The sequence below is a fragment of the Dreissena polymorpha genome, chromosome 4 (genome assembly GCF_020536995.1).
Source record: "Dreissena polymorpha isolate Duluth1 chromosome 4, UMN_Dpol_1.0, whole genome shotgun sequence".
NCBI lineage: Eukaryota > Metazoa > Mollusca > Bivalvia > Myida > Dreissenidae > Dreissena > Dreissena polymorpha.
In genome coordinates this window covers 86,843,883-86,988,061 of record NC_068358.1, presented here as the reverse complement: position 1 = coordinate 86,988,061, position 144,179 = coordinate 86,843,883, and the positions used below count along the sequence as shown (strand labels likewise).

The window sequence follows — 144,179 nt, the reverse complement described above, 5'->3', positions numbered from 1 at the left end:
TTTTTAGTCAACATCTAAAAGGGATTATTTCACAGATTTTCATTAAATGCTTAATATTGATAAACGTAAACATTGGATCTTAAAAGCTTCATTAAATCAGAGCGCTGAAGGCACTGAAGATGTTCGCTATTGCATAATTTAACACGCAATCCATTTTTCAAAATCAATCGCAAGTTTGAAATGAACACACGCCATTCAACTTTATAAAGTGTGTGTCATAGCGCACGGGTCGAGTTTTGTGTGCACTTTTTATCATCCTTATTATTTCATAGAAATAACTAAGACAAAATAACAACACCATGCTTTTTGGAAGTTCTGAAAGCATAGAACGTATGATGAAAATGGTAATGAGAACTTAATATAAAGAAAATTTGCAGTCACCATCATATTAAAGGAATATTTTTCTAATATCAAATGACTATCACACCAAGAATATAAATTCATAATGAAAGTTCCGTGTACAAAACTTTTGATTTTTGACACCATATACAAATTCAAAATATACAATAATCTTCGTATCTTGTATATGGAGGAATAAAAGTATATAAACATTGCTGTTTATGCTTTACTTGTTACCCGAGCAGTTCACACGGTGTCAACAACGCAAACATAAACATAGGTATAGAGCACTAATGCGCTTTTAGACTGTTCAGTGTAAGGAATTCCGGACTACTCTCTGTATGCTCAAACGACACAAATTGTGGCCCTGTTACAATTACGCGTTACAATCCATCTCGCAGAATTTCACTTTCGCCTCCAAGATGAGAAAACAATCATTAGCGAAATAGTATAGTGTCACGATAAGAGAAAATCGTTTAATTATCATACCACAATGTTTGCCGTACTTGGTCAGCACGTCTGGAAATCATTCCTTAATGTGTGGATAGGCTGCCATTATTAACAAGTTTGCTATTTTGAATTCAATTTTGTATCAAAAAGCATTGTTCTTAAATGTGGCATTTTCAATTCGCAATGAGATTTGTAATGACCCTCGTCATGCGAAAATGGGTCTTATTCCACATGCGCCCATCATATAAATAGCCCACTCAGCTATCCATTCGTCTGGTAAGGAGAAACATAACATATTGAGTGATTTAAAAGCGAACAGCATCGCCTATGGCCTGACTGCGCAAAAGCACATGTTGGGTTTAACAAACGCTTGCCGAAACGCATAAGACCCATTTTCGCATGACGGCGCTATTGACGTGTGATTTAATTGTGTCGAAAGAAAACTGCGTTTAAATAAAATATAAACATACGATATATTTCGATAGTGAAGAAAGATACTCATAACAAGTCATATGAGGACACATATGAAGTGCTCTCCCGTAGTATATTTTTTTATTTACTCACACTAATGTGTGGTTTGACAATGCTAACACACATTTCATGCGGTGAATATGCAGCTTACAAGTGAAAAACACAACCCAATAGTTTAACTTTTGTTTAATTGTATTTAATTATTTAGAAAAGTAAATTGCTAACTTTATTTCAAAGTCAGCGTATACGCCGACTACATTTTTAAAAGACATTTATATTATAAATATATTTAATATAATATGTTTAGTTGTTTTCGGTTTTAGCGATTATAAAGCATTTTCGAGGTTGCCTAAAGTATGCCTGTAGTAATTGATGAACTCATATCCAACTGTCTATGTATTGAGAACTGTAAATATATAAACAAGCTAAACTTTCTACTAACCTTCTACTATTGCGTTGCTAGCACCCGTAATTACAAAAGATCGCCGCTATCTGTTGAGAACCAAAGAACGTATTCCAGAAATACCCGCTGTAGTAGCATGAACGAGGTTATGAAACAGGTCATTCGTATTATTATTATAAATTGTTTGTTATATTCGGGTTTAGCGATTATGAAACATTTTTTTGTTTTTGTCTATCGTATCGCTGAAGTTATTGTTGAACTTATGTTCAACGTTTTATAAATTGAGAATATAAATAAGCGTCAACTTTTTCCCGAATCTCTCAATTTACGACCTGTACTACGTCATTGAGTTGTACGTGAGAGCGTAACCTGTTGCGTTGTTATCGCCCGTAAACTTTCCTTTGTTTATCGACAGGCGCATCTATTAATAGCCTCATATCATGAATGCCAAAAAAAAACGCGAAAAAGAACCACGTGACCAAATAGGACGCTAAACGCAAATACCATGCGACTACGACTTTTATTATGCAAGAACGCTCCGCAATTCCTCAGAAGCCGGGGCCTTGTGATTGCTATTACGTAAAGAATTGACCTCTAACTGAAGTAAGCAAAGGAAACGCAGCACCTAATTGACCCATTCCTTTTATGTGCGAAGGCAGATTGAATTTTACTAATGTATGGTATGCCTATTATAACACACATTATAATGCGGTAAATATGCGACTAACAAGTAAAAAACACTATAATTAAACTTTTGTTTTGAATTAAGTTATTTAGAAACCAAAATTCCAAACCTTATTTCAAAACAGCAAGACTACATTTTTTAGAGAATATTCTTGTTATATTTAAATGTTTTTTAACAGTTTCAGCGATAATGAAACATTTTTTATGTCGTTTATAGTATCCCTGTAATAATTGTTGAACACGTGGTCAACGTATTATTAATTGAGACCTGTGAATATAAACAAGCGTAACCTTATACTAGTGCGTTATTCTCACCCGGACTCCCCTTTGTTTATCGCCAGCCTCAGATTTATGAATGAGATGAGCGAAAATACTACGTCACGCAGACGTAGCAGAAAGTGGACTATTTTAATCATTCATTAACAATCTCCTCCGCGACACGTACAATACGATCATTGTTTTATTATTCTTTTCTATAAAACACCATTCGAAACTATTGCATTTAACACGATATTAATATAATGTTTACATTTGTGAATAAACATAATTGGAGAACTCAAACCTCTTGCATAAATTAAACAACTCTTTCTTGCGCGGATAAGTAAGCGGGAATTGGGCTAATCATACCTAGGCCGTACCGACCTGAATTTTACACTAAGCACTTTAGACGGTCGCTAAAGCGACCATCTAAAAATCAAAGCGCTGTAGTCAGAATCTAAGAGACTGTAAGAAAAGGCAATAATTGTGTATATACTACAGTGTACATAGACGGTGGAGGACTACACGATACTAGTGGTGGGAATGCTAACCTTTTGTTCAACTCTACAGATCTGGTAGAGGTTCGTCTACAAAGGTGGTGAAGATATACAACAACAACAACAACATGGCCGTAAAAACTGTTGGCGTCAAATAAATCACTTTCAATAGCCTAAAATATCATTCTATTACATAATAAACAGATCAGGAAAACACTCATGCTTCCTTTGTAATGTGTATACACAAGAAAATCCACTTACCCTGATAAAGAACGTTGTACAGATTGTGTACTTGTCTCATGTAGAACTTTTCGCGCTCGATATGCGCGCTGGATCTGCGCAATGAAATACCATATCCGGTTACTTCGTCTTTTTCCGAGAATGATAGTAAATACATATTTTTTTCATTTTCTTGTTTTCTGGAATGTCTTGTTAACGCAAAATAAAATAACAATATTTTAATGTATGTTTATAAATACCAAATATAATGTCTTCAAAAAATGTCTCAGAATTATTTTTTTTTACTGTCTGCGTAAAAACTCGTATCTTTGCGGCCTAGACTATCAAGTGAGGAACTTATTTTTGCATGAATATGAAAACAATAAAAAATATGTCGTAGCCAATGCTTAGCAATTTTGCTTCAATATTATTTTTTTTACACTTTTTATGACATTGTCATGTTATATAGTGATATTCTGTATTTACAAGTCGGGTTATTGAGACCTGCGAAGAACTACTTTTATTGCGCATGAATTTAGTGGTAAATCGGAGTTTTAGGAATTTGTTTTTTTGCAGCCAGCCAATTCGGATAGGCTCAGAAATTGGTATCATTACTATGGCCTTAGGGCTACGCCCCAGGCCAAAAAAGAGAATTAAATTAAAGAAACAAAAAAGTTACCCTCAACTTTGCTCGAACCACTGACCCCTGGGATAAAGTATATCGTTTAGACCACTCTGCCATCCTTGCTTATCGTAGTATGAAAAAAAAATAAAAAGACAACAACAAAACTCTCCAAATTATTAAATCGTTTAATTTTGTCAATTTACCAAAACGTGAAAAGGTCCCTTAAGTGTATTCAAACTTGCAAATTGAATGAGTTCAATACACTGTCAGATCTTACATCATGAATAACTTACAGGTTTAGTGGTTGCCTGATAGCCTGGGGTCAGTAGATTTAAGCCCAGGAAACTCAATTTCAAAAGTTGGTTACAGTTGGGCTTAAAAGCAGGGCAACTAGCTTTTTCAAAGCTTGAACAACTCAATCCAATTAAACATAGAATACAAATTGGCGACTATGGATAAATGAGGCGTAGGAAATGATTTAATTCCGGCTCACAACATTACATGATGCAATAAAAGTCTGTCATGTAGGTAAACTTATTGCTCAATAATTTTAAGAAAAAATATATAGTATTAGATACAAATAACACAACATGTACATGATCCTAGGCTTGTTATTCTTTAGCAAGGCAACCAAAATTATAAAGATGGTTGCCAGTAGAGAAACCAATTGCGAAAAAAAGAATTATTGTTGTTATTTTGTCTAAGTTATCTCTATAACATAAATATGAAGATAAACAGTGCACACACATCTCGATCTGTGCTTTAAGACACACTCTTTATAAATTTGAATGAGTTGTGTTCATTTCAAACTTGCGATACAAAAAGCTATAAAACTGAGTTGCGTCTAAGATTATGCAATAGCGAACAATTTCAGTGCCTTCAGCGCTTTGATATATAATTGACCAGCCAACGGAATCCAAGTACAGTAAACGCAAGCCAGATGACTCATCATTTGTCATACGATTTTAAGGTATTTCTGCTTTTCGGATCGAACTGAAATTAGGATGTGCGTTTTAAATTATTCTGTGTTTTTTTCATGATCGGGTTATGTTTCACTAAATTAGCGTGGGTCTATTTTTAAAGAGTTCCTTTTCACTCCTGGGTTAAAGCCATTTATAAATTCCACCCATGCATTTTGTGGTTTATTTTTCCATTTTGTTTGTGTCCGAAACATGTATATGCATTTTATTGAGTACTACGTTGAAAGATGAACGTTTGGGTGCTTTTTTAGGAATTGTGTTTTGTCAAAATCAAACTGCCAAACGTTTGTTTTCTGATGATTTCTGTATAAGGGCGAATCGAATCTTCTTAGAAGTTGCAAAACGTTTCGTTTTTATTTTTATTAATTAATGTATTAATTCCCGGATGTTTGCAGATGTCTATGCGCAGTACGTGCATCAAAAAGCATTTTTCTGGTTTAATTAATGCCCGGATATTTGCAGATCGAGATGCGCAGTGCGAACAATATCGAGCCTCTGCGCCTACTGTAACGACAAGAATCGCGCGCAGGACTTCTTTCAAGATCAAAAAGGACCATAACGAGGGACTCACTCCAGACGAGATCGCATTGCTCATCAAGGTACGTATTGACACATGGATTATTTTAGTGTTAGACCTATTTTATATGTATTGTTTTATGTCGAAAATGTACTGTGGTCATTAGTTTACGGTCGAAACTCGCATTGACTGGGTCATTTCATATTTCCGGCATACCGATCGCTCGTTTCGTCGTGGATAGGATTATGGAATTCATGGACGTGGACAAAGACGGCAAGATAGACCTCGGGTATGTGACGGGCTATAATACCAGGGTATGTACTGAAAGATAGACCTCGGTAATGCGACATTCTACAACAATAGGATTTGGTTGGCAAGATAGACCTCGGGTATGTGACATTCTACAAAACCAGTGGATAGGCTTCAAGATTGACCTCGGGCATGTGGCAATTCATAATAACAAGATATAAGATGTAAGATATACTTCGGCAATGTGACATTCTATAATAACACGGTTTGGGATTCAAGATAGACCTCTGGCATGTGACATTGCTCAAAAACAGGGATTAGGCTGCAATATAAACCTCGGGTATGCGACATTCTACGATAAAAGGTGTCGGGCTGCAAGATATACCTCAGGTACATGACATACTACAATAACAGGGGTTGGGCGGCAATATAGACCTCGGGTATGTGACATTCTACAATTACAGGGATTGGGCTGTAAGATAGACCTCGGGTATGTGACATTCTAAAATTGCATGTGTTGGGATACAAGACAGACCTAAGGTATGTGTCATTCTACAATAACAGGGATTAGGCTCTTAGATTTACCTCGGGTATGTGAGATTCTACAACAACAGGAGTTTGGCTGCAATAGTGACCTCGGGTATGTGACATTCTACAATAACAGGGGTTGAGCTGCAATATTGACCTCGGGTATGCGACATTCTATAATAACAGGGATTGGGCGGCCATATGGACCTCATCAATGTGACATTCTACAATTTCAGGCCTTGGGCTGCAAAATAGACATCGGGTATGTGACATTCTACAATAACAGGGGTTTGGCGGCAATATTGACCTCGGCAATGTGACATTCTACAATAACAGAAGTTGGGCTGCAAGAAAGACATCGGGTATGACATTCTACAATTATAGGGTTTTGGCTGCAAGATAGACCTCGGTTATGTGACAATAACAGGGGTTGAGCTGCAGTATTGACCTCGGATACGTGACATTCTACAGTAACAGGGGTTTGGCTGCAAGATAGATCTCGGGAATGTGACATTCTACAATAAGAAAGCCTAGGCTTCTAGATAGACATCGGGTAGGTGACATTCTACAATAACAGTGGTTGGGCTCCAAGATAGACCTCGAGTATGTGACATTCAACAATAACAAGGATTAGGCTCCCAGATAGACCTCTAATATGTGATATTCTACAATAACATGGGGTTGGACTGCAAGATATACATCGGGAATGTGACATTCTACAATAACAGGGGTTGGACTGCAAGATATACATCGGGAATGTGACATTCTACAATAACAGGGGTTTGGCTGCAAAATATATTTCGGGTATGTAACATTCCACAATAACAGGGGTCGGGGTGCAAGATAGACCTCGGGTTTGCTACATTCTACAATAACAGGGTTGGGCTGCAATACTGACCTCGAGTATGTGACATTCTACAATAACAGGGATTTGGCTGCAAGATAGGCATCGGGTGTGTGCCATCCTACAATAACATGGGGTGGGCTGCAAGATAGACCTCAGGTATGTGACGTTCTACAATTGCAGGGATTGGGCTGTAAGAAAGACTTCGGGTGATGTGACATTCTGCAATAACAGGGGTTGTGCTCCAAGATTGACCTCGGGTATGTGCCATTCTACAATAACAGGGATTGGGCTGCAAGATACACCTCGGGTATGTGACATTCTACAATAACAGGGGTTGGGCGACAATATGGACCTCGGGTATGTGACATTCTACAATAACAGGGATTGGGCTGCAAGATACACCTCGGGTATGTGCCATTCTACAATAACAGGAATTGGGCTGCAAGATTGACCTCGGGTTTGTGACATTTTACAATTACAGTGATTTTGCGAAAGATTTTACTCGGGCATGTTACATTCTATAATAACAAGGATTGGGCGGCGATATTCACCTCGGGCAAGTGACATTCTACACTATCAGGGGTTGGACTGCAAGATAGACCTCGGATATGTGACATTCTACAGTAACATGATTGGGCTGCAAGATAGACCTCGGATATATGACATTCCACAAAAAAACAGGAATTGCGCTGCAAGATAGACCTCGGGTATGTGTCATTCTACAATACAAGGGCTTTGACTGCAAGACAGACCTCGGGTATTTGGCATTCTACAATAACAGGGGTTTGGCTGCAAGATAGACCTCGGGTATTTGGCATTCTACAATAACAGAGGTTTGGCTGCAATACCTCGGGTATTTGGCATTCTACAATAACAGGGGTTTGACTGCAAGATAGACCTCGGGTATTTGGCATTCTACAATACAAGGGCTTTGACTGCAAGAAAGACCTCGGGTATTTGGCATTCTACAATACAAGGGGTTTAGCTGCAAGATAGACCTCGGGTATGTGACATTCTACCAAAACATCTCGTGTATGAAAAAATTGGTCTGTTCTCTATATAAATAGGTATTAAACAACATAACAGGAGGGAAATTACGCTTGAAAGACAATGATAGATTTCAATCGCATTTCTTAAATGTTAAGTAGCAGTCGAATGTTTTAAACATAAGTCAAACCATGATACACATTTTGTGTGAGTTTATTTTCAATTAAAAACAAATACACGACGATGATTCCATATACTGACGACAGTTAGACTCTGACTCATATGCGCTGGCTTTAAGACAGTCATATAAATATATTGATATAAACATCTAATTACAGCAATTCAGTGATGATATTTGTTGTTAATGCAATTGTTTAAAGATATGAATAGTGCACAGGCAATTCGATAACACTTCTTAAAAAAGATTCCAAGTTATAAAAAATAGTAAACTAGCCCTCAGATTTATGTCAAAATATTTGGGATATTATTTCTTAAGTTACTTTAAAAGTCATTTATTTCACAATAAAGGTGATAACAAATGGATACACATTAGCAAATTAAAGATCAAGTATACATTAAAAACACAACACTGATAACAACACGTACTTATATGCAAAACAAAAGGCAAAATACATTAAGTACGGAATACGGATTGTGCCATCTATAATCTCGCCCTTCTTTCATCAAGGGCGACACACGAAGCGACACACGATACTTTGCGCGATACACGAAGCAACGCGCGAGAATGTACCACGAAATATCGCTCTTGTGTAGGTAGCTCAAAAGGCGATATATTGTAGTCAATATCGAGTGTCGCTTCGTGTATTGCGCAATATATAGTGTGTCGCTTCGTTTGTCGCGCAAAATATCGTGTGTCGCTTTGAGTATCGCGCAAAATCGTGTCTCGCGTTCAAATGGCTACACACGAAACACGAAGCGACACGCGATATTTTGCGCGACACACGAAGCGATACACGATATTTTATTATTCAAATATCACTCATATAATCCGAATCTCGTGCATCGCGGTCTTATTTCAGACCGCGACACACGACACACGAAGCGATACTCGATATTTTGCGCGATACACGAAGCGACACGCGATATTTGAACTGTTCAAATATCGCTGTAATAATATCGCCTGTCGACTCTCGCGTTTTCAAAAAATCAGGGGAGACAAAAGGGGATGTTTTTACGTCATCAAGCATGTGCATCAAGCATGGACGCAAAATTACTGTAACACCGTTTAAAAACACGAGAGTCGACAGGTGATATTATTACGAAGCGACACGCGATATTTACCACGATATATCGTCTTTTGGGCTACCTACACAAGGGCAATACTTCGTGGTGCATTCTCGCGCGTCGCTTCTTGTATCGCGCAAAATATCGTGTGTCGCGCAAAATATTGTGTATCGCTACGTGTGTCGTATGTCGCCCCTGATGAAAGAAGGGCGACATTATAGATGGCACTATCCGGATTCCGTAATTAAGTCTCAAACTACATGCATTGCTTATGCAACAACACTCGTCAGAATTCATAACGACATCAGTGCCCATGCAAGGATTATACACGGTCAGGGGTTCTCTTTGTCAAAGGGCACTTTAGCGAGCCTATCATTATACCCATGTGGAATATTTTCAATATACATGTATCATATACATATAAATTTCACATCACATGTTCTTAAATTTAGATAAATTATTTGTCATACACTTGCTGTCCCAGTAAACGTAAAAAGTGCCACAAAGCGGCATTATGGATTGGGACATAACACAAAGATAAGGAATATGTAGCCCATGCAGCCGATATATTATTATCTAATTCATATATGTGTCCGAGTAAGTTAAGGGTAGTTTCTATATGACAGTTAAAATTGTCGGTGCCATTAAATTTATTCGTCAAGTACTTCTCAATATAACGGCAGGAGACCTGTTTAGTTTGTGCATCTCTTGATGAAAGGTATTTAAGGTAATATAAAAACGGCCTGGTATTTATCACAGCTGTGTCTTTCCACCAATGAAATGTCAGTTCAGATTTTTCTGACTGATTGACATCAGCATCCCTCCTGTACATTTCATACACGAGATGTTTTGGTAAGCAGTGTGACTCTTCCCTCGAAAATAATAAAGGTGAAATAATATTACAGAAACAATCCATAACAATCACTGACGGTGACTTTGAAGTAGTTAATTTAGCACGCTTTCCGAAATTCTCTAAATCTACAAGAAATGGGGAAACCTCGATCATATCTGGCGTTATGTGTAACTCTGTCTGCGCAATCAGTGACTCGGTCTTTTCGTATTGCTGCGTGCAAACGAGCATTGAAGCATATTTTAGATAGCAAGATATATTTCCGGAACGTATGGAGACTCTGAACATTTCATCAATGGCGTTTGATATCACAATATTGTTTTCTATACATCTAGACGCTTCTACTGAAGCTTTTAGGCTATACAAATCATTCAACTTATATTCCCGTTCGTAACGATATGTATTGTCATTTGCTAAAATAAAGGATGCGATTTTTAAATAATCATCTAAAAAGGTATATACTTCACTTCTACTGCGTCTTGCTACTCTATTTATAGCAAAGCTTGAAATCACATTGTTATGAATGCATGTTACACAGATAATCTGACAACGTGATTCTTCTTTTGTTGATAGTGGTGAGTTTACTTATACTGTTTCTCGAATAACCTTTGACCAAATTTGTCCATTTGCATCCAATAAACGCATCGAAGAGAATACTTGAAATTTTCGTTTCTAGCCGGTAAAGTTCAAAGACTTCAAGTTTGTTTTCAAATAAGTTCACCGACGCAATGGTGTAATGTGGGCAATATCGACGTTTAAGAAAACGTCGCAACGTGTTCAGACAATACAAGACACACTGCACAAGATTATAATCTCTTCATATGTTTTCCGGAAACTGTTCTATGGTGAAGAGCAACGCCGTTTTCATGTGAAAGGTGCTCAATCGGTTATCTACTAGTGGCCCTAGCAACTCCTTTCGAATCATCTTTGTAAGAATGTATGCCCTCATCTGTATTATGGTAAGGTCGTACATCAGCAAACGTTCTATCGTGTTTGTAGACATTTGCCACTGAAGTACTGAGTACTCGGGAGCAAGTTTTATCGTAAATATCGATTTAAACCGATCATATGTAGAGTCCATGTTTCCCGGATGAACAAGAAACATTCCACAGTGTTTTGCTTTGTTAATAGTGTGTTGTTTTGGCCAATGACCGGGCTTTGGTCTAGTAAACAATACTTCGCAGTTTTCCGGTAGTGATGGACAATATAGGGCAATTGTGAACTCCTCTGTATTATCAGACACACTTAAAGTGGGACCATGTTGTTCACTATTCTCGGGCTCATCTATAAGTCCTTTTGCAAATAAGTTTACTAAATCTTTATTTAAAACGATGATTCTGTATTGACCATCAACACAAATGTGCCCAGCATTGTCAAAGAAATCGACAGCTGAAGCAATTTCATTTTCAGTTTCTGGATCCAGAATGTGTTGTAAAAAGCAGCATTGCGAACAACACTTTTCATCCTTTACAACAAGAGCTGCGCATATAACACCTTTGGCTATTTCTGTGCATTGACCTTGTAAAATAACATTCACAAATGGTGAAACGTACAACATATCTCTAGTTGCTTACTTTTAAAGTAACATTACTGCTAAAAATCAACGAGAATTTCGTATAATATTTCGTAAAATAAAGCCTAACAATTAAAAATAAATCATTGTTCCTTATGGCAATTGCCGAAATTTCAACGCCAGATGATGCCTGGTAAAATAGATGTTTGTAGATACAAAATGCTCGTTTTTATTCTTGTTTTGTAGTGGTACCAATGTATGGCGTATGAATATATATATTCACGGGAAATTAAAATGGAATTAATTGTGTCACACATTAACAAAAACGCGCATTTTGTATCTACAAAAATCTATGTAATCATACTACATCCAGCGTTGAAATTGTGGCTCTAGCTATAAGGAACACGGATTGTTTAGGTGGTAACTTTATTTTACGAAATTCTGTAAGAAATGTTCGTTGATTTTGAGCGTTATAGAGACTAGAAATCCGTTAGAATGTGGTCAAAAATAAATCAAACAAAATTCACCACTCTCACAGTCACATGAGTAAACATTTTTATCAACTATTAAATTCGACTGGTTTAAAAAAAGCCACATGAAACGGCCGTGACTAATTATTAGATGGTCATGATAACGGCAACGAAGATAAAATTATACTTATGCATTCGGCTGAGACAATGAAAAATGGCATAATGATATACAGAATGGTCGTTATCCCCTGCTCATAATTGTTAAATTGGTAATGTTAACTGTGTAACGTAAGAAAGGTCGCTGTGGTGTAATGGATATGGTGTCCGCCTAGCGACCGGGAGGTCACGGGTTCGATCCCCACCGTGGGAGCGTTGTTTAGATCTCCCCCAAAGACAGCAAGTACTGGTTCTAGGCCCAGGAAACGGACTCGAGAGCGTTTATATAAGCCTTAGGCTTTCGATGCAATCGAGCTAAAATAAATAGGTTTACACTGTGTACATAAAGACTAACCGCTATCCAACGATTGTTTCTAATCCTAAATCGTTATAGCGACTGGTATTCTGATCGTGTTGCCGGGGAAGAACATACTTATATTTTCTACCCAATGGAACTTGAATAATTGAAAAACTTACTGTAATTAAAATAACCATTTGCTATAATATAAACAATTGAGCAATATCGCGCTGATTGTCTCTGTGAGTTACTTATAAAGATTTTATCCAGTCCAAAGATTTTCAGATTTGTAATAATTTAAAACAATTTCCTGAACGATCTTCTTACACAGAGAAGTTTAAAACATAAATACATGAAATAGATCGGTGTTTGCGTTTGAAAAGTAGGAGCGGTTTCTGTTTTATTCACTTAACGAGGTAGAGCACAATGTGTAATCGGGCCCGATAGCTCTGTCGGGAGATCATTTGCAATGTATGCATGTGTTCAGGATTCGAGTCCTGGCCTGGCTGCATGTTTTTCTCACCTTTATTTTATATTTATGTCACTCAGTGTTTCAAGAGGAACAGAAAACACTGAAATGCGCCGTAAGATATAGAGCTATACCGAAATACAGGTAATAGAGTCATACGAGTATTCGTGGCGACTTTGAATTGTTTTCGTGTTCCCTTTTGAAGGCGATTAGATAGTTATAAAACAAGTATGGTGATGAAGATGAATCCTACGCACTTCCGAAATGGTCTCTTTCAGTAGTGTATATTTGTAACTTCGTAATGCTTTCAGTTATGGTAGTACTTAATTACAACATGAATAACGGATTAAATGCAATATGTCTCAGGAGTTTCCGTTATTTAATATGTTTTGCTGTTAAACCATTCGAAATTCGGTTTATTATTGTGTATTTCGGTATTAACATGAAAAACAAGCGATATGAAGCTTATATTTCCGTTCACAACAATCTATGTGATTATATTTCCGTTCACAACAAGCTATATGATTACATTTCCGTTTACAACAAGCGATATGATTATATATCCGTCATCCGAAATTATGTTCGGATATGCCTTAGTCTGATAACCAAATTTATCCCATTTTCACCGCGACATTGACGGTATAACACGTTGGGGAATATACTTGCTTGTATTCAACACTGTGGAATATACCTGTCGCGTGCACGGACTACTTTTAAAATGACGTCATGCGATATGCGCTAAAATTAATTAAAAAAATTGTTTGGTTCATTGATCGAATTTTAAGGTCACCCATTAGAAGAAAATGTGCATATTTTGCAGAAATATATATATATATCACCAAATAAACTGTTGAAATAAAATATAAAATTACACGATTTTTGTTTTGTTATTTTTTTATTTATATTTACTTTACCACTGAATGATTTTTCATAAGAAACAAAGTCGACAAAACTTAAGCTTCAAAATTATACGACCTTCAACCTTTAAATCTAGTCATATGACATAATTTTTCGCCATCCGTATCATGAATCAGCTGATTGATGGCGTCATAAAATGACATACTTATTGCGTCATTTTCCCCATTTTTTTGACGATTTATTATAAACGCGACTTATTTCACATGTTTTCTACATGTACTGTATGTCGACATATCTGAATTGTCAATTGATCACATTTTCCTTATTTCGTGTAATGTACATTGTTTATAACCAAAGCATATACTTTTGACATTTAACTTACTGTAAATATTAAGAATGTACAACAAGCCATACACATATCGCACAGTTCATGAATAATCTGCTATGTTTGCTTTCTATTTAATTCACGTTAGGCATAGAGCTGTGTAAAGTATAAGATGGTAAAAATAGCACCACACTGGAATTGGGAACGTCCCATTTTGTACACAGGAATTTTCTACTCATTTATCTGTTGTGTACTGGGATGTTTTCCATTCTTTGTGTATTTATATATTAAATTATTTTCTCGTACAATAAGCGCATTTACCAAAGATAAATAAAACATTGTGCAAGTTTAAACATAATTATGTTTGTATGCAGAAATCTGCAAATGCAACCGAGTTTACCAACGGCTATTATTAGATAAACTGCTCCGGTTCATTTGAACAGCAGTAATGTAGAGTACATGACGTAGCGTGTGACGAAGAAGAAAGTTTATCGCGTTCATAAACTCATTTGAATAAAGTGATAGAATGGTATGGAACGCCATTACTGACTTCATATGACTGTTGTCGTTGTTTGCAGTACATTAATCATTATTTTTAGTGGAATATTCATTATGCTTTGTGCAATTTTCTTTACGTTCGGTACAGTCGTCATTGTATGCAGTAGTTAAAGCATTACGCGAAGTAGTAACAGCATTATGTTCTGTCCAAACTTCTTGACGTTCTGTACATTCAACATTATGTGTAGTAGTTTTATCATTATGCGCTGTGCAAACGTCTTTACGTTTGGTACATTCGTCATTACGTGCAGCAGTTACACCATTATGTGCAGTAGTAACAACATTACGTGCTGTGCAAACTTCTTTCCGTTCTGTACATTCGTCATGACTCATTATGTGTAGTAGTTTTATCATTATTCGCTGTGCAAACGTCTTAATTTACGTTCGGTACATTCGTCATTACGTGCAGCAGTTACATCATTATGTGCAGTAGTAACAACATTACGTGCTGTGCAAACTTCTTTCCGTTCGGTACATTCGTCATTATGTGTAGTAGTTATTTCATTATGCGCTGTGCAAACGTCTTTACGTTCGGTACATTCGTCATTACGTGCAGCAGTTACATCATTATGTGCAGTAGTAACAACATTACGTGCTGTGCAAACTTCTTTCCGTTCGGTACATTTGTCATGACTCATTATGTGTAGTAGTTTTATCATTATTCGCTGTGCAAACGTCTTTACGTTCGGTACATTCGTCATTACGTGCAGCAGTAACATCATTATGTGCAGTAGTAACAACATTACGTGCTGTGCAAACTTCTTTCCGTTCGGTACATTCGTCATTATGTGTAGTAGTTATTTCATTATGCGCTGTGCAAACGTCTTTACGTTCGGTACATTCGTCATTACGTGCAGCAGTTACACTTTATGTGCAGTAGTAACAACATTACGCGCTGTGCAAACTTCTTTACGTTCGGTACATTCAACATTATGTGCAGTAGTTTTATCATTTTGCGCTGTGCAAACGTCTTTACGTTCGGTACATTCGTCATTATGTGCAGCAGTTACATCATTATGTGCAGTAGTAACAACATTACGTGCTGTGCAAATTTCTTTCCGTTCGGTACATTCGTCATTATGTGTAGTAGTTTTATCCTTATGCGCTGTGCAACGTCTTTACGTTCGGTACATTCGTGACGAATGTACCGAACGGAAAGAAGTTTGCACAGCACGTAATGTTGTTACTACTGCACTTAATGATGCAACTGCTGCACGTAATGACGAATGTACCGAACGTAAAGACGTTTGCACAGCGCATAATGTTAAAACTGCTACACATAATGAGTCATGACGAATGTACCAAACGGAAAGAAGTTTGCACAGCACGTAATGTTGTTACTACTGCACATAATAATGTAACTGCTGCACGTAATGACGAATGTACCGAACGTAAAGACGTTTGCACAGCGCATAATGATAAAACTACTACACATAATGTTGAATGTACAGAACGTCAAGAAGTTTGGACAGAACATAATGTTGTGACTACTTCGCGTAATGCTTTAACTATGACGACTGTACCGAACGTAAAGAAAATTGCACAAAGCATAATGTATATTCCACTGAAAATATTGATTAATGTACTGCAAACAACGAAAACAGTCATATGAAGTCAGTAATGGCGTTCCATAGAATGGCATAAGGGTCTTTATTTAACCATGCTAAAATAATTATTAAAGACCCTAGATGCAAAATCGTCAATAATTGAGTTAAATGGATTATTAGATGGATTTTAAAGGATAATTAAAGGTGAGATACTAGTTCTTACGTGTTATGATTTTTGTTTGTACTTTTGTCGTTCCCTGTTTTCGGGGAAATGATTTTAACATGGGCGCCATTGATGCATCGGATCACACACGGCATACCCATAACATTATATAACAAGAAATATCTTTAAAAAAGATATACGGCGTTGATTGTGGTTGCAGTTAATGAAAGGTAAAGACTTCAATGAATAAGATCAAAAATAGCGAATGACTTTTTCTGTGCAGTTCTTAGCTGCAACAAACGCAGTACGGGATGATACGCGGAGTTTTCGTGGTTTATTTTACATTATTACATATTACTGGTCATAAACGTATAGATACAAAACAGAAAACCAAAAGAAGAATGGAAGTGAAATTAAAACATATGAGTCAACCGACCACACGCGAAGTATCCATATATATTTTAAATATTTATACGCGCGTTCTTCGAACAAACCTGTTTTAGTGGTTTGTCTGGCGTTGCTATTTGATTCGATTTTTAACAGTATCGAGAATCATTGCGCTCATGCTTGATTCATTTGTCAATATGATGTTATAATTCTTGTTAAATTAATTAAAATAATATTTATCATGGTATTGTTGTAAAACACATTAAAAATCTATTATTGACATAGCATATGATATCGCTGGATATCTTCATTTTAACATCTGTCTGGTCTAAAGAAAATTCCAGTTCACCTAGTTCACGCTATAGCGTCTTTATTATGTAACGATTATTTTCCTGGCCGCGAACTCCGATCAGCACATAGGGTAGAGACGCAGCGATGACCTGTATGTAAACTCTGACATTCACACACAGTGGCCGCAAATTGACCCGATAGGCCCCTATACCTCGCGAGTTGAAATGCAATGCATTAAAGTGAGTCTTCGCTTCCACTGCTCTCTATACTTAAACATATTAACATGTTGACAGGAATATGGAAGTTAGTAGGCCTACTAAATATGAGAAAATAGCCTTTAAGTGCAAACGTTCTCGCGCTGAAAATCTTCTGAAAATAAAAGGTGGACGCACAAACTGTATTGATGTCGAGATTGAGTGTAAAACTGTTCTATCTATTAAGCCTTTTCATTAGATATCAAATTGTTTCATGCTGAACACGCAGTAAAACAGTGTTACAATGACGCGGACATGTTTCCAATGTTCTGGTCGTATTCTCAAATCAGCCAATGCAGTCAATGAAGTGTATTCATCTGTACTTGGCCGCGGGAAGTTTTATTTGAATTCTATTGGACGCTAACAAAGGTCAGGCTAAGGTGAAAAGCTGGCTTAATACAGCTTACGCCGAAAAAAACACGTTCTGTGCGTCCTTAAATTCGTCGTCCGAAGTCGGAAAACGTATTGCCCTGTATATTTTGTCAAATAAAGTGTCAGTCGCTGCAATTGTCTGTTAACTCGTCAAAATTGTCAAGGTCTTCGATAGCTAAAGAAACTTCAGCGTACAGTTTATTTATATTGACAGACCTGTACAAAGTCGCGCCAGTCAAACATCATAAAAAGCGACATTTAAAGTTATGGTATCCAGAACTAGGTCGTCGATGGTGTACATGTATGTTGACATCGACAGCATTTTGTCAGGAGCAATCGCCGCCATATTGGATTTTGGTCATTTTCTTTCGAAAATAAAATTAATTATAGTTAAGTAAAATCTTCTTTTCGCGGTCGTAATGTGTTAAAATTCGCAAACTGCGTAAAATTGAATGTAGGCATATGGTGATATTTTTACTTGTTTTACAGTTTGTGAGTGAATTTTTTAAAGACTATTTTGCGTACCAGAACAAATACATGTATATCACTACGCATGGTTACATTTGTTAGATTTTAAGCGCTTTTATGACTGAATTAAAATTATTGTTAAAGTTATTAGATCTATTTATGTTAAATGTCACGTTGAAAAAATCAAATGGGATAAATAGAATACTAGGATTAGCGTTGAATACAGAGAAGTTTATGTTGCTCGGCTCGAACACCGAAAGCGCTCGCCAAGGCTCGCGCTTCCGACGTTCTAAGCCTCGCAACATAAACTTCTCTGTATTCAACGCTAACCTAGTATTCTCTATGTCCCAGTTGTACTGTCACGTTCATATTCCCTGTATGTTAGACACAGTACTAGTGAATTGTGGCGCTCAACTAAATGAGTTATCATATCCGGGAAGTAACAATACAACTGTAGCGATGCAATAGTAGCACTTTACAGTGATTTGCTGCTAACATTAGAGTGTTTATAAATAGAGACACGTGTTTGAGCAAACAGCATTTGGTATACAGTGTTGAATCTGTATTTACATGTAAACTTGATTTGAGTCATTCGCTAGCTATTGGCTGAGAGAAGTTCATAACCTTTCAAGTGGGCGGTGCTTAGCATTTACAGGGAAATTTGAATTTCAAGCAGACAACAAAAAACTTTTTCTGTAAGTCAATAACTATTTATATTTCAACCACCAAATTACACATACATATTGTTTGTATATTAAAGTATATGTATGCCAAATTTCATTGGAAAATATTAAATACAAACATAAATATTATGAAAATAATCATTTTTGTTTTCTGCTCTTTACACACCAGTGTACAACTGAAAAGTAGACATTTTGTGAGTTTGTAGCCCTTGTATACTGCTTCTCTGGTGTTTAAAAGGGTCCATTATCAGTTATTGGTGTACCTGAAATACATCATGTGTTGTATTTTTAAATAGCAAAAGCACTATACGAGAGATATCATACGAGAGACTTTGACTTTTTTGAAAGCAGACTTCTGCGTGATAATTAAACGTGAGTTCTATACAGTTTCAACTATTTTCAGCCATACCGCGACAAATCACATATGCATTATCCATGGTCCTTAAATTCCGAATATATATATACGCTATATTAACTCGTGTAGAGTTTTGGCCCACAGACTTGAAGCGGAACCAAAATCTGATATCATAAACCTGCGGTGTCAGAGAAGATATTTTGAGTAACTTACTTTAAAAGTCTCCATAAATCATATGACATATCGCGTGTCCAGTTTTGACCCCAGGGGCATGATTTGAACTAATATAAAATCTTTTGGGACTTGTCTTTTATATTTTTTTTGTTGTAAGTTATTTACTTAATACGTTTACATGATTCGAGTGACCCCATGGGAGTGGACAATTTCGACCCTTCGTGCAAACTTTGAACAAACTTTGTGGAGGAACACTATTCGTTGTTACACACAATATGTATCCCCCGATCTGTGCAGTGTCAGAAATAATTTACTATATAAGCCTGTATGAATCAGGTGATACATTGGGCGTGATCAGGTTTGACAACTAATGCATGATTTGGGCAATTTTTGTAGAGGTAGTCTATCTAATGTTTCATGGCAAAGTCTTAAGTTACTAATCATATAAGTCTATATAAATCATATAAGCTCCATGATCATCGCGGTTTCAGAAAAGTGTTTAACGTTTTATAGTTATTTCTATATAAGTCTATATACCTCTTGTGACTTACACATGGAGCGAACCGGAACGATCTGGCCAACATTGAATACGGGTTCAGCCATGGATCCTTCCTGCAAAATTTTATAAACATTAGCCTGACGGTGTAGTAGGAGATTTCATTTTGAAGCAAAGTGTGACGACACACGACGGACGACCCCGTAGGACCAGCTTCCACAATAGCTAGTGCTCTGGTCAGCCAAACAGAGGGCCAATATGACCACCAGAATGACAACACTACATGTATACATTTCTGGTTCTGGCGACCATAAGTTGGCGTGTTGGGCCTTGGGTTTGCTGTTTTGATGGATTTTTTTACGACGCCAACTCGCCGATACTTCAGGACGAAAAAAGGCCTAGAGATATATGTGTACTTGTATGGATCGTTCGGTTGCTTTTAGCGTGTTTGCGCCTTCCGCCAAACATTTCCAACACGAAATGACTACACATATATTTAATCATGCAGCGTTAATTTGCCGTTTTGGTGTGTTGGCGTTTGGGGAACCTTTAAACCCGACATAACGCCAGAAAAAAATACGCGCTAACAGGCAAATTAACGACCACCTTCGCGAGATATGGAAGTGTTGTTTTATTAGATATAGGGCGTATTGTCGCCCTTATTTAATCGTTGTGGCGTGTTTGCTCCTCTAAAAGGCTTCGACCCGTCACACCAGATCGATACGATCAGGTATTTAATACAAAAAGTCAAATACTTGTCCTTCTAGAGTGTTGTCATTTCGGCGCACATCAAACGCTGTCCTTCGCTGTCTTGATAAATTGATAATTATATTAACAAATATATAGAAAACGTACACTACCCCAGACAAATTGCTGCCATGAGAGATTAAATGCATTTCAGGCATGATTCACTCTGACTTTCTCTCAACTGTCAACCGAACGGCTTACGACGTTGCTCATGGTTACGTCAAGGATGCGTTGAACGGAGGACTGATTCAAGTTCCTGAAGAACTTAATAAGTATGGAATATTTCGATCGTATTGTGATATGTTCGACAAAATATTAAGAACAAAAGATCAACATTGTTGTATTTATTGGTTAGTAAAACCTTCGTTGACAACAAGTTCTCGTTCGTCCAAATATACTACGACCCAAAGATATGCACATATTATAACACAATTAAATACACTCTCTTAAATCTTTTAATAAATGTATGCAATTTCACTCGTTTATGTCAGGATCACCCTTAACTGCCATTTTAATCTTACATTATTTATCAGTGTCTTAAAGTGGCTTCTGATTAAGTTTATCTTCGACTCAACTCATTAACTCAGCTCTATTAGTTTGATGTACTACGCTCCATTTGTGCGTAATAAATCAAACTAACAGAGCTGAGTTGATGCGCCCTCTCTTTTCACCATCTATTAAGATACTGGGCCGTGTACATCGGTTCTAATGGTATCATGAGTTGCTTGGAAGACCTCACTAAGTGGATGCTCATGCAGCTGGGGGACGGGCGCAGTCAGAGCGGGCGGAAGTGCTGCGTCCCAGCGACCTCCATCAGACCCACACCCCGCAGACAGTCATCCAGAGTTCCACTGTGGAGAAGAACATCCATCGGCCTCGGGCTCCATTCACTGTCACAGAGACGGGATACGCGTATAACAAGAAATATCTTTTAAAAAGGTAGTCGGCGAAAATGCAGACTTTGAAATAAAGTTTGCAATCGTTTCTAAATAATTAAATTGAAAACAAAAGATTAATTATTGCGTTTGTAAACTTGTTAGTCGCATATTCACCGCATGAAATGTGTGTTATTGTCAAACTACACATTAGTGTAAGTAGATAAAAATTATACTACGGGAGTACCACACATTAGTGTAAGTAGATAAAAATTATACTACGGGAGTGCACATCATATGTGTCCCCACATGCCTTATTATGAGTGTATTTCTTCACCATCGGAATATATCGTATTTTAATATTAGATTTACACGCAGTTTTCTTTCGACACATTTAAATCACGCGTTCATAGACGCGTCATGCGAAAATGGGCCTTAAGCGTTTCGGCCAGCGTATGACGTGGGTCATTAAAAATCTCATTGCGAATTGTAAATGGCACATTTTAGCACAATGCTTTTTGATACAAAATTGAATTCAAAATAGCAAACTTGAAAATAAGGGCAGCCTACCCAGGCGTTTAGGAACGATTTCCAGACGTGCTGACCGAGTACGGCAAACATTTGTGGGTGGATAATTAAACGATTTTCCTCTTATCGTGACCCTATACTATGTGTTTGATTTCTCATCTTGAAAGCAAAACTGTGTTTATCGATAGTTAAGAATACATTCCCCGGACCATTTAGTGAACGAGGGATGACGCTGAAACTCTGGGAGATGGATTTTAACGCGTAATTGTAACTGGGCCACAATTTGTGTCGTTTGAACATACAGAGAGTAGTCCGGAATTCGTTAAACTGAATATTGATACATACTTTGCGCTGAGCACAGAATCAGTGATGTAGCCAAAGTTCAGAGGTTTAATCTCGAATCAGCCTATGAAATATTCCAATATATGCATGCGTGTCTGCTGGCGTTATGTTTTACTTTTGTCAATTTACCAAAACGTGAAAATTGAGAGACGGCCTTTAATGGTAGACGATTTTTTCTTTGCAATTAAATGCTGTGAGAATATATATCGTCCAAGTGCGAGGTTTGTGCGCTAAAACGGTGTACAACCTCCGATGCTTTGCTTCGAATGCATTGTTCCAAGGCTTTCAAACCACTTGTAGCAATGATTGAATCACCTGGACTTGATGTCTCCAAAATTCTTACGTCGGTTTTTAAGGATTGGATTAAAATGTCTTTTCTTTAATTGCAATAAATGTATCAAACATTTTTGAAGCAAAAAACATCTGAAGCTCTGAATGAAAGTTAGTGGTAAATTTCACAACACACGTGCTTTTTAATTAAAACAATAAAGTTTGAAAAAGTAAAAAAAAATCCATATCAAAAGCGACTTAAGAAAGTGTTTCTTAAAACCGACTTCAGAATTTTCGAGAAATAGGGGCAAGCGGATGTTATTGGAGTTTCAATTTGTTTGTCTTAAAACCAGAACGAAAGCATCCTGTTTGATCAAAGTATTTTTAGATATAGATATAGATCATTTATGATGAGTCTCTATTGCAAGTAAACATTTTAAGAGGTATGTTCAAAATATATCTCACAATAATTGAAATCTTCAGGATTAAAACAAATTTAGATCCGTCTATAAATCATGATATGATTATTTATCCCCTTCATGTTTTGTTGATAGCGTTAGTGTTTTGTTATTCAAAGTGAATCAATTGTACATCTGCAATAGTATTTTCAAATTAGTCTTACATCTTTTTGTTTAAGTGGCCAAAAACAATGTCGGGCAAATATACAGATTAAACTTAGTGAGTGACTACATGGCTGTACCTTCTTATGTAAGCTTCAATCAGATAGACCATTGTAATACTTATATGGCTATAATTGATTGTTAAATATATGAATAGTTAAAATATAAAGGTTTTTTTTTCCGTATTGAAACTACTAAAAATCTTCCAGATATCCGTAATTTAGATATAAAAAGACAACAACGACCGTGTTTTTTCATCGACTGCAGAAGACTTTCTCTTTGAGGGTGAGTGGATACACTTTGATTTTGTTAATGCTTTTTATTGGTATTTTCATGTAGATATTTGTTCAGTAAACAATTAGTCTGTTTGAAAAGGTTTGAGCGCGTTTTCGACAATTCGTTAATAAACCATTCGGTTATTGTTATTTTTAACCGGACCTTAAGGGACTTCGGTTTTAAACCGTTTCCAATGCAACCTTAGTATCATAAAAGTGCGCAGAGACTCATATTGTCCGTTATGGGATTCACAGTTCTAACATTTTGCAGTGTGGTCACGGTGCCTTTGAAAAAAAAATGTTAATACTATTGAAAATCTAAACGCTTTAAGATGTTACAACGTTGTAATTATTACACAGTATTTTTGTGGCACTGAGACAAAAGGCTTCAACAATATTATGCATTATAATATATTACACATTTATTATTTTATAAAATTATATGTATGTCATAGTATAACATTGCACTTGATTTATTATTTTACAGTCACGCGAATATGCAGACGTAATTTTCATAAATAAGAAAAGCACACGGTGACCTAGTTAAAGAGACTTTTTTACGTTTTGGAAAATTGACAAAAGATGTCCTGTTGTTGTTGTTGTTGTTGTACATCGCGTGATTTTTTGTGGTGGCAGCGGTTAATGACCGGGCGCATGCCGAAGGGAAGTAACTGCTCTGAGGAGTTTGCTGTGGATGGTATTATTGTTCATGGGACTTCGGTATTATTGTATTGACGCAAATGTGGAATTAACGTAACCATGATAGTATATGGGCACAGGAGCCAAATATATTGAAATAAATATATAAAATCATGTTTACTGAGAAAAAAAATCCCACCCTCTGATATTGGAATCATATGATTCCAATATCAGAGGGTGGGGATTTTTTTCATGGCTCTTTGTCAATTTATTTCTCATTAAACATGATTTTATACATTTATTTCAATATATTTGGCTCCTGTGTCCATATGCTATCCAGGTTACGTTGATTCCACCTGTGTATTGACGGTGTACGCGTTATGAACAGTTTCGGTGTTCAATTTGCCCAGGCAGGTACTGATGCGGCTGTAGGACTTTAAGGAAAAGCGTGTATAAAACAGGCGTGTATTAATACTGTTTGCTCGCGTACATCATGGTGGTGGTAGTGACAGCAGGACTCTGTATAATACTGTTGACATTGTGTACACTGTCACATACAAGCGAGTTTGACCGGACAAAAGTCGACGGCTTCATAAATGGCGTAAGTGTAAACGATCATTATTTATATAAAAAAATTACTCACCTGACGTATGTATGCGTTTATTTCATAAGCAAGGCGCAGTCTTCATTGCGCTTATATCCTTTAAATTTTGAGTTAAATACATAACCATACCTAAATTTGATGTGAAACGTATATGGCATCACCGGCATTGATTTGTATTTTATTCCACTGCGGCGCTATTCACACTTTTTATGGGGAACGAACGACACTAATTAGAATAAAATTTTGGCTGATGTAACTTATCAGGATGCTTTCGGAGTGGTTTTATTGTTAATGTTTGCTGTTGAAGTATGAACGGATCTATATTTTTAGAAATAAACCACTTTTAATAGTTTGTATGAAATATTATGTAACGACCTGAGCAATTATAGAAGAAGAACACTGTTAAGCAATAAAGGAAAATTATTGAGTAAAATAATTAATAGTCGATTGAACATAAGGGGGGGTGGGGATATAAAATGTGTTCATAGAAGCTCAAACCGGATACCGAAAAGGCTTGGGAACTGTTTACAATATATTTTTATTGCAGGGTATTATTACGCATATTTTGAATCAAAATAAAAAAACTGTACGCCGCATTTGTCGATTTAACGGACTTAATTGTTAAAGATATTACATGATATAAATTAATAAAATTAGGAGTATGAGGTAAAATTGTGAATATAGTTAGATCTATGTACAATGTTGTTAAACCGAAAATCAAATTTAAAAATGAAATCAGTAATTATTCTTTTACATGTTATTTGTGAGTAAGACAATTTGAATCTTCATCGCCATTTTTGTGTTCGATGTTTTTAAATGATACTGAGGAATATGTTATGCCTAATATGTTTGAAGGAGTTAATCGTGATATATTAAAGTGTTTTTATTGTTAGGTATGAGGATGCAAACACAAAATACCTTTGTTTATGGAGATCTGGGACGTGTACCGTTAATAAATACATGTATCATTTGGGTTTTAAAGTACTGGTTTAAAATATTTCAATCTGATGATGTCAAATTTATAAAAATAGTATATGCTTAAATCTCTCAAGCATTTATTTAACAGATTAGGATTCAGTGAAGAGGTTTTTTTTCAAGGGGTAGGATATATTAATATACTTTTAGCCGTAGCTAAACAACGAATATCTGATATGCTTGTGCAAACCTGGTCAAGTGAAATGCAAAACAAAACTAGAGGTATAAATTATGTTCCAGCCATATTTAAATGAAGTACATTGTAAATGTATCAACATTCAGAACTGTTTTAACTCTTTTAGAGTTTCTACCCACAGACTTGAAGTGGAAGCAGGGAGATGGCACAAGCCTGAAAGATACCATTTACAAACTGAAAATGCAAACCATGTAACCTTCTTGGGGACGAATTTAATTTTTAACGTAAATGCCCAAAGTTAATTTATTTACGTAAGCAGTATAAAACTATTTATTATCGGAACAACACAAACATGTTCAAGTTTATTGAACTCTTACAGACTGACAATTAAAAAGGTGTACGAAATCTATCCATTTTTGTTTTTTAAGCTTTTAACTTGAGAGCTGAATGTTAATATCCATAGTTTTTCTCCATGTACTTTCACTTATTTATCTACTTAATATAGAAATTCAAAACACTATAAAGTGTATACAAATTTGTTCTATTAAGATTTTTATCTAGGTTCTTTAAAAAAATATTTTCACCATTGACCATCTGTGAATATATTGTGTTGTAATTTGTGTTTACTCATGGGCCTAGAGTATGTTGAAATAAACTCTTAACTCTATAAGCTTAATGTTCTAGAGGAGTTAAAGGGATCTTTTCACGCTTTGGTAAATTGACAAAATTGAAAAAAGTTGTTTCAGATTCGTAAGTTTTCGTTTTAGTTATGATATTTGTGAGGAAACAGTAATACTGAACATTAACCATGCTCTAATATAGCCATTATATGCATCTTTTGACGATTTTAAAACCTAAAAATTATAAAGCGTTGCAACGCGAAACGATTGAATAATTTGGAGAGTTCTGTTTTTGTCGTTAAATTTTGTGAAACTACGAAGATTGCTTATATATGGTATAAAATACGTCAAGAATGTGTACACGGCGGAATAGCTCAGAAGGCCAAAGCGTTTTTACTTCAGGACTCTGGCAGGACTCCAGGGGTCACTGGTTCGAAACCTGCCCGGGCAAAGTTCTTTTCCTTTTTTTATTTTTTTTTCTTGATTTTTTACTTGTGCTTTTACGATCCAATGTTTACATTTATCAATATAAAGCATTTAATGAATAAGTTAAAAAAAATGCCAAAATCTGTGAAAAGGCCCCTTTAACAAATCACACAATAATGAAAAGTCCCTTCGTGCGTAAAAACGCCATGCACGCCGTTTCATAAGTGTTTCTGCAATCGAACAATTGGCGATCAATAAAATAGCACACTTTTACTAAAAAAAACTCGTTTTTTTGTCCGATAGTCATGAGTGTTTTATAGTTTATAGGATGCCGCACGAATAAGAACCCCGGTCTGGCGGCATCCGCGGTTAAGGACGGCCATGTGGTGTTTGCCGACGGTTACGGCGTGTCAGACACGATGACCAGACGACCGGTGACCAACCAGACGCTGTTCGTAATAGCCTCCATGTCAAAGGCGTAAGCAGCTGCTCTCATGGTCAAACAGCTACGGGACCGAAAGTAAGATTCCCTTTTAAGTGCTATGGGTTTGGTAACAACATTTCGAGCTGTGTACTGCTACAATTTTCAGGGGAAAAGTGAATAACTTCACAACACAGTATATATACTCTACATTTTATTTGCACACTATGATAATAAATATATACACCAACTAAATTAATCAAATGTCTACATCATTCCATTTCTACGATCAATTCCACTCTTTCCACAGCTTCTCACTCAATCTGGCTTTTTATACAAATCTGTCTGGCATCCTCCCAAATTTGGATGTGTGGATAGACACTGATAGGACCTAACATTTAATTGCTATTTATTATGGCAACTGTTGAAATATCTGACAAGCAGACTTTGCCGAGCAACAGAACAGACTAGTCTTGTTAATTTATAATCTGAAATGATGACCACATGGTATCCTGTTCTGATAACTGATGTCCACCATGCCCCGATGAAATCAAACAAAGCAATCTAAAATTGAGTTCATATACTAAAATTTACAACAGTACACATGACCTTCAACTCGACACACGACAATTGCAAAATTATCCAAACTGAATCAAGTGATCATATATCGCATGTCGTTGCCGTTTGCCGCGTTGCAGCATTGTATGTCGCGATGAATTTGGTTCGTCGTGCTCATGCGATTTTGGTCAACAATCGTAAATTCTACCATATTTGCGAAATATTATACAGAGCGTTGTTGCATATTATCGTGCATTGTTGGTCATTTTTAAGTCAACAGATGACAATTGCACGTTATCATGTCGTTCGCCCGTAGTTATTGTCGCGAGACGAGTTGGGCATCGACGCGACACACGATGCAAAACTCGACATTGTACAAGTTCAGGCGACAATGGCGGTGATAATTGATTTTCATGTATCCACTTTTTTGCCTAAACGTTGCGCGACACCGCGACATTCAAAGGTTTAAATGTGATGTGAGGTTGCTCTTTGACGAATGTTCTTTGTCGTTGTCAAGATTGGTAACCTATGTCGCGTTGAGTGTTGTGTGGCTGAAAAGGCGACAAGCGACATTATAAAAAAGTGGCACTTACAGAATTCCGTAGTTATGCCACACATATGTGTGTGCAGATTAAACATCATTCAAACATTTCAGATTGTCCTTACACACCAAACCAAGTGACCTACTCCCGGAAGGGTTCCAGTTTAGTGCGCGCGAGTTCACGCAATACGCAATTATCCATGACCTCATGACCCACTATCTCGGCGTGCCGCCCAATCAGATGATGCGCCTGGACAAGACTCTTACGCGAAAAAAGGCGGCGAGGTTTGCGTTTACCCTTCGACTTTTAAAACCTTAATAGCTGACATGGACAATGAAACAATGATTTTGTTTAAAGAAAATTTCTTATATATACAATTTCTATTCGTTCACAATCAACTTACCAATACGCTTGTGCATAGATTAACTTGTTGTAAAACAGCCATTATTGGCTTTCTCGCACTAGGTCATATGATGCGATGCGTTGGTATTTATTTGTTTCAGACGAATCCGGTATTTTCGACCAGTGCACAAGTTCCGCCTTAAATACCTATATAGCAACATGCATTATGGCATTGTGTCGTATTTGAGCGAGGTGTTGGGCGGAAAATCATGGGAGAACCTTATACGAGAGAACTTCTTCGTCCCACTGGGTAGCATGCTTTAATAGAAATGAATTTATAAAAGATAGAGCATACACCTGAGAATTTGAAACAAAAAAGAAATTACGCCAATAGTTAAATCCTATGGCAGCGGATTTCTGTTATATCGTTATGGGCTTTGAGGAACGCCGACATACCAGAACGACACAGTTTGATATACGCGCCGACGCGACAAATAAAACCGTTTGAACCACAAGTCACAAGTACAAGATATTTGCAATATAAAATATTCTCTAACACCGCAGGTATGTGACACCAGACTGTGGTCTTCTAAAAGTTGGGTTTGAACTTGACCAAGCCCCATCATTCAGATGAGCAATCTATGGCGATCATGGCCCTCATGTTTAGCGCTTTGGCGTGTTGGTGTTCAAACGGGCGCTGATACGACCCCAACTTGGAGAGGACCAAAATCTGATGTCACATACCTGCGGTGTCAGAGAAGATGATTTGAGTTACTTGCTTTTAAAGTCTTAATAAATAATATGACATATCGCGTTTCCAGATTTGACCCCAGGGACAAGATTTGAACAAACAAATACCAAAGCTTTTGGGAATTTTTGTTGTGAGTTATTTACTTTATACGTTTACATGATTCGGGTGACCCAATGGGAGTGGACAATTTCAACCCATCGTGCAAACTTTGAACAAACTTTGTGGAGGAAAACACTAGTCTTTGTTTTACACAAATGTATCCCCCGATCTTTGCAGTGTCAGAGATAATGTCTTAAGTTGTTTACTTAAGTCTGTATAAATCAGGTGATACATTGAGCGTGGCCAGGTTTGACCACTAAGACATGATTTGGGCAATATTTGTAGAGGTATTTTATCTAATGTTTCATGACAAAGTCTTAAAGTTACTTATTATATAACTCTATATAATCATATAAGCTCCATGATCATCGTTGTTTCAGAGAAGTGTTTAACTTTTTATAGTTATTTCTATATAAGTCTATATACCTCTTGTGACTCACACATGGAGCGAACCGGAAAGATTTGATCAACATTGAATACGGGTTCAGCTATGGATCCTTCCTGCAAAATTTTATAAACATTAGCCTGACGGTGTAGGAGGAGATTTCATTTTGAAGCAAAGTGTGACGATACACGACGGACGACCCAGTAGGACCAGCTTCCACAATATCTAGTGCTCTGGTCAGCCAAACAGAGGGCCAATATGACCACCAGAATGACAACACTACATGTATACATTTCTGGTTTTGGCCACCATAAATTTGCGTGTTGGGCCTTGGGTTTGTTGTTTTGGTGGATTTTTTACGACACTTCAGGACGAAGAAGAGAGCCCGATACGAGAAATATGCGTACTTGCACGGATCGTTATGTTGCTTGTAGCATGTTTGCGCCTCTTGTCAAACATTTCCAACACGAAATGACTACACATATAGTTAATCATCGCATTGGAGCGTTAATTTGCCGTTCTGGTGTGTTAGCATTTGGGGACCATTTAAACCCGACATAACGCCAGAAAAAATACGCGCTAACAGGCAAATTAACGACCACCTTCGCGACATATGGAAGGGTCGTGTTGTTAAATATATGGCCTTTTGTCGCCCTTATTTAATCATTGTTCCGTGTTGGCTCCTTAATAAGGCGTCGACCCGTCACACCAGACCGATACGATCAGGTGTTTAATACAAAAAGTCAGAGATATTTGTCCTTCTATAGTGTTGTCATTTCGGCTCACATCAAACGCTGTTCTTCGCTGTCTTGATACATTAATTATTATATTAACAAAAATATAGAAAACGTACACTACCCCAGACAAATTGCTTCCATGAGAGATTAAATGCATTTCAGGCATGATTCACTCTGACTTCCTCTCATATGTCAACCAAACGGCTTATGACGTTGCTCACGGTTACGTCGAGGATGCGTTGAACGGAGAACTGATTCAAGTTTCTGAAGAACTTAATAAGTATGGAATATTTCGATCGTATTGTGATATGTTCGTCAAAATATTAAGAATAAAAGATCAACATTGTTGTATGTATTGGTTAGTAAAACATACGATGACAACAAGTTCTCGTTCGTGCAAATATACTACGATCCAAAGATATGTATATATTATAACACAATTAAATACAATCTCTTGAATCTTTTAATAAATGTATGCAATTTCACTCGTTTATGTCATGATCACCCTAAACTGCCCTTTTAATCATACATTATTTATCAGTGTCTCAAAGTGGCTTCTATTTAAGTTTGTCTTCGACTAAACTCATTAACTCAGCTCTATTAGTTTGATCAACTACGCTCCATTTGTGCGTAATATATCAAACTTACAGAGCTAAGTTGATGCGCCCTCTCTTTTCGCCATCTATTAAGACACTGGGCCATTTACATCGGTTCTAAAGGTATCATGAGTTGCTTGGAAGACCTCACTAATAGTCCAGCCATACGGTGTTATAATCGTGCCATTTGTGGGAAAAGCACGAAATTTGGCAGAAAGTGAGATATAGGTGTAAATATCTCAAAAATGAAAGGAACCCGTTTTAATGCGCCCGGTAGGGTGGCAAATAGCAAGTGAACTGTCCGTCAGTCAGTCTGTCCGTCCCTCCGAAAACTTTAACATTGCCTATACATTTTGCAATATTGAAGATAGCAACTGGATATCTGGCATGCATGTGTATCTCATGGAGCTGCACATTTTGAGTGGTGAAAGGTCAAGGTCATCCTTCAAGGTCAAAGGTCAAATATATGGCGTCTGTCCATTCTTCCGAAAACTTTAACATTGCCCATAACTTTTGCAATTTTCAAGAAAGCAACTTGATATTTGGCATGCATGTGTATCTCATGGAGCTGCACATTTTGAGTGGTGAAAGGTCAAGGTCAAGGTCATCCTTCAAGGTCAAAGGTCAAATATATGGCTTCAAAGTGGTGCAGTAGGGGGCATTGCGTAAATAAGAATTGTGATGAGTATTTAAGCTGCATTATTCATGTACGATACTATACTTTGTTTTTGATTTCAAGTTTACACTGCAACAGTTTATGGATAGAGTAGGTATAATTAGGTGCAGCATTTTTCTGCTAATGCGACACCACAATACATCAAATAATGTGAAGCCCAACAAGGCTTATCAGAACAGACAACATTTTTGCTGGGAAACTTTATTCCTCAACACTGCTAATTAGGAGATAAAAACAAGTATCCTGATCAAACATCAACACATTTCGTGTGCTACAGTGACGCCATTTGTATAGGAAACAGCATGGTCATTCTAAAAGAACTCAATTGATGGATAAAGGTTAGTAAACTTATTATGTGACAGTGTGTAGTACAATTTTTTAAATTAAACGAATTAACTCTTATTTGAATACCTTGTTTTTATATTTAATGTAGATCGTCTGTACAGTACAAAGATGGCCAATTAATGTTGTACAATAAATCTTGTTTTTGCCGTAATGCCTAGCAAATCCATACTTCATCTTGATTATCAATTAGCGTTTTCTATGTAATTTGGTATATAGCATTAAACTAAAATCCAATTTCTTTTCACGAAGCTCCTAACATACTTAAACTCTCGCCAAAAACTAACACCATGTCTAAACATTTTAAACTTATTGAAAATGAAAAAGCATGAAGTCTTGCAACCGGTGCCTAAAAATGAAATTGATTGGAACAAATGTGTATTATGCCAGGAATTCACAGAATATCAATTGCAGTGTCCCGCAACTTCAAGGAAAACAAATGCTCATAAAGAAAAATACTACAGGTCGTTGGAAGATGATATCAGCAATTACTCTAAATTAAATGATGATCCATTACATAACAGATTTGTTCAGTTAGAGCAGGATGGATTCACACTTTCAGATGCTTTCAGTATAAATCATGCAAAGTGACATAAGCTTTGTAGACAGAACACTGGAAAAACCAATGCTCAAAGGGCTGCTAAACGTAAAGCTAACAGCGATACATCACAGCAAGTAACACCTGCGAAATTGACCCGTTTGAGCACCGGAGCGGCTGCGAAAAGCGAAATAGGTAAATGCTTCTTCTGTGGAGGTAGCAATGGAAATCTCCATCAAGTATCAACATTTGAAATGGACAGAAGTGATAGGAAATATGCACTTGAGTTACAAGATACTGTTCTTTTGGCCAAGTTAAGTGTGGGAGATATGATATCTCAATAGGCAGTGTATCATTTGAAATGCTACAGAGATCTTTTTCATCGAAAACGCAAAGAGTCTGTCAGTACCCCCATGACACCATAGAAGAAAAACAAAATCATGGCATCGCACTAGCTGAATTGCTAAATTACATAGAAAATACTCATTCAGACTCAGTGATACCAGTTTTCAAATTATTAGATCTTTCAAAGCTATATAAAACTAGAGTAGAGCAATTAATGAAAACAAGAAACATTTATAAACACCCAACAAAACTAAAAAATAGAATATTGCGTCGCTGTTCTTCGAAAACCGCGTAAGTTAATTTTTACAACTTTTCAATAGGCAAAAAAAACATTTTTTAAATATACTTATTTAGATAGTCTAACAAAGGAACAAAATATTAAAGAGAAACCTGCCTAAGTCCATTTTTAGAATTAAAATGACAACTACAGGCCTTTATATTTTCATAAATAAAAAGTATGCCCATTTTGACATAGACTATCTAAATTAATATATTTTTAAACTTCAAAAAATATTTAAAAAATGTTTTTTGAAAAGTTGGAAAAATTGGCTTACGCAGTTTTTTCAGAAACAATTAGTGCACCAATGAGTGTTCAGGATTTTCTCACGTGCTCATAACTATGCCTTCCAATTGGATATTAAATCCAGTATTTTCACAGAAAATGACCCGTGAACCAGCCGTTCTTATAAAAACAAATAACAATTTGCGCTAAATTTGACTTACGCGGTTTTCGAAGAACAGCGACGATTGGCAAACAATCCTGAGCTACAGGCTTATAACCAAGGTCGCGAAACATTGATAGTATATGATGATGACATTGGTGATGCTTTAAAGCAAGCTACTGAACATGATTTTGATAATGAAGCTATAATTCTTGCAAAGGCAGCAAACATTATTCGCAAAGACATGTTTAGCCAAGAAAAGTATGTTTTTAATGGTAGAATATTGTATGTCCTTCCAATCTGAAGCTTGGAATATTCACAACTTCAGCAGTCGACAATATAGATCACAATCCGAGATCAACGACAGCCCAAGGATCTTTCCACGGAACAGGGATATCTATTTTTCAACACCCACACATTGATTGTGCTGGTTGGAACAGAGATATTCATACTATAGAAAGTTCTGCCTCAACAGAAACTGGACTTAAACAGTTACCTAGTGTTTACAGATGTGTCCCGCTAGTTGGTGTTACAAAATATTCCTTCTAGTTCTGACAGTCTGACATGAGTTGCTTGTGAAAATATCCCAGCTGCTATTCGATCTGAGTATATGTAAGCTACATTTAAATAAGTTAGTGTAACATCTAAATAAACGAAAATCCTAAGTACCGGTAATAAATGTTCGAACGTATATATCATGCATTAAACATAACAGTTCTCATAAAAATATCACAGTATAGCAGATAAAAATCTTAAACAGTAAATGTAAAACTATAAAAGTAGAATATGTATAGACATATGTATAACATAATAACAATGTATCACAGAGAAATATGCAATATATATAAGTATATATCTAAATGTAAAATAGTATCTTTCATGCCAATGTTGTTTAAGCTGCAATATGCATTTATTTTGTCACACAATTATTTTGCAGGTGGCTTGAACATGAGAGAACCAACTTGATGACTTCAGACCAGGATGAGGGTGTTCAGATGTCATGGTCTGTCTACCATGCAAGCTTACTGGCAGAATCTGTCGTTGATGGAAAGCCCGTAGATATTACTGCTCTCTTACATTTGTTTGAAGAGCAAGCAAAATCAGTAGCTATGATTTAACACTCTATGAACATTGTATCAGCCACACATAGAGAGAAAATATGTATGTAGTGATGTTCGGTGCACTTCATATAGAAATCGCTGCCCTGAAGACCATCGGTGACTGGCTGGAAAATAGTGGTTGGACACATGCTCTAGAACAAGCAAGTATTGCCACATCTGGAACAGCTGAATCATTTCTGAAAGCTACTCGTGTCAGTAGAGCTCGCCATGCTCACCAGATTACTGCATCTGCATTGTACATACTTATGCATAAAGCATTTACTGAAGCGCATGAGAAGGCTGATGAGGCTTTGTTTAAATCTTGACGTTCACAGCGGGAGACTGAATCACCACAGTTTGTATATTGGTCAGTTACCCTGCGATTTCAGTTGATAATTCTAATCTTCGTCAAGTCTTTGAGAAAGGGCAATTTTCAACTTTATCTACAATCTCTTGTCACTCTCATACCCTGGTTCTCTGCACTGGATCACCGAAATTATGCGCGTTGGCTTCCAGTTCATATTCGTGATATGGTAATGCTAGAAAGACGTAACCCAGATGTAGCTGAACAGTTCAGTAAAGGTAATTTTGTGATAAGGAAAACGCAAAACCTGTTCTCAGGATAACCTATAGATCATGCTCACGAACAGAATAACAAACTTGTAAAAGGCGATGGTGGGGCAGTCGGTCTTACCGAAAACTCAATGCAACTCCTTCGTTGGATGGTTTGTGGACCAGAGGTTGCTAGAGTAGTAAATGAATTTGAAGCAACAGTTGCAAACATCATGCACTCACAAAGTAAAGGGCCTGACTTGCGACATCATGAACAGGTAAAGGGTGTAAGTCTACATTTAGACAGCAGATATCGAACCTGGTTGTCACAATGCAGGATATGGGTAATCCTTTTGAAGAACAATCTGATGATCTTCTCACTCTTGACACAAGAGACATTGCAGATGATGCTGTTATAGCAACAGTTAAAGCAATTGAACGAGTTAGAACTGAGCAGTATAACACCTTTGTTGCTGAAAGGATAGACACACAGCAGAAACCACTCACAGACCCCATAAAGCAAAATAAATTTCCCCTGTTTAGCAGACAGAGTCCAAAAGGTGTCTCTAAACAGAAAAAAGAAATTGTGTCTATAAAACAAAATTGTTCATTATTTGCTTAGCTTTATGTATCATGTCAAATACGAGAAGGTGATCTTGACGAGTTCTTTGCTCATGAAAACACTAACTTTCCACCATCATTGTCGCAGTTCGGAAAGTTACGTTTAGGTACAAAATCTGACTTGATCAGTTGTCTTGAAAACAACATTTTGTCTCAACTACAGCAACCAGAGGTAGAAGCATTGATAATAGATGGTGGAGTCTTTGTCAATATTCTTAAGCCAACAGGGTGTTTAACTTTCAATGACTATGCAGAAAATGTGTTTGTACCGTATTTGGATTGGACGTCAGGCAATATAAACAGAGTTGACATTGTATGGGATGTATATATTGCTGACAGCCTTAAGGAGTCTACACGATCAACCAGAGGGAAAGGCGTTAGACGAAGAGTACTACCTGACTCACGAATCCCAAAACACTGGGAGTCTTTCCTTAGGATAGACGAAAATAAAACAGAGTTATTTGAGTACCTTGCAGACAAGTGCACTGAAATTTCACCTGAACGAATGCAAATTATATCAGCCAAAGGTCAAGACATAGTTTCGAACCAGCGATATGAACACACCAACACTTTGACACCATGTTCCCATGAGGAAGCTGACACAAGAGCAATACTACATGTATCTGATGCTGCCTCACATGGCCTCAGAAAGGTAATGATACGTTCTGATGACACAGATGTAGTGGTTTTAGCAGTAGCTTTTTTCCACTAATTACCGTGGACGAACTTTTGGTAGCCTTTGGAACTGGCAAGAATTTGCGGTACATATCTGTTCATGCTATAGTGAGTTTTATGGGTGTAAACAAGGCAAGGGCGTTGCCAGCATTTCATGCATTCACTGGTTGCGACCAAACCTCTGCCTTTTTATGGAAAGGCAAGGAATCAGAATGGGAAACTTGGATGAGCTGTGATGAGGTTACTAAAGCATTTGAATTTTTGAAACAATACATACAGCACCGTCTTCTGAAACCCTCCAAAATGCTTTGCAAGACCTTGAACGCTTCGTTGTTCTTCTGTACGATAAAACTAGTGGTTCTGCCAGTGTGAATGAAACTCGTAAAAGATTATTCGCACAGAAAGGAAGATCTATTGAAAACATCCCTCCTTCAAAAGCGTCCCTATTAGAACACAGTAATCGCGTTGATTATCAAGCAGGATTCTGTTGGGGCCAGGCATTAATTGTATCACCTGATCTTCCAAGTCCAGCTGAGTGGGGATGGGAGAAAAACAAAGAACATCACTGGACACCTTTCTGGTAAGCCCTACCCCAGACATCGGCTTCCTGCCAAGAGTTGTTAAGATGTAACTGTAAGCCAGTTAAAGGATGTCGTGGCAGATGCAAGTGCAAAAGGGCCGAAATGCTATGCACAGCCCTTTGTCAGTGTGGCGGTAATTGTGACAGAGATTGAGAGACTTGGCTGATTAGAACAATAATTATTCTATTGCATACCCAGAGACAGCAAATATGTGTACTAAGATTTTGGGATTTAACATTCAATTACACTAAGAAATATCCTGAAAATAGTGTTCGTTTCATACCTAATTACGTGACTAGGTAGAAATATCTCTATGCTTGTCTTGCTGATATGATTTTAATATGCTGCATCAATATAAATGTTTATCATTTTTAAAATTGATATTTTTATCTTGGAAGAAATTTCATACCAAGATTAGGAAAATAGATAATTTTGTCACAGTCAGAGTTTTTATTGGCGGCCATTTTAATGTTTCAATCATCACATGCAGCATTTAATTGCTGCTTGCTGACATATCAACTGAACAACCCAAGCATACCATTCTTTAAAGATATTTTACACTTTTTATGGTTTGTTTGCAGCATTTTTTTACAAATTGTTACTGTATATAGCAAATATAAAGATTTTGACGGCCATCTTGAATGTGACAGTTGGTTCCTTTCGTTTTTACAATTAGATATGACCCAGTGACATTTGTACCAAGTTTCGTGCTTTTCCCACAAATGGCACGATTTCTTGAGTTTCGGCCATCATATGGCTTGACTATACGGGAGTGCAAATCATATGTGTCCCAACATGCCTTATTATGAGTGTATTTCTTCATCATCGAAATATATCGTATGTTAATATTTGATTTACATGCAGTTTTCTTTCGACACATTTAAATCACACGTTCATAGACGCGTCATGCGAAAATGAGTCTTAAGCGTTTCGGCCAGCGTATGACGTGGGTCATTAAAAATCACATTGCGAATTGTAAATGGCACATTTTAGCACAATGCTTTTCAATACAGAATTGAATTCAAAATAGCAAACTTGTAAATAAGGGTAGCCTATCCAGGCGTTGAGGAACGATTTCCAGACGTGCTGACCGAGTACGGCAAACATTTGTGGTTGGATAATTTAACGATTTTCTCCTATCGTGACCATATACTATTTGTGTGTTTGTTTTATCTTGAAAGCAAAACTGTGTTTATCGATAGTTTATAATATATTCCCCGGACGATTTAGTGAACGGAAACTGACCCTGCAATTCTGCGAGATGGGTTAACGCGTAATTGTAACTGGGCCACAATTTGTGTCGTTTGAACATACAGAGAGTAGTCCGGAATTCCTTACACTGAATAGTGATACATCTTTTGCGCTGAGCACAGAATCAGTGATGTAGCCAAAGTTCAGAGGTTTTATCTCGAATCAGCCTATGAAATATTCCAATATATATACAATGTATATATATGTGCGTGTCTGCTGGCGTTATGTTTTAATTTTGTCAATTTACCAAAACGTGAAAATGGTGAGATAGCCTTTAATGGTAGACGATTTTTTTCTTTGCAATTAAATGCTTTGAGAATATTTCTCGTCCAAGTGCGAGGTTTGTGCGCTAAAACGGTTTACAACCTCCGATGCTTTGCTTCGAATGCATTGTTCCAAGGCTTTCAAACTTCCTGTAGCAATGATTGAATCACCTGGACTTGATGTCTCCAAAATTCTTACGTCGGTTTTTAAGGATTGGATTCAAGTGTCTTTTCTTCAATTGCAATAAATGTATCAAACATTTTTGAAGCAAAAAACATCTAAAGCTTTGAATGAAAGTTAGTGGTAAAGTTCACAACACACATGCTTTTTAATTAAAACAATAAAGTTTGAAAAAGTAAAAAAAAGCGACTTAAGAAAGTGTTTCTTAAAACAGACTTTTCGAGAAATAGGGGCAAGCGGATGTAATTGGAGTTTCAATTTGTTTGTCTTAAAACCAGAACGAAATCATCATGTTTGGTCAAAGTATTTTTAGATAAAGATATAGGTCATTTATGAGTATTGCAAGTAAACATTTTTAGAAGTATGTCCAAAATATATCTCACAATAATTGAAATCTTCAGGATTAAAACAAATTTAGATCCGTTTATAAATCATGATATGATTATTTATCCCTTCATGTTATGTTGATAGCGTTAGTGTTTTGTTATCCAATGAATCAAATGTACATCTGCAATAGTATTTTCGAATTAAGCTTACATCTTTTTGTTTAAGTGGCCAAAAACAATATCGGGAACATAAACAGATTAAACTTAGTGAGTGACTACATGGCTGTACCTTCTTATGTAAGCTTCAATCAGATGGACCATTGTGATACTTAGTTGGCCATAATTGATTGTTAAATATATGTATAGCTGAACTATAATGTGTTTTTTCCGTATCGAAACTACTAAAAATCTTCCATATATCCGTAATTTAGATATAAAAAGACAACAACGACCGTGTTTTTTCATAGACTGCAAAAGACTTTCTCTTTGAGGGTGAGTGGATACACAATTTGTTAATGCTTTTTATTGGTGTTTTCATGTAGATATTTTTTTCAGTAAACAATTATTAAGGTTTTAGCGCGTTTTCGACAATTTGTTAATTAACCATTCGGTAATTGTTATTGTATACCGGTACTTCAGGGACTTCGGTTTTATACCGTTTCCAAAGCAACCTTAGTATCATAAAGTGCGCAGAGACTCATATCGTCCGTTATGGGATTCACAGTTCTAACAGTTTGCAGTGTGGTTACGGTGCATTTGAAAAATAAAATGTAACTACTATTGAAAATCTAAACGCTTTAAGATGCTACAACATTGTAATTATTACACAGTATTTTTGTGTCACTGAGACAAAAGGTTTCAACAATATTATACATTATAATATATTACACATTTATTATTTTATGAAAATATATGTATGACATTGCATAACATTGCACTTGGTTTATTATTTTACAGTCGTGCGAATTTGCAGACGTCATGTTGATAGATAAGAAAAGCGCACGTTGACCTAGTTAAAGGGACCTTTTACGTTTTGGTAAATTGACAAAAGATGTCCTGTTGTTGTTGTTGTTGTTGTACATCAAGTGATTTTTGTGGTGGCAGCGGTTAATGACCGGGCGCATGCCCAAGGGAAGTGACTGATGTGAGGAGTTTGCTGCGGAGGGTATTATTGTTCATGGGACTTCGGTATTATTATATTGACGGTGTAAGCGTTATGAACAGTTTCAGTGTTCATTTTGCCCAGGCAAGTTCTGATGCGGCTGTAGGAAAATTATGTATAAAACAAGCGTGTATTAATACTGTTTGCTCGCGTACATCATGGTGGTGGTAGTGACAGCAGGACTCTGTATAATACTGTTGACATTGTGTACACATGCTAGCGAGTTTGACCGCACAAAAGTCGACGGCTTCATAAATAGCGTAAGTTGAAACGATCATTATTTATATATTTTTGTACTCACCTGGCGACCTCCTGTATCATTTTCTTCCATTCGCTGCTTCTCTGTCCTTGGCCAATCAAAAGACGTTTTACATTAACCATCGATAGATGAAGCATTACGGATCACAATGGGCAATTGACTGATCAGGGATGTGTGTACAAGGCGATAAGAAAACATTACTTAGGGGCTTATCTCCAATAGCGAGTAATATAGCGTTACCGGGTAATCTCAGTTTATCAGGACAATAAAACACATTACATCTCCTCTTTCGAATTGAGTAAAAGTGTACTGTGGGCCCTTTCATGAGAGAAAAAATTGCAGTAGGCCCGTTATTAAAAAAATCATAACTTGACAGCCAGCTGGGGGGGGGGGGAGGCCCTAGGGCCCCTGGCCTGCATACGGGCCTGGTATTGAAATATCACAGGACGTAATGAAAAAGGCACGTACATCTTAAAAATGGAAAATCTGCTGGTCCAGATAACGTTTTGAATGAGTTTCTTTAACTCGGAGTTACAAATTAACACTTTTTGAGGGTATTGTATTTACCTTTAATTAAATGTTTGATAGACGTTATTTTTCAGAGACTTGAAGCGAATGATCTATAGTTGCGCTCCATTTCGTATTCAGACGACCCGAGCAATTATAGAAGAATAACACTGTTAAGCAATAAAGGAAAATTATTGAGTAAAATAATTAATAGTCGATTGGACATATAGGGGGAAAATATAAAATGTGTTCATAGAAGCTCAAACCGGATACCGAAAAGGCTTAGGAACTGTTTACAATATATTTTTACTGCAGGGTATTATTACGCATATTTTTAATCAAAATAAAAAACTGTACGCCCCATTTGTCGATTTAACGTACTTAATAGTTAAAGATATCACATGGTATAAATTAATAAAATTAGCAGTATGAGGTAAAATTTTGAATAAAGTAAGCTCTATGTACAATGTTGTTAAATCGAAAATCAAATTTAATAATGAAATCAGTAATGATTCGTTTACATGCTATTTGGGCGTAAGACAATGTGAATCTTCATCGCCATTTTTGTTTTCGATGAATTTAAATGATACTGAGGAATATGGTATGCCTTATATATTTGAAGGAGTAAATCGTGATATATTAAAGTGTTTTAATTGTTATATGCTGATGATATTGTAATATTTGCGGAATCGGATGCTAGACTGCAAAACGGGTTAGATTTATTAGAGCAGTATTGTACTAAATGGACGCGATGTGTTAATGTGAATAAAACAAAAATATTGATTTTTTTTAAGGCGGACAGAATATACGAAATGAAATGGTGAATAGGCATACCTAGGTATAGTATTTACCACTTACGGTTCCTTTTCATTTACATATTACGCACTCTCTGATAGGTTCTTAAAGCAATATACAAGCTGAAATCAAATTTAGTAAAATACCCAGATATATCAGTGAATCATAGACTCGCACTTTTTTATAAACTTGAATCAATTCTAAGCTATGGTTGTGAAGTATGGTGGTTAAATAAGAGTGCTCAGATTGAAAGAATACATATACGATACTATAAACAAGTGTTCGGTATGAGGTTGCAAACACAAAATACTTTTGTTTATGGAGAACTGGGACGTGAACCGTTATTAAATAAATGTATCATTTGTGTTTTAAAGTACTGGTTAAAAATATTACAATCTGATGATGTCAAATTATAAAAATCGTGTATGATATGTTATTACATGATGCAAACCCAGAAAAGGTATTGGGTTAAATCTCTCAAGTATTTATTTGACAGATTATGATTCAGTGAAGATGTTTTTTCAAGGGGTAGGAAATATTAATATTCTTTTAGCCGAAGCTAAACAACGAATAGCTGACATGCTTGTGCAAGCCTGGTCAAGTGAAATGCAAAACAATCCTGAGGTATAAATTAGAGCCTTAACAGTAGCTTTATGTTCCAGCCATATTTAAATGAAGTACATTGTAAACGTATCAACATTTAGAACTGCGTTAACTCGTTCAGAGTTTCTGCCCACAGACTTGAAGTGGAAGCAGGTAGATGGCACAAGACTGAATGATACCGTTAACAAACTGAAAATGCAAACACTGTAACGTTCTTGAGGGCGAATCTATTACTTAAATGCCCAAAGTTTATTTATTTACGTAAGCAGTAGAGAAATATTTATTATTGGAAGAACACAAACATGATCAAGTTTATCGAACTCTTACAGACTGACAATGAAAAAAGAGTACGAAATCTATCCATTTTTGTTTTTAAAGCATTTAACTTGAGAGCTGAATGTTATTATCCATAGTTTTTCTCCATGTACTTTCGCTTTTTTATCTACTTAATATAGAAATGCAAAATATGATAAAGTGTATACAAATTTGTTCTATTAAGATTTTGATCTAGGTTCTTTAAAAAAAATATTTTCCCCATTGACCATCTGTGAATATATTGTGTTGTTATTTGTGTTTACTTATGGGCTTAAAGCCTAATGTATGTTGAAATAAACGCTTAACTCTATAAACTTAATGTACTAGAGGAGTTAACAAATCACAAGATAATGAAATGTCCCTTCTTGCGTGAAAACGCCATGCACACCGTTTCATAAGCGTTTCTGCAATCAAACAATTGGCGATCAATAAAATAGCACACTTTTACTAAAACAAACTCGTTTTTTTTTGTCCGATAGTCATGAGTGTTTTATAGTTCATAGGATGCCGCACGAATAAGAACCCCGGTCTGGCGGCGTCCGCGGTTAAGGACGGCCATGTGGTGTTTGCCGACGGTTACAACGTGTCCGACACGATGACCAGACGACCGGTGACCAACCAAACGCTGTTCGGAATAGCCTCCATGTCAAAGGCGTTCGCAGCTGCTCTCATGGTCAAACAGCTACGGGACCGAAAGTAAGATTCCCTTGGAGTGCTATTGGTTTGGTAACAACATTTCGAGCTGTGTACTGCTACAATTTTCAGGGGAAAAGTGAATAACTTCACAACACAGTATATATACTCTACATTTTATTTGAACACTATGATAATAAATATATACACCAACTAAATTAATCAAATTTCTCTATCATTCTATTTCTACGACCAATTTCACTCTCTCCTCAGCTTCTCACTCAACCTGGCTGTTTATACCAATCTGCCCTGGCACCATCCTAAATTTGGATGTGTGGATAGACACTGATAGGACATAACATTTAATTGCTATTTATTATGGCAACTATTGAAATATCTGACAAGCAGACTTTGCCGAGCAACAAAACAGACCAGTCTTGCTAATTTATAATCTGAAATGATGACCACATGGTATCCTGTTCTGATATCTGATGTCCACCATGCCCCGATGGCATCATACAAAGCAGTCTAAAATTGAGTTCATATACTAAAATTTACTACAGTACGCACGACATTCAACTCGACACACGACAATGGCAAAATATGCCCAACTGTATCAAGCGATCATATATCGCAGTTCATTGCCGTTTGTCGCGTTGCAGCATTGTATGTCGCGATGAATTTGGTTCGTCGTGCTCATGCGATTTTGGTCAACATTCGTAAATTCTACCATATTTGCGAAATATTATGCAGAGCGTTGTTGCATATTATCGTGCATCGTAAGTCAACAATTGACAATTGCACGTTATCATGTCGTACGCCCGTAGTTATTGTCGCGTGACGAGTCGGACATCGACGCGACACACGATGCAAAACTCGACAGTGTACAAATTCAGGCGACAATGGCCATCATTGATTTTCAAGTATACACTTTTTTGCCAAAACGTTGCGCGACATCGCGACATTTAAAGGTCTAAATGTTATATGTGGTTGCTCTTTGACAAATGTTTTTGCCGTTGTCAAAATTGGTAACATATGTCGCGTTGAGTGTTGTGCGACTGAAAAGGTGACAAGCGACATTATAAGAAAGTGGCACTTAAAGAACTCCGTAGTTATGTCCCATATGTGTGTGAAGATTAAACAACATTCGAACATTTCAGATTGTCCTTACACACCAAACTAAGTGACCTACTCCCGGAAGGGTTCCAGTTTAGCGCGCGCGAGTTCACACAATACGCAACTATCCGTGACCTCATGACCCACTGTCTCGGCGTGCCGCCCAATCAGATGATACGCCTGGACAAGACTCTTACGCGAAAAAAGGCGGCGAGGTTTGCGTTTACCCTTCGACTTTTAAAACCTTAATAGCTGACATGGACAATGAAACAATGATTTTTTTTAAAGAAAATTTCTTATATATACAATTTCTATTCGTTCACAATCAACTGACCAATACGCTTGTGCATAGACTAACTTGTTGTGAAACAGCCATTATTGGCTTTCTCGCACTAGGTCATATGATGCGATGCGTTGATATTTATTTGTTTCAGACGAATCCGGTATTTTCGACCAGTGCACAAGTTCCGCCATTAAATACCTATATAGCAACATGCATTATGACATTGTGTCGTATTTGAGCGAGGTGTTGGGCGGAAAATCATGGGAGAACCTCATACGAGAGAACTTCTTCGTCCCACTAGGTAGCATGCTTTCAAAGACATGAATTTATAAAAGACAGAGCATACACCTGAGAATTTGAAACAAAAAAGAAATTCCGCCAATAGTTAAATCCTACGGCAGCGGATTTCTGTTATATCGTTATGGGCTTTGAGGAACGCCGACATACCAGAACGACACAATTTAATATACCGGTACGCGCCGACACGACAAATAAAACCGTATGAACCACAAGTTAAAAGAACTTTGATATTTGCTATATAAAATATTCTCTAACACTGCAGGTATGTGACACCAGATTGTAGTCTTCTAAAAGTTGGGTTCGGAACTGACCAAGCCCCATCATTCAGATGAGCAATCTATGGCGATCATGGCCCTCATGTTTAGCGCTTTGGCGTATTGGTGTGCAAACGGGTGCTGATAAGAACCCAACTTGGAGAGGACCAAAATCTGATGTCATATACCTGCGCTGTCAGAGAAGATAATTTGAGTTACTTACTTGTAAAGTCTTTATAAATAATATGACATATCTCGTGTTTAGATTTGACCCCAGGGACAAGATTTCAACAAACAAATATCAAACCTTTTGGGGCTTGTGTTTTAGATTTTTTGTTGTAAGTTATTTACTGAATACGTTTACATGATTCGAATGACCCAATGGGAGTGGACAATTTCGACCCATCGTGCAAACTTTGAACAAACTTTGTGGACAAAAACACTATTCTTTGTTTTACATATATGTATCCCCCGATCTTTGCAGTGTCAGAGATATTGTCTTAAGTTATATACTATATAAGTCTGTTCTGGTGTGTTGGCGTTTGGGAACCCTTTAAACCCGACATAACGCCAGAAAAAAATACGCGCTAACAGGCAAATTGACGACCACTTTCGCAAGATATGGAAGGGTCGTGTTGTTAAATGTTTGGCATATTGTCACCCTTATTTAATTGTTGTTCCACGTTGGCTCCTTAAAAATGCGTCGACCCATCACACCAAACCGATACGATCAGGTATTTAATACAAAAGGTCAGATATTTGTCGTTCTAGAGTGTTGTCATTTCGGCGCACATCAAACGCTGTTCTTCGCTGTCTTGATAAATTAATAATTATATTAACAATTATATAGAAAACGTACACTACCCCAGACAAATTGCTGCCATGAGAGATTAAATGCATTTCAGGCATGATTCACTCTGACTTTCTCTCAACTGTCAACCGAACGGCTTACGACGTTGCTCATGGTTACGTCAAGGATGCGTTGAACGGAGGACTGATTCAAGTTCCTGAAGAACTTAATAAGTATGGAATATTTCGATCGTATTGTGATATGTTCGTCAAAATATTAAGAACAAAAGATCAACATTGTTGTATTTATTGGTTAGTAAAACGTACGATGACAACAAGTTCTCGTTCGTCCAAATATACTACGACCCAAAGATTTGCATATATTATAACACAATTAAAAACAATCTATTGAATCTTTTAATAAATGTATGCAATTTCACTCTTTTATGTCATGATCACTCTAAACTGCCATTTTAATCTTACATTATGTATCAGTGTCTAAAAGTGGCTTAAGTTATTTCACTTCTTTATATTCTATTTAAGTTTGTATTCGACTAAACTCATTAACTCAGCTCTATAAGTTTTATCTACTACGCTCCATTTGTGCGTAATAGATCAAGCTAACAGAGCTGAGTTGATGCGCCCTCTCTTTTCACCATCTTTTAAGACACTGCACCGTGTACATCGGTTCTAATGGTATCATGAGCTGTTCGGAAGACCTCACCAAGTGGATGCTCATGCAGCTAGGGGACGGGCGCAGTCAGAGCGGGGCGGAAGTGCTGCGCGCCAGTGACCTTCGACAGACGCACATCCCACAGACAGTCATCCAAAGTTCCACTGTAGAGAAGAACTTCCATCGGCCGCTGGCTTCATTCACTGTCACAGAGACGGGCTACGCGTTTGGATGGAAGACTGGACATTACAAAGGTATTGAGCGCTTTTTAGCTAAGTGGACACACGATGTGTTCAGTATTTTCATGAGGTATCGGAGTATGCTCAATTTGAAACGTTATACGCATGAATAAATCAAAAGCTATAAGTATGCGCGGTTAAAATCGATGACCAGTAGCGCAAGATTGCCAGATGTTCCATGAGATATTTCCAGATTAAACGTTACAGAGTTTAACAATATTGTGTTATTTCCCAATATGTGCTTAGTTGTTTTGACAAAATCTTGATATTAATTGTAATTACATACATAGCTGTGAATATTTTTTTTCAAAATGTATGCGTTTGTTTAACTTTGATAAGCCTATTACATATTAAAAACGGGTTGAATATTGTACTAAGGATATCAGATGTTACGTCACACCGGGACGACGTTTGGTTACTCGTCGCTGGTAACGTTGCTGCCTGACGTCAATATCGGCGTGTTCACCACCATGACGGGATACGACAATGGATATATCGGCAGAACACTGCTACATAGGTTAAGTACTGTCGCATTTTTTGCAGACCCAACTTTGCCAGATAGTATTTCTTTTTTTCCACATGTTCAGCGATTGTGAAAGAAGTGTTGTGAAATTAATTAGTTTTCTCATTCTTTTCTTTTTTCGGTTGTAGTGTAATTTAATGTATTTCAAACCATACTTTTCAAAGTAGTATATGTATGTTTTTGATCTGTATCTTAAAAGACCGGTTATGTACAGAAGGTAATGTGCATCCTTTCGGGTCGCATAAACAAACGTGCATTTCACGCTTAAGATTAATTTCACCACTATATGACGTGCGTGCTGACTGATATTTTTTAACAAACTCCAGAAATCTTAAAGAAATAGACTAAGACTTTACGAAGACAGGACAATTGAACTTTTTGATAAAAAAAGTATATATGAGTATTTTAAGTATATCGATAAGTATATCCAACATACCACTTTTTAATATGTTGAGTTGTTCAATAAGAGAGTATGTTTCTACCCAGTTATCTTCTAGACGTCTTGCTAGGCGAGGAACCTTCCATCAACGAAACGACCGTGTGCTCGTATCCGGAGCCCTGGTACCCGGACAAGCACTCCACGCCCAAACCGATCAATAAGAGGATAGCACCGGGCCGGGCACTGTCCCAGTTACATTAAACTAATCTGAATGTCTGTTAATTAGATGAGTAAAAACATTTAACACTGAATTTATTGAAGATTGTTTTGACAGTAGCCTATGAGATCGATCGTTTTTTTGTAATTTTGTTTTAATCTTTATTTTGGCTATACAACCCATTAAGGTAACCAAGCTCAGAAACCATGTCAATAGTGGTTGTAGTGTCTGGTTCTGATTGCATACAATGATATATAATGATATATATTTAGCTTTTCTTAAACCTATTATATTGATGTTCGTATGCAGTAACCAAGCAAAAATGTCAATATGTTAAAAAATATTTTTTTAAGGCGTTGACGATTTAAAAAAAAAAGAACGTTTTAATATATTTAAGCCTGTAATTATGCTTTACATCACAGCTGGAGTACGGCATAGGCCAATGGCTGCTCTACCCGACCCGCAAGCAGGACACGTTCGTAGCCGAGGCGTTCGGACTTCTGTACAAGATCAAGGACATGCGAACTGGCTTGCGCTTCCACATGGACACGCCGTCTCCAGTCACGCTGGTGATACCGAGCTTCGAGACTTTGGACCCACCAGTCTTTGAGAGAATCTCCAACGGTGAAGCTAGTACCCGAGGAACATAGCCTAGTGGCATTGCACTTATGAACTATTGCTCAGCGGTAGCTGTCCTTTGAGTTTAGTAATATTGCCCGAGCCGATTTTGTAGTTTGCAGTGCCACGAATCTATGTAAAAAAAAATGCTTTGTCATGCCACGGATTATTAATATATATTTCTATAATATACATGTATTTTGAAATAAAGAACTTAGAGACATGTATGTTTAAAGCTAAACTATCATCCAAAATTGTATTGACAAAAATGGCATACATATCAAAAGCATTCTTTCACATCGCAACGAAAACCTTCTTGTTTCATCGGAACGCTGCAACATTTTTCCAAGACGTATTGCAATCTTGTTGGCGTCGTATCTCACTTGTGTTTGCAGCTGTTGTAGAAGCATTACTGCCTTGCCCGTATCTTCACTAAAGTTACGACATGTGTAAGATACATTATGCAAAGCTACACAATTTGGTAATGTTCTGATACGAGTGTTCGACGTGTTAGTCGTTTTTGGATCGGAATACGCAGTGCCTTTAAATAATCTTCATGCATGTGCCTACGGTTGCTTTACGACGCTAGTACAAATATATAAGGCATACAATAATAGGACAAACATATATATTCATTTCCTAACGGCTGATTTCCTATCGTTTACATGACGCTTTCGTTATTCATCTTTAAAGCTAGCTATCGTTATCGTGCGATCCGCTTTGAACGCTTCAATTGGCCACGCGTAACTGATCGTAGACTTTTCAAGAGATTTTAAACATTAATACGAATAAATGCGTATTCGCACGGTATGATACGATGAAGACCGCGATTCCAGTCTTCGCGATAATCGAATCGTTATACATGTAGTAGGAACATAGGATAATAATAGATCGTATTACGCATTGTTTCAACGGCAGTGAATCGTCTAGCATATCAGTGCGATTTATATGTGTAATCTTGATTAACAACAATCGCATGTATACGTAAAAAGATTCGATGACTTTTGAATCATCACGACCAACACTTACTAAATTTTAGTAATATCGCATTTACACCAGATCGGCGCCATTACTGCATTCTTACGGCGACCCAAGTGCCGGTATGATTATCATGAACTAAATGTAGTCGTGGTCATGACGCAAACGACATAAATTTAAGGCAACCGCGGTAGTTTATGGATGAACATAAATAACAAAACGCATAGTTCATCGTCCAGACTAATAATGCACTGGGGTCGACCAGTGTCGCCATGGTTGCAAAGTTTCGCGATCAGAACGCAAAAAATATCGTTAATGATATACATACAGCTCATGGAAACTTGGTGATCATATGACATCATTACTGCGCCATCATTACACTAAAGTTTTGTAAGACAACCTTTAGTAGGAGATCCTTCCGCCATTGCGTTCATGAGTTGAACTTAAAACAGAATAACCATGCACGAATGTTGATACGTCGCCTCCAACAAGCCACCGAGCAGAAGGCACACTATTCGCCGCGTTCTTGGAAAACTGGGCTTAATGCATTTGTATCAAGTATCTCCAATATTAGCCTGTGCAGTTCGCCTTGACTAATCAGGGACGATACTTACCTCTGTGCAGTTCGCATTGACTAATCAGGGACGATACTTTCCTCTTTTATGGAATGTTCTGGCGATGGATACTCGAAATTCTGAATTGTAAAAAGATATCCCGGTCATTTTGTTTCTCAATATGACATTTGAGTTCGCAGAATGCAAGTCCGGTTTAGCGGAGCTATGACATAGATTGCAGATATACCAAACGTGTTATCACATCTCGAACACTAGTTAATCCAGTGCCATAAGAATCGTTGATATCGGAAATGTGCGGGACATATTTCCCATTACAACACTGTCTGTGCTGTTCAGTATAAAACAGACGAAATCATACATTATATATATATGTGTGTGTGTGTTTTTAAGCAGTAAATGACAGTGTAGTACTGATACTGGTGAATTTAATATTTAAATATTGTTTAACAAATTGTAAATGCCAACACATTTGCATTCACATTTAAATCGAAATGAAAAATGTGTTTGATACGCATACTCAGTAATTAGTAATGATCTACTTACCATAAATAAGTATATTAAATCAAATAAAGACAGATTTATAATACTAAATTAATTGAAATTGTAAATTATTCAATATGAGCAGTTAGCCAGTAACAGTCTGCCATTTTATATTTTTCTTTGTTCAACTTGAAACATCATGGTAAATCATACATAAAGTTAGGTATCATATGCTGACAAAAAATGCAATGATATAACAGTTAATATTTTATTCAACATTTTCTTCAACAATTAACATACTTAAAAGTAAAGCTTAAAAATAAAATGACAGAATAAACACAGGCAACACAAATAGTTATCAAACATTAAGCAAAAATGTACATTTCCTTGATTTGTTATTAGCATATAGTAAGGATATAGTGTAAGGATATTTGAGCACATAATAAACAAAGAAATATCAATATTAAAAGAAATGTGCTTCTGACATAGTTCAAAAACTTTAAATTGAATGAATGTTTTTACATGCAGATATGTGACGGTACATTCCAATATTGTTCATACACTTGGTAGGCAATTAAACAAATTAGGTAAATCACTAATGAAGATATTAATTTACCTGAAACAGAATACAAAATCTAGTGGCACATGTCTGGCATACAGATAAGATAGACACACAATGAAAACCAAAAAATAGTGAACTAAACCTGAGAGACTGTGCATAATTTAAGGGAAATATACATTCACTAAAAAGAGTTCAAAGGCATCTACTTATATATATTTTTGTGCTTAAATATGTGTTTGTGCTTATAAAAACCAAAGGCATAACATTTGAATACTCCCTTAGCATGAGAAATGGAAAAAAACTACTCAAATTCCCAGGCTTTTATTATCAAAAGTTTATATTTTAATCTGAAAACTGATTTTATATGAGTTAACTAAAAATGTTACTTTCAAACATGAATCTCAAAATATTGTTTTTATTGAGATAAAATAAATAAACAACTACTATGCTTTTCATTAAAGTGTTTTAAAAAAGAGCATCAGTAAATCATGTAGTATAAATATGCACCATTCACACCATAACAGCCTTTATCATAAAGCTGATAATTCTGTCCAATCTCAAAACTTATTGATTTAATGTTAATCAAATTTTATTTGTATAATGAATTTAAGAATGACAACAAATATTACATCACACTTTTAAGCAAGCAATCTTACTGGTAGTAAAACAAATAACTTCAAATAATAATGGCAGATTTAAAATCCTCTAATGGGATGGATGGCAAATAAATATGAGTATTTGTATAAAGTTGAAACTAGGTGACCCACTATAACTCAAAATAAGTTTACAAATAAGGTTCATATAGCTTGATGGTTCATTAAAAAAATAAAAATATGATAAACAATAATAATAACAACAATAATGATAAAACTTTATACTACTAATGAAAATCATAATAATGATAAAAATATATAAAATAATATATCTTATTGATGATAAGTAGGACCTGAAAATATACATAAATTCTTGCACACATTACTTAAAAATCATCTTTTTAAGTCTTTTTAACTTCGCTTAATAAAATACCTTTAAAGAAACTTCAAATGAGCAATCAATAATGCCATCATGTTGGAAAAATACGTATTTGCCTTTCAAGAAATGAAGAATTTGCATATTTTTATTTATTTTATTTTGCAAGTTCATATATAAATTGCTAATAAAAATATCTCACAGAAATCGTTTCAGACGAACAAACCTACTGGTATTAAAACATGAGTTTACAGTTTTGATCATAGAATCCAATTTAAAATAGTAAAAATTTAAATAAGTTATGCATATCAACTTATATAATAACAGGGGCACACAAAAAATAACAAGGGACAAAATTGTCACAAAACCAGGTTTTCATTGTGAAAAAAAAATCTGATAAAGGGAGAAAACTCAAACTGAACTTTTGAAATGACCAAAAAAAATTAACCCCCTTTGTAAGTTTTTTTTTTTTTTTAAATCTATTTTTAGTCGTGGCGACCTTGACATTGGAGATATTGACGTGATTCTTTCGTGGGACACACCGTCCCATGATGGTGAACAAATATGCCAAATGATTTTAAAATCTGACAATGAATGACATAGTTATGGCCAGGACAAGCTCATTTATGGCCATTTTTGACCTTTGAACTCAAAGTGTGACCTTGACCTTGGAGATATCGACGTAATTATTTCGCGCGACACACCGTCCAATGATGGTGAACAAATGTGCCAAATGATTTTAAAATCTGACGATGAACGACATAGTTATGGCTCGGACAAGCTCATTTATGGCCATTTTTGACCTTTGAACTCAAAGTGTGACCTTGACCTTGGAGATATCGACGTAATTATTTCGCGCGACACACCGTCCAATGATGGTGAACAAATGTGCCAAATGATTTTAAAATCTGACAATGAACGACATAGTTATGGCCCGGACAAGCTTATTCCGCCAGCCCGCCAGCCAGCCAGCCCGCCAGCCAGCCCGCCCGCATTCGCCAATCTAAAAACCAGTTTTTTCCTTCGGAAAACCTGGTTAAAAATGTTAATTTCAAAAATATGTCAATTTTGAAAGCTCCTTAGATTGGTAATAATATGTCTGTCACAAATTTAAACAGAAAAATGTAATATTCTCTCTAATTCAGCTTTGGTTAAAAGGTTTTTCATCATCAATCCAAAAACATTACTAGCAAAAATACAACAGAAAAATTGTCTGTACTTAAACTCAGTAAGAAAGTGCTTTTGCATAGAGATTAAACTACAAGCTTGTAATATTATGAAATGAACAGCCTGAAAACAGAACAGCACAGTGTTGTTTATTGGCTGATAGACAACATTTAATTTAAAATTATTTTTATTTTTACATAAGATTTGACAAACATATTGCAACTGAAATAAGAACTAAATTTTACTCAACTGAGCTAAGGTTCAGGGCTCATTTGGTTTATGAGTAGTTTTAAGTTGACAAGTTCTTGTTTTTTGTATGAAAATATAAGTGAGAATTTTGTTACAATAGCATTTGTTCAACATAATCAAACATGGTGTACATATTTCCCAAATCGAACATCCCAGCCTGCCATGCTGAAAGGCCCTCATTCAAACTATTAACATTTAAAAAATAAACATGAGAAATTCAATTTCTAAACTAAATACGATAACGAAACAAGTTTATTTGAGCTTATGATAGTAGATGCACTATACAGCATATCTATTGACCAGATGAAGCGGTTGCAGGCATGTTCACATCCTTGCTGGTGGATGCCAGTTCAAGTATGATGGGTTTATTGTTCAGCTCGCTTGGTTTATCTTTCAGCTCGATAGGATTTTCTTCCAGCTCGCTTGGTTTATCTTTCAGGACGCTCACATTGTTATTAAAATTCATCTTCTTCATTTTCTTCCTTATTTTCTCTAGTTTGAAAACACTCTCCTTCCCAGTTGTCTTCAAAAGGTCAATTCTGAAAATGCATGGCAATAAAAGTGTTTGAATAGATGGAACCATACCGGTTTTGTAAGAGTTGGACTTCATTCCATTGTTTCTGACAATTTCTTTGTCAGCTCAGTATAATCAATGTGTTGCTCATAACAATTTTTTTCCATGAGTACAGAAATGACATGATGTTGGATTTGTGCCATATGAATGCAGTAGAATCTACCACCATACACATCTTTAATGTTGTCACCCTTCAGTCCCGAGAGCCTGTAAGCTGGACATCTATTTCTGGTCACATGGATGAAACCAAGTCAAGACCTTTCTAGTACCTAGTTTGTTTGATAATTTTCTGTTGCCCAATTGCTCAATTGATATTTAAATATCTTTCATAGATTGACAATCTCCTCTTTAAACCAATAAGTTTGAAACATATACTTTTTGGCATAAGTGCACTAAAATCATATGTGTCATAGGCTATTCACGTGTCATGGTTAAGCATTCATGTTATCACTTTTTGCCTTCAAAGGTACATTTGATTGAAATAATTTAAGAAGCCCATTTGGTTTTGGATTAATTCTGGAGTAAGTTTGAGGTTTGGTTGACCTCTAACAGCTTAAATCCCCATGCTTTGAATTGAGCATTGCGGGATCCCAGTTAAAATCACTTATATTCAAGGTTCAATCTCCAGGATCAACTGTCTGGAGTTTCATTGTTTTTGCCAGATTTTACAAGACCATCAAGTTCAGAGTTACCAACTGGTATCGGAATTGTTTACTTGTGGTAACTACCCATAAAAAACAAACAAAGTATGATTGTCATTATGGCTTCCGTTCATATAAGCTCGGGTCTCCATTTTTAAAACAATACCTATATTCTCTATCTTAGTGCTCAATGTATATCGCTTATAATACACTATCCAAATTGACCCATGCCTACTAATTGACTGTTTGAGCAACTTTGATTGAAATTGTGTTTAGCAAATAAGGAAGACTGGACTTAATTATTTGACAGGGCTGTCTTGTTAAGACATTTGTTTCAGGTTAACAATAATTGTGAAAGTTTCACCTGAGAAGGTAAAGTGATAAATCAAAAAGAGATGTGTTTGTCAGAAACACAATGCCCCCTATTGCGCCGCTTTGAAGCCATATCTTTGACCTTAAAGGATGACCTTGACCTTTCACCACTCAAAATGTGCAGCTCCATGAGATACACATGCATGCCAAATATCAAGTTGCTATCTTCAATATTGCAAAAATTATTCATTATTGCAAAACTTTAACCAAGGTTAAAGTTTTCCACAGACAGACAGACAGACAGACAGACAGACAGACAGACAGACAGACAGACAGACAGACAGACAGACAGACAGACAGACAGACAGACAGACAGACAGGCCAAAAACAATATACCCCCGATCATTCGATCTGGGGACATAAAAAGCCATCAATCAACTGAAGAATATCCTGTCCCTGAGACAACAAGGCGCATACCATGCCCACTATCATAGATAAGTCAGTCCTTAAGAAAACACTGGTCCAGCATGTTACCATGTCTACCACTCATAGAGGTATCAGCCCCTCAAAGCCCTTGGATAACAAGTATCTACCATATCAACACACAACGTTTTTCTATCCCATATTATTGCTCCGTATACAACACTAGCGGAGTGTGTTAGCCAGTCTACAGTACAATGGCTCACCCTGGCTCAAAACTTTCTGTAGCCAATTTACCTTTTCATGTCTGATTTCTTATTAGTTTGATTATTTTATGGGTTATTATACAATAATTTTGTAGCAAAATGGACATTTCTTTAGCCAAATTCCCTTTTTTGTAGTCATTAGCTTGTTTGGGGAATGACATAGTCAGCCCTGCCTACCGATCATAGATGACCGCGTTAAGTCCGAGCTGTTTGAGCCTCTTGATGGTGTTGGAGTCGTTGTTGTCCTCCCCCCAGGTCCACAGCACCAGCCCGCTGTCCTTCACGTACGTTATCAGGCCCGGATCCTTCAGCAGCAGCTCAGACATCGCATTCACACCCTACAGGACAGCAATTTTGGGTTACATTTCACACATTCAAGCCATGCTAAAACCTTTACCACTTAGATAGGTATTTAGACACATTTGTGGGCCCTTAAAAAGATAAATTTAATTAAAGACCTTCCTTACTAGAATCAAGTTTTTAAGGCTTCATTTCCAACCCTTAGATACATATGAGCAGCAAACAACATAAAACCTGAACAACTGTGAGTTGCTCACAAGCTTTTCTGGTTTTTTGCTGTTTGCACATAGCCATTTTCACTTTGCTTCCAAGTGGGAAAAGGTTAACAAGAGTTGACATGTGTTATCGTAACAAAACCATGTCACATTCAACAAAACTATTATGTTGACATGCAACTCTTAAAACATTCACATCCTGCCTAAGAAACAGTTATTTTGAATTACATTCAACATATTTAGCAAGAAAGCATTGACTTTTTTTAGATTAAAACTAAGCCCTGGTTTTCCAGAATGCCACAAATATACAAGTATGTATGCATACCAGTAGATCATGAGCTATGGCAAACTCTGCAGCCATGACAACAGAGTGGGTGCGGTGGTCTCTGTACCAGTCATACACTATGGTGTCGCCCTGCGTGAGAAACATCACTGGAAACACGTTCTGTTTGAGCCGTAACCTGCAACAGTCACAAAATGAAATTTTGCTTATCAGGAACATTTGGCTGCAAATAAGGTAAGTCTAAGTTCTTATGCTCGTTTATCCGGGGTCAATGCATAGAATGTGAAGACAATTATATGTAGGAGGAAAAGATGAAGTTTGACTGTAACTGCCAGCACAATATTAGCATTTTCTGATGAAGAAAGTATACACCCCTTATTAGAAGACTTACACGCTTTTCTGGAAAACACATACCTACATCATAAGGCATGTATGTAAAACACTGAAATTGGGCAGCAAAAACATTCCACATGAGGAGGCCATATTGAACAATTATATACCCTTTCCCAACATCTATTTACCAACCAGATTTTCATACTGTTTAAAGGACTTTCAATGGACATATTGGCACACCCGCAATTGCATACAGTTATACACATTTCAAAGGCTTCACAGTATATCCTGAAGGGTTATTTCAAGCAAACATGTAACCCTTCATGAATGCACTTTTTAATTACAAACCTAATAAATGAACCAATATACATTCCATTTACCAACTTTTCAAAGCTGCTTTAGACAAAAAACTATTTATCTTCATTGAGACTGTATTTTTGCATCGTTGGGTATAATTTGTTTGCTTTAGCAATCAACTTATGCCGAAAATAATTACAAAAGCATTTGTACACAGTATTAAAAACAGTGACTACTGCATCATGCAATTCTTACATGATGCAAGTGTTGCAGTCAAAGCTGGTGAACACGATACGCCGACCGCCGTGATACTTGAAGACCTCCAAAAGGATGGCATCAGTGAACTCATTCATGTCAAAGTAGTGCTCCTGCTCATGCACATTGTTGTCCTGAAAATGTGTTAGTTGGAATTTGGACAGTCATGTTGACAACCACGTAGTTAATGTATCATAAAGTTTCGGTCATAAATGTAGCTTCTGTAGTGCTAATCAACAGTTTGTCAGAAACACAATGCCCCGTATTGCGCCTCATTGAAGCCATATATTTGACCTTTGACCTTGAAGGATGACTTTGACCTTTCACCACTCAAAATGTGCAGCTCCATGAGATACAAATGCATGCCAAATATCAAGTTCAATGCGGGGAATCACGTGGTCAGATTTGAGAAAAAATGGCCGCCGATGCCTCGATTCAATGGAGAAATTGAGTCTTCAAACAGGTACATCTACCTTATTACTTACTTGTTTTTATTCGGATAACGACTATCATAGGGCCAACCGGAAGCGGTTTCAGCGAGTATCAACCGTTTTCCGATGGTTGGTCTGAGTGTGGGGATAACTCATGGAATATTTCGCTATTTCCTGAACCGTCAGGAAATCGCTAAATATTCCATGAGTTATATCCACACTCAGACCAACCAGCCGAAAACGGTTGTACTCACTGAAACCACTTCCGGCTGGCCCAATGATAGGCGTTTTCCGATTAAAAACAAGTAAGTAATAAGGTAGATGTACCTGTTTAAAGACTCAATTTCTCTATCGAATCGAGGCATAGGTGGACATTTTTTATCAAATCTGACCACGTGATTCCCCGCATTGAAGTTGCTATCTTCAATATTGCAAAAGTTATGACCAAGGTTTAAGTTTGGACGATGCTTTGAAGCCATATATTTGACCTTTGACCTTGAAGGATGACCTTGACCTTTCAACACTCAAAATGTGCTGCTCCATGAAATACACATGCATGCCAAATATCAAGTTGCTATCTTCAATATTGCAAAAGTTGTTTATTATTGCAAAAGTTTAACCAAGGTTAAAGTTTTCTACAGAATGACAGACAGACAGACAGGCCAAAAACAATATACCCCCGATCATTCCATCTGGGGGCATAACAAAGTTTTTCTCTTAAAGTTAAAATGTTGACCAAGACAAAGACTGACCTCAATGGCTTACCTAGAACACTTTATGCTCAGGTGAGCTAAAAAATATAAAAGCCTTCCCTACCTGAATGGCTTAATACATAGTCAATCCAATCTTGTTGTAAGATCAATTGGCAGCATACCTTGAGCCACTGTGGGTATTTGATCTCGATGTTGAAGCCTGTGTTTATGTCCACTGCCTGAAGACATTGTGCCAGTGTGGGGAAGGGCTGCAGGTCCTCGGGGTCAAGGTCATCACGGCTGATCTCTTCTGCACACAACATGTATACGGGTAAAACTTACATAACAAGAGCTGTCCCAATTAGGCGCGCTCAACTATTCTTCCTCTTTGTAACGTAAACGTACAGTTTCCGTCAATCAAATGATAATAATCACAGTGAATAGATATTTGAAGGTGATTTATTAGTTGCATAATTATGTATCTCTAAAATAGAACCTGACAATTATAATAACAGCAAGAAATGAGGATATGCCACAACACAAGATTTTCATAGTTTTATTAATTAATTAAAATAACTGCAATTCCATGTAATATGTGCATATAAACTACCTACATAAAATAAAACGTATTGCTTTTTTTTGTAACAGTGCCCTTGATCTGACAGGCCCAAAATGTAATTCAAAGCTTACCCAGCATGTATGCTATTAACACACCAAATACCAGCAAAATCTCTTAAAGCAGAGAAATACCATAAAGCAAAGTCTTATATTAAATGTAAACATTTTTTCTAACAGTGAACTGGACCAGACTGGCCCGAATGCTATTCTGGTCTTTGTCCGTTGACTACGTTCACACAAGTTATTCAAAAGAAACTATAACTATTTTTATCGGCAGTGACCTTGGCCTAACTGGCTCAAAATACTTGGTCTCCATGCAGGTTTGCTATATCTGAAGTTTTATTGAGGTTGGTCAATACAAAAATAAGTTTTTGCTTAGCAAACACAAACCTTCACCAAAATGTTACAAATAAAAGGGCATTATTCTGCTAAATTGCAGGTCATAGTTGTGGCACTTGGTCAGAGATCTTGTATATATTTACTAACTAACATTGAAATGTTTGAAATTCCATCATGACCAACAAAATTGTAAGCTGCACACAAACATGATATAAATTTAAGGGATATGCAAACATTTCAATTGTCCACTATACCTTGAAGCGAGAAACATGGTTGTTGCGAGTAACATGTCATCTTGATATAATTATTTGTGCGAATTTATTTTGAAATCCCATCATGAGCAACAAACTTATGTGTTGGACATGAAAATGTACTTTCCTTACATATATATAAAAGGAATACGCAAGAACTCCAAGTGTGCAATGTGACCTTGGTCTTGAAGCCAGCTTTCTTGCACATAGCATATTGTCTTCATATGAATACAGAGTCAACTTATTTGGAAATCACATTGTGCATAACAAAGTTATGAGCCCTACCAGCGTTTTTTTATGGCAATTTCGAGGCCGATATTTGGCCCCATTCCCCTCAAAAAAGAGCATATATTTTTTCCCCCCATTTTGTAAAAAAAATCCCCTCCAGAAGTTAAAAAAAAAAAAAAAAAAAAAAATTATTTTTTTTTTAGAAAGAACTGTCTCATAATCATGATAAATATATCTCAAATTTATTTCATAAACAATTAACAAAGTATATAACTATAATTTATATTATTTTGAATTATTCTAAAGAGTTGTATTAAATAGTTTTTCCCAAATCAGTGGACTTTTCACATTAATTGCATTTTTCTCCCAAAATGACCAAGAAAAGGCCTGATATATCTATATTGTGTCAATATTTGTTGATAAAATGATTCCAATTTGGTCCATTTTATTGATAACAAATGCTCGAATTTGCCATTTTATCGATTTAAAAGATCCCAATTAGACTCAAAATGGCTAAGAAAACTGAGAATGTGCATGAAGGCTGAACTGTCTGAAACTAATGTTGAAAATATCATTGATATATATATTTTAATTTTAAGAAAAAGGACAAAGACATTCAGCTGTGAATATTATATTCATACAAACATGTGTATTAATATAATAAATATCATTACATATAAACAACTGAATTTTTAATTTTTCCCTTTTCCTAAAAAACGACGCATTTTTTCCCCTTTGGACAGGCCCCGCCACCATTCCCCTATAAGTGAAAAAAAACACTGAGCCTACACAGTATGTACCACAAAAACAAGCACACAAAAAAACGCTACAAAAACACACAGCAGGGGTAATACTATATGCCATTACGCTATAACAAGGGAGGGATGCATAAAAAGAAACATCATTCTTCATAATTCTTAACTCAAAATGACTCTTAACACACATGTGAAGTTTCAAGTAAATACATGCTGCAGAAACAGTGATATGAAGATGTTGCATGTTTACCTTCACCAGACAAAAACACATATGGCGACTGAAACTTCAACAAATGGTTGAGTAGTTTAGCTCAGACTATTCTGAGAATAATCCAGCTAAAAATATGCCAGTCATACACAATGCCATTTAAGCAATAGCGTATTTTGTCTATCAACACAGGTAATCATGCAGAAAACAATCTTCAATATTATGGGTATAATTTAAATACCTGTTACCAAACAAAAGGCAAACACAAATTTCCCATATGTTAGCAAGTTATTAACATTTATGTAACTATGTATGTAATAATTGAAAAGTAACCTCACCCAGGTCTTTAACGGTGGCATGTGGAAGCAACTGAAATTGAGGAAGTCATCATCTTTGTGTAATAATTATTTTCAATGGTATATTTTAAAAGGGGGAACACATCTCTGTTAAAAACTGCATGTGTTTATACCAAATTGTACAAATTTTTTTGTTAAAATCATGACAATCATACTTTTGCAAGAGAGACAGATTTCTGATGTTTAAATATATATTGTTATCGTATTGTTCAATGGAGATAAAAGGATATAAATATTATTAATTATGCACCGCATAACGGGTGCCACGCTCAGCTGCGGGTGCAGTTTTGAATAAATGAAAGCTTGTCAGAAGTTTTTTTTAATATATTTTTTTAGAGGTCACAGTGACCTTGACCTTTAACCTAGTGACCCAAAAATGGGTGTGGCATGAAGAACTAATGAAGGTGCAGCAACACACGTTTCAAAGTTGTAGGTTGAAGCACTTTGATTTTAGAGCCAATGTTTTAAACCTTGACAAAATGTAAAGGTTTTAGCACGACGCGGACGACACGTCAACAGACACGACAAGCTGGCTATGACAATATCTCAGGTTTTCTCCAAAAACAGCCGAGATAACTAGAGCTTTGTCACAGACGTGACGAATACCCCCACATGCCGCATTGACACATAATATTTTGCATGTCGTCTTCACAAAAAACAGCGGACACCATGCTCACTTTTTAAAACGCACTAAGTGACCCCTTGACCTAGTTTTTGACCCAGAAAGGCCCATGTTCTAACTTGGCCTTAAGATCATCTCCATAAAACTTCTGACCAAGTTTGGTGAAGATCCGATGTAAACTACTTGAATTAGAGAGCGGACACCATGCTTAATGTTAAAAAACGCACTTAGTGACCCCGTGACCTAGTTTTATGCCCGGAATGGCCCATGTTCAAACTTGTCCTAGAGATCATTTAGACAAAACTTGTGACCAAGTTTGGTGAGGATTGGATGAAAACTACTTGAATAAGAGAGCGGACAACATGGTGAGGTTTAAAGCGCACTAAGATACCCCGTGACCTAGTTTTTGACCCGGCATGACCCATATTCAAACTTGACCTAGACATCATCTAGATAAAACTTCTGACCAATTTTGGTAAAGATTGAATGAAAACTACTTGAATTAGAGAGCGGACAACATGTGATGTTTAAAACACACTAAGTGACCCCGTGACCTTGTTTTTGCCCCGGCATGACCCATATTCAAACTTGCCCTAGACATTATCAAGATACAACTTTTGACCAATTTTGGTGAAGATTGGATAAAAACTACTTGAATTAGAAAGCGGACAACATGGTGAAGTTTAAAACACACTAAGTGACCCAGTGACCTAGTTTTTGGCTTGGCATAGCCCATGTTCGAACTTGACTTACACATCATCTAGTTACAACTTCTGACCAAGTGTGGTGAAGATCGGATTTAAACTACTTGAAATAGAGAGCGGACACCATGCTCAATGTGTAAAACGTACTAAGTGACCCTGTGACCTAGTTTTTGATCTGGCATGGCCCATGTTCGAACTTGGCCTTAAGATCATCTAGATAAAACTTCTGACCAAGTTTGGTGAAGATCGGATGAAAATAGAGGACACCATGCTGAATGTTAAAAAACGCACTAAGTGACCCCGTGACCTAGTTTTTGACCCGGCAAGGCCCATGTTCGAACTTGGCCTTAAGATCATCTAGATACAACTTCTGACCAAGTTTGGTGAAGATCAGATGAAAACTATTAGAGAGCGGACACCATGCTGAATGTTAAAAAACGCACTTAGTGACCCCGTGACCTAGTTTTAGGCCCGAAATGGCCCATGTTCAAACTTGTCCTAGAGATCATTTAGACAAAACTTGTGACCAAGTTTGGTGAGGATTGGATGAAACTACTTGAATTAGAGAGCGGACAACATGCTGAATGTTTAAAACGCACTAAGTGACCCGTGACCTAGTTTTTGACCCGGCTAGAGAGCGGACACTTAATACGGACCGACAGACAGACCGACAGACAAGTTCACTCCTATATAACCCCCTAAACTTTGTTTGTGGGGGTATAAAAATCATTAAACAAATAGTATACAAGCATTATTATTCGCATGTTGAGCATGAGTCCATATTAGCCTTGTTCAGTTAAAACTGGGCTTAATGCATAAAAGAGTTGTCCCCAGATTAACTTGTGCAGTCCGCTCAGGCTAAACAAGGACCGCACTTTCTGCTTTTATTGACTTTTTTGTTTCAATGAAGTCTTTTCTAAATGAAAATCATGTTTTGGCATAAAGTGTCGTCCCTGATAAGCCTGTGGGGTTCTCACATGCATTAAGCCCCGTTTACCATGAACCAGACTCATATGATCAATACATACCTTCATTTGCTGCAGTTCGGACAGTTTCAAGTCCTTCACTGGAACCTCCAGTAGACCCAGCTCTCCATGCAGTTTCTACAAGTCACATTGTACACCGTTTTTTAAATGACATCAGGGAAATTTTCTTTCGAATTTGATTTTAAAATTGTAGAAATGTCTTTTATGAGCGTCTTAAATGTATCTCAATTTTTTAAATTGATTTCTGAACTTAAGTTTGGATCAATTCAGTCATAAAACGGTAAAAAATAACAACATTTACTGTATTTTTGTCTAAATTATTACTAAACTATGTATGTTAAGCTTAGCTCAATATATTTACATCCGTTTTTTATAATTAAAATAGGCATTTTAAGATAATACGCACGAAAACCACCATTTTGTGCATGAGGACTACATTTTTGTATTTGTGACAGAAGGAATACTTATTACTACTAGAATTGCCACTGAGTGTTTGAATAACTTCTCTTAACTTAATTAACTAAACCTTATAACAAGAGGGCCATGGGCCCTAAGGCGCTCACCTGAGACCCAAAGGCACTAAACTATTCTGGGAAGGTGGAGTTCAAAATAATAAAAGAACTTCATACAGACGGGCGTACATACTTAACTTGCGCTTTATAGTTCTATTATTTAGTGTAAAATCTTCAAAAGAGGAAAAGTGCTGAGCAGACAGGCGGTAGTACAGACTTAGTGTGCCCTATTATTAAAATACGTTTTCACTGTTTTTCCATTCAAAGTTATTTAGAACAATGATACTCTGATTTTCAAGTAATACTGCATTTCACATATCATACATGACGTACTTCTGTATATAAAATTAATTAGAATAATGGTATTTCTGATCTCACATAATACTGTATTTCACATATCATCCACGTAGGCCTACATGACTTTTGTATATAAATCTGTATTTATGATTTAAAATGAAATTTCATACTTCATTTAAGAGTTAATTTTTGTTAATTATTAACATTTGTAAGTGTTGTTTGTAAACAATTCCTCTACGCTTCTTCTCTTTATTTACAACCAATGCAAAACTAAAATGCATTTTAATTGTGAAATTTATTCTCAAATACAAGCTGCATTTAATATCATAAGTATCGCAAATAGTTGGTTTTAAGTACATTTTATCTATCTCTTTAATTCTTGAATAAAGTATATCGGTGATATGATATGTGTACAGTGGAAACCCTCTAAACCGGATCCTCTCTATACTGGAATCCTCTCTAAACCGGACAAATTGTCCGGTCCCTTTTTTTCCCCTATAAAACCATGCGTAAAATATCTCCTCAAGACCGGAATCCCCTCAATTCTGAATACCGGTCATTCTTTGGATCAAAATTGGGTCAATCCATACGTAATTGTACCTCTCTAAACCGCTCAGGGCCGGTTTATTGCACTTTAGACCTAGTGTCAAAAAGTTCTGAATAGCGGATTAAAGACGCGTGAAATTCATTAAGGTGGTCGAAAAAATTGCAAACTGTAAAAATCGCAAAACAATTTAAAGATACTTGTCCTGTGATGTACATATCGATCAATAGAGGTGATACTGTGAAACCATTATTATTCGTCAGACATTAATTTTCGTCTTTTTCGTCCTTCGACCGATGGACGAATTCAAGATCCTAACGAACAATCATGTCCCATATTTGAAACAAATAAGACTGAATTACGGTAGGCATGAGGCATTTAAATCCAGCGTAATCCATGCATATACATAGGGCTCGAAATTAACACTCGCAAAATGCTAGAAAAAAACATTGCAAGGTAAGTTATAAGCCACTAGTATTTTTTGCAAGTAAAGAAATAGTGAAAAAAACGAGTTATATTGCTAATTGCTTTCGACGGCGTGAACCGTAGGTCAATTTTTTGAACGTCCGAATACCCATATGCGGAAGCGCGCACCTTGTTTGTAGACTGGTATACTTATAGTACAGATACCCGGATGGTATTGATACAAAGAACATGAAACAGTCGACTATTCACACTCAAGTTATATCCGGTTTTGACACAAAGGGGTGTACATTATACAGTGTACTGACAACTGACATTTCCTGTAAAATGCGAATGCAATAAGGCTGTATGGAATGCGTCGACTTTGTTTAGGTATAATAGTGTTGATTAGCGCTAATTGTTAACAACTTTATTTCCCATTGTGTGTATTGTGTTTTTCAGGGGTGTTGCAGATTATACAGCCAACACGCGGCCAATCCGGATTAAAGACAATACTATTAAACGCAATTAAAATATGACGATGTGTGATCAACATCTGACTGAAATATATTCTGCCCTTTTATTACAAATTTATAAAGAACATATTGATTTGTTTGGTTGTCCGTGATTGTAATGGAAAAAGACTAATTGGCAATTGGCTTCGTTGTTTAAAACACTCGTTAACGGTTATTCAGTCCCACTTATCCGCTAATCAAAACAAAGAACGTGTCAATGACATAAAATAATAAGGGACAGTTACTATCACCAGAAATAACAGACTTGTTAATTGGCATATGCCAAACAAGGCCCACCTCCTGCAAGTGACTACCAAGTGTCACCCCTCTTTCCACAGCAGGATTTTTTCGCAACCGCGTATTACATGTATTACAAACATTACAAACAAATCGGACGCTTTTTAAAAAAAAACCAGAAATGGACGAATTTAAGTGCTGACGAAATAGTCATTTTTTAAAAAGGACGAAATTTCGTGCTGACGAAAATAAATGGTTTCACAGTAATACTGATTATAATTTCTGATAACAAACAAAGAGTTCTTTAGTGTGTTTTGTTTTTGATTTAGGAAGCCATGCTAATTAAAATTTAAATAATCTTAAAGCTATTTAATTTTGTGTTGTTTATTACAATTGCTAATTTAGTGTCATATAAAATGGAAATTTGCAGAGTTATTGAAGCAGTTGCATTAAGATATTCATTTAGATTTTCAAATTGGTAATTATATAAGATAACTAAGACTAAAAATGTCCAAACCTCCTTCTAAGCGAATGCGCGTGGAGTTGTCTCTACAAGACAAAATCAAATTGATAAAAGAGTCAGAGATGTTCCCTAAACCTACACTAAATGTTGTCAGAGAAATAAGGGGTAAAAAAATCCACAATCGGGGACATCGTGCTAAAAAAAGTAAACTCACGTAACAAAATTTACATGTATAAAATAGTTTGTTTTTCAGGGTGCACTGTTGATTTATGTTGTGACTGATATTGCTGATATATGTAAATAAACTTTTAAAATTTGCTTAAAGTGTTTTTTTTTCACATTAGGCTATGTAATTGACTTTCTGAAAGTTAGATAGTCAATGTCCCCTCTAAACCAGAATCCTCTCTAAACCGGAATTTCCTCTCAGTCCCGGGTTGTCCGGTTTAGAGAGGTTCCACTGTACATGTAGACTCGATAGTTTTTTGTCAATAAATGTTCAACAGTAAAGTTGGAGAATATTTTAATCTATTTTTATTGATCAATATAATTAAATTTTGACAACAGTTGTTGCCTAAGCTGTAAAGGATATTTTTACGTACACATCTTTACTTTTTCTTCTTGATATTCATAATACACACTGGGACTTTGTGATAGTTATAAGTTAAATAATAGCCATATTGAGTAAGTTCAATCAGGCATCACTGTACTTAAAGCTAAGAAATATGAAATATCACGCCCATTAAATTGATATATATTGTATAAATCTTTCTTGGAAATATATAAATACATAAATTTTGCTATTTCAAGAGCTTGCTCCAATGTTGTAATCTGTTCTTTTTATGAAGTCAGCATGCTGATTTTTATACGAAAATAAATGCCAGACAGATGTATTTATGTGTTTATCTCTAACCAGGTGGGGTTTCCTTTGGGTAATCTGGCTACTTCCTGAGATAGAAAAAGCTATAATTTGAGATGTGTCCCAAAGTTCATATACTGACCTTTCTGTATGCAATATGGACCTTGAAATCATGGTAGACTATCACTTGCTTGTCTTTGGTCAGATGAACGTCAAACTCCACATAATCAGCTCCCTTAAACCAGGAATGTGCTTATTATCATTTGATGATACTTTGAAATGTATTGAGTTTCTTTTATTTTTTTAAACTCCACATGATGATGATGATAACCAAGACAAGACACGACACATTACCATTCTTCTGCTTTTATAGTATATGATTCATGTTTTCTGTAAACCACTTAAGTTATGACCACTTCAACATATATGAAGTTGAATTTATGTAGTAGCAATATAGTACGTGTAAACTAAAAGACCATTAATAAATTAAACAAGAAATGTGACCATGCAAATACCGGTACATGATATGTTGAGAATTTAATTAAAAATTAATTTAGGTGAATTTCACTTTGCAGGCAAAGCCTACATGTAACCTCAATACTTTACACTTTTATGATATTTTCCGTTCAAAGAAAGTCTCTTCTTAGCAAAATCAAATTTAGGCGGAAAGTGGCGTCCCTGATTAGCCTGTGCGCATTGCACAGGCTAATCTAGGACGACACTTTACACACATACATTAAACCCCTTTTTCACAGAGAACGGCCAATATATTTTAGCAACAGTGATCTTGACCTTGACCTTACTGGCCCCAAATGCAACCCCAGGCTAGATCAAGGTGAGTTAACGATAGGAGTAGTTGCATACAAATGTTTACCTAAATTTTAGAACACATAAAATGTCATAATGAGTCTTCATGGCAGGTCACACTTATGGGTTTTGGTCTGTGACCCATCATGATGATCCACACAAAATGTGTGAACTTTAAAATGAATATGCACTTGTTGCATGCAAACCTTAACCTACATCTTGTACTGAAACCATACAAGGACTATTATAAGTAAAACAGGGGCATAATGATAATCCTTCTAAAATTATGGTAAACTTAAAGGTTAGTTCATTTCATAAAGGCCCCGAGTCATTGCAAGCAAACCTTAACCAGAATTTTCCAAGTGCTAAAAGGGACATTTTTCTGCTATATTGCAGGCCAGAGTTATATAGTAGAAACAATAATATGGAGAGGTTGCATGTTAACTAGAGCTGTAACGAATCACCCATCATTCGATTCGATTCGATTTCGATACCAAATGGTCCGATTTGATTATTTTCGATTCAATTCAAATTAAACTATTTGCTGCTTATTTTGCAAACTATTTCATGTTTGGTTTGTCCAGGGCATGAATTTATATGTTAATATTTATATTAATAATAAGTCTGGTATTTGTTATTAACTTATTAAGTTATTATGATGTACATTTAAAGACTTAATTTTTTAAAATAAAATTTAAAAACGCAACATTTTTTTAAAAGTAATAAATGTATTAAACAAAACTTCCTGTTGAGTTATTCTTTAATTACATAAAATGCACAATGTATCACATGTGCTTAACAGAAAAAAAGCAACACAAACATGTAAGTATATACACAACTTCCAGTTGACTTTTTAATAGAATGCACACAGTTTAGTAAACAAACCAACTGACTGATTTCAACTTACGTCAACAAAACGAGTTTTTGCAAAACCCGAAATGTCCCCATACTTTTGATTTTAATTTTGACAGTGCGTCTATCAGCGTGGTTTTAGAAGCCATTTTACCGGCTGATGTAATGCTCAGCATGTTATTCATTGGATGCCATATTGGCTATTGACCAATCACAACACGTATTACAAATGACAACAAAGTTTAGATGACGGATTTGGAAAGTAAGGTTTAAAATGCGGATCAATCGGGATTGCAGTGAATCGAATCGAAATTGGCCGTATTGGCATCGAAATCGAATCGGCGCCATTGAACCAGTTTTTCGATGCATCGAACCAAATCATTACAGTTCTAATGTTAACCTTAACCAGAGCATTATGCAGGTGCCAACATTTGGGTGCGAAGTCAAGTTCAAACTATGCGTTGAATAGTGGAGCTTAAATTCGCAATTAAAAATTCATTGAGACCATTGCAGGAAGCAGCCACATCATAACAGTAAAAGTTCAATCAATAGTATTTATATTCAAATAAGTTCTATCCAATTTTCAAACTTACATGATTAGCAGCATCCACTAATGACTTTACTGTATTTTCTCTTGTACTTGCAGGCCTAAAATATAATACAACAAGAGATTGCCAAGCAATATTGTCCCCTACCGGTGAAACTCCACCATTGTCAGTAAAATTTTTAATTTTCAAAAAATATTTGTTGCCATTGCAATCAGAATTCTTGACGTAGGAAATGAAATGACGTACATACTCTCCATATTGCCATCTATCCATCTTTCAAGTTTCATGAACAAATATGAAGAACTTTTAAAGTTATCGCAGGATCCAGAAAAGTGTGACGGACTGAAAGACTGACTGACACACGGAGTGCAAACCATAAGTCCCATCAGGTTTCACCGGTAGGGGACAACAACTATAGAAATGAAGTTCTGCAGTAATTTCTGGAAACATTGTCCATATAGATAAATCCATAAGGTTATTATAACAAGAGGGCCATGATGGCCCTGAATCGCTCACCTGACTCATTAAGATCAGATGAAAACTATGACCTCTATTGTCTACACAATGTTTTTCTATGATTTGACCTAGTGACCTAGTTCCTGACTCTAGATGACCCAAATACAATCCCAATCCAGATTTCATCAAGATAAACATTCTGACCACAGTTCATAAATATTGGATGAAAACTGTGACCTCTATTGTCAACACAAGGTTTTTCTATTTATTTGACCTAGATTTTTACCCCAGATGACCCAAATACAATCCCACCCAGATTTCATCAAGAATTCTGACCAAATTTCATAAAGATTGGATGAAAACTGTGATCTCTAATGTCTACACAAGGTTTTTCTATTATTTGACCTAGTGACCTAGTTTTTGACCCCAGATGACCCAAATAAAATCCCAACCCAGATTTCATCAAGATAAACATTCTGACCAAATTTCATAAAGATTGGATGAAAACTGTGACCTCTATTGTCTACAGAAGGTTGTTCTATTATTTGACCTAGTGACCTTGTTTTTGACCCCAGATGACCCAAATACAATCCCAAACCGGATTTCATCAAGATAAACATTTTGACCAAATTTCATCAAGATTGGATGCAAACTGTGACCTCTACTGTCTACACAAACAAATTGTTGACGGACGGACGCACGGACACACGCAGGCACGCACAACGGACGCCGGACATCACACAATCACATAAGCTCACCATGTCACTTCATGACAGGTGACCTAAAAATATGTGTCGGAGATAAACATGAACAGTTGTGGTTAAAATCCCATAGAAACAAGGGCTGTTTGTAAAACATGCATGCCTCCCTATATGGGCTATAAGTTGTAGTAGCAGCCATTGTGTGACTGTTTGTCACTGTGAATGTTGGTGGTGGTGGTGGTGGTGGTGGTGGTGGTGTAGTAGTAGTAGTAGTAGTAGTAGTAGTAGTAGAAGTAGTAGTAGTAGTAGTAGTAATAGTAGTTGTAGTAGTAGTAGTAGTAGTAGTAGTAGTAGTAGTAGTAGTAGTAGAAGTAGTAGTAGTAGTAGAAGTAGTAGTAGTAGTAGTAGTAGTAGTAGTAGTAGTAGTAGTAGTAGTAGAAGTAGTAGTAGTAGTAGTAGTAGTAGTAGTAGTAGTGGTAGTAGTAGTAGTAGTAGTAGTAGTGGTAGTGGTAAAAGTAGTAGTAGTAGTGGCAGTAGTAGTAGAAGTAGTAATGGTGGTGGTGGTGGTGGTGGTGGTTGTGGTGGTGGTGGTGGTAGTAGTAGTAGTACTAGTAGTAGTAGTAGAAGTAGTAGTAGTAGTAGTAGTAGTAGTAGTAGTAGTAGTAGTAGTAGTAGTAGTAGAAGTAGTAGTAGTAGTAGTAGTAGTAGTAGTAGTAGTAGTAGTAGCAGTAGCAGTAGCAGAAGCAGTAGCAGCATTACAAGACCAATACTTAAGAATGATCAAATGGGAAAAGGTAACCTAGCACTGGCAGTAAATATGGGGCTCATTTACAGGTCAGATTTGGAATCTCTGCTGTAAAATGAGATTTTGAATGAATTAAAGGGAGGCAAATCTGTAATAAAAAGAACATGCATAAACCGTAGTTGTTTCCCTTGTTTGAACCATGCTAAATCCTTACAAGTTTGGAAAGAATTGGATGAAAAATTTGGACTTTATTGCATAAACACCATTTTCTCAATTCAAGGGGAGGTAATTCTGTACTTCATGGACCAATAATGCTCATTTTTTGTAGGGTTCGTGTCCTCATTGATATAAAGACACTGTGCAAATTTGGAAAGGATCGAACAAAAAATGTCAGAGCTCCAGATAAGGGCCGTACAGGCGTAAATACGCCTTTTTCATGAAGATTTACGCATTTATTTTTATAAACTGGACGTACAATAACGGCATTAATGTCCATTTTACGCATTTACGAAAACAATCTGGCCGTACCGATACGTCTGCGTCAGCACGGCGTGATTTATTTTATTGGTCCCTAACCTAACAACGCTTTTCGTTAATTTAAATTACCGTAAGTTGTAGACTGGGTTCATATATTTTTGTCTATTCTGTCGCGTGATTTCCTGTAACTTGTAAATCTGTCAAAAACAATATGTCTGGGCGCAATGGAATGCCGGCTTAACCGAAAGCGGTTCAAAACAACACTTTGTTGTCATATAATGGCTACATACGGTGTCGTCTAACCATCCTGACATTAAATATGTAAACCCAGAAAAAGACATTGTCGCCCCGATATTAAACGATTTGATTGCATTGGTGGCTTAAAACGTTAGAAAACATGATGAGAAACGAATGAGAAAGTGAAATAAGTGTTCATTTACTTAGCTTACTAGTTGGCTTGTGTTTTCTTGTCAAGAAAAATGAAGAAATAGTATTAGTCATTAGTTGTAATGTGTAGTTGTATTTGCATCATAATTCAGAATGGAAAACCTAATACAGTAACTGTTTAAGAAGCTACATATATTTATTATAATTGCTGCAAATGTTTCTGTAAAGTCAGTTATACACCCTTCAATATCCAAGAACACGGGTAGTACAGTACTTCCTGTATTTTTGGATATGGTAGTACAGGTACTAATTGAGTTTAAGCGTTACTCCTTTTCTTTCTGCCAGTGGCAGTACCGTTACTAATTTCACAAATCCTTATCTGGAGCTCTGAATGTGGAAGATTTTTGAAAGTTTTCACAAAATAGGCAAAAACGAATAAACATGCAAAGTTCAACGAGCTCCTGCGGCCATGTTTTTTGACGAATCAAATTTCTTTGAACAACTTTTTCAGGGGAGCCTTCAAAGGTCATCCCTGTGAAATTTTTTGAAAATCTGATGAGCGGTTTCTGACAAGAAGATTTTTTAAGGTTTTTACCATATATGGTCTTGGTTATGTGATCAAATTTCTTTTAACAATTCTTTTGTCCCATGACCTAGGGATGCTCCACATGAAATTTAGTTGAAATTGGCTCAATGGTTTAGTAGAAGAAGATGTTTACAAATTGTTTACAGACAGACGGACAGACGGACGCCGGACGCTGAGTGATCACAAAAGCTCACCCCGAGCTATCGCTCAGGTGAGCTAAAAAAACACACCAAATAATCCAGATTTATTGAAATTCGAGATGACCATAAACAAGAGGTCCAAGATGGCCCTAGTTCGCTCACCTGAGAGGAGTCAGTTCATTTAATCTTTACCAAACGTCAAACTTGACCTTGATATTGTCCAGACAAACATCCTGGTTAAGTTGCATCATTATTGAACCAAAACTCTGGCGTATGGAGTGTTTTTGTAAGATTTTACCAGGTGACCTATATTTTGAGTTGACCCCCCTTACCAAACATCAAACTTTGCTTACAAAAATAAGCATTTTAACCAAGATTCATAAAATCTGAAACAAAATTATGACCTCCAGAGTGTTTACAATTAAGGATTTTGAATAATATAATGAAAATTTTGACAATCGAAGGGCAATAATTATGGCATTAATTATGTGATTTTGCTCATTAACAAACTTGACTGAGATCTTTCAGCAACTTTCATAAAAAATGCTTGAGAAGTGTGAATGCTAGAGTGTTTATAAACCAAATGTGGACAAACGGACGGCGGACAAAGACCATGCAATTCTAAAACTTCACCTGAGCAATCAGGTGAACTAAAAAGTGTGTTGCACCGATCTGAGCCATTTTCCAACTTGTCCGAGAAATCAATAAAACCGATGTATTGACTAAGTTTCACGATGATTAGGCAAAAAATGAGACTTCTATAGTGTTCGATCACAAGGTTTCTCTCTAGTCACATAAGGAAAACTGCACCCCCCCCCCCCCTGGCGCCATGATTTTTTACCGGTTGGGACCATTTGCGAACTCATCTGAGATATATATGAAACCAATCATTTCACCAAATTTCATGATGATTGGGCAAAAAATGTGACTTCTAGAGTGTTAACAAGATTTTTTTACTATATAAATATAAGAAAACTGCCCCCCCCCCCGGCAGCCATGTTATTCAACTGACTGGAACCATTTTTTAACACAACTCTTGTATCAAGGAAACAAATGTTCTGACCAAATATCATAAAAATTGAGACAAAAATGTGACTTCTAGAGTGTTCACATGTTTTCACTATAAACATATAGAGAACAAGAGCTGTCTCCATCGGAAGACATATGCCCCCAAAAAACGCTTTTTCGAAACCTATACACAGATTTCAAAACCTAGATGCGGACCCTAAGTTCAAGGTCAAAGGGGTCAAAATCTGTGCGCGTATGGAAAGGCTTTGTCCATATACACATGCATACCAAATATGAAGGTTACATCTGCATGGACATAGAAATTATGAGCTTTTTTCAAAACCGAAACGCAAAAGTGCAACGCACAAACAGACTGATGGACAGTGCGACTGCTATATGCCATCCTACCAAGGCATAAAACAAGAGCTGTCAGAGGACAACGCGCTCAACTATTCGAGTGCTTGACAGTATAACGTAAGCCATCATGAGGAAATTGTTCATATTAATAAATTTATCAGACGATCTTTAAAAAATAAAAAAAAGGAAAAAAAAATATTTTTGGATGGGGGGGGGGGGTTGAGAGGGGGGGGGGGGGGGGTTAATGTGGGGTGTGGTAATTTATTAAACGATCTTTCACAAATAAAAAAAGGACAAAAAAAAATGTGTGGGGGTGAGGGGGGTATAATGTGGGGTGGGGTCATTTATTAGATGATCTTTCAAAAAACAAGAGGGCCATGATGGCCCTGAATTGCTCACCTGACTCATTAAGATCAGATGAAAACTATGACCTCTATTGTCTACACAATGTTTTTCTATGATTTGACCTAGTGACCTAGTTCCTGACTCTAGATGACCCAAATACAATCCCAATCCAGATTTCATCAAGATAAACATTCTGACCACAGTTCATAAATATTGGATGAAAACTGTGACCTCTATTGTCAACACAAGGTTTTTCTATTTATTTGACCTAGATTTTTACCCCAGATGACCCAAATACAATCCCACCCAGATTTCATCAAGAATTCTGACCAAATTTCATAAAGGTTGGATGAAAACTGTGATCTCTAATGTCTACACAAGGTTTTTCTATTATTTGACCTAGTGACCTAGTTTTTGACCCCAGATGACCCAAATAAAATCCCAACCCAGATTTCATCAAGATAAACATTCTGACCAAATTTCATAAAGATTGGATGAAAACTGTGACCTCTATTGTCTACAGAAGGTTGTTCTATTATTTGACCTTGTGACCTTGTTTTTGACCCCAGATGACCCAAATACAATCCCAAACCGGATTTCATCAAAATAAACATTTTGACCAAATTTCATCAAGATTGGATGCAAACTGTGACCTCTACTGTCTACACAAACAAATTGTTGACGGACGGACACACGCAGGCACGCACAACGGACGCCGGCCATCACACGATCACATAAGCTCACCGCGTCACTTCATGACAGGTGACCTAAAAATATGTGTCGGAGATAAACATGAACAGTTGTGGTTAAAATCCCATAGAAACAAGGGCTGTTTGTAAAACATGCATGCCCCCCTATATGGGCTATAAGTTGTAGTAGCAGCCATTGTGTGAATACGTTTTTTTGTCACTGTGAATGGTGGTGGTGGTGGTGGTGGTGTAGTAGTAGTAGTAGTAGTAGTAGTAGTAGTAGTAGTAGTAGTAGTAGTAGTAGTAGTAGTAGTAGTAGTATAGTAGTAGTAGTAGTAGTAGTAGTAGTAGTAGTAGTAGTAGTAGTAGTCGTAGTAGTAGTCGTAGTAGTAGTAGTCGTAGTAGTAGTAGTAGTAGTAGTAGTAGTCGTCGTCGTAGCCGTCGTCGTCGTGGTCGTCGTAGTAGTCGTCGTCGTAGTCGTAGTAGTGGTTAAAGTAGTAGTAGTAGTGGCAGTAGTAGTAGAAGTAGTAATAGTAGACATGGTGGTGGTGGTGGTGGTTGTGGTGTGGTGGTGGTGGTGGTAGTAGTAGTAGTACTAGTAGTAGTAGTAGTAGTAGTAGTAGTAGTAGTAGTAGTAGTAGTAGTAGTAGTAGTAGTAGTAGTCGTAGTAGTAGTAGTAGTAGTCGTAGTCGTAGTAGTGTCGTAGTAGTAGTAGTAGTAGTAGTAGTCGTAGTAGTAGTAGTAGTAGTAGTAGTAGTAGTAGTAGTAGTAGTAGTAGTAGTAGTAGTAGTAGTAGTAGTAGCAGTAGCAGTAGCAGAAGCAGTAGCAGCATTACAAGACCAATACTTAAGAATGATCAAATGGGAAAAGGTAACCTAGCACTGGCAGTAAATATGGGGCTCATTTACAGGTCAGATTTGGAATCTCTGCTGTAAAATGAGATTTTGAATGAATTAAAGGGAGGCAAATCTGTAATAAAAAGAACATGCATAAACCGTAGTTGTTTCCCTTGTTTGAACCATGCTAAATCCTTACAAGTTTGGAAAGAATTGGATGAAAAATTTGGACTTTATTGCATAAACACCATTTTCTCAATTCAAGGGGAGGTAATTCTGTACTTCATGGACCAATAATGCTCATTTTTTGTAGGGTTCGTGTCCTCATTGATATAAAGACACTGTGCAAATTTGGAAAGGATCGGACAAAAAATGTGGAAGATTTTTGAAAGTTTTCACAAAATAGGCAAAAACGAATAAACATGCAAAGTTCAACGAGCTCCTGCGGCCATGTTTTTTGACGAATCAAATTTCTTTGAACAACTTTTTCAGGGGAGCCTTCAAAGGTCATCCCTGTGAAATTTTTCGAAAATCTGATGAGCGGTTTCTGACAAGAAGATTTTTTAAGGTTTTTACCATATATGGTCATGGCGGCCATCTTGGTTATGTGATCAATTTTTTTTTAACAATACTTTTGTCCCATGACCTAGGGATGCTCCACATGAAATTTAGTTGAAATTGGCTCAATGGTTTAGTAGAAGATGTTTACAAATTGTTTACAGACAGACAGATGGACGGGCGGACGGACGCCGGACGGTGAGATATCACAATAGCTCACCCCGAGCTATCACTCAGATGAGCTAAAAAAAAAAGGAAAAAAAAAAATTCTTGTAGGGGGGGGGGGGGGGGGGGGGGGGGGGAGGTGGGTGGGCAGTGATTCTGGGTTGGGGCGTGGGGTATTCTTAGGGTGGAATCCATTGTGGTACTCAGGTAAGTGTTGTTTTGTCTTAATAAGTGTTGTTTTGTCTTTATTAATAAAATCTGATCATATGTAAAGAAGTCATGGCAATTTAAGCAAAATGTTCAATTATCTAAGTATAAAAGGGGCCATAATTCTGTCAAAATGCTTGATTCAGTAGTCTGCTCTTGTTTATAAGTTGTCGTCATGTTGGTCAACAAGTATGCAAAATATAAAAGCAATATGTCAAAGGACATAGGAAATATTTGTGGTAGTACGAAAACTTTAACCAGAAAAAACACAATTTTTCGATGATTCAAGGGCCATAACTCAGGAGTGTCTAAGTAAATTTGGCTGATTATCAAATTTGACCTAGTTGTTATCGCCTTACACATTTTCATGAAGTTTGGTGAAGATCTGATGACAATTGCTCGAGTTATTGAGCGGAATCATGATAAAACACAATTTTACAATAATTCAAGGGCCGTAACTCAAAGAGTGTCCGGGTCAATTTGGCCAATTATCGAACTAGACCTAGATGTTATTGCCTCACACATTTTCATGAAGTTTGGTGAAGATCTGATGACAATTGCTCAAGTTATTGAGCGGAAACGAGAAAAAACACAATTTTTCGATGATTCAAGGGCCGTAACTCAGGAGTGTCTAAGTCAATTTGGCTGATTATCAAACTTAACCTAGATGTTATTGCCTTACACATTTTCATGAAGTTTGGTAAAGATCTGATGACAATTGCTCGAGTTATTGAGCGGAAACAAGAAAAAACCCAATTTTACGATAATTCAAGGGCCGTAACTCAAGAGTCTCTGGGTCAATGTGGCTGATTATCGAACTTAACCCAGATGTTATTGCCTTACACATTGTCATGAAGTTTGGTTAAGATCTGATGACAATTGCTCGAGTTATTGAGCGGAAACTAATCCGGACGGACTAACTAACTAACTTACTGACTGACAGACGGTGCGATTTTAATTTTGCCCCCCGAACCAATGTTCTGGGGGCATAAAATGCCCCGCCCACTGGCGGCCATGTTTTTCACTGATCTGGACCATTTTCGAACTCGTCCGAGATATTAATAAACCCAATGTTTTGTCCAACTTTCATGATGATTGGGCAAAAATTGTGACTTCTAGTGTGTTTACAAGGTTTCTCTATAGCCAAATAAGGAAAACTGCCCCGCCCACTGGCGGCCATGTTTTTCAACGGACCAGAACCACTTTTGAACTCAACCAACATATCATTAAGACAAACATTTTGACAAAGTTACATGAAGATTGGGCATGAAATGTGACTTCTACAGTGTTTACAAGGTTTTTCTTTTTTTTGACCTAGTGACCTAGTTTTTGACCCGGCATGACCCATTTCCAACTCGACCGAGATATCAGTGGGACAAAGCTTCTGACCAAGTTTCATGAAGATCGGAAAAGAAATGTGCCCTCTATAAATACACTGTATTATTATGAAAACATTAATAGTCAAAGAAGAGTAACTACTGTAAACTTAAATGCAATATTTAGAAGAGTTGTCTTGCATGTTACATGACCTTAATTCATGATTGTTTACAATATAAAGAAGTGAAACTCCAGCTGCTGGAGCAGTATTGAATTTTCATTAAAAGCAATTAGTTGGTCCTTTATTTAAGGCAAGTGACCGATTGCCCAAACAGTACAAAACAGCACAATACAGCACAATACAAACCAACATAAACACAAAATATGAATAAAGCTGGGGTCACCGCCTTGGAACGGTCAATGCAAAGCATTGGGGGTTTAAACCTGGTTATAGAGCGCTCAACCTCACACTTGGCCCAGCAATATTCATAATACATTTAAGTGTAAATAAAATTTAACGTCATAGCATTGTAACTCAAATTAAACAATAATAAAAGGGAATTAAAACGCATTCAATTTAATTACTATTTAATTACTCAATTGCATTGAAGATACAAGACTTTTTACTATATAAATATAAGGAAAACTGTACGTCCCCCTGGCAACCATGTTTTTCAACAGACCAAAACCATTTTCGAACTCAATTTTCATATCGAGGAAACGAATGTTCTGACCAACTTTCATGAAAATTGGTCCAAAAATGTGACTTCGAGAGTGTTCATATGTTTTCACTATATACATATAGAGAAAAATGCCCCGCCCTCTGGCGGCCATGTTTTTTCACCGATCTGCACCATTTTCGAACTTGTCCGTGAAATCAATAAAACCAATGTTTTGACCAACTTTCATGATGATTGGGCAAAAATTGTGACTTCTAGAGTGTCTACAAGGTTTCTCTATAGCCAAATAAGGAAAACTGCCCCGCCCACTGGCGGCCATGTTATTCAACAGACCTGAACCACTTATGAACTCAACCAACATATCATTAAGACAAACATTTTGACAAAGTAACATGAAGATTTGGGATGAAATGTGACTTCTACAGTGTTTTTCCTTTTTTCGACCTAGTGACCTAGTTTTTGACCCGGCACGACCCAGTTTCAAACTCGACCGAGATTTCATAACGACAAAGCTTCTGACCAAGTTTCATGAAGATGGGACAATAAATGTGGCTTCTAGAGTGTTTACGAATAAATGTGGACGGACGGAGGACGGACAAAGACCGGTCACAAAAGCTCACCTGAGCAATCAGGTGAGCTAAAAAGCTGAATACTTCTTCAGAAGGGTAAGTGTTTTACAATGCATTATTAAAACGGACTTGGATTAAAGGCACTGTCAATCACGAATGACGAAAAAAGAAAAGTTCTAAAATACCGTATTTTTTGATGATGATTAGTCTATATTGATTAAAATATCACGGTATATTGCATTACTTGAACAAAGTTCATATTTTCTATATATTCCGTAATAAAATTTTCGCGATGTGAAATCGAAAGTACATTGCGAAAATAGGTGTCATAATGATATACACACTATAAATAACGCAAGTAGATTGATCATTTTATATATATAATATATTCAATTCACTACGCATGCACAATTTGCATTTCTAAGTTTACTACGTGACAATGATGATTGTCCTACTGGCGTTATTTATAGTTAACTGGTAGTTACCTGGTAGACATACCCAGTAAAATTTATTACCGAATATACTGAAAAAATTAAAACTTAGCAACTTTTTTTCAAGTAATGTTATATACCAGTCGTGATATTTTAATCAATATTAACTAATAATTGTAAAAAAAATACGGTATTTTACAACTTTTTTTTTCTTCGTCGTCGTGGTTGACAGTCCCTTTAAATTATGAGGAAAGTAATTTGATTTTTGTTATGAAAATGACAGCATATGATTTATGTATTGATAACCGAGAGTGAGACTTGTTTTTCTATATCTTATCCGTTTGCAATTATTGTAAATATTGGTTCAAATTAAGTCTAACTGTGATCCATTCACATGAACATGTTCCATTATTATAATGTTCTGGGAACGATATAATTAAATTAAGAGACCAACTATTTCTGAAATCAAAAGTAGGTCTTTTACTTGATGTACTATATTTCGGATATGTTAAAATTCGGACATTTAAAGATACTGATATTTATGTGTTGATTTGTTGTTGATAGTTTGTAAAAATGTTTTGTGGTATTTCAGAAAACAAGAATGAATGGTGCCAAGTATCCTGGGTCTTTCTGTCAAGAAATAGATGTGAAAATTATTCATTTCATTGAACCTGGAAATCAACCACCAAAGCTAACAGAAAACCTTTTGACAATAGGTGTTGTTTTAAATTTTTTGAAATTTGATAATAAGCAGAAGTTGATTTATAACATGTAACTGTTTAAAAATTTGAATTGAGATGCTTTATTTTCTGATGTTTCATATATTGTTTTCAGATGATGTACATTTGAGTGATTCTAGTTTTTTTTATATAAATAAATCTGAAACATTTATGCAGCATACCTTTACATTATGTTAACATTATTATAATATGTTGGTTATCTGGTTAATCAAGTGGAAAAAATGTTATTTATATAAAAACAAGAAACCGTCGGAGACGGGTGATGCTTCCCAAAGGTTTTTTTGTCACAATATTGCACTATATATTCAGATAAAAGGAAACATCTTGAGCGCACAGTAGTTGGGGGCACAGTAATTTTTTTAGTAGAAAATTTCAAAGGGCCACAACTCTGTGAAAAATCATCCGACCATAACTCGCTGATAATATGCACATCTCCTCTTGGTAGTGAAGCTTCCCATAAAGTTTCATTGAATTCCGGTCATTAGTTGCTGAGAAATAGCCCATACAAGAATTGCACTAAATGTACAGTTAATGGAAAATTTCAAAAATTTCAAAGGGCCATAACTCTGTGAAAAATCATCCGACCGGAACCTGCTGATAATATGCACATCTCCTCTTGGTAGTGAAGCTTCGCCTAAAGTTTCATTGAATTCCGGTCATTAGTTGCTGAGAAATAGCCCGGACAAAAATTGTGCAAGGACGGACACACCGACGGACAGAAAAAGCGGCGAATATATGCTCCCCCCAAAATAAATTTTGGGGGAGCATAATAAAACTTATTAAGACATATGAAGGTACTTATTGTTATTTATGTATGAACATACTTCAAGTAATAACTAGTGACCTGAAAATCAAAAGGGGTCATCTGCGGGTCACGATTAATGTACCTATGAAGTGTCATGATCCTAGGCAAAAGCGTTCTTGAGTTATCATCCGAAAAACATTTTACTATTTCGGGTGACCGTGACCTTGACTTTTGACCTTGTGACCTCAAAATCAATAGGGGTCATCTGCGAGTCATGATCAATCTACCCATGAAGTTTCATGATCCTAGGTGTATGCGTTCTTGAGTCATCATCCGGAAACCATTTTACTATTTCGGGTCACCGTGACCTTGACCTTTGACCTAGTGACCTCAAAATCAATAGGGGTCATCTGCAAGTCATGATCAATCTACCCATGAAGTTTCATGATCCTAGGCGTATGCATTCTTGAGTTATCATTCAAAAACCATTTTACTATTTCTGGTCACCGTGACCTTGACCTTTGACCTAAAAATCAATAGGGGTCATCTGCGAGTCATGATCAATGTACCTATGAAGTTTCATGATCCTAGGCCCAAGGGTTCTCGAGTTATCGTCTGACAACCACCTGGTGGACGGACAGACCAACCGACAGACCGACCGACAGACCGACATGAGCAAAGCAATATACCCCCTCTTCTTCGAAGGGGGGCATAAAAATATAGTCAATGCCATTATTAATTTATTTAGTAAGGTTCCTTAAATGGTTGTTCGTATTAATAAAGTCGGAATAACCGGCGGTTTTCACACCGCGATAAAGTGGCGACAACTTTTTTGGGGCCAGTGAAACCCCTGAATATAGTATTCATACAAGGAAAATATTATTTTATTACATTATTTAAGGAAATTTGCATAATATTTAAGTGTTAAACATGCTTTTACTATACTTATGCATTGATTTCTGAATTTTACAATTTGTACAAGTTCGCGACTTGTTTTTCATAATTTTCAGAAGTTAACAACTCTTTTTTTTCACAATTTTTGAAAAGTTCGCGACTCATTTTTCACAAAGTGGGGGGGCCAGGGCCGCTTAACAAAATCAGGAAAAAAAAGCCCTGGACATATTCCTCATGCCAAGTTTCATTGTATGACTTTGGTTTATAAAACCAACCTCATATATAGATATTTGCATTGTTCTGATCACCTGGCAGAATTCCTCCTTCCTATTGAATACATATTTTCAATATTTAAAAATGAAAAGTTTTGGTATATGTCAACGGAAAATTGTGTATTTCTCACATGATTTGTTACAAAAATGACTCACATATCTGAATATTTCGTAGGCGAAAATTACATTTTTTTTATACTATAAGTAAATTAAAATGTTCAACAATTATGTCAGGAGTGTTTTTTTTGGCTCATGAATTTGAGTCTGGGCTTGGAAAAATTTTAGGCACCAAGCCGAGTTTGCTTCTCCTTTCAAAAAAATAATTGATATCCTGGCTCTATGATTGATTGCTTACATGTCCTTTATGTAAGGTGCATATGGGTCCTAAATGTCTATTGTACGTGAAAAATCAGAATCTTCCTTTAATTTTGTCATAAGATTATTGTTATGACAATAAGTTAACTATAGGCTACATACATTTTGCACTTGTTGCTGTAGCTCACACCCATGCCTCTATGTCCGATGTCGAGGGGTTGTCGGGACCAATTCCAGTGCTTCTGGTAGGACACCTCTAGGCTGGCATTGAAACCTTTAAGGGGCTTGATCAGCAGGTAGTCACCTGCAACAGTAACAGCACTTTAGTTTGTTTCTTAAGTAATTTCAAGACCTTCAACAAACCTACTCATACTTTTCCTGTATCAACTATCAATGTAGACCATTTTTACTGGAATTGATTTAATTAAGTTTATACATTTTTTGTTCTGTATAAAAAATTGTGTTGCTCTCTTGAGTGTAATCTTTTGTTTTTATTTAAAGGCATGTATTTGCTGCTTCTGCCCCAACAAATACAACTCAAACTATTATTATTCAAACTTCAAACCAGATATTTTGATAAAAACACCCAGAATTGTTTACACAATAGTTCAAACATGCGAGCTGCCTCAGAATGGTGCAACTGTTACTGGCTGATACTCACATGTTATCTGTCCAATGGGAAGATGTTTGAGACCGCTGATGGGTACAATCCTTGTTTCTGTGCTTGTGTGCAGATCTAATGGCAGGATAAAGCTGTATGCGAAGTACTTTGGTGCTGAAGGACCTTTTGATTGTGTTTCATGCAAGAAGAACTCCAACTGAAAGGCCTATAAATTACATTTTCAAAATAAATAATTGACCAATGGCAATATTTTTGAAAATTTAAAGAAAGTTACAAAGCATAAAATTATGTTAAATAAACTATAGCATTTTTAAATCCCTCATTAATTATTTTAAATACATACCGTATGGCAAAAAATAATTATCTTAAAAACCAGACTATTTACTTATTTTAATCTTAGGGATTCAATAAAAATTTAAATACATTTCACTGGTCAAAGGAAGCAACGCAAACAGTAAAACCTCATGCATAAATTACTAACATTAGAGTTATCTAACCTTGACTTGTGATTCACATGCACAAAAATCTCGGTCTCATTTCTTATTTTTGGAGGAAACCATATATTTTCTCAGGTAAAATATTACTTTTATTTGATAACTATTAAATTACATATAACTGTAACATGTATGTACTATTTTGTATTTTTGCAATCATCAATAATAATGGATTTATTGCATTTTATTTTACATAGAGGACTCCCCGTACGTACTCTATGTGTATGTGTATTGCTTTCTTAAGTTATATATTATTGTTCATTTTTATATTTTAATATTTGTTTTAGATATTCCTTGCCATAACATTGAAAAACGGTCTAATCATAACAAGACTATTGCCAAGCAATATATGTCCCCTACCGCCTATATCATTGTCAGATTAAAAAAAATTATATTTGTTGCCATAGCAACCAGAATTTTTGACGTAGGAAAAAAATGAAATGATGTGCATAATGTCCATATTGCCATCTATTGATGATTCAAGTTTCATGTAACAAGAGGGCCATGATGGCCCTGTATTGCTCCACTGCTGAAAAAAAAGGCTGAAACAAATATTCTCGGCATGTGCAAATACTTAAACATAGGTCCTATTTAAGCACATGTACACTTTTGTGACCCCCTGGGCTGGGTCAAATTTAACCCCAGGAGCATAATTTAAGCAAACTTGTGTCTGTCTTTGTAAGGTGGCCAGACAGTCAAGATGATGAGGCCCATTTTCTTGGCATCACTGTTGCCATTTGAGCAAACAACAAGAGCTGTGTTTGTGAAACACGATGCCCCCTACTGCTCTGCTTTGAAGCCGTATATTTGACATTTGACCTTGAAGGATGACCTTGACTTAACCACTCAAAATGTGCAGCTCCATGAGATACACATTCATGCCAAATATCAAGTTGCTATCATCAATATTGCAAAAGTTATGACCAAGGTGAAAGTTTTGGGACAGACACACACACATAATGACAGACAGACACATACAATGACAGACAGTCAGACAGGCCAAAAACAATATACCCCCGATCATTCGATCCGGGGGCATTAAAAATAAGTATGGTGTAGGCCTGAACAAAGTTTGGTGAATACAGAAAAGAAGATTTTATTAACACATCTTAAGTGTAAGAATGGCTTCATGAATGAATATGGCCCTGTGCATGTTTCATGTGTAGGAATGGGTTGATAAGTATTGGCCACAAAGATTCCGACTGACAAATAGTAGCCCAAAATATTCACTAACAGCAACTGGTAAATCTAATAAAAGGTGGGTGAATTTTGCCGTAAAAATAATATTTTCTAACTTAATTAATCAGTCTTAGGACTGAGCGTACCGTGTGCTCTGGGTCCAGAGTTTGTATCTCGAAGCTGATGTTGGTGTGAGGTGTTAACATAACACCGAACTCGTCCTGAAACCGCGCCTTTGACTTGCCCTTCTCAAGTTTCTGAAAAATACAAACAAAAAAATAACCTCATTTACATAATAAAATCCTTAAAAATGCCATCACAAAAGGTAATCACAAAGAGTAATCACACAAACTTAACTACATAAAGATATAATTCATGTTATGATCACAAAATGGCTACTTACAACAACATTGACAACAGCGTATGAGGCAATCAGTAGATTGTCCCTGTCATCAGCATTCTGTACCTGAAAGCAACAGCAACCCAGCAGACAATAAGCCAGAATAGCTTCCTGTGCATTACTGTTTGTCCAAGGATTCAAAGAAAATTAATTGAGCCTTGTCCTGGGAAAACTGGGCTTAAGGCATATGCGTTAAGTGTTGTCCCAGATTAGCCTGTGCAGTCCGTACAGGCTAATCAGGGACGACTGTTTTGGCTTTTATGATATTTTCTGTTTAAAGAAAGTCTCTTCTCAGCAAAAATCTAGTTAAGGCGGAAAGTGTCCTCCCAGCTTTGCCTGTGCAGACTGCACAAGCTAATCTGGGACGACACTACCCAATTGCATTAAACCCCGTTTTCATAGAGCAAGGCCCAATTGAGCCTCACTTTGGGAAAACTAGACTTAAGGCATGTGTGTAAAAAGTCGTCCCAGATGTCAGTCTGTACAGGCTAATAAGGGACATTGCTTTTCCCTTTTACCTTTTTTTCAAGTGAGTCTCTTATGAACAAAAATCCAGTCTAGTCTTAAAGTGTCATGCCTGTCTGGACTAATCTGGGATGACACTATAGGCACATGCATATAGCCCGGTTTTACCAAAGCATGGCTCAATTAGATTTGCAACTATGTGCTAAAATTAATCACTGAAATATAAAGCCACTCATTCCTTTATGCCTTCATCCTTGGTATGCTAAATGATATATAACCATGTCAAGTAACATTTAGGTCAATCAAAAAATTGTTGAAACAAAACACAGGTTGTTCAATAATTAAATTTCTAAGATTCTGAGTGGTTACCGCATTGTAACTCAAATCAAGTTGTTACATCAATCAACTGAGCAATAAAACAGTAATAGCAATGGGTACCATATTTAGGGTTGTGTAAAATTGTATTCCAAAACATATAGTAAAGATAGTTTGAGATTCCCTATTCATTATATATTTACCGCTCTGAATCTGAGATCTATTGGTGTACACTTGACACTGATCATTCTGTCTAGATACTTGGCATTCCATATCGTCAAAGGGTTGCCATGGAGGTGAATGTTTATCTGCGATTGGTCCGTCAGCCATCCCTGGGTGACATGCTTCTTACCACCTTTTAAACAAAAGGAACATCATGGTATTAATACATGTATTGGTAAATAAACATTATGCATGTGTTTTTTCTTAGAATTGACATGGTGACCTAGTTTTTTGACAAAATGATATTTTGATAAAGTTCCATTAATATGGCCCCTAGGGTGGTAATATGTTTTTTTATAATAAATGACAAGAAGACCTAGATTTTGACAATTGTGATCAAGATTTAATTGGCTTAGATATACATTCCAACCCAGGGGACAACAATTCCACTTGTTCGCTTGTATTGATAAGTTAAATCTTGAAAGGATGAGTGAATTACTCAAAAGCTGTTGTCCAACCGGAGGAGTGGACAAAATTATTATGTACAAACATGTATTTTCCGACCATTTACACTCTTTTGCATTAAATTAAATTCCTTTTCTAAAAGCATAACTATTCCAAAAGTAGAAATGATTGAAAGCGTACGTTTTTTCACTAACTTTAATTTCCTGTGTCATGAAATATAATTAAATCCAGTTTGATCCAGATTTTTTTCCTTTATTGTACATCACATTCATGCTTGTGTAGTGCCCAACATAAAAGACAGCTGTAAATCTCTTTTTGGTATCCCTTATTCTCGTAGTATTGGCTCATTGTATTGTGACTTTATTGAAAAAGCACTCCAGAAATACAGAATAGTTAATGTTTTTCCATTTTTATATTAAATGTTTAAATTTTTACATGTTTTTTATTCAAAGTAAAGTTTGTACTCTTTATAAATGACAATAACAACAATCATTATCATGACTATTATAACAGTTTTCATTGGAATGTAGGTCATGTTTACTGCAGGGTAATGCAAATTAAGTAACACATAATTGTGTTAGATTGTTCATGGTTTATTGGTAGGTTAATTAAATGTTGTATAAGCCGCTAGTGAAATACTTAAATATTTTAAGAACAACATGAGCAAGAATCATGTCAAAAGGGCCGGTATTATGAGAAACTGTCTACATGATACAGATAACTACAGGGAGCTAATTCTAGCCAGTATTTAGCCAAAACATGTCCGGTTCTAATGCAGTTTTTGTTGTTATTTCCTAGAATACACATGCAACTATAGATAGACATATAAAACATGTGTTTTTTTAAATATCTTTTCACATAAAGTTTTAGAAATATTCATTAAAAGGGTCAATTCTTCGGATACGCATGCTAATCATATCAGCCAATCAGTGCTCAGGCAGCAGAACACCGGTCATCCCACGCAAAGATGTATACAGTATGGTACATGTCACAGATCAATACTGACCTTTCTCCACGTGGTGTACATGAAGTAGAATTTGTGCATGCTTTTTCGGATGTGACCGAACTGTAGTGTATTGACTTTTCAGAAACGTTAAGAAAAGTCACACAGCCCCTTGAAATCTTTTGAAGGACTTGTGCATGTGTTTGTAGGACGAGAAAAAATTGTAAGGCACTTGTCCTTCAGAATTATTGAATTACTTTGTCTTCTGTGACCAAGTTTTATCAAGACTGAATTGTAAATATAGCTTCTAGATTGATAACAAGGTTTTCATGAAGATTTGACCTGTTCACCTAGTTGTTGGACATGTGACCCTAGCTCAAACCTGGACTAAAACAAGAGGGCCTGAAAGGCCCAAAGTCGCTCACCTGAGATAAAAAGAAATGATCTGTTCTTTGCAGCCCAAGATATCAATGGAACAAATGTTCTAACCAAGTATCATGAAGAATGAACAACAAATGGCCCCTTGGCGGCCATGTTTTTTTAACTGACCTGAACCATTTTTTAACTCTTCCAAGATATGTCCAAATTTCATGAAGATTGGAAAAAAAATGTGTCTTCTAGACTGTTCACATGTTGTCACTATATACATATAAAGAAAACTGCCCCACTCCCTGGCGGCCATGTTTTTTCACTGATCACGACCATTTTCAAACTCGTCCGAGACATCCACATAACTAATGTTTTGACAAAATTTCATGATGATTAGGCAAAACATGTGACTTCTAGATTGTTCACAAGCTTTTTTACTATATAAATATAAGGAAAAAGACCCCCCCCCCCCTGGCGGCTTACGCAATGAACCGGTCACAGGACGGTTACAAGTTATGTAACTTTGTAAGCACTTATGTTATGCAAAAATATTTATTTGATTAACTCTTATTTCCGGTCAGGACGAATATACTGACTGGTTGTAATTCAATTAACTAAAGGCGTTCAGTCAGGGACGCCTAAATACACTCAAAGAATGTATTTATAAGTGAAAACCAAGGCAGCTTTAACACACACTCAAAGAATTTATTTATAAGTGAAAACCAAGGCAGCTTTAACAAAAATAACTAATTTTTATTCCAAGAACTCGGAAAATGAAGAACAATGACAGAAAATTAAGAACAGGTACAAGCCAAGTCTAGAGAATCTAAGTATCGTTACAATAATAAACAATATACAGCAAATACCTTAATGAATGTAAAAAGAAGTTCAAAATCTGTAAAAAAAAATAAATTATATAAATATAAGTTACTGTTAGTCTAGAAAGTGCTTCAAAAATCTAGTTTACAAAATAGGTCAAATTTAATCCAAAGAACAATATTTATGGAGATTAGGAAACTTCAGTGAATCAAATGTAAAAATAAGAAAAATTTACTACAGTTATTGAAATAGAGTCTTTCTAATTTAGAAAATGCCAAATAAAAATAATCTTAATAATAAGAATAATTTAGAAAATAATGCCAAAATGTCTTGATGCTGGTGTTAAAAATAATTTAGAGTTTAATTATTTCAAAATTCCAACCTTTTTCAAGAGCTGTTAACTTTTCAAGAAATCATCAAGAGGTGTTTAAATCAGCCCAAACAGCTTATTTTATACAGTTCAGAAGAGATCAATGGCAGAGTAGTCAATTTTCCCTCAGAACAGTGCATTTATCAATGATCAATATCTTCCCAAATTCCAGAGCAGACCTAAAAATAGATTACTGAACCAGGTTAAACAAGGGAGATAAATACTGCATAAATACTGCAAAATCATGTACATGTTGTCTTTCTTTCAGTTATCTCTTAGTTGAAAGGCTTATCATAAGTGTTAATGACAAAAACAGTTATGTTAACTATGAAAATTCTGTGTTATGAAAAATTACATAACACAGTTAATGTCACATAATATTGACATAATAAAACCAAACTTTACTACGCAGGAAACCATGCAATGTTCTGACCAAATTTCATGAAGATTGAGCAAACTAGAAAGATAACAAGATTTTACTATAGCCATATAAGGAAAAATGCCCCGCCCCTTGGCAGCCATGTTTTTCAAGCCAATGTTACCATTTTTGAACTCATTTAAGATATCATTGGGACAAATCATCTGAGCAAGTTTCATGAAGATCGGAAAATAAATGTGGCCTCTAGAGTGTTAACTAGGTTTTACTATAGCCATATAAGGAAAAATTACCCGCCCCCTGGCGGCCATGTTTTTCAAGCAACAGACATCATTTTCGAACTCACCCAAGATATCATTGAGATTAATCTTCTGACCAAGTTTTATGAGGATCGGACAATAAATGTGGCCTCTAGAGTGTTAACAAGATTTTGCTATAGCCATATAAGGAAAAATGCCCCGCCCCTTGGCAGCCATGTTTTTCAAGCAAACGTAACCATTTTCGAACTCATCCAAGATATCATTAAAACCAATCTTCTGACCAAATTTCATGAAGATTGGACAATAAATGTGGCCTCTAGAGAGTGAACAAGGCAAATGTTGACGTCGCACAACGCACGACGGACGACAGACAAAAGGCGATCACAAAAGCTCTCCATGAGCACGTTGTGCTAAGGTGAGCTGAAAAATACTGTGATCTATTTGTACTTGTACACAGTTGGATAATTACTCACATTGAACATATGCTCATCAGCTTTGTACTCGTCTAAATACATGACAGTTTTGTACACAATGCTGTACAATAACCTAATATTATGAGTACTGACAATGTGATTAATGTGACTACAGTCAATCTTGTATTTAGGGACCACTAAAGGGAGTAACCAAAAGTGGTCTCTTAATAAAATGGTCTTTAAATGAAAAAAAAGGCCATTTGAGATGAATGCGGACCTTTGATTTTAAATCCAGATATCGGATTATCTCTTTTCTTTATCTTTTTTTACTTAAAATAAGTTGTATTTGTTCTCTCTAATTCTAAATACAATATAAATGGTTTGCACGGAGAATGGGTTTTTCCGACTCCAAACTCATTCGCGATTAAATTTACGTGCACTTTTACTCTTCGACACTTCCAATACCCGAATTTTCTCATTTAACGTTAATACTTTCCGTTTTGACATTTTAATTTCTGCATGTAAGCTTATATATATATCTGACTCAATTATGGTACAAAGGGATATAAATAAAACACCTTGATTGAAAAATTTGCTAACACAAACTAATTATGCTACGTTAATACTTTCCGTTTTGACATTTTAATTTCTGCATGTAAGCTTATATATATATCTGACTCAATTATGGTACAAAGGGAAATAAATAAAACACCTTGATTGAAAACTAAATAAACACGCCTGATTGGAAAATTTGCTAACACAAACTAATTAGCATAATAACTATCACATTTTTTAACGAACAGATTTCGCTACATGTTACCGATTAATAGTTTATTTTTTACACCTCTCGAGAACACTGTGAAAATGTTTGTCGCGTCGGCACATTGTTTCTGCAATAAAATTGGCGATCAAAGTTGTCACTTAACGTCCCAGATAGTAAACTCTTTAACCCGTAGACTGTTGGCAATACCTCACTGTATTATTTGACACCAAAAATTGATACACAGTCAGCATTAACACCGGTCAGAACCGGTCATCAACACAAAGGAAAATGGCTGGTGTGAAATCACAACAAAGGTGTGATCGTTCAAGTTATCGGCTTAGATAAACAATCAACACTGATTTGTCCCTGAACGGTCAACAGATTTACCACTTTTACCTTAAAGCGGTCGCTTAATTCAAGACTCGGGCATAAAAATACACTAAAATCAGCGGTCCCTGGTCGCGTAAGACAAAAGTCGCTTAATACAATATGAAAATATAGGTAAAACGCTCGGGCAGGATTTAAAGTGGTCGCATAAGACAAAAGTCGCTTAATTCAAGTGGTCGCAAGCACAAGATTGACTGTATAATATGAAATACCGGTACTTCTGAGGCATAATAAAACAAGGGCTGTTTGTAAAACATGCATGCCCGCCATATGGGCTGTCAGTTGTAGTGGAAGCCATTGTGTGAATACATTTTTTGTCACTGTGACCTTGACCTTTTGACCTAGTGATCTGAAAATCAATAGGGGTCATCTGCCAGTCGTGATAAATTGATCCAATTTAGCTGGATGGGAGAGTCCACTAGGCATAAATGGGTTAAAGTTTTAGGGGAAAAAAAATACAATGATATTTGACCTTTGACCTTGAAGGATGACCTTGACCTTGACTTTTCACCACTCAAAATGTGCAGCTCAGTGAGATACACATGCATGCCAAATATGAAGTTTGCTATCTTCAATTTTGCAAAAGTTATCAAACTTTAACCAAGGTTAAAGTTTTTGGACACACACATACAATGAATGAAATATGGGCTGTCAGTTGTAGTGGCAGCCATTGTGTGAATACCTTTTTTGTCACTGTGACCTTGACCTTTGACCTAGTGACCTGAAAATCAATAGGGGTCATCTGCCAGTCATGATCAGTTTACCTATGAAGTTTCATGATCCTAGGCATAATTATTATTGAGTTCTAATAAGGAAACCATTTTACTGTTTCGCGGCACTGTGACCTTGACCTTTGACCTAGTGACCTAAAAATTAATAGGGGTCATCTGCCAGTCATGATTAATGTACCAATGAAGTTTCATGATTCTAGGCGTAAGCATTTTTGAGTTATCATCCGGAAACCATTTTACTATTTCGAGTCACTGTTACCTTGACCTTTGACCTAGTGATCTGAAAATCAATAGGGGTCATCTGCCAGTCATTATCAATGTACCTATGAAGTTTCATGATCCTAGGCGTAAGCATTCTTGAGTAATCATCCGGAAACCATTTTACTGTTTCGAGTCACTGTGACCTTGACCTTTGACCTATAAATCAATAGGGGTCATCTGCCAGTCATGATCAATGTTCCTATGAAGTTTCATGATCCTCGGCTTAAGCATTCTTGAGTTATCATCCCAAAACCATTTTACTGTTTCCAGTCACTGTGACCTTGACCTTTGACCTAGTGACCTGAAAATCAATAGGGGTCATCTGCCAGTCATGATCAATGTACCTATGAAGTTTCATGATCCTAGGCTTAAGTATTCTTGAGTTATCATCCAGAAACTGTTTTACTGTTTTGAGTCACTGTGACCTTGACCTTTGACCTAGTGACCTGAAAATCAATAGGGGTCATCTGCCAGTCATGATCAATGTACCTATGAAGTTTCATGATCCTAGGCCTAAGCGTTCTTGAGTTATCATCCGGAAACCATCTGGTGGATGAACCGACGGACATGTGCAAAACAATATACCCCCTCTTCTTCGAAGGGGGGCATAATAATGCCAAATATGAAAAACCTAAAATTTTCTCAGAAACTCATCTGAATCACCCACCATAATCACCAAATAGTGAGATCTCTTCCTGATAATCTACACCAGACATGGCCTCTGAAAGTAGACACAATTTACACACAAGAATATAGTATGACAAGCATATTGATGGCAAATTACTGAAATAAAACATTTAATTAGTATAAAATTTACTCTTAGTACTCCTTTATTGGCCGTAAGTTGCACACAAAAATCGATGCACAAAAGTTCTTAGTGTCGAATGCTTTAAACTTTCAGTCAAAGTGCCAAACACCATATGTTCAAATTCAGCCTTACAGCTAGGTTATACAGAAGTGGAGAGCATACGTAGATTTTTAAAAAAGTTAAATGTAACTTGTGTTTCACTTTTCCTAAAACCATATGCAGCTTGATCACAAGAAAAACAAGAGGGCCTGAAAGGCCCAAAGTCGCTCACCTTAGATTACAAGATATTATTGGGACAAATCTTCTGACCATAAAAAATGCCCCGCCCCTTGGCTGCCATGTTTTTCAACCAACCGGCATCATTTTCGAACTCATCCAAAATATTATTGGGATGAATCTACTGACCAAGTTTCATGAAGATCAGACAATAAATGTGGCCTCTAGAGTGTTAACAAGATTTTACTATAGCCATATAAGGAAAAATGCCCCGCCCCTTGGCAGCCATGTTTTTTAAGCAAACGTAACCATTTTCAATCTCATCCAAAATATCATTGAGACAAATCTTCTGACCTAATTTCATGAAGATCTGAAAATAAATGTGGCTTCTAGAGTGTTAACAAGGTTTTACTATAGCCATATTAGGAAAAATGCCCCGCCCTCTGGCGGCCATGTTTTGTAACCAACACGCACCATTTTCGAAGTCGTCCAATATATTAATTGGATGAATCTTCTGACCAAGTTTCATGAAGATCAGACAATAAATGTGGCCTCTAGAGTGTTAACAAGATTTTACTATAGCCATATATAGCCATATAAGGAAAAATGCCCCGCCCCTTGGCAGCCATGTTTTTTAAGCAAATGTACCCATTTTTGAACTCATCCAAGATATTATTGAGACCAACCTTCTGACTAAATTTCATGAAGATTGGACAATAAATGTGGCCTCTAGAGAGTTAACAAGGCAAATAGTGACGGCGCACAACGCACGACGGACAAAAGGCGATCACAAAAGCTCACCATGAGCATGTTGTGCTCAGGTGAGCTAAAAACACATCTTCATATTAAGAGATATGATAATAAGATACTGGGGAAAAATGGAAGGATAATCACATTTGCCTATCAAGAACTAGGATACCATGAGTCTGGGGCAAAAAGAGCACAAAAAGAATGACTTTTAAAGAGAGTATGCACGATTTTTATATGTTTTAAATTGTAATATATTGATAACAACAGATGTGTTTGTCAGAAACACAATGCCCCCTATTGCCCCGCTTTGAAATAACATTTCAATATATCATTTGGCAGGTTTAGATATTATCCCCCTTGAAGGATGACCTTGACCTTTCACCACTCAAAATGTGCAGCTTCATGAGATGCACATGCATGCCAAATATCAAGCTGCTATCTTCAATATTGCAAAAGTTATGACCAATATTAAAGTTTCGGATGGACACACAGACAGACAAACGGACTGACAGTTCAACTGCTATATGCCACCCTACCGGGGGCATAAAACATATAATAGGCAAGAACAAGAAACCCTCAGAGACGGGTGAAGCTCCCCAAAGGTTTTTTTTGGCACAATATTGCACTATATATTCAGATAAAAGGAAACGTCTTGAGGGGCATAACTTTGGCCAAAATAATACGATGGATGGTTTAGCAACTTAAAAATTTCAAAGGGCCATAACTCTCTAAATAAATCATCTAAACAGAACCCACTAATAACATGCGCATCTCCTCAAGGTAGTTAAGCTTCCCATAAAGCTTCATTGAAGTCCAGTCAGTAGTTGGGGATAAATAGCCCCGACAAGAATTGCACTATATGTACAGTTTATAGAAAATTTAAAAGGGCCATAACTCTGTGAAAAATCATCTGACCATAACCGGCTGATAATATGCACAACTTCTGTTGGTAGTGAAGCTTCCCATAAAGTTTCATTGAATTCCCGTGATAAGTTGCTGAGAAATAGCTCGGACAAGAATTGCACTATATGTACAAGGGAAAATTTCAAAGAGCCATAACTCGGTGAAAAATCATCCGACCATAACCGGCTGATAATATGCGCATCTCCTGTTGGTAGTGAAGCTTCCCATACAGTTTCATTGAATTCCAGTCATAAGTTGCTGAGAAATAGCTCGGACAAGAATTGCACTATATAAACAATGGAAAATTTCAAAGGGCCATAACTCTGTGAAAAAATCATCCGACCAGAACCGGCTGATAATATGCACATTTCCTCTTGGTAGTGAAGCTTTCCATAAAGTTTCATAGGACAAGAATTGCACTATATGTACAATGGAAAATTTCAAAGAGCCATAACTCTGTGAAAAATCATCCGACCATAACCGGCTGATAATATGCGCATCTCCTGTTGGTAGTGAAGCTTCCCATACAGTTTCATTGAATTCCAGTAATAAGTTGCTGAGAAATAGCTCGGACAAGAATTGCACTATATAAACAATGGAAAATTTCAAAGGGCCATAACTCTGTGAAAATATCATCCGACCAGAACCGGCTGATAATATGCACATCTCCTCTTGGTAGTGAAGCTTCCCATAAAGTTTCATTGAATTACGGTCATTAGTTGCTGAGAAATAGCCCGGACAAAAATTGCACTATATGTACAGTTAATGGAAAATTTCAAAGGGCCATAACTCTGTGAAAAATCATCCGACCAGAACCTGCTGAAAATATGCACATCTCCTCTTAGTAGTGAAGCTTCCCATAAAGTTTAATTGAATTCCGGTCATTAGTTGCTGATAAATAGCCTGGACAAGAATTGCACTATATGTACAGTTAATGGAAAATTTCAAAGGGCCATAACTCTGTGAAAAATCATCCGACCAGAACCGGTTGATAATATGCACATCTCCTCTTGGTAGTGAAGCTTCCCATAAAGTTTAATTGAATTCCGGTCATAAGTTGCTGAGAAATAGCCCGTACAAAAATTGTGCACGGACGGACGGACACACAGACGGACGAACAGACGAAGCGGCGACTATATGCTCCCCCCAAAATTTGTTTTGGGGGAGCATAAAAATTATACATTGAAGATGAATTTCATAAAATGCAGCAAAGACAAATTAGCGCCCGAGCCGATTGTGACGAAGATATTTCGTACATATTTTCCTACAATAACCAAAGCGCTTGTCTTTTTATTATGATCGGAGTAAGTGTTCGTGTGTCGTATGAATAGATATCGTTGCAGGAAATTAAACTGATCCGTAAAAGTAAATTGACATTCACATCATACATGCATGATATACATGCATGCGAATTCGACTGTACAGACATTTTCGATTTCAGAATTAAATATCTGGCTTATTTTGCATTTTTCGACACATGTTCTTCTTAACTTTTATTTCAATTGATATTGAAATATATGTATAATAAGTTTTGTTACACATTTTATATAAATTCATAAATATTTGACAAAATTGTGCATACTCTCTTTAAACAATAAATATGATATGTTACCCGCAATAAAGAAAATTCTAGGCTTGATATTGGTCTCCCATCGTGTGATGACAACGGTCTGGTCTTCATCCTCCACAGGAAAACGCGCCACAAAGTAGCGGTACTTGATGGTGTCCCGGTAATCAGTGAACTTGAGCTTCAGTGACCAGACATCCCTGAGAAACAAGCAGCTACACGTGTTCCTATACGATCGTTGCTTGGGAAAGAGGGTCTTATTGAATGCACGTTAAGTATCGTCTCTGATTGGCCAGTTTGCAACTGATTATCAGGGACCACACTTTCCTGTTTCATGGTATTTTTCGTTTAACGGAGATTTCTTCTTAGCAAAAATCCTGTCAAGATGGTGTCATCCCAGATTAGCCTGTGTAGACTGCATAGGCATTTATTATAGCCAGCAAATGCAAACAAGTAATCAATTATTCATAATTGTACATAAAAAAAGACTTATCTTCTTAACACTTTATATTAAATAACTGAGAAATAATGTCTCCCAAACTGATACATTCTTGCTTTTTAGAGTTATAATAAAACAACTTAAATTGACTTAATCACAAATTTTGTTAAGTTTTGAAGTTTGTCACCTAATTCTTATATTTGATAAAAAATGTAAACATTTGAGCTAATGGGCAAATCAATTTTTAAAAAGACCAAAAGTTAACCTCGCCTGGGCTTGCTTGATCCACTCACCTTTTGAGTAAAAGGCTAGCACTCCCACTGCTATACAATATTGTTTATTTTCAGGGATTTTTCCCCTTCTTTAGCAAGGGCCTTTTATAGATCCCTTCCCTCAAGAGAAAGGTCCCTACCCCTTAGAGAATTTCCTTTAAATGATGCAATTTTCCCCAAATGTCAAGCTTACTTTGGGAAACGTCTTTCCCTTTTTATAGTTTTGTCTATAATTTTTCCCCCAAAATGAAAGGCCAGGCCCTTTCCCTATATCAAGAAAAAAAGCTCTGGTTTTATACCAGGTTTTGTATATAAGCAATCCAAGTATTGAAACAAAATATATAACGATAACAACAGAACTCTCCAAATTATTTGTAGTCTAATCATTTTATCAATTTCTAACAATGATTAGTTTTAACAAAAGCATTTTAACTAGTCTTCGTCATAAGTGTTTAATAATGTTGCTAACTTATGTAAGTTCATTAATTTTTTGAATCTGTGACAAAAAGTCGGAAAATTCAATTTTTTTCAAACTACGAATAAGAATAATAGGAGTTGCCCCAAGCGCACTCATTTCTTCACTTCACATTCATTATATACATTTTCTGTCAGTGAACTTTTATTAAATTGAATATTAATTCTGTAGTAGTTACAGAGATCGCGTCAACACTTTAAACCTGTATATTTGTAAATACAAAAAGGGGCACATTTCAGTAAATCAAAGTTAAGAGTTAAATGTCTTAGTCAGTGACCTCATAACATAAAATGTATGAATTTGAATATCATTAGATTTTCTGAAGATAAAAAAATGTTGCATGCAAACCTTTACAAATGTGTTCTTAGCCAAGCCTGTAGTATACCTCAGTCAGAAGAATAACTCCAACTTAAAATAAAAAGAACATCAAACTTTTCTTTATATATCCTACCCTTTGACATTTGCGGCAGAAGTTTTATCCCCCGAAGAGTTCTTACGCCTTGTTTCCCGCTTCAACTTCATTCCCCCGTGTGTCTGCCAGTTCCCCAGTTCCGGAAGGTCTCCAGTAACGCACACCACTTCATCTGGATAAGTTTCCACCCGGACCCGAAACAACACCTCATATGTGAGCGAACACAACATTGTTCTGACTGAGGGCTCTCTTTCAATAGTTTTTTAGTTGATTATAAATAAATCATGAAAACACTGCAAATGTGTTTACATGTCATCCATTATGTCATCTTGAATGAGCTTTGGACATGATATTTGCAGAACACCATTATTCTGAAAATAGATTGGTGAACTTATTCCAGTATTGTAAAGAATATACAATAAAGGGAGTGTGTTAGTTACAGGAGCCCGATAGGGTATTTTTTTAAAATAAATAATATAAGATTTACTTGTATTTATTGTTTCCTTTTACGTGACATATTAATGACTGGATGAAAAAAGGTGTATAAATATGAAAAAAAATCCAGTGTTAGGGTCATTCATTAACATAGTTTGCCTATCAATTTAAAAAGTCATGTTAACATTTTGAATTTTCCAGAACATTTAACAAAGAGCTCACTGCATACATCTAGCCTTAATATGCTGTTACTACCTGGCTGACATTTGGACTTCTAAAACTGTAAAGTATGGAATTCCTGAGTAAGGGGCAAGCAGACCCGCTCTCCTTTACTGCAGTAGGTATTAATATATGAGAAGTATACAGTAGCTATGCTGCAACAAGGATTTGGAAATAAAATGCAGTTGGTTTTATTATAGTCTAGTGAAACTATGGCAATAAATTATAGTCTCCCCAGAATATTTATAGCCTTGGACACTGACCATATCTTTAATGCGCATACTTATACATGAAAAAATGGCAGTCTGGCTAGCAAAGTGGTTGGTAGGCTTCTCTCTAAGGCTGCCGGGTTCAATTCCCATTTCTGGCAGCACGAGTTAGGTTGGTGGTCACCATACCAGACAAGTGGGGTTCTCTCTGTCAGTACTCTCACTTCACCTCACAACACAAAACCACACCAAAATCAAAAACTAAATAGCTGAAAATTGCAGCTGTAAGGCCATCCTTAAAAATTCTTTTGTTTGGCATAGCCCGACCGACCCACTAAAATTGGCCCGATTGAATTTTTTTTGTCACTTTCCAAAAAAATTTTTTTTTGCTCGCCAAAAATTCTTTCCACTAAATTTTTCCTTTCCACTTTTTATCCTTTCCAGTTATTTGCATCGTTTAATTGAATGCTCTTTCAAGGATATCTAGAATAGCAATGAACAAAACGCGTACCGGAATTTATTTGAGTCTCCTATTTATTTGACATATGCATATGCGATTAATTAGACTTTAAATACTATTAAACCGCACCTGTTTTTATCGTATCCCTTTTATTAAAATACGCTGCTGTCATTCAGGATGTTTGGGAGTAAAAAATAAATTAATTAATTATCACCGTTCAATTTTATTCGGCAATCGGCAGAGATGTGTAGTATTATCGCCATATAACTAATTATTTATCACTCTTTAATTCAGATTGGTAAATATTCCGTAGAAAGATAAAAAGAGGTCAGCTTAGAAATATTTATTGACGGGTATTGTCACGTTTTTGTTTCATTTGTTTATCTCTTTATACGACTTTGCGACCGACCGCTATTTTGAAGGCAGGCTGCGATATTAAAGGGATCTTTTCACGGTTTGGTAAATTGACAAAATTGAAAAAAGTTGTTTCAGATTCGCAAATTTTCGGTTTAGTTATGATATTTGTGAGGAAACAGTATTACTGAACATTTGCCATGGTCTAATATAGCCATGATATGCATTTTTTGACGATTTAAAAACCTAAAAATTATAAAGCATTGCAACGCGAAACGATTGAATAATTTGGAGAGTTCTGTTGTTGTCGTTTAAATTTGTGAAACTACGAAGATTGCTTATATAACATATAAAATACGCATCTTAGTTGGCTAATGCGTTTTTACTTCAGGATTCCGGGGTCACTGGTTCGAGCCCTGCAGCAGGCTACTTTTTTTTACTTTTTTAAATTTTATTTTTGATTTTTTACTGGAGCTTTTAAATTTTTAATGTTAACATTTATCAATATAAAGCATTTAATGACCAACTTCAAAACATGCCAAAATATGTGAAAAGGCCCCTTTAAATGTGTATTCAAATTATACAACATCTGCACATGAAATGCATTCATTTAAATTTCTAGATATTAGAAGCTTTAGATTATTATTCAAGTCCATTGTAAGACCACATCTGGAATATGCGAGCAGTGTATGGAGTCCATCAAAAATTAAAGACATTGATAGCATTGAAAACGTCCAACGTAGAGCAACCAAAATGTTACCCAATTTTAATGATAATTATGTCATATGAGGAAAGACTTAAATTTATTAAACTACCCACTTTGAAATTTCGCAGACTACGGGGGGGATATGATTGAAACGTACAAGATCTTGAATAATATCTATGGCAAAAGAACAACAGCTGGCATTTTTACTCTGAACACAAACACAAAAAGAGGTCATCCATTGAAACTTTTAAAACACAGATGTGCACGTGACATTCGCAAGAACTTTTTCTCCAGCAGCATTGTAAACATATGGAATAATCTATCAAGTGCTGTCGTCACAGCCAAGAACATAGATACCTTTAAAAGACGCCTGGATAAACATTGGATCAACCACCCGATGATGCATGATTATAAATGTGACTATAACGTAATAACTGGAAGCAAAAAACCGAGACTATTAAATAGTGAGGACGAAGAAGAGGCCACTACAGAGGTTCCAAAGACCTGCGGTGGTAAACCACCTAAGGTAACCTAAGGTATGAATGACCCAATATTATCCGATAGCTCCACTGGTCCTCACGTTTCATTCGACAACGTCATGCCATGTGTAAGCGAGCTCAATGTTGATTGGCCAGCTACCATGTGCACTTCAATAACAATAAGGTCAAGCGATGTCTAATCGGGTACAGACCGGTTTTCGTTAACTGTTCAAATTGCAAACACTTTCATTGAAACAAAGAGACAAACATAGAAAACCAGTTCGGATTAAAATGGTGGATGTTTTCAACGAAATTTTACTAAATTTTTGCATTTTCGCAATTTAGATTTTTCTTGAGCCAAATTCTCAATATTTTCGCAAATGGCTCAAATGGCGAACGACAGCGCGAGCATTGCGAACGTGTTATTATTGAAATAAATGCTCACTATAACAGGGCTCGCGCTTTCGTTCGCCATTTGCTAAAATATAGCGAATTTGGCTCAAGAAAAATATAATTTGCGAATATGCTAAAATCTCGTTAAATTTCATTGAAAACATCCGCCATTTTAATCCGGATTGTTTTTTAAAACTATTTTTCTCTTTGTTTCCATGAACGTTTTGAAGCGCATATGGTAGCTGGCCAATCAACATTTAGTTCGCTATCGGGTAATATTGGGTCATTCATGCGCAGATAATGGAATACACAGTTGATATTGTCGTCTGCCTGCAATATAACATCCGATGGCAAGTCGTATAAAAAATAAGAAAATGAAAAGAAGCGTAACACTCAATAAATCATTTTTAAGCTGATCACTTTACAACTTTTAACCGTCTATCGATCTGAATTAAAGGATGATAATTAAATAGTTAGTTACATGTCGAAGATGTTAAACCTTTCTGTTCTTGATTGAAATAGAAATGTTATACTTACTTTGTTGTTTTTTACTCACAAACTATGCTATTGTAAAGTAATATGTCAACCAAATAGTATATTAATTACGTATTTGCTAGGTTACTTGTTTTCATTTTCTGTAGTCAAACGATACGCACATTTTATTTCATGTGCAAAATGCGTACAATTTTTCTGACTCTCGTTTTCGGATAAAGTATTTTTCGTCGATTATATTATCTTTTCGATGTTCTTTATACAAAAAAATAGACTTACAAATACATGTGCGGTGATAAGGACAGTGCAGAAAAATCTTTACCAACTTCCTTTCATAAGGCAGAAGACTTGGAGCTTTATTTGATAATTACCTTTCAGTTTGGTATATGTCGGAGTTCAAAGTGAGAAAAAAAAACACTAAAAATAAAATAAAATCCCTACCTACCTACCCACCCAAATTTACCAGGGTCGGGTTATGCCAAACAAACAATTTTTTAAGGATGGCCTAATTCAAATTTTGTTTCCAACTTTCGTGAGACTAGTAAGTTAATAAGATCGGAAAGGACTTTGACATACACGCATGATACATGAAAGAATAAAGGTTCCCAGGGCTTTTTTTCCTGTTTTTGTGAAGCGGCCTTGGCCCCCTCCCAATTTTGTGAAAAAATGAGTCGCAAACTGTACAAAATTAAGAAAAAATGAGTCGAGAACTTTCTAAAATTGTGAAAATAAGAGAACTTCTTGAAATTTTGAAAATTTGAGTCGCAAACTTCTTGAAATTGGGAAAATTTGATTCGAGAATTTCCCAAAATTGTGAAAAACAGCCATTCTCACAAAAGGAAAAAAGCCCTGGTTATGTGGTTTTCAACGAGATTTTTAAAGATTTTCACATTGTAGGTCACAGTATACTAAATAACCGTTTCATGTAGGATGTAGGGCTATACTCTCTAAAAAAAATATCATAGTTGACAGGAAGGCATGTTTTACACGTTTTACTATTATTCGGGTGTTATCTTTCGGAGATAATGGTAGGGCATGAATAGGTGTTCACTACTGAATCCCTGAAAATGATAAACTTGAAGACTATAGTAAACCATTGCACTGAAAAAGGTTACATTCCACTAAGAAACGGCCGGAAAAAAAATTGCAAAAACAGTTGATTTTGATTTGTGCCAAGTTCTTTCTTGCATTGAACATGACCTATCTTTTTTATTGCATAAATCAATTCTGCTTAGAATGGCCTTTAAGAAAATGTATGATTATGGGGGTCTTTATGTGCAAAATGTTGCATTTATTTTGGCTTAAAGTTGTCGCTTTCACATTGCATTATATTGGGAAACTATTTAGTATATGCTATAGTCTGGTTGAGTCGTGGGTAATTTTCATAAAGTTGTTAAATCACAAATATTTTATAAATATATGAACATGAATCATAATGAAAATAATTATTAACCTTTCTTCTTTAAGATGAGTTGCTTTTTTCCAAATGTTTATCGTCTTTAAACACCAAAATAATCGACTGTGTTGATAGTGTCAAACTACCATCATGAAAATAAGCTTCCGGTTGATTCGTGGGTTCTGATTGGCTGCCAGAATTTCAAGATTTGCATACTATAAATAGCCTTTAAACTGACCTTGCAGGACAGGTTAATTTCTTGTGAAAAAATGTCAACAGACGATGTAGCATGGTAAATACTCATAAATAAACAATTTTGTGTTACTTTGAAACACTATATGAACAATACATAAATGAGGAAAAACTTCATAAGGACCTATCAAGTAATGATGAATTACACTATTTGGGTCCATACAATCACCGAAAAGCACCGAAAAGCACTCAATTTCTCTCTATATATATGCAATATATCGTTTCTAGTGTGTGTTAATGAGTTTAATTAGTAATAAATGGTTATACGATTGTATTTTCATACTACATTTTGCCCAAAATGGTAAATATCGGCAATATACTGACCGAAAAGCACTTCATGTGAAGACCGAAAAGCACTCAATGTCTCGCTATATATATAAAAAATTGCGTTTCTATTGTGTGTAAACGGATTAAATTAGTTATAAATGGTTATATTTCATGCATATTTATACTACCTTGTGTTTATTATGAGGTATTAATGCCCAAAATTGGATAAATAACGGCATTATACCGACCGAAAAGCACTTCATGTGAAGACCGAAAAGCACTCAATTTCTCGCTATATATATAGTATTTGCGTTCCTATTGTGTGTAAACGGTTTAAATTAGTTATAAATGGTTATATTTCATGCATATTTATACTACCTTGTGTTTATTATGAGGTATTAATGCCCAAAATTGGATAAATATTGGCAATATACCGACCGAAAAGCACTTCATGTGAAGACCGAAAAGCACTCAATTTCTCGCTATATATATGAATATTTGCGTTTCTATTGTGTGTAAACGGTTTAAATTAGTTATAAATGGTTATATTTCATGCATATTTATACTATCTTGTGTTTATTATGAGGTATTAATGCCCAAAATTGGATAAATATCGGCAATATACCGACCAAAAAGCACTTCATGTGAAGACCGAAAAGCACTAAATTTCTCGCTATATATATGAATATTTGCGTTCCTATTGTGTGTAAACGGTTTAAATTAGTTATAAATGGTTATATTTCATGCATATTTATACTACCTTGTGTTTATTATGAGGTATTAATGCCCAAAATTGGATAAATATCGGTAATATACCGACCGAAAAGCACTTCATGTGAAGACCGAAAAGCACTCAATTTCTCGCTATATATATGAATATTTGCTTTTCTATTGTGTGTAAACGGTTTAAATTAGTTATAAATGGTTATATTTCATGCATATTTATACTACCTTGTGTTTATTATGAGGTATTAATGCCCAAAATTGGATAAATATCGGCAATATACCGACCGAATGCACTTCATGTGAAGACCGAAAAGCACTCAATTTCTCGCTATATATATGAATATTTGCGTTTCTATTGTGTGTAAACGGTTTAAATTAGTTATAAATGGTTATATTTCATGCATAGTTAAACTACCTTGTGTTTATTATGAGGTATTAATGCCCAAAATTGGATAAATATCGGCAATATACCGACCGAAAAGCACTTCATGTGAAGACCGAAAAGCACTCCCGCGACAGCAGAGAATCACCGAAAAGCACTCAAGTTCTCTATATATACATGAAAGTTAACTATAAGGGCCGATTTTAATAGATTGAAAAGATGTACATATTTATTAAGTCAATGTCTGTTCAGATTAAAACTTAATTTTAAGGTCTGAAGTCATCATTAACAACTTGTGAACGAACGGCCGGTACGCTTCTTTAATCAGCACAAAGCAGTTTGGAAATAGATTTTCGCACCTTCAATTAATTATATTCCAGATAATGATGAGACTTTGTGTTATGATCGGCGCCTTTCATTCATGTCCGAACAGTGCGGCTCGAGTGAATTAATGTACAGTTTTGTTGAATTACATTTGCTCAATTAATTATTCGATGTACGATGTGAATCTAATCTTAGTTTTAGTTCAGATTCGTTCATACGACACAAAGACACTATTTTATTTTACGGATCATTTCGGTTTAGAGGACTGAGACAGTCATGTTAAATATCGAATATAATCTATATTTTTAATAAACAACTGGTAGCAAGTTATAAATATATCGGCAATGTACCAACCGAAAAGCACTTCATGGTGTTTATCATCTTATACGTAAATTGATATATATGTTTTAAGTATTTCTAATTGACGTGAAACTCTTAAATAGAAATTGCAGCATGACTTTTAGTTAATGTGCTTTGTATTAATAATAGCGATTTTAATCGTTCCATTAAAACCATTCATTGCGCGAGTATCGAGTGTACGCTGGTAACTTAACACGCATTTTATTATGACTATTAATTTACAGCTCAAACACAAATTTAAAAAGGCGTGTGTGCGTTAAATCAATTACAATGGATTATTGAAGATACAAAAAATCAACATGTACACTTGAAATTCAATAGCTCCGCCAATAAGTGCAGAAAAAACAACGTGTAAACGTGATACCCGTATATTTCCCCTCCCTAACCTACTGAAAGATGCAAATGTGTCTTACTTATATTGTTTTCTGGTCTTTAATCTATCTTATATATATGTGACTACGTGCTAATTTTTTGGAGAAATGAAAGATTCAAATGTGTCTTATTTATATTTTATCCATGTATCATGCGTATTCAGTGTCATGCGAAAATAGATCTTATTTCTTAATTTCCACCTTCACACTTTATTAGCGCCGTCTTTAATTAACTCAGTAAATTAAGTAATTTAATAAAAAATGTGCAACGGTGAGGTGGATCAATTCGCGTTGTTAATTGTTAAAGTACACACCACTTCAGCAATAAATGAAATCAGTTATTTTGGCTGTAAATCCGATATTTCCAGTACAGTAGCCATGTTCCTGTGTATTGAGCTGATAAGATTAGATCATCACAGCAGGTTGTTAATACACAGTGTATGTAGACCGAAATGAAAACAGTTATTTTGGCTGTAAATCCAATTCCAGTACAGTAGCCATGTTCCTGTGTATTGAACTGATAAGATCATCACAGCAGGTTGCTAATACACAGGGTAGACTTCCCCTGTTTTATTATAGTAATTGATATTTACCTGCTTGGAATAAATGGTGTATTCATTCGAGTCTGATGGCGATACAATTTCATGAAACAATGGATATATTGGCGTGATGGAACATGATTTATAAATCAAGCTGACAGAATAGTATCAGCTTTTAATTATGTGTAATTTAATACGCACCTCCCCCTTAACTCAACGTTCAATGCGCCTGTTCAGCGCAACACTGTTCAAACTCCATTTTACAAAAGTTTTCAGGAGGAAGAAAAAACTGTGGTTTTATGTTGCTTCTTTAGATATGTCATATGTTTTTTTCTTATAATTATGTAATATTCAAATACTTTATAAAATAGCTCTTTACTACAAAAAAATATATATTTTAAAAGAGATATTAAACATTATTGCAGTTAGAACAGTTTTCCCACTTAAAACCGTGCCTACATGGGTTTTTTATTTAGTGGAACACTTTTCTAACTCAAGTTAGAACAGTATTCCACCTAACAATTATTGTTGTTTGCTTATATTAAATATGTGCAACACTGCTCCAAGTGACTTTATGATTCTATCCTATTCAATTATGGTTGTTTTAAACAATAATCATTTAAGACATAAACTTTAATGTTATATAAGAACACTTTATTAAATTTCTGGTACACAAAACTTTACATAATATATTAACATTTTGTTTGTTAATAATGCAAAATGCTTGTCATATTATTTTGTATTAATGTATTAACATTTAAATATCATAATGAATATTCAAAGTATTAAACACAAGCAGTAATTGATAACTTCAAAGAACACTGTCAAAATCTATACTTAAGGCAGCTGTTGACAAAAATACTATGAATAACATACCTGTACATACGAAATGAAAGGCAATTGATACAATTAACTACATTGATATAATCTGATACATGATTAAACAATATAAACACAGAATGTACAGTTATGGCGGCTTTATCTCAATAAGTATCCTTCATAGGAAAAGGTTTAAGAATAGAAAAGGTTATTGCTTTAACACATTTACCTTATTGAGACCTTTATTAATGATGATATTGATATACATAACCGTCTAATGATTTTATAATGTGCATTGTATAAAAAGACTTACTTTTGCCTTAAACTTTTAATATACAGGTAATATCTGTTTCAAATTGTAACAGTATGCAAAAGTAACTATTAATAGCTGCAACATTTTATAAATCTACACACAACCTACAAACTTTGTATGAAAAATGCCTTTACATTATCCTTATAATCTCACTATACATTGTGGCAATCATGGCATTTATTCTGAAACATCTCAACAAGTCTGGACACAACATAGTTAATTCCCAGCAGTTTACCCACAATAATGGACACAATTCCAAAATATCTCAACAAGTCTGGACACAACATAGTTAATTCCCAGCAGTTTACCCACAATAATGGACACAATTCTGAAATATCTCAACAAGTCTGGACACAACAAGTCTGGACACAACATAGTTAATTCCCAGCAGTTTACCCACAATTCTGAAATATCTCAACAAGTCTGGACACAACATAGTTAATTCCCAGCAGTTTACCCACAATTAATGAATTATTATGGACACAATTCTGAAATATCTCAACAAGTCTGGACACAGCATAGTTAATTCCCAGCAGTTTACCCACAATAATAGACACAATTCTGAAATATCTCAACAAGTCTGGACACAACATAGTTAATTCCAAGCAGTTTACCCACAATTATGGACACAATTTACCGGGTATGTGCATTCCCCCATATGTATGAACGATCTGGAAAAAAAGCTTTCATAGATAATATATCAACAAATCTGAATTTATCTTCAGAACTCCACTCCCATTCTGAATAAATGGCCCTGTGCTTATTCATGGGGCAACAGCAAATAGAATGCATGATGAACGGGTGGTATTATGTTTTTTCTACACAGCCCAACCAAGTCCATCATTTTTTCCCTGGACAAGGGGAGTTCTGCCTGTCTTAACACAGAAAGGGACAACAGTTTTGGATTTGGCTGATCCTTTGTACGTAGTCTTTGGAAAAGGTCTACCTGCCCTACTGGTCCATTGAAATCTGATCTATATTCAAATACATTATTGAGATTTTCAGAGATATGGATTGACCTGATTTGAGTCCAGTAAACCTTATCACCGTCTGTATTTTTGTCAAAATTCTTTAGTAAACTTGAAAGTAATTTGAAATCCTGGAAGTCAAACAATGACATTTCCCTTACAGAGTATGGATTTTTACGCCTTGATGTTCTAATTGTTGCTGCCCACTGCGGCGTTGTGTAAATAGAGATGTTTCTGCTTGCGTTTTCAATGGCAGCATGAATTGAATCGTTTTCAGAAAAAGTGTGGCCCTTTTCCAAGTAATTGTGTGTTATGCTCTTAAGATTATATTTATGTAAACAAAACCATAACATGGACATGTAAAATTTGTTCTTATTCTGCCCAAGGCAATTGTCACTGTAAAAGACAAAATCTTTAACACCTTCACTACTTTTCTGTTCTATGAATAACTTCACACATGAAGCTATTTCACAACCACCACGCTTTGCAATAGTCTCATTCCAAACATAACAATAACCATTTGAGTTTCCCATATCATACAATGTAAAATTATATGAATTCAATCTTCTTTTATAGAAAAGACAAGACTCAAAACTATGTGGTGTTTGCAAAATTTGCTCAAGGTCGAAACTTGCAACACACATTGTGTTTACAAGTTTGGCCTTTTCTTTGTCTTTAGTTTTTTCAGCTTTAACTAAATCTTTGTTTTGTAAATGCCGTTTGTAATTACTGGCCATTTCACTTTTGTCATGCTCATTTGCATTTTTAAAGGACACACACAGGTCGCATTGGTCTTTTAATGGTTTGTAAAATGACAGATTGTATTGTTCATCAAATATTTGCCTATATATGAAAATTGAAACAGGACTGTGGTCATTTTCCTCACAGAAATTTGCATACAAATGATACATTTTCACAACATTTAGGTCAGATGCTAGGTATTCTTTTTTTGAATCCTTTCTACGATAATGACTTTCCATTCTTGGAAAAGACTCAATATGTTGTTTAACCATTTGCTCCTGCAATTCAGATGTCTTATTGGGTCTTACATGGTGCTTACCTCTGCAGTCATCTGCACACATTCCTATATCTGTTTGCTTAGCATGAGCAGTAGATACAATTCTTGAAGAGACATCTAGGGTACTAAGAAAGAATGTCTTGCAAATCCTTACCGGTACTGTTGTTCCGTCTGGCATCTTTTTTGGAAGTGTCCATAGAACCATTGATGTGCGTTTTACTGAATTAATGTTGGAACGCCTTGTATTTACTGGTTTTTGAATTGCAAATTTGATTATAAAATTTCTTTGCTTATTAACATCTCCCATTTGCCAGTATCCATCAAACAATTTATGGCGTTCATTTTCTGTGAAGTTATTGTGACACTTGTATCTACACCCCATACCACAACCTTTCTTGACACATCGTTGGGATTGTAACTTACCTTTTCGGGATTCATAACTCTTTCCCTCGTTGCGACGTCTTTTCATTACATTTCTTTTCCACTCTTCTATGTTTCTTACCCTTTTTCTCCCTCTTCCACTAGTCATTGTATTATTTAAATCAGATGAGCTACTTACATGCTGTTTGTCTGCTTGTTGTGCAGTAATGTCCACTTGCTTTTTATGGTATTTTTTAGAGAGGTGAATGAGAGGTATATCTTCATCATCCAAATCACTATCAGCTTTACTGAAACTGTCATTCTGCCCTATCATTAAATCAGACACCACAACCTCTAAATCCTCATGCAAATAAGACCCCGCACCCTCTATCTCATGTAGATCAGACCCCACACCCTCTATCTCATGTAGATCAGACCCCACACCCTCTATCTCATGCAGATCAGACCCCAAACCCTTTATCTCATGCAGATCAGACCCCACACCCTCTATCTCATGTAGATCAGACCCCAAACCCTCTATCTCATGTAGATCAGACCCCACACCCTCTATCTCATGTAGATCAGACCCCACATCCTCTATCTCATTTAGATCAGACCCCACACCCTCTATCTCATGTAGATCAGACCCAACACCCTCTATCTCATGTAGATCAGACCCCACACCCTCTATCTCATGCAGATCAGACCCCAAACCCTCTCTCTCATGTAAACCAGATCCCACAGCCTCTATCTCATGTAGATCAGACCCCACGCCCTCTATCTCATGTAGATCAGACCCCACACCCTCTATCTCATGTAGATCAGACCCCACACCCTCTCTCTCATATAGATCAGACTCCACACCCTCTATCTCATGTAGATCAGACCCCACACCCTCTCTCTCATGTAGATCAGACCCCACACCGTCTATCTCATGTAGACCAGACCCCACACCCTCTATCTCATGTAGATCAGACCCCACGCCCTCAATCTCATGTAGATCAGACCCCACACCCTCTATCTCATGTAGATCAGACCCCACACCCTCTCTCTCATGTAGATCAGACCCCACACCCTCTATCTCATGTAGATCAGACCCCACCCCCTCTATCTCATGTAGATCAGACCCCACACCCTCTTTCTCATGTAGATCAGACCCCACACCCTCTATCTCATGTAGATCAGACCCCACGCCCTCTATCTCATGTAGATCAGACCCCACACCCTCTATCTCATGTAGATCAGACCCCACACCATCTATCTCATGTAGATCATACCCCACACCCTCTATCTCATGTAAATCAGACCCCAAACTCTTTATCTCACTCATAGTTAAATCATTTGTATCATTTAGGTCTTTCAAAACATCTTCATTAGTGACACTGTCCATGGTAACAATACTGCTATCTGAAAATGAAAAGTTACTATCACTATCATTCAATGATTCTTGTGCTAAAAAAAGTCTACAAACAAGATCCCCTTCACTTTGTGAACTGAAACCAGAGAACTCTGATTCTGCATCAGTACTGTCCTCGTGCGTGAAGTTCAGCTTCTGAGTGTCCTCAGTGTTCTCCGCAACAACTAACTGCGTAGCCTCAAATGGAGTGTCCTGGCAAGATCCATGAAAAATTGATGCTGCAAGGTGTTGAATAAATCTACACAGACTGTCCACAGATTTATGGACAGTCATTGTGGAAAACCCATCGGGCGTACACATCCCTGTTTCCGATCGTGAATGAGGGTCAAAAAAGTAAAATTGTTGTTTGTGAAAAACTATAGCACTAGTGTATGCTGGTGGCTCAAAACCCATGGTAAAAATGAAGAATTTATCACTCAAGCATGGTGTGAAAACATCTGATAGGCAGTAAAATGGCTTTTCTGTTGTTTTTCTATGTATAGTGCCACTGATAGGAGTATCTTTGGCAATGGAATAGGAGCCAATTGCTGAAGGTATTTCGTCCACATTAATGTAATTATTTTTTGTTTTGGAAATAATTTCAGTGTACATGTTATCCCCATCAAAAAGAATGTTATTCATCACTTGTTTGTCCCAGAATGGTGGTGGCTGTATGTAGCTGGTAAGAATGGCCGATAAGGAATTTGCCATACATTGGCGCCCACTGTTTTTGAACATGCTGTCCCCTTGATGCCTTGAAGCTTGCAACATTGTTTCCAAAGATGTATGCCTGTATAATATTAAATAAATTGTATTGATATATATATGTATATATATTTATATTATTGATGCAGTTAAGGAAAAACATTTTATTTATAATCAGTATTTATATGCAAACAGCACCACAAGATAATGTATTTATATAGAGCATTTTGCTAATTATACTGTTACTGGATACTAAATTATACTAAAGGAGTTAACAATTTGTTATGATTATTATAAGATTTTTAGCTCATCTATTTTTTTGAAAAAAATATGAGCTATTGTCATCACACCCATGAATCCCCCCCCCCAAAAAAAAAATAAAATAAATTTGTTTACTATTATTATTAATATTATTATTATTATTATTATTATTATTAAAACATTTACTCACCAAAAAGAAGAATCTGAATCATCTATTAAAGTACATTGTAGCAGTCTGGTAAAGATCAAAGTAATAGTGGAAATATTGTGTTGTTTAGCAACAAGACCAAACATTAGTATTTCATGACATCATACAATAATGACATCATAGTACTTTACTATGATGTCATTCTTCATTGGAGTGAGGTCATAGATTTTAACAAATCTAGGACAGTGTTGCACTAAAAATAAAAGTGATCATGATCATTTTATTTTGCGCAACACTGCTCCAACTCAAGTTGGAACAGTGTTGCACTGAATTAAACATATCAAGTGAGATAGAACTAAATGCCAACTGGCCCTTTTTGACCCCTATTTTTAGAAATATGTTGATTTTTTTATAAATATTATGTGTATCTATTTAAACCAGTGACAAAAATGCAAAAATGTCATTTTTGTAAAAAAAGTGAGTTAGAACAGTTTTGCGCTGAACAGGCGAATGGCACGCGCACTTAACAAAATTATAAAATATCATGTGAATCATAATTTTTCTTTTTTATAAATTATGTACAAATATTATATGTTTTACATGTTTTTTTTTGTGTTTTTTTTTACTCAACCAGAAAGAAGTAATATAACATTGTTATATATAAAGCTCGTTAATTTTGCAAAATTCTACATTAAATAAAGAAATATCTTTTTTTTTGTTAAGTGTACGTGCTTGATTTATTGATATAAAATAACAGTTTTTTCTAATACAATCGGAATTTGAGATTCAATTTGATGCATTCCACATTTTTTAAAGCGGGCAAGCGCAGTATTCTGCGCTCGGCCGCTGATGGTGTATTGTAACATATATAATTCTGATAAGAAACAGTAGCACACAACAGGAATTATGTTGATAAAAAGAACTGATGTATTTATTGAATATATATAGCGAGAAATTGAGTGCTTTTCGGTCTTCACATGAAGTGCTTTTCGGTCGGTATATTGCCGATATTTATCCAATTTTGGGCATTAATACCTCATAACAAACACAAGGTAGTATAAATATGCATGAAATATAACCATTTATAACTAATTTAAACCGTTTACACACAATAGAAACGCAAATATTCATATATATAGCGAGAAATTGAGTGCTTTTCGGTCTTCACATGAAGTGCATTCGGTCGGTATATTGCCGATATTTATCCAATTTTGGGCATTAATACCTCATAGTAAACACAAGGTAGTATAAATATGCATGAAATATAACCATTTATAACTAATTTAAACCGTTTACACACAATAGGAACTCAAATATTCATATATATAGCGAGAAATTGAGTGCTTTTCGGTCTTCACATGAAGTGCTTTTCGGTCGGTATATTGCCGATATTTATCCAATTTAGGGCATTAATACCTCATAATAAACACAAGGTAGTATAAATATGCATGAAATATAACCATTTATAACTAATTTAAACCGTTGACACACAATAGAAACGCAAATATTCATATATATTTAGCGAGAAATTGAGTGCTTTTCGGTCTTCTCATGAAGTGCTTTTCGGTCGGTATATTGCCGATATTTACCATTTTGGCCATTAATACCTCATAGTAAACACAAGGTACGGTAGTATAAATATGCATGAAATATAACCATTTATAACTAATTTAAACCGTTTACACACAATAGAAACGCAAATATTCATATATATAGCGAGAAATTGAGTGCTTTTCGGTCTTCACATGAAGTGCTTTTCGGTCGGTATATTGCCGATATTTACCATTTTGGGCATAATGTAGTACAGACATACACTCATATAACCATTTATAACTAATTAAACCCGTTAAAGCACACTAGAAACGATATATTGCATATATATAGAGAGAAATTGAGTGCTTTTTGGTGCTTTTTGGTGATTGTATGGACCGACACTATTTACTTGTTTTTGACGCATTTTTGATCGGAAAAAAAGGTGACTGTTCCAAAACATTTTTCCGTAATGAAATGCATCATGTGCGAACGTTCTATCACGAGATTTCACGCGATTTCTATACCCACGAATCAAACAGAACCCACGACTCAACCAGTAACAACCATATTCTGACCTGTAGGCCTCGTGAAAATAATTTTCATTGGGGACCACACAAAGAACATTCCCATGAAGTTTCCTCAAATTCTGACCTGCTGTTAAGATGTTGATCAAAGAAAAAGTTCACGGAGGAATGGGTGGACATCGCGGTACCTAATAGCTCCCCATGAGAACGTTCTGCAACCAAAGATGATGCAGACAACAAATTTTGAGCAGATGATGCAGCAAAACAATGTGACAAAAGATGTGAATGGCGTGTTATGTGAGTTACGGTATGTTTATATATGATACTTAAAACAAATAAAGGAATTATTCTCCTTAAACAAATAATCTAAACCTTCAACTAGTTCAAGTTCAACTGTAGTTTTTAAAATGTCTGAGAACGCTGGGTACCGGAGAATGCTTAACGCTTCCAAGGGCGATGACTGTTGTCATCAAGCAGCGACTTTGTTAGTTTCGATTTATATAAACGTTATATCTTTAATAATCATTAAGAATTCTTAAACGTCGAACAACTTTAAAATCTTAAATACATACTTGTTTTCATAAAGAAAGTTTTAAAACAACCATTTTAAAATAGCAACACATTCGAAGATAAAGAATACACTACAGAGTTGTCACAAACATGGTAAAATAGAAATAGTTTTGTCTTTTTTTATCGTATTGAAGTTAAATATATTCTTAATTTTAGTTAATTGTATATTTATATAGTTAATTATATTGGAATGAGAACGGTCGAGGAATAAAATGCTATATTATTGTGTAATAAATACTTAAATCAGGTCGCCGACAAATGTGCCTCTAACTTTTCAGTGGGTGGGGTAATGTAGAATGACATGCTATTTTTACAGATACTTGTAAACTTTTTATTAAAGTAGCAATAATTTGACATTTGCTTATTAAATTATAATATTGTCACATTTATTATTTTTAACAAATTGAAAAGATATTGTATAATAATTGAATTGAACACTCATCACTGAATATTTTGCTATTAGCGTGTCCAGTGCTCACTCTGGCCTTCAGAAAATAATAGCCATAATTTTTTCCTTAAAAAAAAATTAGCCAAAACAGACGCAGACTTTTCCGCAAAATGGTATTGAAGGTAAAACGGAAATAAATGAATCTCATGTTATCAATGTTTAATCAAATGTATATCTATTGGATTTAAGTTCAAATATATACTTAAAAACAAGCATAATATCAGTGTCATTTTCTTATAAAATATTATCATGTCTTTACAATAAAGAATACAATCAAGGTTGTGGGTGTGACTTTACAAACCAGACATCAGCTACAGTTACATACATGTATACTTTACAACAAAAATATAAATACTTTTATCAAAGTACTATTGATAAAATAAGAAAACTGCCCTTTGAAATTGTTCAATGTCAAGTCTATCTAAGGTGCAAGTTCTGGTTAGTACACAACGAAATATTGTCAACCAGACCATCCCTAACACCGCATACGTATTCGTCATTCTATAAAAATTTTTATAAAGAATGCCGAAAGTAAATTAAAATCGACAAACCGTACCGTATACGAAAACAACTGTCCTAAAATATGTCGAGATACCTATTTTGCACATGAAATAAAATATGCATATTGTTTGACTGCAGAAAATAAAACCCTGTAACCTTGCAAATACGCAATCAATATAGGTTGAAATATTGTTTTAAAATTAGATATTGCAGTGCTTTGCTTAACTCATAAAATTGCGAGATGGCGGACATTTGCATTATGCGTTAAATGGTACTGTTTTCAGAAAGTAGCGAAAGCGTGAATAATTGCAACATTGCAAAACTCAAGTTTTTATACTACTTACCTTTTGAGTCGAAGTGTCGAATGTTTTTAACGTTAATTAGTATTTTGAGCAACAAAAACACATTAACTATAGAAAAATAACCAAATCGGCTTCTTTATTATAAACAAAGATCTATTAATATATCTTTGGGTATCATTTGAGCAACTTTGTAAACAAAATAATTACAAACAAAATTGAAATAATTATCACACATCAAGAAATGTTGAAGCAGACGACAGATAGCGGTACTGACGGGGATAATTAGTTGATGGCGATTAAATAATTATTTAATCAAGAATTAATGTTAAACGTAATCTAACTGCAGAAAAAACGTCGTGAAAAACTAAACCAGCCGACAATATTCGTGGCGATTTTCAATAATTACGCTTTGAAAAATAATAATTGGCGAAAATATAACGAAAATCTAACAGTTACCGATACTTGGTAAAGCACTGGGAGATTAAAGACGTATTTTTCGAAATATATCACTTCTGTTGGACAATAATTCAGAAAAACGCTCTAGGCCATGATGTTGCAGTTCTAAGTTATTGACACGTGTATGACAATACACAGGGTCGAGTGTTTACACAGGTAATCTCGTTATTGATTTTTCCTGCTTGATGGCCCAGATTTACAGGCGTTTTGCATTTGCCAGAAAACTTATAGAGGCAAATTTATTTTTGATGTAGGCGGATAAAATAATCGCCATTTTTTCTAGACAATTTTAAGAAATAATAGCCAGTTGTAGCCAGTTGGATTAAATAATCGCCATTGGCGATAATGTCTGGCAGCAGCGTGAGCACTGCGTGTCTATCTGTATCGTATGATTCCCTAATTTCCAGCATAACCTAATTTCGATCACTTTGTTTACATTAAGAACGCGGCTCTCGTGATGACGTCACAGGCATGGGCTCGGAGTATTTTGTTTTACTAATATTACTTCGCTTGAAAATAATTACAAACACGACTAAAATAAGGAAAAAACCAGTTTAATTGTATTTAAAAATCTTATTTATTTTAATGAAAATTCTTTTATTTTTTCACAATTCCCTGAAAATCTTGCATGGAACGATTTGTGCAGGCACATCGTGAAAATAGGTTACATGACAATATACACACGTTCAGTGGGTTAACCCTGTCCGGATTGGATGATAATTTTATCAAGTCTTTTAATAGAAACATATATATGCCAAAATTTTATTTTAACAAATTGCGAACGTTATTTCTTGTTCAACTCTTGAGCACTTTTCGTGTCAATGTTGCTCAAAAGAAGATCGACCAATAAAACAGAAACTTGTTAAACGGTAAATAGAAGTTGTGAAAAAAGTTAAATTAATCTTTCAGTTTCTCTAAATTTGTTCAGTGAATCGAATTTTGGAAGTTTTGTTGACCTCCTGCCTATTTCAATCGAGTACTCTCGCTTTTGGGATGTGACCTCTCGACTCAAGGTAAACAACGCGCGTAGTGTATGTCATTTGGGGGTGTGTATGGAACTATCGGCTTTGCGTGGTTAAACACGCTGTAAATTAACAATTTTGACATGGGTTGAATGGGAATGAAATAAATCTTTAAATGTACATCGTTTATTGCGGCATTGTTTGAATTATTTCTGAAATTATTTTAGTTGTTTTCTTAACCGCTCAACTCAAGGAAATTGGAGGATACTGTAGTATCCGCCCTCTTAATGAATATACTGGGGATATGGCATATCGGTGTATTAAGCCTTTGTCTTCAAATAATTTTTTATCGCAATAAAACAAGGAAAACACATCGGTTCCTTGTTATTTTATCCATTTTGTGAAGAAATTAAGTTTCATTATGATATGATGGGACATTTTATCTCGATATCGGCTGGGTTCTGCTTACAGTTGGACGCCATTTTGTTTGTTATGAAGAGTACCGCGTATCGGTGTATTAACGGTTAGCTGCTTTGTAAATTACTAGCCTAAAGTTTGGACCTGTCATTGGTGTACTATATAAAAGTTATTGCTAGTTAAATAAAAAACATAAAAAAATTCCTTTTATTTCAGTAGTATGCATATTTTTATGTTTAATATTATATAGAATATGTGCAGTTTATAAATACATAAAATATATTAAACATTATATAACATATTTCAAAAACAACAATAACTTGGCCACAACTTTGAACTTTTAGTCCTCTAGTGTCAATATAGTTTGTATACGCCCGTTTAAAAAAAAGGGACGTATTATAGTTTCACCTTGGCGGCGGGCAGGGGGCATCCACAGCAGTGTCCGCTCTCTAATTCAAATAGTTTTCATCTGATCTTCACCAAACTTGGTCAGAAGTTTAATCGAGACAATATCTAGGTCAAGCTCGAATATGGGTCATGCCGGGTCAAAAACTAGGTCACAGGGTCACTAAGTGCATTTCAAGCATTAAGCACAGGGTTATTTAGTGCATTTCAAGCATTTAGCATGGTGTCCGCTCTCTAATTGAAGTAATTTTCATCCGATCTTCACCAAATTTGGTAGAAGTTTTGTCTAGACAATATCTAGGTCAAGCTCAAATATGGGTCATGCAGGGTCAAAAACTAGGTCGTGAGGTCACTTAGTGCATTTCAAGCATTTAACATGGTGTCCGCTCTCTAATTGAAGTAGAAGACCTACTTGCTTTTGCAAGCTAAGGAAATCCGACCAATGAGCACCAAGTTCTTAAAAAGCAGTCAACCAATAGGAAATCGTCTCTTTTAGCGTAGTCTTATATGCTTAGATTCTTGAGCATCTTGTTTATATTCAACGTTTTAAATTGTTAAAAGTAAAGCTATTTTTAAATTATTATATTTTTATTAGAGCACAGCATCAACACTGCAAAGTACCCTATTATGTTTATGGTTCAGCCCAGTACAATCGGGCTGACCATATTGCTGTTTTCGGCCTTTTTAACGCACAGTATATATGTTAAGCAGTGTGCTCGGGCGATGGTTTTTAACCAAAGTCCCAAGGGTAAATAACCCCATTAGTCAATTGAAGAAGTTTTCATCTGATCTTCACCAAATTTGGTCAGAAGTTGTGTCTAGATGATATGTAGGTCAAGTTCAAATATGGGTCATGGTAAAGTGATCAAGTTGTCCTAAACCTTCAAACGGGCGTATCTTGTGACAGTTTGGCGCTCTTGTTACAATTTAACATCAACTTCAGATCAAATTTGAAGATAGTGGGCAACTGAAAATAAAAGAACATTAATTGGAAACACCCAGGAAAAATATTCGAGAAAAAAAGCAACATTTTATGTCAAATGAATGGTATAAAGTTTGAGCGAGTAATAGTAATCGTAGTAGCATGCCCATATATGTAAAAATACAGCACCGTCTAACACGCACATCACCATGTGACGTCATTTTTCTATGCCATGTTTCTATTTGGTAAAATAGCAATACAAAAATGTGAAATACTTTCTCAATCCTTAACAAAACTTATGCAACTGTGCTAGATATTGACATTGATACGTATTTTGTTACAAACGAGGTCATACTTACCCTAAGACAGGCCATTTAACGGTTATTTTTTGTTTATAATAAAGTGGAAAACTTGTAAACATTGGGCAACCAAACTAAGAAGTTTTGGGACAGATATTCTGCATGTTTTGGATTGCATTGATACGTCTTACCCTCTGATACGCAGTACTCGCAGTATATAAACACATTTTGGCAGTGAACAAATACAAAAACAAGCATGTGTTACATGTATATATGTCAATCTATTGTTTAATTAGTATTCTTTGACTTAACAACGCAAACTGCATTTAAATCGGCATTGTTTTGACAAAATACTGGCTAGACTTAGTTCCCTGTAGTAATCTGTTTATGTACATTTGTCTGAAAGTATCGGCCCTTTCTGATTGGTTGCTCAGATTTGTTACTATGCGCATATGCTTGTTCTAAAAAAAGAAACTTAAGGGAAAAACAAAACTCTTCCTCATGTTGTTCTTAAAATATTTTTACATTTTATTAAAAAATAAGCGGCATATAAAACATTGGACTGTCTGTTTGTCCGTCTTTCCGTCAAACTTTGCGTTTAGGTTTCAAAAATGTTCATTACTTCTATGTCCCTTGAGATATAACCTTCATATTTGGTATGCATGTGTATATGGATAAGGCCTTTCCATACGCACAAAATTTTTTACCTCTGTGACCTTGACCTTGAACATAGGGTCCGCGTTTAGGTTTCGAAATCTGCGTTAAGGTTTCGAAAAATGCTCATAACTTCTATGTCCATTGAGATATAACCTTCATATTTGGTATGCATGTGTATATGGACAAGGCCTTTCCATACGCATACATTTTTTTAGCCCTGTGACCTTGACCTTGAACTTAGGGTCTGCGTTAAGGTTTCAAAATCTGCATGTAGGTTTTGAAAAATGCTCATAACTTCTATGTCCCTTGAGATATAACCTTCATATTTGGTATGCATGTGTATATGGACAAGGCCTTTCCATACGCACACAAATTTTGACCCCTGTTACCTTGACCTTGAACTTAGAGTCCGCGTTTAGGTTTCGAAATCTGCGTTAAGTTTTGAAAAATGCTAATAACTTCTATGTCTTTTGAGATATAACCTTCATATTTGGTATGTATGTGTATATGGACAAGGCCTTTCCATACGCACACAAATTTTTACTCCCTTGACCTTGACCTTGAACTTAGGGTCCGCGTTTAGGTTTCGAAATCTGCGTTTAGGTTTCGAAAAAAGCTCAAGCTTCTATCAAGCGTTTATAGGGGGCATAAGTCATCCTATGGTTACAGCTCTTGTTTTGCCCAATAAGGAAAAGTACCTGTACCATACCAATTGGGAAAAATAATGCTATTTTGGAACAAAATTGACAAAAAAAATCTCTCTTTTGGGAATTTTTCAGATGGCAATTGGGAATTTTGTAGGGTTTTTTTCTTTAATGGGAAAGTACCTTTTATGGGTACTATACAAGATACTAAAAACTAGAGTCTTAAATGCCTGATCCAGCACAATCCTCAGTTACATCAAAATACATCTGAAACGATACTTGCAGGGCAATGTAGGGCGTAGGTTGCATCATCTAAAATTATACTCAATATCAAGCTAAAACTTTGTAAAAGAGTTTGTAACATGCTTGGTATTATGAAATAATAATTAACATGCTTGCTTGTCAAGAATGATGTTCCTTCAAACATTAAAGACTCTACCCTGTCAGCAATTATAGTATAATATGCAGTGTAAATCGTTCAAATTGATAACATAAACCAATGGTTTCTGTTTTAGTCTCGTCGATATGATACTCGCACAACCATTTTCTCTCCGGAAGGGAGATTGTACCAGGTGGAGTATGCCATGGAAGCCATAGGTCATGCTGGGACATGTCTGGGTATTCTGGCTTCAGACGGTGTCCTTCTTGCTGCAGAAAGGAGAAATACCAACAAACTTCTAGATGAGGTGGCATATTCAGAGAAAATATACAAGCTTCATGAGTAAGTTGGATTTCATTTGGATTAGTTCTTATGTTATGTTATAGAAGGATTAACAAATGGTTTTTTAAAACATTAGTTATTGATGACAAATGATTGCAGGAATAATATTTAGAGTTTAAAAAAGCATTTTCTGTTTGATTAATGACTTACTCTATGTTTCATGACTTATTTGGAACTAGGGGTTGCCAACTGGTACTATGACAATACTGGATAAAAGGTACACATTCTACAAAACATGTATAATTCTAATGTTTCTTGTTGGAAATTTATCTTAATTACTAACCATGAATACCACTTTTGAGCAGAAAATTCATCGATTTCAATCAGGAACTGTGTCCATAACAGTGAAAACTAGAAATGGCGAGGCAGAGGCTTACGCAAATCCCCACGCCGCATGTTTGACCCAGGGGGCGCCCCAGGGTTGGTAATTGGGCCCTGCATAGTTGATATTGACTGTATTGTCATAAGAGATGTTCATTATTAATGTGAAGTAAATCAGTGTAGAAATGAAGAAATTTTGGTAAAAGGCAATTTTTGGTGGGCGTGGTCTATGTGGGCGGGCATGCCCAAGGGTTGGTAATGGGGCCGTGCATAGTTGAGATTGACCGTACTGTCATAAGAGATGTTCAGTATCAATTTGAAGTAAATCGGTGTAGAAATGAAGAAGTTATAGTAAAAGGCAATTTTGGGTGGGCATGGCCTATGTGGGGGGGGTGGGGGGAATGCCCGGGGTTGGTAATGGGGCCATGCATAGTTGAGATTGACCATATTGTCATAAGAGTTGTTCAGTATCAATTTGAAAAAATATCTGTGTAAAAATGAAGAAGTAATAGTAAAAGGCAATTTTGGGTGGGCCTGGTCTATGTGGGCGGGGTCGCCCCAGGGTTGGTAATGGGGCCATGCATAGTTGAGATTGACCATATTGTCATAAGAGATGTTCAGTATTAATTTGAAGTAAATCTGTGTAGAAATGAAGAAGTTAATGTAAAATAACATAAAAAAATGAGTGAAAATCTCTGACCCGGCCCCACCCCAACCCCATAACTTTTGACCCAGGGGTCAGATCAAAATTCCAAATAGTGCAGGGTCGCACATATGCTCATAGCTACCATGTGTGTAAGTTTGAAGGTTCTAGTGCTTATAGTGTAGGAGGAGATAGTGGCCAGGACGGACAGACAGACACACAGACGGCGGAGATAACCACAATATCCCCACGCTTTTCAAAAAGCGTGGGGATAACAAATATTCCAAACTTTTTGTGTTGTAAATAGCTTGCATGCAGCATGAAATTGAATATTTTGGCAGATTAGTGTTTAGACTTTCTTGATTGGGTGACTTCGGAGGGTTTAATCCAATCAGAATATAGCTCTTAAACGTTATTTAGACCCATGTAAAGCGAGGTAAGAAAGAGCAACTTTTGGTTTACTACCCATAATGCAGTGCTCCAGCTAGGATTTGAAAAGGGCAGTGATGGGCTATTTTGTCAAAAGGGCACTTTGGAGTGCACAGTATTTTGTCAAAAGGGCCCATTTTAGCTCGCTGTAGTATCTGGAATGCTCCCTGTTGCATATTGATTTTTATATTATTATACCCCCACAGACGAAGTTTAGGGGGGTATATAGGAGTGAACTTGTCTGTCAGTTGGTCGGTCGGTCTGTCTGTCGGTCCGTATTAAGTGTCCGCTCTTTAATTCAAGTAGTTTTCATCTGATCTTCACCAAACTTGGTCAGAAGTTTTATAAACATCATGTCTAGGCCAAGTTCGAACATGGGCCTTGCCAGGTCAAAAACTAGGTCACGGGGTCACTTAGTGCGTTTTAAACATTCAGCATGTTGTTCGCTCTCTAATTCAAGTTGTTTTCATCCGATCTTCACCAAACTTGGTCAGAAGTTGTATTTAGATGATGTCACGGCCAAGTTCGAACATGGGCCTTTCTGGGTCAAAAACTAGGTAACGGGGTCACTATGTGCGTTTTAAACATTCAGCATGTTGTCCGCTCTCTATTTCAAGTAGTTTTCATCCGATCTTCACCAAACTTGGTCAGAAGTTGTATCTAGATGATCTTAAGGCTAAGTTCGAACATGGGCCTCCCCGGGTTAAAAACTAGGTCACAGGGTCACTTAGTGCGTTTTTTAACATTCAGCATGGTGTCCTCTCTCTTATTCAACTAGTTTTCATCCGATCTTTACCAAACTTGGTCAGAAGTTTTATCTAGATGATCTGATGGCCAAGTTCGAACATGGGCCTTGCTGGGTCAAAAACTAGGTCACGGGGTCACTTAGTGCGTTTTTTAACATTCAGCATGGTGTCCTCTCTTATTCAAGTAGTTTTCATCCGATCTTCACCAAACTTGGTCAGAAGTTTTATCTAGATGATCTGAAGGCCAAGTTCGAACATGGGCCATGCCAGATCAAAAACTAGGTCACAGGGTCACTTAGTAGGTTTTACACATTGAGCATGGTGTCCGCTCTCTAATTCAAGTAGTTTAAATCCGATCTTCACCACACTTGGTCAGAAGTTGAAACTTGATGATGTGTAGGTCAAGTTCAAACATGGGCCATGCCAGGTCAAAAACTAGGTCACGGGGTCAGTTAGTGTGTTTTAAACCTCACCATGTTGTCCGCTCTCTAATTCAAGTAGTTTTTATCCAATCTTCACCAAAATTGGTCAGAAGTTGTATCTTTATAATATAAATACAAAGGGGGTTAATTTTTTTTGGTCATTTCAAAAGTTCAGTTTGAGTTTTCTCCCTTTATCAGATTTTTTTTTCACAATGAAAACCTGGTTTTGTGACAATTTTGTCCCTTGTTTGCATTTGTCATAATTATGTACATTTCGTGTTGTCTGTGTTTGCTTGTTTTGGTTCTCATTTGTTGATAGCAAATCTTATGAAAGAAATATATCGTAATTGTAAATGTTTAAAGCAAGTCCCCTTACCGACATCATATACGAGAATTACTTTGATGTTAACGGACATGTACAATACTTGTTTTGACAGACGACACGTGCTTATCTAAAGTTTGTGTTAAGTAATACACAGGATCAGGGATCATATTTTTTTCGGTTTTGTCGGTCCTAGACCGATTGGGGCCATGAAAGACCGATTGAAAATCCCAAACAGTCGGTCCGATTCTGTTAGCTATTAAAATTCCCATGTCATGAAATCGATTACACAGTGTACATGCTAACACACCCTAATGACATTCTTATCTCGATAAGGTGTGATAAACCATCCGCTGCAGTCTCTAAACCGGTCAGGACCGGTTTATTGGCCTGACCGGGTTATTGCACGTCAGACCAAGAATCAAAAACTTGTGAACAGCGGATTAAAGACGCATCCGAAAAGACGCATCTGAATGCACGCGCTGTAACTAAACAAAACATGCCGATACATTTTCCACCAGCGTAATAATCCGGTAATATAATTATGAATGAAAGTCGCGGATCTGATCGACAGAACAGCCGAAAGTTATTTTTATGGGCGGAACTTCACATAAAATAGTACACAAGAAAAATAATATACATTGAATAAATCTTTAGTAAAACCGTGTTAGAATCGAAATAATTCGTGTACTTTAAACTTTTTTGTTGATAAACTCACGACCGGAAAATTAGATGCGTGGTTTCAAATGCTTCGCTCTCGTGATTAAATCCCTACGCATCTAAACTATCGGCCGTGGGTTATTTGACAACAAATTATTTCTTAATTATTTGGTTTGTTGTTGTCAGTAGCCAACCTACGCTAAGACATTTGTTTGGTTCAGTGCATGTTTGTAAGCTATTATCGAGTCGACAACAATTTAAAACATCGGTATAGACTTACACAGATTAATAATATTGACAACGATGAAAAAAGTCTGATAAAACAATGAAATACCAAATGATAAAACCAGTTGAGAAAACTCGTTCCGTTTAAAAAAAATGCCTAAGGAAATTTTACTTGTACATGTATTATACCACCTTTATGAATGGCAAAATCAATGGTATAAATTTTAAAGTAATTTGTCATGATTTCGGATATACATTTTCGGATACTTTTTCCCATTTATATCCGGACCGATTGATGTTGCGGGAAAATATGATCCCTGCACAGGATATTGGATTTTTGGTGCTTGATTGAGCAATTAAACAAAGACGCAGTCGGCGGTTTCCAGTAAGCCTTTTGTATACTCCTATAAATATGAGGTCGATTTACATCGACCTCATATCGTTTAACGTTATTTTGCAATAGCATCGTTCCGACATGAATTCATGTCGGAAGCTTTAACGGTATCAAATTCATATAACAGCACAGAATAATCATGCAATAAATTATTAAACATAAAATATAAACATTATTTTACTAATTGCATTAGAAAAATGTTTATACAAACTTACAAGTAATGATAGTCCAGACATTAAAACACTACCACTGTTCAAATTCCATATTGTTGCCATATAGCACTGTGTAAATTGAAAGTTGCATAATGTTACCTCATTGGTCGGTTATAAATACATTGTTTCTCTATGTATAGTATTCGATTTAGACGAAAATAATAACTTACGTGGAATGTCATATTAGTTTTCCATTAAAACTTTGATCTTGCTGTGTGTGTTTATGGACTTTATTAATTATGTTATACTTATTTTTGTATTTCATTAAGAATTAGAACGTGTAGCCCTTTTTGTTAACTGTTTTTAGCAAACGATTCGCGGCTTAATAAGACACGGAAAATAGTTAAAGCGACACTTTCATTTAAAGGTTTAATGTGAACAATATTAAATGAAACCTTTTTTGGTATTAATATATTTTATTGACATGTTAAATTCGATACTTGAAAAGGTGTTTAGTCTTTAAAAAGATGTCGCTGATATTTTTAATTTCAATAACTGTTAATATGCTTAATGTTGTGTAAGAAATTGAATAGTTTCACTGAGTTTTATTCCCGCCTAAAATCCGATATCGTTAAACGCGCAACGGTTAAGAATAAGGTCTAAATAAGTTTAAGTATTCAGATCTGAATATCAGCAGCTGTGCCAGCTGGGAGCCCCGTTTTGGCTTTAACAACCGCAAGCGAAACAACATACTTTTTTAAGTCTTGCACTTAGACTCCATGATCACAAGTATAGGTCCCTGCTGTGGCGTATGACACCATAGTGTTATTTAGTATTGGTCGGCACAGTATCTGATCATAACGAGACAATTGGTTTGTGCTGAACACAGGGGCAATAAAACCACAGATCTATCAAAAAACAAGATTATTGAGATATCTTTTATTGAACACCGCGATAAAAATGCTCAAACCACGGACTCTAGATTACACGGATAAGAAACATGGCAACATTCTCAGAATCATCACTGCTATATGTGTAATCACCTAACAATTCGTCTAAAAATAATTTATATATTTGAGTTGAAGACGATGTACTGTTGTATAAGTCTGAATAAACTATCTGTCTGCCTGTCTAAATCAAAGCCGTCATCGTCCCAGTGAAAAAAAATCTGATTTTGAATAGTTGAACATGATGCCCTAATGTCAAAATACGAAATGACCCGCGTAACACCGACCGTGATTTTCAAGAATCTTTAATAAATTGATAATTTAAGGTAAATAACATTTCATATAATTATACATAATTCCCTCGTTGATAATTAACAGCAAACGATGAATGTTTTTGACACCCATTTTATTTCAAGTATGCATGCAAAGCCGAATAAAATCGAGAGGGTCCGCTATATACGCTGTTTCATCATAAATTTAACACCCTTGCTGTGTTATAAACAAGAGCTGAAATAGTTAATTTATTAAGATTTATTTATAATAAGCTTTATTGATATGTTTCGTGAACAAAATACTACAATATATCATAAAAAATATAATAATCATGGCAAAGGAAATTCAATGGCCGGTTTCTAAACAAAAGCATAATCGCCAAGACCGTAGCATCAGTTCAGTGCGTTAGGAACTCGCGCTACTTTCTTCCGCCTTCATTCCTTAATTACTTTCGTTTTTAAACAATTTTTTTCTATCGTATACAGAATTCTATTCTCCTAAGCAAGATGTAATTTTTAAAACTGAACTCCAAATATAAACGCTACAAATTGGTATTAAGTACGAACATGTCAACCGTAAATATAGATTCTAAAACTCCAAAACGGTATGATGTTTGCAAAAGTTAAAGTTATAACTCACCGGGCTGTCGAAATCAGAAGAACGCTACAAATTGGTATTAAGTACGAACATGTCAACCGTAAATCTAGATTCTAAAACTCCAAAACGGTATGATATTTGCAAAAGTTAAAGTTATAACTCGCCGGGCTGTCGAAATCAGAAGAACGCTACAAATTGGTATTAAGTACGAACATGTCAACCGTAAATCTAGATTCTAAAACTCCAAAACGGTATGATATTTGAAAAAGTTAAAGTTATAACTCGCCGGGCTGTCGAAATCAGAAGAAAAACTTAATATATATTTATATATCTGTTTACTACGTAACGTAAGCTTTCTAATGATATATAATTTGTCAAAATCGGCCGAGAAATGAAACTATAATTCAACAAAAGACGTGAGTGGGTACATCAAAATGTATAACCTCGGCGCTTCGCTGTACGCTAATTGTACAAAATCGATAGCCACAATACGGCAAAACGCGCGGTGGTAAAACATAAAATGTGTATTTCTTGTGTTTATCTCGCTATAAATCCATTAATAACAACGGGAATATACTAAAACGTATATTTTTGAAAGAGGAATTAATAAGCAACAAGATAACGTATAAACCAATAAAATCGGATGAATAGTTTTTGCATAAGATTGAATTTACTACAGTAAGGGTCAAATACTCGATTCATCTCCTAACAATATACACTCCGTGATACAACTGGTAGTTTTAACACACACATATAGGTTCCATTTAATTTAAGAGTACAGAAAGCTAAAAAGTGATGTGGTTTGTTGTACAACAACAATTGGTTATGTGCAACCTATTCAAAAAATAATTTCGTTCAAGATAACTCAATGTAATTCTATAAACGACAAACACACGAAGTGTGTTGTGTATGTTTATTTTTAAAAATGTACATAAGTGGTTTAAAAGCACAATTTTTACACATTTAAGAGGTAATCGCTCACATATATGTCTAATTAATGATAATTTTATGCATTAGCAATGATTTAACGAGAAAAACTGAAGTTTTAGTTGAACTCAATTTGCTATAGGAAAACGACGGTAGCCGTTTAGACGTAAGCGGGGTAGCTTACGTCTAATTATTTGGACTAGCCTTTTGTACTGACCAACATAATATTTATTAGTGCACGTGCTTTTAATATCTAACATTTAGGGATACAAAATCCGGGTCCTAGACACTGTGTGCTTGTTTGGGCCATATAACGCAATCGCGGTGGCTATTTTCAGTAGCACATGTGTTCAGAAACTAACGAGTTTGGGTAATAAAGCACAGAGATTATGATCGTTAAACTGCATGGAGCCTGAAATGAAACAAAATGCCGACAAATCAAAAGATTAATCGCCTAATGTTTCAGTATACAATTCAATATTTTAAGGTGGGGTTCTCACTGCATTTCCTGTTGCATTCGCATACGCTTGTATTACTTGTTATATCCTCGTATTATTTATTAGAACACAGACTTAAAATTTATATGGTTGGAAGGAGAATTTGTTTCTCTACAATATTTACGTTGACATAAATGATGTGAAATGCAAGGAACTAAGTGAAAATTAAGCCTAAACAAGACAGGTGTAACAGTTGAGAAATTTTCCATTATTTTCCCAATAACACTATTGAGATGGTGTAGTCAGGCTTATCAGCTGTATAGACCGTTCTATAATTTAGTAATTACCCAATTATCTCCCCTGATTACTCTCCGCGTCCGCCATTACACTACTGCCAAACAACCGGTAACATATATAAGAGAGCACCGATTATTCAACGGGTGAATTTCTTTCTTTTTGTAAAACTTGTTTGTTTGTCATGCAATTTGTATGAAATAAAGTTTTTCTGCTAGAGGAGATGTTAAGTTAGTGTTATAACAGAAAAATGTTTGAAAAACGTGCATTTTTTTAGGTATTTGTCGAGGAAAATAAACACGTTAACACATTAAAAAAAACATTTAATTAAACTAAATGCAATATTTATCATTTGATTATATGCATCAATCTTAAAATCGCGTAATCCTTTGCATTCCAGTGTTGAATTGCCCTATTGTTCTGCATAATCCGATTATCTCGTTTTGATCAGATATTATCCAGACTTAACTAACAACATGGCGTCATCCCGGGGTGTCATAAACCACACTGGGTGGCAGATGACAGTCTGGTCATTAAACACAATTGATGATGCCACCATGTCTTCTCTTTCTGGTAGTATTAAGCAGTCATTTGGTTTAATATTTTACCTCCGACATACTTAACAGTTGCGTTCATTAGATATGTTACATATTGTACAAATTAAAAGTTATGTCCAATATAGAATATCAGAAATTGTACACCGTAAAGATACTAGCCCGTTTAATCCCTGGTTTAATTTATGTAAAAAAGTATTTGATAATTATAAAATTTACCTAAAAACATAACATTTAACGTATTTAGCGGGTATCGGTTAATTAAAACTACGTCATTTCGTATGAAGATTTAATGTTACGGCAATGCACGAACGACATCATTAAACAAGAAATTACATTTGACACGAACGGGGGTATATATTGTTTTTAAAAAATATTAATATAGATATATGTGTGTTAAAATGTTAGATATTTGCCACTCATACTCACTAGTAACGAGTTTTCAATATACATGAATACACAGTTCAAATTGCATCATGTAAAGTTGTGTTTTTCAGTTGTATGTTTATATTCCTCAATAGCGTCATTCTCTGTACAAAACCCATCAAATTAAAATTACATGTTAATACTGTCATGCACTTCGCTTTAAATAGGGCTTTGTAGTACGTTTATTTTCAATGCACCCCTTATACTTTCTATTACTCACGTGTTTATCACACTAACGTACTCATGCCATTCATAATTATATTTTTATAATTAGATGTATTACTATTTTAATTTATTGAAGCTTTTCTGCAAAAAATATTACGGCTTATGCATAGAGCTCTTTGTTGTGTCAAATTGTCGGCCTTTCAGTCTTCAGATAATCTTTAATTTGATGCTTATGCTGCGTTTTTAAAGTTGCAAATAAATGTATTTATAAATTCGTTTGGCGCTTAATAATATATTTTTGAAATATTATTTAGGTGTTTTTTTCTGAGTTTTTTTGTGTGGATTAATTGACTAAACATTTGGTGTCGTTATCCATATGTTTTGCGTTACTTCAAAGACCTATAAAATACATTTTTTAGTATTTTTTAGCTTTATAGCTGTTAAATGATTCACAGATGAAAATATAGATATATTACATAAATCACATTCTCTTCATCTTCCGAATAATCACATAAAAGATCGTCAAGATCAATATCACTCTCTCATAATAAAAAGCTCGTTTTTTAACGTGACAAAATTCCATAATTAAATATAAATCCAAACCACAATTTTTTATCTTTGATATCAGTTAGAACAAGAAAAATAAAGGAAGGCGTATCAAAAATATCATACTTAATATAATATGTTATGATTTAGGAATGTAGATTTTTACCACATGAGACCAATTACAAACAATTAGCGGTAATTAATTGCGCGAGAATCTTTAATAAGTATTAATTAAAATATAAATTGCTTGATGTTGCGGCTATTAAAATCAACACAACAATACATGCGTGAATTGTTTGTGAAACGTTAAAAGAAACAAGTCTAATCAAAGACATAGTATGAGCGACTGAACCGGCAAATTTTCGCCGATGATTACCACTTAATTACAGATATAAAAAAAAACAAATACACGAAAGCATTTTAAACATTTTATTTGTAACAATCAATCTCAACTTCAAACAATCATTTAAAAAACAAAAATGTGATAATCGCCTCACATTAATTCATTAAGTAATTTATTTATCCGACAACGGTTAAGCGGGTATTCTCTACGTTTTTGGCATTTGGAATCGCAGTCTCGCACCAGTTAGCAGCAGTGTAATGGCGGACAGTCACGTGACTGACAATATGGCGGCGGTCAATTTATCGATTATGGAACGGTCTATATGGAGTCACTGTTATCAGACCAGCAGGACTGGTATTGGCCTGGAGTGGCAGATCAGATAAGAAGTCTTATCAGGGAAAGGGTTAACTCATCTGTGAAATGGTTTACCTCATACATCTAATGTTTATACAAGGGATTATAAAAATTGGCGCAAAGGGACACCTGTATATGAGAGAAGAGATAGATTGCAGTCTAGCATAAAAAGCATGAGAAACTCATGGAATAGAGCCTAAAGAATCTATAAAAGGGCTGAAACTTTCAATTTGTGCAATTAAAATTTTAGACTCATTACTGAAAATCTGTCAAAATGTTCAAGTGGGAAAAATTAAACAATTAAAAGCAAGATGGACATTGTTGTGTACAAGATCGCGATAGAAAATTTCTAAGACGCTACTATTTAGTCAACCATTTAACCTCAAAACATAACTTTTCCAAAAGTTGGGAAAACAGAAGCAAGAAGATTGGCTATAAGAGAGCATGTTCAGCCATCTCATAAGTCATTCCAATTAGGATGACATGTACATAATTGACTACAGTGAAGTTGATTCATAATTAGATTTGTAAGGAGAGCAGGATGAGGAGGAGAAATTAAGGTATAGGTTTTTCACTCATTTTTTAGGTTATTTTACATTAACTTCTTCATTTCTACATTGAATTACTTCAAATTTATACTGAACATCTCTTATAACAATACGGTCAATCTCAACTATGCATGGCCCCCATAACCAACCCTGGGCCGCCCCTGGGTCAAACATGCAGCGTGGGGATACGCATCGGCCTCTGCCGCGCCATTTCTAGTTTTGTTTGTAAAGATATGATAAATTTTTATGCCCCCCTTCGAAGAAGAGGGGGTATATTGTTTTGCACATGTCGGTCGGTCGGTCCGTCCACCAGATGGTTTCCGGATGATAACTCAAGAATGCTTAGGCCTAGGATCATGAAACTTCATAGGTACATTGATCATGACTGGCAGATGACCCCTATTGATTTTCAGGTCACTGGGTCAAAGGTCAAGGTCACAGTGACTTGAAATAGTAAAATGCTTTCCGGATGATAACTCAAGAAGGCTTACGCCTAGGATCATGAAACTTCATAGGAACATTGATCAGGACTTGCAGATGACCCCTATTGATTTTCAGGTCACTAGGTCAAAGGTCAAGGTCACAGGGACTTGAAACAGTGAAATGGTATCTGGATGAATACTCAAGAATGCTTACGCCTAGGATCATGAAACTTCATAGGTACATTGATCATGACTTGCAGATGACCCCTATTGATTTTCAGGTCAAAGGTCAAGGTCACAGTGACTCAAAACAGTAAAATGGTTTCCGGATGATAACTCAAGAATGCTTACGCCTAGGATCATGAAACTTCATAAGAACATTAATCATGACTGGCAGATGACCTCTATCGATTTTCAGGTCACTAGGTCAAAGGTCAAGGTCACAGTGACTACAACTAGTAAAATGGTTTCCTGATGATAACTCAAGAATGCTTACGCCTAGGATCATGAAACTTTATAGGTACATTGATCATGACTGGCAGATGACCCCTATTGATTTTCAGGTCACTAGGTCAAAGGTCAAGGTCACAGTGACTCGAAAATAGTAAAATGGTTTCCGGATGATAACTCAAGAACACTTACGCCTAGGATCATGAAACTTCATAGGTACATTGATCATGACTTGCAGATGACCCCTATTGATTTTCAGGTCACTAGGTCAAAGGTCAAGGTCACAGTGACTCGAAACAGTAAAATGGTTTCCTGAAGATAACTCAATAATTATTAGGCATATAATCATAAAACTTCATGACTGGCAGATGACCCCTATTGATTTTCAGGTCACTAGGTCGAAGGTCAAGGTCACAGTGACAAAAAACATATTCACTCAATTGCTGCCACTACAACTGATATCCCATATGGGGGGCATGCATGTTTTACAAACAGCCCTTGTTGTTTGTAGGTTTTTAGAATTATGTTTACTATAATGTTTTGCATTAGATACTAGGGGTGATCAGAAAGATTTTAAACTGTCTGCATTACTTATTTATTTGACATCAGTGCTGTTTAAAATTGTCCCTTTATTTCCACGCATACATGTATTTGAATACCGGGTAAGTGGTAGTACAGGACTTCTATACTAATTTTAACAACGCTTTAGCGTAAGTATATTAACATCCCCAAGCAGTCAGAAAATTGAACAAGATATTGTTTACCGTGACAACAACCTTTCCATTTTAAAATCACAAGAAGGGAAAAAGCAGGGCATGCTTGAATATAGAAGCTGCAAACGATTTTTGCATAATATGACATAAATAAAACTGCATATTTTGCTGAGCATCCCTGTTTAGGTCAATGTTAATACGGTACATTGGATTTCTAAGACAATACAAAAAGCAATTTTATTGTACAATTGTGTGTTTATGTATAATTTGAAATAAAATTATTCAAACCTGAAACAAACATGTAAATAGAATTAGATTAAGAAATGTACACATATGGAGTGACTTTTAAGAGACAGAATATTTAATATAATTAATGAAAACATTGATTGACCATTTCAACACCAAGATTAATTAAGGATTAATATTGACATGCATCATGGATGAAAGCAAGATTCTGTGACATGTGATACGGGGAAATGTATGACAGTTTGATAAAATGGCACCATTAAATTGTATAAGCACAGTTGAGATTACAAAAATTAAAGAAAACCATGAGACACATATTGGACCTTCACCATTTTGATCAGGTTTGTCCCATGGTCCATGGGTTGCGAATTCTTTCAAATGATTTTTTTCAAACTCCATAGTCTCTTTTTATGCCCCCGAATGAGGGCATATAGTGATCGGACTGTCCCTCCTTCTGTCCGTCACACTTTGCGTTTAGGTTTCGAAAAATGCTCGTAACTTCTATGTCAATTCAGATAGCAATTTCATATTTGGCATGCATGTGTATATGGACAAGGCCTTTCCATACGCACAAAAATTTTGACCCCTGTGACCTTGAACTTAGGGTCCGCGTTTAGGTTTCGAAATCTGCGTTTAGGTTTTGAAAAAAGCTCATAACTTCTATGTCCCTTGAGCCATGGCCTTCATATTTGGTATGCATGTGTATATGGACAAGGCCTTTCCATACGCACACAAATTTTGACCCCTTTGAACTTGAACTTAGGGTCCGCGCTTAGGTTTTGAAATCTGCGTTTAGGTTTTGAAAAATGCACATAACTTCTATGTCCCTTGAGCTATAACCTTCATATTTGGTATGTTGTGTATATGGACAAGGCCTTTCCATCAACACAAAAATTTTGATCCCTGTGACCTTGACCTTAGGGTCCTTGTTTAGGTTCCTTGTTTAGGTTTCGAAATCTGCGTTTAGGTTTCAAAAAAGCTCATAACTTCTATCAAGCGTTTATAGGGGGCATAAATAAGTCATTCTATGGTGACAGCTCTTGTTTTAAATATAGTTAGCATGTTTTACTATTGCTATTATTATTTACTATTGTTCAGGGATATGGTCTGCAGTGTTGCTGGTATCACATCTGATGCTAATGTCCTCACAAATGAGCTGCGGTTAATTGCACAAAGGTGGGTTTGATATCATTAAATGTGTTAATATGTGTTTATTTGTTTCCTTTTTTTTGTAAGAGCATTGAATAATACTGGTAACATCAATATAGACATAAGTTTAACCATACAACTCTTACAAATGATTCTGCCAATACAAGTATAAAATAGTATAAGTTTTTTTTGTTAGGTATCTGCTGCAGTACCAGGAGCCAATACCTTGTGAGCAAATGGTCAGCACCCTCTGTGATTTAAAACAAGCCTATACACAATACGGAGGTAAGTCAGTGTTAACCCTTTGCATGCTGGAAAATTTGTCGTCTGCTCAAATGTCGTCTGCTGAATTTATAAAATTAGCATTTTCTTTGATTTTTTTCATAGAATATTATCAGAATAGCAAACAGTTTGGATCCTGATGAGACACCACGTTCTGTGGCGTCTCATCTGGATCCAAACTGTTTGCAAAGGCCTTCAAAATTCGGTTCCAGCACTGAAAGAGTTAACATCTGTGATAACTGCTGTTTCCTCACAACATCGAGAGAATGCTTAAACTTAGGATCATATACATTAGTATGCTGGTCTGTCTCGAGGTAAAAAAGTCATCTATCAATAATTAATTATGTGGGAAAAAAATCCTTTTAATGGTTTTAAAATTACCTCCCCATATGTAAATTTGGCTTGCCATATTAACACAAATCTGTTATCTTTTGCACATTTATAAGACTTCCGATGCAAGTCTGCGGCCTTACAAATTTGTGTTTAAGAAACATCTTTTCTTATTTGTGTCCTTAAAACCTAGGTGTCTGTGTCATTGTTTACTTGTCTTAACTGATAAGGCTATACTTATTGGATTCTGGATTCATCATGGGTGGGAAAAATAGCACTTGTCAATCCATTAAATAATTCAACTTCTAGGTGGATCTTGTTCAAACTTGAATATGTTAAATATGTTTACTTTGTTTAGTATGTTGATGACTGTTAAGAAGGATTTTTAGGCTGCATAGATTATGAGCCTTTCTATGTTTTTCCAACATGTTTTATTTTTCACCATTTTGGGAATGGGGCGAGGTCCCTTTGGATTGGGAAAATTCGTGGCATTTTAACTAAAATTGAGAATACTCAATTTAATATCCAGTAGGGATAAAGATATTTATTTTCATGGTGAAAAACACTCTTTTTATTCCAATATTTCGCCCAAATGGGCTTTATCAAGGTTTTCAAATATATATTTACTACATTTTTTTACTGTCTTGTTCATCAATAAAGTAAATGTTTTTCAACATCAAAAATGACAGGAAATGACGTCATACATTACCATATGACATACAATTGCGCCAAAATAAATAAATAACATATACTGATGACAATTTGTTGTATGGTTACTATACTTGATTAGAACTTACTACCAATTGTAATTTAAATACTATAATAATAATAATACAGATATTGACTGTAAGAGCCAAAAAAATATCCACAAATTCAAAATTCCTATTATACAAGACAATAAAAAAGATGTAGTAAATTTATATTTGTAAACCTTGATAAAGCCCATTTGGGCGAAATATTGGAATAAAAAGAGTGTTTTTAACTATGAAAATAAAATTGAGAAATTAGTGTTGTTGTTTTGCTAACAAATGCTTAAAATTGACAATAAAAGTGTTTTCAATATTATATTTCCTAAGGTTTAACATATAGAGCTGGATGGGAGATGTATTAAATGTTGCGATCATAAACAGTTTTACTTAAGGTTCAACTTATAAGCTGGATGGGAGATGAATTAAATGTTGCGATCATAAACAGTTTTACTTAAGGTTCAACTTATAGAGCTGGATGGGAAATGAATTAAATGTTGCGATCATAAACAGTTTTACTTAAGGTTCAACTTATAAGCTGGATGGGAGATGAATTAAATGTTGCAATCATAAACAGTTTTACTTAAGGTTCAACTTATAAGCTGGATGGGAAATGAATTAAATGTTGCGATCATAAACAGTTTTACTTAAGGTTCAACTTATAAGCTGGATGGGAGATGAATTAAATGTTGCAATCATAAACAGTTTTACTTAAGGTTCAACTTATAAGCTGGATGGGAAATGAATTAAAGGTTGCGATCATAAACAGTTTTACTTAAGGTTCAACTTATAAGCTGGATGGGAGATGAATTAAATGTTTAAATCTGGAAGAAAAAAAGGTAAAATTGTGAATCGTTAGGTCCCATTTCAGAAAAATATATACTTTTTTCATTGGAAATGGGGCGGAATACCGGCTCTGAATTTGAACAAGCAAAAAACAATGATAGGTGCCTGAAGCTTGTTTTTTCAACTCCTTTTGTTATTACAGGGTGGATCTGTCTCAAAATTTGCTGTTAAATGACCTTAATGTGCAGATGATCATGAAGACTGGATTTTTTTGCAGAATTATGGACCTTTGTCTGCTTCTTCACTATAGATACATGTATTACATGTAATTCTAAAATTGTGTGTTCAACTTCTCTTCAGCAGAACTTGTAGATGATCCTTACAGAATGCATTTTGTGACTGCGATAAGTTTTGGCTCATTTCCAACTGTAGAATATATATAGTGTATTTGTCCGTGTCCAAACATGGGTTGTGGTGACATCAGATTCTCTGACACATTTCTAGTTTGATACATTATGATTCTTGCTGTATGCTGATACTCTCAAGCCTTTCATCTGAATAGCATGTTAAACATAAAATGTATGGAGTCACACGTAAGCTGTAGATTCATTGTGCATAGTCTAGCCGTAATGTCCTCATTAACACAGTTTTCACACTCATGCCTTGCAGGTATGCGTCCATTTGGCGTCTCTCTGCTGTACATGGGCTGGGACAAACACTATGGCTTCCAGCTGTACCAGAGTGATCCCAGTGGCAACTACGGGGGCTGGAAGGCCACTTGTATAGGCAACAACAGCGCTGTATGTACAGCTTGCAAGCAGAATCCTCTACTGGCATTTAGATTTGACATTTGAGCCCTGTTTTGAGAAAATTGACCTGAATGCAAGTGCATTAAGTGTCTTCTGAGATAAGCCTGTGATGTCCGCATTAAGTGTCTTCTGAGATAAGCCTGTGATGTCCGCATTAAGTGTCTTCTGAGATAAGCCTGTGATGTCCGCATTAAGTGTCTTCTGAGATAAGCCTGTGATGTCCGCACAGGTAAATCAGGGAGGACACTTAACACTTACACTGGATTTTTATTTGACTTGACGCACATGCACAAAGTTTTCCTAGGCTTATTTCTCAATTTTAAATCGTAATTGTAAAAAAATATGTTTCCTGAAAGATTTCAATTCATGTAAGCTTTAAGTCCTGAGAACTTTGACGTGCTAGCATATGAATTGTAAATATGAGAAATAAAAAATAATTGTATAGGAGTATAAGTTGTTGAAAAATATCATGGATTAAAGGATTGAACATTTTTGAAGATCAATGAGTTGTTTGGCAAGAACATATAATGATGAATTTTTCCTATTGCATATGATAAACTTCTTGAGACATGTTGTTGTTTTTAAATGTTTGAAAACATGATTTTTTCACGGTCCTTCTATCACCAGAATGCAGTGTCCATGCTTAAACAAGAATACAAGGAAGGGGAGACCAATCTGCAGCAAGCCCTACAGTTGGCTGTCAAAGTCCTGAGTAAAACACTTGATATGACGAAACTGACGTCAGAGAAAGGTATCATTGATGTCAGGGTCACTGTGTCTTAAGACATGCATTTAGAAAAATGGTTTCTGCATCTTAAATTAAACATGAATTTAACTTACATAATTCAAGGGGACACGAGGATTTCACTGCTTTGAATTTTAGTATGTGACAACTTTTCATTGCGTCTCTTGTCCATGGACATGTAACTGTACATGTGTTAGTATTTCCACACCCCTGGTACATAGAGAAGGCTGTGCTAGTGTTTTTATGCCCCCGGATCGAAAGATCGGGGGCATATTGTTTTTGGCCTGTCTGTCTGTCTGTCTGTCATTCATTCATTCATTGTGTGTGTCCCTTAACTTTAACTGTGGTTAAAGTTTTGCAATAACTTTTGCATTATTGAAGATAGCAACTTAATATTTGGCATGCATGTGTATCTCATGAAGCTGCACATTTTGAGTGGTGAAAGGTCAAATATATGGCTTCAAAGCGGCACAATAGGGGGCATTGTGTTTCTGACAAACACATCTCTTGTTTTTCACTATTTTGGGAATAGGATTTGGGCCCTTGGACTATAATTAGGAAATAAGTGTTTTTTTGTATGGCTAACAAATGGGAATTTAGGCAGTCATTTGAAAAAATATACACGTTTTGAGTGATGGCTCCAAATTATACCCCCCAAAAATATTGGTGTGATGTTGCAGTGGAGATAGCAACACTGACGCGGGAGAACGGTCAGACGCACATCAAGATCCTTGACAACAAGTTTGTGGACGAGTGCATCAAAGTGCATGAGGCAGAGGAAGCCAAGGCTGAGGCAGAGAAAAAGAAAGAGAAGTCTTAATAATGAATAGGACTACATGGTATGTAGGGTGTTTAATGAGCCCTGTTCTTGAAATACTGGACATAATACCTGTGTGTTTAGGGCTTTCCCAGATTAGCCTGTGCAGTCTGAACAGGCTAATCAGGGACAACATATCAGCTTTTATTTATCTTTTGTTTAAAGAAAGTCTCTTCTTAACAAAAATCCAGCGTAGGCAGAGTTTTGTCCCTGATTACACACATGCATTATGACCCGTTTCCCCAGAACAAGGCTCATATCAAATGATTTGGACTTAATATGTACGGAGAGTTATTTGTTTGACAGGGCCTTAAATCTATCTTTTTATATCCCAAAGAGGTACAAATAACTCACTTTAGCATTATTTGCTTTCCAAATAAGCACTCAGAAGAAACCATGTACTGGTTTAAGTACAAAGTGGTTTTTTCATTTATTCTGTCAGGCTGAATGTTATAAACATGCCGACTTAATTTCCCAATTTTACAGCTTTAAGTAGTATTTTGAGTTTGTGCAGCCTTATGTCAAACAAAAAGCATTAAGAACTAGACACTGATTCCCCCCCCCCCCCCTCCTACAAATGTAAGGAAATAGAGGAATCCACTATATACAGTCAGCCCAAACTGGTCGCAGTCAAAATTCGATTCTAAACAATCATAGATGCATTGAGGTCAAAGGGGACACGAGGATTTATACTACTAGGAATTTTACCATCTGACTAGCAAACTTTTCTTGGAAAGTTTTAGAAAGATCCAGCCTTGTTGAATATACAACATTTAGGGACTCTATTTTATAGTGGGAAAACTAAGGTCCATAGTTATGTTGTAACTCATTGCAGGCAAAAAACCTTTCTTATTGATCTTCTACATTAGAAGGTCATTCAACTGTGACAGTTTTAGCAAGATCCGTCAAGGTGTTTATGAAAAGTTCATTACTTGCGCTTCGGAATGTACATTTTGGGAGGTTATAACTTCAAAGATAAATAATGAACTGACTTTTATGGTACATGTATACCCTTTTCTTAGACGTTATTTACAGCCAAAATGAAGTAAAAAGAGAAGCGCTGTCGTGGTCACGCATTTTTTTATGTCAAATTCTTTGTTTTTCAGACAAGTGTTCCTTGGATTCAAGTTCTCTAGGCAAAGACATTGAATGACATCTAAAGACAGTGATGTTGGTGCACCATTTTTAGTTTTCAAATATTAATATCATGCAACTGTTAACAATAAATTGTTAATAAGAATAGGAATGTCATCATATTGAATACAAATATGTATGTGCTAAAAACAAAAGATAAGTAACTGTTAAATTGAACTTGCTGTAAGTGCTTTATATGTTTATGTATTTTGTTCATTTCTTTGAATCATTATGTTCATTTGAATAAAATCCCTTATTTGCAATAAAAAGTAAATGTTTAAATTGTTGTCTTTGCTCATTTATTTGAGCTGCGCTCTGGAAAAGGGGGACTTGTGTTTAAAGTGTCATCACAGATCAGCCTGTCTAGTCAGCACAGGCTAATCAGGATCCATAATTTCAGCCTATAACAGGATTTTTGCTAAGAATATACTAACTAAATACAAAAAATACCATTTAAGCGGAAAGTGTTGTCCCTGATTAGCCTGTGCAGACTGTGGGAGGACGCTACAGATGTGCATTAAGCCCCATGTGGGGACTGTGGGAGGACACTACAGATGTGCATTAAGCCCCATGTGCGGACTGTGGGAGGACACTACAGATGTGCATTAAGCCCCATGTGCGGACTGTGGGAGGACACTACAGATGTGCATTAAGCCCCATGTGCGGACTGTGGGAGGACACTACAGATGTGCATTAAGCCCCATGTGCGGACTGTGGGAGGACACTACAGATGTGCATAAAGCCCCATGTGCGGACTGTGGGAGGACACTACAGATGTGCATTAAGCCCCATGTGGGGACTGTGGGAGGACACTACAGATGTGCATTAAGCCCCATGTGCGGACTGTGGGAGGACACTACAGATGTGCATTAAGCCCCATGTGCGGACTGTGGGAGGACACTACAGATGTGCATTAAGCCCCATGTGCGGACTGTGGGAGGACACTACAGATGTGCATTAAGCCCCATGTGGGGACTGTGGGAGGACACTACAGATGTGCATTAAGCCTCATGTGCGGACTGTGGGAGGACACTACAGATGTGCATTAAGCCCCATGTGGGGACTGTGGGAGGACACTACAGATGTGCATTAAGCCCCATGTGCGGACTGTGGGAGGACACTACAGATGTGCATTAAGCCCCATGTGGGGACTGTGGGAGGACACTACAGATGTGCATTAAGCCCCATGTGCGGACTGTGGGAGGACACTACAGATGTGCATTAAGCCCCATGTGCGGACTGTGGGAGGACACTACAGATGTGCATTAAGCCCCATGTGCGGACTGTGGGAGGACACTACAGATGTGCATTAAGCCCCATGTGCGGACTGTGGGAGGACACTACAGATGTGCATTAAGCCCCATTTTCCCAGAGTGAAGCTCATTTTTAGCTCGACTATTATATATGAAATATATATAGTGGAGCTATCCTACTCACCCTGGCGTCGGCATTAGGGTGCATATGTTAAAGTTTTCGTACTACCCCATTTATTTTCATTGTCCCTT

The 144,179-nt window shown here is 36.0% G+C and overlaps 4 protein-coding genes across 8 annotated transcripts; 3 read left to right on the top strand and 1 right to left on the bottom strand.

Annotated features, from left to right (window-relative positions):
- The first annotated feature begins 27,398 nt into the window (after window positions 1-27,398).
- LOC127878574 (gigasin-6-like) lies at window positions 27,399-40,730 on the top strand. Its single transcript, XM_052425103.1, has 5 exons — window positions 27,399-27,563; window positions 28,678-28,848; window positions 29,068-29,216; window positions 31,041-31,300; window positions 40,692-40,730. The coding sequence occupies exons 1-5, from the start codon at window positions 27,538-27,540 to the stop codon at window positions 40,728-40,730; spliced, it is 645 nt and encodes a 214-aa protein (XP_052281063.1). The 5' UTR covers window positions 27,399-27,537.
- Window positions 40,598-49,479, top strand: LOC127878573 (penicillin-binding protein 4-like). Its single transcript, XM_052425102.1, has 9 exons — window positions 40,598-41,009; window positions 43,725-43,924; window positions 45,022-45,192; window positions 45,467-45,561; window positions 46,720-46,837; window positions 47,271-47,530; window positions 47,894-48,032; window positions 48,525-48,672; window positions 49,042-49,479. Exons 1-9 carry the CDS (start codon window positions 40,908-40,910, stop codon window positions 49,282-49,284), a joined length of 1,476 nt encoding a protein of 491 aa, XP_052281062.1. The 5' UTR covers window positions 40,598-40,907; the 3' UTR covers window positions 49,285-49,479.
- Window positions 49,480-51,539: 2,060 nt separating this feature from the next.
- Window positions 51,540-116,505, bottom strand: LOC127876146 (putative glycerophosphocholine phosphodiesterase GPCPD1 homolog 2). 5 transcript variants are annotated; one of them, XM_052421127.1, is made up of 19 exons: window positions 116,389-116,451; window positions 116,144-116,228; window positions 99,647-99,978; window positions 98,055-98,209; window positions 94,433-94,486; window positions 87,650-87,801; window positions 86,670-86,732; window positions 86,413-86,523; window positions 84,633-84,798; window positions 84,134-84,275; window positions 70,397-70,451; window positions 68,287-68,379; window positions 64,361-64,435; window positions 61,989-62,019; window positions 59,434-59,561; window positions 58,129-58,262; window positions 57,286-57,421; window positions 56,623-56,783; window positions 51,540-54,771 (listed from the first exon to the last, which is right to left on the bottom strand). In XM_052421127.1, exons 3-19 carry the CDS (start codon window positions 99,835-99,837, stop codon window positions 54,525-54,527), a joined length of 2,094 nt encoding a protein of 697 aa, XP_052277087.1. In that variant the 5' UTR covers window positions 99,838-99,978; window positions 116,144-116,228; window positions 116,389-116,451; the 3' UTR covers window positions 51,540-54,524. The 5 variants fall into 5 exon arrangements, with proteins under 5 accessions (XP_052277087.1, XP_052277088.1, XP_052277089.1 ...); XM_052421128.1 differs by lacking the exon at window positions 116,144-116,228 and having other exon boundaries at window positions 116,389-116,505; XM_052421129.1 differs by lacking the exon at window positions 116,144-116,228 and having other exon boundaries at window positions 116,445-116,498.
- Window positions 116,506-116,512: 7 nt separating this feature from the next.
- On the top strand, window positions 116,513-142,956 carry LOC127876148 (proteasome subunit alpha type-4-like). The gene is made up of 8 exons (XM_052421133.1): window positions 116,513-116,679; window positions 123,115-123,320; window positions 136,975-137,052; window positions 137,222-137,310; window positions 139,839-139,969; window positions 140,606-140,729; window positions 141,404-141,562; window positions 142,647-142,956. Exons 1-7 carry the CDS (start codon window positions 116,677-116,679, stop codon window positions 141,541-141,543), a joined length of 771 nt encoding a protein of 256 aa, XP_052277093.1. The 5' UTR covers window positions 116,513-116,676; the 3' UTR covers window positions 141,544-141,562; window positions 142,647-142,956.
- The last annotated feature ends 1,223 nt before the right edge of the window (window positions 142,957-144,179 follow it).

What these genes read in the sequence shown, in the direction of transcription:
- LOC127878574 (XM_052425103.1), top strand. Translation starts at nt 27,538, where the DNA reads ATGGTCAAACAGCTACGGGACCGAAA. An exon ending in AAACAGCTACGGGACCGAAA is followed by an intron (nt 27,564 to 28,677) that starts GTAAGATTCCCT and finishes CAAACATTTCAG; the next exon opens with ATTGTCCTTACACACCAAAC. An exon ending in GAACTTCTTCGTCCCACTGG is followed by an intron (nt 29,217 to 31,040) that starts GTAGCATGCTTT and finishes AATGCATTTCAG; the next exon opens with GCATGATTCACTCTGACTTC.
- LOC127878573 (XM_052425102.1), top strand. Translation starts at nt 40,908, where the DNA reads ATGGTGGTGGTAGTGACAGCAGGACTCTGTATAATACTGTTGACATTG. An exon ending in AAACAGCTACGGGACCGAAA is followed by an intron (nt 43,925 to 45,021) that starts GTAAGATTCCCT and finishes CGAACATTTCAG; the next exon opens with ATTGTCCTTACACACCAAAC. An exon ending in GGCAGAACACTGCTACATAG is followed by an intron (nt 48,033 to 48,524) that starts GTTAAGTACTGT and finishes GTTTCTACCCAG; the next exon opens with TTATCTTCTAGACGTCTTGC.
- LOC127876146 (XM_052421128.1), bottom strand. Translation starts at nt 99,837, where the DNA reads ATGTTGTGTTCGCTCACATATGAGGTGTTGTTTCGGGTCCGGGTGGAA. An exon ending in TAGAATTTTCTTTATTGCGG is followed by an intron (nt 94,487 to 98,054) that starts GTAACATATCAT and finishes GTCTACTTTCAG; the next exon opens with AGGCCATGTCTGGTGTAGAT. An exon ending in GACTGCAACACTTGCATCAT is followed by an intron (nt 57,422 to 58,128) that starts GTAAGAATTGCA and finishes TGACTGTTGCAG; the next exon opens with GTTACGGCTCAAACAGAACG.
- LOC127876148 (XM_052421133.1), top strand. An exon ending in CTGCGGTTAATTGCACAAAG is followed by an intron (nt 137,053 to 137,221) that starts GTGGGTTTGATA and finishes TTTTTTTGTTAG; the next exon opens with GTATCTGCTGCAGTACCAGG. An exon ending in GTATAGGCAACAACAGCGCT is followed by an intron (nt 139,970 to 140,605) that starts GTATGTACAGCT and finishes TTCTATCACCAG; the next exon opens with AATGCAGTGTCCATGCTTAA.